We start from the raw sequence: 140,955 nt of genomic DNA, 5'->3' as shown, positions 1-140,955 counted from the left end.
CTAAGCGTACGTGTAAGTACCTTGACGAATGCGACAGGGAATTTATTTTCCTAAAGAGGAGCATGAAGGGGCACAGCTACTCATTCTGTAAGATATGTAGCTGTGATTTTAGTGTCTCTCATGGGGGAAGGAACAATGTCCGTCAGCACGAACAATCTGCCAAGCACAAACGCGGGCTAAAGGCACAGAAATATGCCCAGGAGATGTCCCCATTTGTAGCTAGAAATACCACTAGAAATTTTTAATTTTTTTATTCATTTGTAGTTCAAAACATATTTGGGGTGTTTTTTCTTCACTTTTGCCACTCCAAAGATGTTTTCGTTTCTCCTACAGCCTCGATTGCGGCTATATGCAAATAACTGATTATGCAAATTAGGCGATAGGAAATGTCCCGTATTTTTAAATACAAAACTTGACAGGTATGTTATACAGTATGAATTACACTGTATTGTGATTGCATTATGATACTTCCCCTGGCTATATCTCCAATAGCCATTGACTTTGATCCATTCAAAGAAACTGGTCAAATGTTGGAGTACATATCAGCACACCAGGATGATGTACTTTACACCGCGTTCCAAATTATTATGCAAATAATATTTTTCCATGATTTTTCTAAATGATCGATGCAAGTGAGTTTAATTGAGAAACAAAAAAATGTATCTATATGACACTTCTATTCAATTTGCATAATAATTTGGAATGTGGTGTATTGTTTTTCTGAGTGAGAATAATGCTGCAAACCTGATGGTAGTGATCAGAAGTGGTCTTTGCATAGAGGCGTGGCTAGGCAACTGCCTTGGGCCCCTCCCACTGCAGCCCACTGTAGGGGCCCCCTGATTAGCTGACTTATTTCTCACATATTAATGTTGATGGGCCCCTTAGCTAAATTCGCCTTGAGCCCCCAAATTGCTAAGTCCGCCACTGGTAGTGATGGCAAACTGAGGCTTTCTGAATCACAGAAGCCTTTTTCCTAACTGTATTGAAAAAAGATTCATTACTCAGAATTTCATAACACAGTGGATATTAGCGGCATCTGGTGGCCAACACCTTTGTGTATTTAGTGGATGAGGGGCATCCAGTACATTAACATGACATTTAAGGTTTAAAAAAAAAAACAACTGATAAAACAAATGGCAGGATACTTTGATGTCTGGATAATTTAATGTAATATATTAAGATATTGCACTGTAATATATTTTGAATTAATATATAACTCAGAATGTATCTTGATAAGGCACACTAGAGAAACTACACTTATAACTAATTGCACATTGTTGCTTGTTTCCCTTCACCATGTTATTGATTATATTATTCACTTATAAAACTATATTATTCATTTTTATTTACATCCTACCAAGCTGGGCTTGTATCACTAGTCCATTGCGTATTTTTCCATAGGCAAGGCTCATGTAGATTTGCTGCATGGGTTGTATGAAGGAACTTTATGGAGTGAAGGTGCTTGTGTAGGGGCAATGGTCACATTATTTATTGGATGTGGTTATGTACATGTGTAATTCAGTTTTTATTTAGGAATAAAAAAATTTCCAATGTGCTGGGGTTCAGTTGGTTTCTTTTTTTAGTCACAACTTCTCCAGCTTTTGAAAATATCCGTCCACATGGGACAAAAGAGGCCAGTGTGCATAAAAACTCCAGTGTGAGACGATAAAGGTGGGGATAAACATTTTTCTGTGATACCAAGGACTGAGGATCTCTTGAGATTCTGGGCAATAGTGGATCACTGAGGTACCTCTGAACCTCAACAGTGGCATCTGCAGTGGCATTTCTCACTCCTGGTTTCTACCTCATGGCTGTCCAATAAATCCCACAGCCCTTCACCTGTAAGAATTAAGTATATTTCTTAAAACATTTTGCACTACATATAGCCATTTTCACGACAAAGTTATAAGTGACAACAAAGTGTCACAGAGAGTACTTGTGCTAGGTACCTGTGCACATTCTCCTGTGAGCCGTTTCACAGCAGCTTGAGCATTAGACTGGTTACAGAATCCCAGTGTTATATTGTGGGTTTAAAAGAGTGGCCAGTGTCATGATGCTCATTGTTTCATAGGAAGACACCCTTTCATTTAGCAGTCTCAACAGGTTGCTGCACAATTTTACTGCCTTTTCATTCTGTGCTTGTGACTGCCTTGTATTTAAGGTAGGGGTGGGCGATATGGGAAAATTGTTCCAGAAACCGAGCTTAGAAAAAACCTGAGTCAGTTACTATAGCAACATATGCTCTGAAGCTAACCTGCTCGCTGGCAGGTTAACTTGAACCTAAACCTGAGTTACAAACATGTCATCATGACGTGTCCTTTCCTAGAGGATCCTGTGGATATTGAAGCTCAGTTTATTCGCCGAGCTCTTCATCGGGAATGCCTTATAAAACCCCGAAATAGACAAAGGCCCACTATCATTTTCGGTTGATTTTTTAATGAACGTTATCGTTTTTCAGCACAATTCATTACTTACATTCATAACCTTATTAAGCGTCACATTCCAATATTACACAGCGCAGATCAGCCCTCAATTCTCTCCAGATTTTTATACATTGCTCTTTGTTTTTTTTGCTAGTGGAAGTTTTTTTTATAGTGTAGGAGTTGTGGAACCTGTCAACAAAGCTACTGTATGTCGGTCTGTCCGAAAAGTATGTCTGGCATTAAAACGGCTAGAGCCCAGTTTTGTTGTGTTTCCTGGGCATAAGCCAGTTATGGACATCAAAGAGGAATTCTATAGCATCGTAGGTCTTTAATTCACACGGACAATAAAGAAATTAAGCAAAGGAGAAGCAATATGTAACAAACTTCATTCCATTTACATTTAAAGGATTTCCTAGAGTGATTGGCTGCATTGATGGAACCCACATATGCTACATATTACAGCACCATTAGAACATGAAGGCAATTACATAAACAGAAAATCCATCCATAGCATTAATGTACAGGTACTAACCTTTATAACCCTTAATGAATACAGTACTTATCTTTAATGGTCACAGAAATAACGTAGCTATTGTAACAGACCGTTCTCCCCATCAAGGTCATATGTGATGCTTCCCACCTCATCAAAAATGTTGAAGCCAGATGGCCAGGATCCGTGTATGATTCCACACTGTACAACAAATTTGAACAGGGTAGGCCTGTGGTAGTTTTGCTATTTGTTCACATGCAGTGTAATAGTTAAATCATTGCAAACCCTAAAGGGGCTCAGAGTTACCCCTGAGAGGGCGTGCCACATAATAATAGCATATGTGGTATTACACAACATTGTAACCATCCAAGGAGAGCGACAGCCTACCATCTCTGACATGTCCACAGATGAGGAACCTTACATGCATGTGGGTAACAACAGAGATGGTAGAGTTGTCAGAGACTCCATCTACAATCACTGCTTTTCACATTAAATCATGCACCCTGTAACCTTTTAATATACATTACAGTCAAATTCACTGTTTCATTATTTAATTTTTTCTGTAAATAAATATATTTTAGAATATATTTTAAGAATAAGATATAGTTATGTACAGCCATACCACTTTGTACTATACAGTATTCTTATACTTCGTTTTTAACTGATGCCATGTGCATTTCACACCACTCGGATTAAACCTGGAAGTATTCAATTAAAAATGATTTTAAAAACTCAATACAGTATTATAAATGTGGAGAATATAATAATATAATCACGCCCTTCACTCACGCATTAACTCTGTTGGAAATTTTTCACATGCTGACTGCCTTTCTCTAGCAGCTACCGCAGCAGAGCCGGAGTGGCTAATCGGGAGATTCGGGAGGATTCCCGATGGGCTGGCTCATGTCAATCTCTAGTTTGGGCCAATTGCGAGGGAAAAATAATTTTGGGCCTGTTGGGGTATTTTCCTCCTGACCCAGATAGGCCCCAACACTGCCCCGATGAACCGATTGGTTTTGACTGAGTGACCCAAGCAAAGTCTTAACACCAAAAGTTATTTTAAGATAAATTTATATATAATAAAAGTGAGTACAAAAAAGCCAAAGTATACGTGGTACAAACTAGCACTGGTGCTAGTTTCCTAGAACTCTACCTAACCCAGTGGTTCTCAAACTTTTTCTATCATTCCCCACCTCAGAAGAAGGGGAAATTCCATGCCCCACCTGTCCCATATCACCCAAACAAAATGGTAATAAATTACAAATTGGGGGTGGCGGTCGTGATTTGTTGGGGGGGGGGGGGGGGGGGTAAAAAATTTAAGGTTCATTTCTTCCAATTGCTTGCGCCCCACCTGCAATACCCATGCGCCCCACACTTTGAGAAACGCTGCTTTAAGCGAAGTGTAGGAGTAATTCTTGAATGTCAGTCTCAGAGCTAATTTACGACACCTGGCTGTGCCGCAAAGCTGATCCTGGATGACGTCGTTTCAAAACCCCCTGCAAGAACCAATCGCTGAATCGGATTTCATGTTCAATAATATTTCCTGAGAAATGTCAAGATAAAATTCAGAAAATGTTGAAATACCTTCACAGGTTCCGGTTCCGCCGCCGCACGACATGGCAGCGTAATTTGGCTCTCCTCCTGACATTCCAGTAAAACAACCCCAAAAACACAACGAATATAAAAACCGAAGTGAATTTCTAAGATAATGCAAAAAGGGGTTGCAACAAGGCGAAGGACAAATATGTTGACGACCGACACAACCCAGAATTTTGCTGAACAGCGAAGCCGAAGCGGTTCTCCCGAGCAAGAACAACATGGCGGGCCAGAACAAGAGGTCAGCCTGCTTAGCATTCTGAACGAGCTGAAAGATTTCAGACGGGACAACCGGCAACAGCTTGCAGACATAAAGCAAGAATTGAACAAAACGAACGCCAGATTAGAGCAAGCGGAAGAACGCATCGGCGAGACGGAGGAGAGGCTGCAGACGGCAACATCGCTGATCCAGCATCTTCTCCGACGCCAAACTGAAATGGAGGCCAAGCTAATTGACCAAGAAGGCCGCTCGCGCAGAGACAACCTCCGAATCTATGGCATCCCCGAAGATGCAGAGGGAAAGGACATGATCAGTTTTCTGGAGAATTTTCTTACCAATGCGCTTGACTTCCCTCAAGATGAAAACATACGAATCGAGAGAGCGCATAGAGCATTGGTCCCGAAACCATCCGGCCCACAGGGAAGACCGCGGTCAGTAGTGGCAAAATTCACAAGCTATAGAATCAAAGAAGTGGTGCTTCGTAAAGCTTGGCAGAAGAAAGAGGTTCTCTATAATAATACCCGTGTTTATGTGGATCACGACTATCCTCCTGCTATCCTTAAACAACGCAGTGAATATAAGGAAGCAAAGAAAGTATTGAAAGAACAGAAAATCAAATTCCAGACACCTTACCCAGCGAGACTCCGCGTGTTTTACGAGGATGGTACCAGGCTGTATCAGAACGCGGCGGACGCAACGAAGGACATGGCCTCGCGGGGAATACCGGTGCAAGTGCTCGAACCACAGACCGATTCGGCCCTCGAAGAGATGCAGCTTTTATCGGAATGGCAGGTGGTTACTCGTCGCCCACATCACCGGGCTCAGGCTCCGGCTACAGGATCTACACAGCCAGGGAAAACGACTTCGGTACCACGTTATAGGGAAAAGTTGCGGGAGTTCAGGCGGAAACCTACTGTGGAGGACTGAACTATGATCAGACGTTCTGAACTACACTACAGGAATAGATAAGTTATCCATACATTCTCAGTTAATCGGTTTAATTAACATCGGTCATACATGACTATTTATTTCACACGAGGTATTATTCCTACGCCATCTGAAATTAAAGTTTCTGAATTAAGTTAACAAGTCAGGATCTAAAAAGGAAAAGAAATAACGAACGCTACCACGGACGTTCTTTTAAGGGCCCTACTCTGCCTAAAGAGTGGGATATTCCCTTGTGGGTGTATTGACTACCTAAGCACCCAAAGGGCTCTTCTGAAACGAGCCCCAGCATTGGAATCTGCTGTTCTGTTTGAATGTACCATAGTTACTTTTATTACACTGTTTTTGTGTGGATTTTTTAAGTTTACGTGTCACATGATGTTTATGGCAGGCAGGGAGAAACATAATATTTTAAATTCAGCTCAGAGAGGTGGGGAAATTATGAGAAAGAACTGGATATGCTTCATAAACTATGAACAACCAAAATCTTAAAGTAATTTCTTTTAATGTAAACGGGCTGCTAAACCCAGTGAAGAGAAGTAAGATTTTAACAAAAATGAAAAAGGAAAAAGCACATATTGTCCTTCTGCAGGAAACACACCTGGATTCTAGTGAACATGAAAAACTTAAAAGGATAGGTTTCTCAAAAATTTATTATTCATCTTATAAATCAGGCCATAGGAGAGGGGTTGCAATTTTATTTTCTAATAAAATACCATTTGAACAAATATCTGAAATAAAAGATAAAGAGGGAAGGTATGTCATGGTTTCAGGAAAAGTAGAGGGCATTCTAATAACTATATTGAACGTTTATGCACCACCTGGTAGTGATTTTACATTTTATAGGAAAATGTTTGACCTTATGGCAAAAGCAGAAGGTATTGTAATTTGTGGGGGAGATTGGAATATACGTTTGAATCCAAGATTGGACTCGACAAAAGATAACTCAAGGAATGCATTACATAAAAAAATGTCTATACTTATGACAGAATTGGGTATAATAGATATCTGGAGGGACCTGAACCCAACAGGACGTGACTACACATATTACTCCCCGCCCCACAATGTTTACTCAAGGATTGATTACTTCTTTTTATTTAAAAGAGACCGACACAGAATACGTCATAATGATATAGGTATAATTGATTTGTCAGATCACGCACCAATTTCATTGAGTATCCAAATTAATAGAACTATGGGAAATACACTGTGGAGGCTTAACTCAAGCATTTTAAATAATCAGCATTTCAAAACACAAATGGCTGAAGAAATAAAAATGTTTTTTCAACAGAATGACAATGGGGAAGTGGGTTCAGAGATAGTGTGGGACACTTTAAAGGCAGTCATGAGAGGCAAAATAATAGCCCACTGTGCTTATCAAAAGAAAATAAGACAATCCAGACTGTTGGACTTAAATAAAGAATTAAAAGAGCTGGAAATGAAAAACAAAGCAAAACAAAACCCGAATCTAATTTCAAAAATAAAGATGATTAGGAATAAATTAAACGCAATATATACGCAAGAAATAGAAAAAAAGATGTTATTTACAAAACAAAAATATTATGAGTCAGGGTCAAAGGCTACCAAATTATTAGCAAGAAGATTACAAAAACAGGAATCAGAAAATATGATCTATAAAATTAGAGAAGCAGATTCTAAAATATTAATATATGACAGAGATGGGATACAAAAAGCCTTTAAAAATTACTATGGAGAACTGTATTCTCAACCACACACAGAGAATGACCCGCAAATAGATAGTTTCCTGGGATCCCTCCATTTACCTATCCTGTCGGAAGAAGAAAAATTGGAATTGACAGCAGAGATAACGGAAGATGAACTGCAGAAGGCCATTTCAAGGTTGAAGGCCAATAAGTCTCCGGGCCCGGACGGTTTTCCATCCGAATGGTATAGGATTTTTAGATCTGAATTAATACCGAATCTCCTTCAAACTTGTAATACAGCACTGTTGGAAGGTAGAATACCACCTTCATGGAGGGAGGCTATCATTTCAGTCATTCCCAAGGAAGGAAAGGATAAAACAGATTGTGCATCATATAGACCTATTTCGGTTCTCAACGTGGACTATAAGCTATATACGGCAATCCTGGCCAGAAGAGTAGAAAAGATCCTGCCCAAACTCATACACAATGATCAAACAGGGTTTGTCCCACAAAGACAAACCCATGATAACATTAGACGTACATTGCACATAGTGAACCATATTCAGCAACGTAAAATAAAAGCCTGTCTAGTGAGTCTGGATGCTGAAAAGGCTTTTGACTCTGTAAATTGGTCCTTTTTATATAGCATTCTCAAAAGATTTGGATTTCATGACCAATTTATTAAGGGAATTCAGACTTTATATGATAAACCAAAAGCACAAATTAAAATAAACGGATATCTCTCTGACTCTATTACATTACAACGGGGAACAAGACAGGGATGCCCAATCTCGCCTCTACTCTTTGCCCTATACATAGAACCACTCGCTCAATGGATACGTCAAACAGAAAAAATTAAAGGTGTGTCTATACATGGGGAGCAACACAAGATTGCACTTTATGCAGATGATGTTCTGATGTACATGGAGGAACCATCAAACTCGTTTCTTGAATTGATGGACCTACTGGAACGTTTTGGGAAATATGCTGGATACAAACTAAATGTACAGAAGACTCAAATATTGGTTTTTAACTATACGCCCTCCAAGAAGATCTTGGACAAGTTTAGCCTCAAATGGAACCAGAACACAATAAAATATCTCGGCATAAATATACCAAAGGACATTTTTACCTTAACAGAGACAAATTATGACCCCCTTTTAACAAAAATTAAAGCTGACATACAGAGATGGAACTCCATATCCTTCCTAAATCTTAGTCACAGAATAGACACAGTAAAAATGAATATCCTCCCAAGATTTCTCTTCTTATTCCAGGCTCTTCCATTAGAAATAATCCCAAAACAATTTTCAGAATGGAATAAAATGATATCTAGATTCATATGGCAGGGGAAGAGACCCAGGATTAGGTTCAAAACATTACAACTTTTGAAGGAGAAAGGTGGAATGGCTCTCCCAAATCTTACAGATTATTTCTACACAGCCCAAATCAAATACTTGATCTGCTTATGTAACCCAGATTATCAAGCTAGATGGAAAGATATTGAATTGTCAATAATCAAAGATCCACCAATGCAAGCAATATTAGCAGAAAATGATTGGAAAATATATGAGGATAAAATCCAAAATCCCTGGATGAAATCTGAATTACAAATTTGGAGTACAGTTAAAGAGGAATACAAATTATGTGAAAAACTTAGAATATTTAGATGGTGTGCCTATGATAAGGATTTTAAGCCTAATAAAATGGATAATAGATTTAAATATTGGTTAACTAAAGGGATAACGACATACTATTCATTAACAGAAAAGGGCCGGTTGCACGATTTCCAGACATTGACAGAAAAATACGGATTAGAAAAACAAGATTTTTTCAGATATCTCCAGATACGCCATTATTTTGATCATAAAATAAAACTGAAAACTCCAGACATGAACGAACCTATGATACAAATAATGGTTGATGCATATTCATCTAGACTGTGTAAAGGCATAATTTCTAGATTGTACAAGGGCTTTACAATGGTAAAATCTCATTCTACACAATATATTAAAAATAAATGGGAGAAAGAAGGCAACTTTGTTATTTCAGAAGAAGAATGGCACAAAGTTTGTGAATCTCAATGGAAACATACCAACTCATATATATGGCGTGAATTTGGATGGAAATGTCTAGTACGTTTCTTTACTACTCCACAACAAAAGGCACATTTTACTGGGAATGCAACATGCTGGAGACAATGTGGGAATCGGATGGCTAATCATTGGCATATATTCTGGGAATGTACCGTGATACAGGACTATTGGCTAGCTGTTCATAAAGCATTGATGGAAATATTTAATATGGAAATACCATTTCAATTTGAGATTCTATACCTGGGAAATTGGATGTGGGAAAGGCCTGAAAAACATTTGTTTGGGGTTCTGATCTCTGCTTGTAAAAAAAATATAACAAGGTCTTGGTATACACCTGATCCCCCCTTAATAGATAACTGGATTGATCTAGTGAACGAAATTTATATCTTAGAAAAAATTACCTCTTCACTCCGTTTACAAATGAAAAGATTCTGCAAGTTATGGCTAAAATGGGTAACTTATGTAAAGCCCTTACGACCACATTTTGTTGAAATAACTAGTGAGTAGACATCAGTGTTTGTTCATATTAATTATGTAATTAGAAGTTTTTTCCCATGCTCGAGTATTAAGGTAAAATTATCACCTGCCAGACATGTGACTGATTATTTGTTTGTATGTATGTATGCACGTGTATATGTATGTATGTGAATGTATATGTATGCATATATATATATATATATATATATATATATATATATATATATATATATATATATATATATATATATATATATATATATATATATATTTTGGGTGTGTTTATTTTTATTTTTTTATTTTTTTTTTGTTTTCCATAATCTTATAAATGCACAAAATGTTCTAAGTGACAACATTGACTTTGATGATGTATACTAAGATAACATATGTTTGTCACAAAATAAAGAATTAAAAAAAAAAGAAATACCTTCACATTTAACTTAATAATGTTGCAGGCATATTTTTTGTGAAATAACAGTGTATTTACATAGTTAATAAATAATCCTAATAAAAAAAAGATTTCATATCTACCTTTAAGTCCTATGTGACACGCACTGGTATATATAATTTTCCCTTCTTTATTTTGTTATTCATATATTTTCTCTGATTTATTTTGGAGACTGCATACATTCTAACTGAATTACATTCAGGCGGAGGACCACTGGGCAAGCCTCTTAGCGCAGTTTGTGAGATGGTGCAGCGTATCATGGGGGGAGACAGTGCGGAGATCTGTGGAGTGGAAGGGGTTCAGGGTCCTGCATTAATGAAATTCCAAAACATATCTCAGACAAGGTTTTTATCATTTATTTAGATTTGCAGACAAACACTGTGATGCTAAATGTCACTTCAAAATTATTGTATCCGTCAGTAATAAAGAGGCTGCTGGTGCTCCTGTATGGTGTCAAAATAGGTCCTATAGTTTTGAGAATCAAAAAACAGAATCCATAACCAAGAAAACAACTTAAACGTCGTTAATATTGACAGTTTAAAAAGCAGGTTTATAAACTGAATATTTTTGTTTTTACTTGTCTGTTTTGAGTTTAATATTCTTGAAGAATCCGTTTTCGTTGCGCCTTTTCTCGCTGGCGCTTCTCTCAGTCTCACTCTCGCCTCCAGAAGTTTCTCGCTTTTGACTTTTGGACCTTTGGACCTGATTTTACAGGTGGGCAGGATTTACACAAATAAGGACTAATTTTTAATGATCTACCACAGGAAACGATGCAGCATTATCTATATCCAAATAAAGACACTGATTCACGGGTGTTAAATGTTTGAAATAAAATGTAATGTACAAGATTGGTTGTTACCGTAGCACTCAGGAGGATCAAATGCCTTTCAAACTAAGAATTACGAGAACAGTCAGGTTGTCATTAAGATATATAAGATGCACGGTTGTCCGTAACGACGTGGAACAAAGTCATACCGCAAGGTCACGTAGTGGGAGGTGAACTTCGGTATATCAAGTGTGTTACTGTTCTCGTAATTCTCGTAACTAAGGATTACGAGAACAGTAACACACTTGATATACCGAAGTTCACCTTAGTCCTTATTTGTGCATAGAAACAACGGAAATTGCGATTATCATCTGACACGCCTATATGCGCGTGCACACGAGGGGAGTAGGATTCGACACAATACTGGCAAACACAGGCAAGATGTGTGTTTGTTTTCTCATATCAGCTATTTTTAACGATTATCTATTTTAGTAACCCACAGTAGATAAATTGAAGTAGATTGTTGTGGAGTTACTACTACCCTGTTGTATATTGTAATTGTGTGTGTGTAGAATGGGATGGGTGGGTGGGGCTTAACTCCATCAGCCAATGACTGTGTAAATCCCGCCCACTCGTAAAATGAGGTTCAAAAAGTCAAAAGCGAGAATCTTCTGGAGGCGAGAGCGAGACTGAGAAGCACGAGCAAGAAAATGCGCAACGAAAACGGATTCTTCAAGAATATTAAACTCAAAATAGACTATTAAAAACATAAATATTCTGTTTACAAACCTGCTTTTTTAACTCTCAATATTAACGACAGTTTTCTCAATTACAAAACTTAATTTCTTGGTTATGGATTCTGTTTTTTGATTCTAAGAACTATAGGACCTATTTTGACGCCATATTCCCGACCCTGCTGGCTTGAGCGCAGATTCTCCATCTCATCAATTGCACCTACAACTCCTGGAAATCCAGCTATCTGCATAAACTGGGTTTGTTTCTGTTGGATGACATGGGGTGTTGTTGGAAAGTAAATAAAACGGGTTACAATGTGTGGCGCTGTAAGTGCCATAATTGTTTGCATGACGACTCAGCTAATTTTTGGTTGGGATGGTCCCAAATCATTAGGACTACACTGCTGCATTTTTCCTGTAGCAAGAAAACGAAGCATCAGTACTACTTTTAATTCAGCTGGGATGGCGTTGCTGCATGTAGTTGAAGGTGAGATGACATCTCTCACCAAGTCAGTGACAAAGATGATTCCTGCTCTGTCCAGTCTATATCGTTTGATTAATTGAAAGTTATCAAACATTTCCAATACTTGCACTCTCTTGGAAGGTTTGCATGCATTTCTGTCTTTTCAGTGCCATCTCAGCCCCCTGGTGGCAACTCTTAACAACTTAAGAGTCCTCTGGAGCAGTCTTAACTTTTCAGGAGAGTAAGAGTGATTCTTATACTTGAGAGTTTTGATAACTGGCACTTACACTTAACTCTGTGAGTAGGAGCAAATCTAATAATTTTTCAGCACTTAAGTCCAAAATTCTACTCTAAGAAGTTTGATAAATACGGGCCCTGGTCATGATCCACCTTGTGCTCTGTGTGTCAATAAACTTGTCAAAACTGAATCCGTCCAGTCTCCTGACTCCTGAATCTGATTCCTAAAGGCCGAATTTCTAACAATGTGTTGTCAATAAATGTGAATCACGTGCCACAATCGGCAACTATTTGTGATTATTCCAAGCCTTTGTGTAAATTTCGGAGGTTGGAGGTTTATTTCCGATCAGAAGGCAACCACTATTGAGGTTGTAAGCGAGCTAACAGCAAGGTATGCTGGCCGTCAAACAGTGGTTTCCATAGTTGGCTACCTGCTGGGCTAGCTACTACCATTCACTTGAATGTGTTTGTCCATTAGCATGCTAGCTTGATTTACAGGCTAATGAAATTAACTGTTTAAAGTCCTAAACAGGTATTCGTTGGAATCATACATGACTATTATAGACATTGACAGATGGTATCAAATGAATATTTATCACTATTTGGTATTGATGCATAAAAAACGTTAGTCGATGTCTGACATGAAAAAAAAACACCTTCTTCATTAAACCCTCCTTTTTCCCTGAGACTTGGTTGTGATCGCTTCCATTTTATTTCGCACTCCCTGCCCATCACAGAATAACCAGCCACCCTTCGGACAAGAGTATGGCCCAATGACAGGAGTCTGAGAATCTTACATGCCTGGTGCAGGCATCTCTTCTTGTGGACCTCCTGTGATTGCCTGTCAGCAATTCCCTATCAGCTTGATACTCTTAAAGTAATCCAAAAGTTATTAGTTACATTACTAAGTAATCAAAAAATTACACTACAATTACATTTTAAACAAGGTAACTTGTAACTGTAACGAATTACATTTTTAATGTAACTTACCCAACACTTGAGATGGGGGCAGCTTTCTCTTGCTCTTGGGTGTGTGTAATGAAGATCTCTGGATCGATCCATCTTTCTATTTTTCTGTCTTTTGTCTTTAATAAACTTTGTACTCTACTCTGATACCATACCCAACTGCTTTTGACTGTTCTTGCTCACCATTAAGGTTCAAATTTCAACGATAGTACATTCCCAGCTGGCCACCAACGTCACCAGACGTTGATTTTTGGTTGACTGTTGGTCATGACGTCAGATGACAAAAAATTAACGTCAGGATAACGTCTAATATTAACGTCAATTTGACGTAGAATTGTGACGACATATGATGCTGATATTTTGTTGGTTTTAAGTCATGATGTTATCTAACCTAAATCATATCCTGATGTGAAATTGACGTAAAATACCAACAATTAGTTGTGGGTTATGTTAACCAAAACCCAGCGTCTGGTAAACATCGGAATCTTAACGTCTACTCGACGTTACATTCTAACATCAATAGACGCTGGTATTTTGTTGTTTTTGTGTCGTAATGATACGTAACCAAAATCCACCGTCACTCAAACATCACATTCTTATGGCAAGTTTATGTAAAATACCAACAGTTCGTTGTGGGGTATGTTAACCAAAACCCAGCGTCTGGTAAACGTCGGAATCTTAATGTCTACTCGACGTTACATTCTAACATCATTAGACGCTGGTATTTTGTTGTTTTTGTGTCGTAATGATACGTAACCAAAATCCACCGTCACTCAAACATCGCATTCTTATGTCAAATTTATGTAAAATACAAACAATTAGTTGTGGGTTATGTTAACCAAAACCCAGCATCTGGTAAACGTCGGAATCTTAATGTCTACTCGATGTTAAATTCTAACATCATTAGACGCTGGTATTTTGTTGTTTTTGTGTCGTAATGATACGTAACCAAAATCCACCGTCACTCAAACATCGCATTCTTATGTCAAATTTATGTAAAATACAAACAATTAGTTGTGGGTTATGTTAACCAAAACCCAACGTCTGGTAAACGTCGGAATCATAACTTCTGCTAGACGTAACATTTTAACATAATCAAATACTGATATTAATATGAGTATGTATAAGATTATAATTGATATAATATTACTATACTTGACTTGGATGTTTGACATCTAATTTAAAACATTTGAAAGCAATGTCAGTTGTCAGGCAACAGAACTAGTCCCTCCACTCTGAAGTCATGCGGCGGAAAGATACAGGACTAAGGTGCGCCTGTTGGACTTCATGCACAGTTCACGGGAGCTGAGTTCTGAGTTTGTGGACGGTGAAGGAAGGTGAGGAAAATATATAAATTCATTTTGGTCATGGGTTTTTATTTTATGGGACATGGCTATTGAGCTCGCGTTTTATGTGATTCTTTAGTTCTCAGCAGTTGCTTTTTGGTTAACTGGCACCATTCATAGCCTAAAATAGCATAGCTATTAGCTAATATATTAGCTAGCTAAAGTTTGACTTCACTGTTGTCACAGGTGAAAAGCATATATCCTTTTCTTAGTATAAACATGTGGATACTAGAAAAACCCGATTACATTCTTTATCTTGAAAAAAGGAAGCTGCTGGCATTCACATAATTATGCCTAAATTTAGCCAGCTGGACTAAGAATGTATTAAATGTGAATGGCCACCAACAACATCTACAACTTGGTGATTTACTGCTTACTTGTGACGCGCGGGCAGAGCGAAGGACGAGACACGGGAATCCTTGCTTTGCGAAGCAGATGTCACTTTTAATAACAAATATTGTGCAATAGCGCACGGAGAACACCACACAGACACTGGTAATGTGTAGACTCTAGACAACGACGAGCACAGGACACTGCGCGAACGCACATTAAATAGACAAACCACATTAGCCCCAAGTGATTACGAGACGATTCACAGGTGAGACAGATTATCACACGACATAACCATAACCACGGAGATCCACTGACGCAGACAAAGCACGTGGACAACGTTAACACACGCCCAAAGGGGAGGGGCCGGGGTCCTCAACGTGACATTACTGTATTACTCAAAGATTTACAAATGCAATTCATTCTTACAGAAAGTGTCCAGAGGACCACGGATACAACAGAGGCAAACATTGCAGCTGTGGTGTCCTTTTGTTTAAAGTATGCCCCAGATAGAGTGGGGGGAGGTGGCAGAAAAAAAAAACTTAAAGGACTATTTTGAAAGACTGCTGTGGAGATTGTGTAATTTCTGTTGGTGGTGGAGTTCTGTATAGTTATTTTGAATACTGTTACATTAAACTTTGTTTTGTGAATATACTGCTTAAAAACAAGGTAAGCATATCTTTTCAATAAAAGGGTTTTGATATCCTGTTGTATATGCCATTTAATCCACACATTAGTAAAGGTTAACTTCTCTGCTTAAAATTAATAACTCGGGTTTATATTGTTAAATAAATTAACATCCAGTTTTCATTTCCAACCATTATTCAACATCTGTCTAACATTGGATCTTGATGAAAACCTGACATCGGTTTTCGACAAATATCTGACTTTGATTTCCAACTGAAATTCAATGTCTATCTATTCTTAGAGTTTAATGTCAAGATAACTTTGGGGTGTAACGTTAGCTTGACTTATTTCCAACTTCAGTCAAATGTCTAAATAACATTAAAAACATTGTTGGTTTTTGACTGATAATCCAACTTTTGTTTCTAACCAAAAATGAACATCTGTCCAGTAGTGAAGTTTGAGGTCAACCTAACTGACTGATAACCAACCCTAATTTTATGTCTCCATAACGTTAGATCTTGACGTCAACCCGATTTTCATTTTCAACTAAAATGTAACACTTATATAACGTTGGAGCTTGTCGTCAACCTGACGTTAATTTTTGAGCGATAACTGACTGATAACCAACCCTAATTCAACGTCTTCTCAACGTAGGATGTTGATGTTAATATGACGTCGGGTTTTGACGTCAACCCGATTTTCATTTTCAACTAAATTTAAACGTCTGACCAATGTTGGAGGCCAATGTCTGGCTGACATCGAAGTGACGTCCTGTGCCTGCTGGGTTATAGTACACATGTATGTGTTTTCTTTTTCAACCAGGGCAGTGTAGATCATCAACATCACACTATAAAGTTATTGAGGATATTCCAATAGGCAGTGTGTCAGAGTTCACTTACAGTGACATCAGCGCAGGAGAATATGAGCCAGATGTGAGATGAAGTAAAAAAATGCGAAAAAGAACAAAACGAGGAAGGGAACAAAGGAAATGAGGGAGGTTTAAATAATTATCAAAGAAAACAGAATGTCAGAGGCAGGAATAGAATCTGGAAATGCAAGGATATGGATTACCAAGGGGTCCCACCTATGTTCATGGGGAATTTTGAGGTGAAAGCGCAGGGTGAGGTACCCCTTGAATTATTCTTCAGTCTGTTTTGAGACTCACTAATAGATGAGACTGTTTTGAGGGATTTCATACAAGGAAATAAGTGTGGAATAACCTGAATGTTTTGACATCACTGCCTATCTTTATTTATCCAATCCAAGCTAAATTGTAGCCTGAATGGTATTAAATTACAATTAACTGTTCAAATGTTGAGTTGTTTGTTTCAAGATTCATTTAACAGAACAAAACTTACTTGTATTAATTTTTTATGCATGTCAGACTAATAAAAAAAATTATATAAATCTAGCCGCAAGCGGATATCGCAGGTTCACACATGTATGAGCCTAAGAAGCCAAAGAGAACCAATGTGTTGTTTTGAGCAAATGTTTGACCTTTGATATGAATGTATGAAGTGTTTTTTTTTATCTGAGATGAGGCACTAAATCAAATGTGGCTAAATGTATTGGCAAAAAATGATGCTAAATCGCATGCTGAGATTAGCTTTGTGTATATGTGTTTGCGAGGTGTTTCATCTAAGCAAAGCTTTTCAGTAGTTTCCAGTATTTGGCCAGTAGATGGAGCCAAAGTACTACCATACAGATATTACAGCGATGAAAAGAAATTTTAGTGAAATAAAATGTTCATTCCTGGTCAGGCAATATACTTTTTGTTATAAGATGTAATTATAAAGTTATTTGGCTCATTGGTCTGAATCAAACAAGATTACTTTTCTGTATTTTGCATGACAGGATTGCAGCATTAGTTTTGATGATTTTAGAGGTTTTTGTGTACAGTAGCGTCCCCGACAGGTCAATTTGAACCAAACTTGGAGCACATCACAGGAACCTCAATCCATGACAGCATTTAAAAATAAGGGGTTGATCACTTACATGGTTTGAGTTATAGCAGCATAGGTCATATATGGCATGGCCTGAATGATATAATGAAAAAAATGGACCAACCTGAAAATTTAAATATCCTTTATTGTTTTGATAATAATTTACCTACAATAATTCTCTTGGTACATCAGTTATTTAACTCAAATGGCTCTCTACTGACAAATCAGGAATTTAGTAAATATTTAGTAACTATAAGATTTATTAATTAAATTCAATGTTGCAATTCCTTTTTCTGAATTAGTTATAAATGCTATACCTGGTGGAGTGAGTATGCTATTTAAAAGTACACCAGGACCAATCTTGAAATAGGGAAAATATGTTTCTCTACATCACACAATAGTAATCATCATATACACTCACTGTTTCAGAAAGATGTTGTATCTAATCCATATGTAGCTATCTATTGGGATACCATCTTTAACAACCTCAACTGGAAAGAGATCTGGACCTTGCCAGCAAAATATATGTCATACATAAAGTGAAAGAAGTATCTTAAAATAATTTACAGAGTTTATCCATCAAAAACATTTTTAACAATGGTTTATAAGGGACATGGTAGCGAATTGCACTTTCTGCAGATTTCACCCTGAGAATATTTCCCATTTCTACCAAATTTTGGGAAAATATCTGCAACCAGGCCCGTTGACAGTCTTGCTGGGGCCCGGGACAAGAAAGTTTCATGTACGTCATTTGAATTTTCTCTGTAGCAGACAATCCTTGTGTTAGGTCATATAGTATAATATGTAATATAGCCACACATCAAAGCTGTTTCTGACAGCTGACTGGTTTATACTTGACGCGGCGCGAGGGTTTGTGAAGCGAAAATGATGTAATCGCAGTGACTCCGCCCATGCACGAGGGCCTCACGCGCTGTCGATTCGCGAGGTCGTGCACCTCTCGACCTTTGTAACTTCGCGCGCGCCGCTTCAGCACAATGAACAAAGTCATGTTTGCAGGGTTCATACACCTTTTTAAGGTGGAATTCAAGCACTTGTACGTCACTTTAAAGGTCCATTTCAGTATTTTCCAGCACGTTAAACTTATTTAAGTTAAATATTTATACATATACTCGAAATGATTAGAAATAATTCGCTTTTTATCACATTATTTAATGGTTGTTTATTTTCAAAACGCCCAATATTCTTCACGTTCTCTCGTGTTTCCTCCTGCAATTACAAGAGCCTCGTATTTGTTAACGTAATACAAGAGAACTGTTCAGTCAGACAGATATTTGTTGTGAAACGAAGTAGTTACAATTTCAAGCATTTTCAAGTACTTTAGCCTAAATTCCAGCACTTTTCAAACATGGAACACAATGCAACTTTAAAATTCGTCAGGTAAATGTTTTTTCCTTCTTTTCTGCGCTCCAGATTTCTGTATTTACTTTAACTATCCACCACTGTATTTCCCGCTGTTGGGCGGGTACCAGCCGGTTACGTCGCTGGTAGAGGTGGGCGATACTGGGAATTGTGGTATCGATCCGATACCAAGTAAATACAGGGCCAATATCGCCGATATCGATACCGATACCGATACTTTTTAATAGATCATAGATCCAAAGGATCCAAAAGATCTAGGATACAATTTCTCCAAACATTGTATGTGACAACAAAATACTTTATTATCACAATCAATATTTTTGTTTAGAAACAAGGGAACAGTAACAAAACAAAGTTTGCCTTAACATTAGGAAAATAAATCTTTTTTGAATGAATGAATGTTCAATTTATATAGCGCCTTTCAAGATAGCCAAGGTCGCTTTACAATTTTAACACAGGTACAAGTCTTACACAACCAATGACACACCAACTGGAAGCGGCAGCCAATTGCACACAGTGTACACTCTACCAGATGCCACAGCCCCCTTGAGGACTGAATGGGGTGCAGGAAGTGGAGAGAGGACAGACCCTAGTGGCAGAGCACCATCCACCACTGGGCATACAAGCACATACACATTCATGCACAGACACCTGCTTTTCTATTGAACAGAGACACACAGTTACACACTTAGGGAGAATTAGTCAGGGAATGCCAATTTACCTAACTTCCAAGTTTTTGGACTGTGGGAGGAAACCAGAGACACCTGAGGAAACCCACGTAGACACGGGGAGAAAATGGAAATTCCACTCAGATAGGGACATGAACCCAAGACCAGTGCTAACCACCAAGCCACAGTGTTGCCCAAACAAGTAGAATACACAAAAAATACAAAAATGAATAAAAATGATCTCTTCACTAGATATCTTTTCTATTCTTTTCTTGAAGTTAAATTGTTCATAATATTTTTTCTAGTCCACCTCTCATATCTTTCAAACCTTATGTAATTTTGTTGCACTATGTGCACTTGCCTGTTGCTTTAATTCTATAAAATTCCCTGTTGTGGGATAATTAAAGCTTAATCTAATGTTATCTTAGATAACACTTTTACAAATGTACTAGGTTATTATCTCAATGTCTTAATTATATATATTATATAATATATATACAGTGATTCCTCACCACTTCACGCTTCAGCTTGTGCGGCTTTACTCTTTCGCAGATTTTTATAAGATATTAATTTGAAAAATAATTTGTGGATCTTCGCTTTTTCGCCGTTTTTTTGCGTCATTCGATCGGTGGAAAAAAATATATTTTATGAATTTGTACGTGAAAAAATCCCAAAATGTATACAAATATATTACAAATATTAATTCTAACAATAAAGGAATGTTATAAATAATAAAATAGTAAGAATTACAGTAAATATTGCATAATATTGCACGGATTTCTGTAGGCTACTTTTCTTCCTCTCGGACATTTCAAAACTCCTGTGGCGTCTCTCTCCTTACTGTGAGTGTTTACTCCAGGAGAGCGCTGATTGGGTGGGCCAGGCTGAGTGGGCGGGACCAGGCTAAGCCTACCTGCATGGCTGTTTGGCTGGCGCCGCTGAGCCACGTGACAGTGCAACAACAAAAGAGAAGAGGGGGGCGGGTCACTGCTCCATGCTGTGTGACGCAGCGCTGCTCTTACAGACAGAGGAGACTTTGATGAATCCGCGTGCATAATAGTCAGTGCGTGCGGGAAAGAAAAAAAGCTAGAGTATCGATCTTTTTACACGAGTATTGTTCAATATCAATACCAGCGTTGGTATCGATATTATCGATATTTGGATCGATCCGCCCACCTCTAGTCGCTGGATCAAACCATTTTTCAGTGGGAGGCGGGGGTGTATGCACTTAATGGAAAATATGCAGATAGGTAAAAAACATATATATTTTAGTGATTGAGATTATTTTGAGTACAGAATTTTATATTAATGAAAGATTTCAAGATTATTAAAAAATTATACTTAAAATAAAGCGTTTATACTTTCGCGAGCGTTCGCGAGCACTGCAGTGTACGTTAACAAATACGAGCCTCTTGTAATTCCAGGACGAAACATGAGAGAACGTGAAGACGTTAAGATTGGGCGTTTTGAAAATAAACAACCATTAAATAATGTGATAAAAAAGCGAATTATTTCGATTCATTTCGAGTATATGTATAAATATTTAACTTAATTAAGTTTAACGTGCTGGGAAATATTGAAATAGACCTTTAAAGTGATGTACAAGTGCTTTAATTCCACCTTGTAAAGGTGTATGAACCCGGCAAACACGACTTTGTCCATCGCGCTGAAGCGTGAAGTGATTATGCCTCGGCGTGCCAACGGTGGCCCGCGTGCCATAGGTTGCCGACCCCTGCACTAGCGTCTTTACTGGCTAAACCTGTTTACTGTAGAAAAATTGAAATATAGAGGAAAGTTGTTTTTTTTTCGCTTTTAAGCACAATACGTTCATCTGCTTTCCTAAATTAAATTAATGTGCTTGCCCAGTGGATAGTTAGCTAGCTGTTTTAATCTGTATTTTTAGCCTTGAGTTCCATTCATCTAGGCTCTGCTAATACCATAGTTATTTTATAAAATATATATAAAAAATAAATCGATAAATAGATCAAAATAAGCGCGAAGCACAATATTCTGAATAATCTGAATCGTAAATCCATACATGGACACCCGTTTCCGGCCCCACGCTGGAGTTACGTCACTTCCTGCACCGGCGTGGAGCTGCCTCCTGCTGGAGGTCTGCAGCCAGGTACTCTTGGAGACGCTCGCGAAAGTATAAACCAGGCAGGAGCCTCCACGCCTCCATCCATACACTACCAACAGTTTGCCATAATGTCACATGTCACTCTTTGTCGGTAGGTCTGATTGCCTTCAAAGAACTTAAGACTTAAGACCGTGTCGTGAAGATCAGTCATTTATTTTCAGTTTAAGGGGACCCTCGATTTACCTGAAGAATGCAAAACCAGCTCGTATCTCTTGTTCTGCTGTCATTGTGAAGCGCGTCTCTGTGCTCGGAAGGTAGGATTCTGGTGTTTTGTACGTTTTTGAGTTTAAATTTAGTGAATTGCTTACGAAGAGCACTAGTATGCAATTTTATAACTCATCTAAAACTTCGTAATTAACATTAACATGTTGCACAGATAAAGTTTATACCTATCTGTGTTGCTTATCACCAGTCCCTGGTGGTCTAGTGGTTAGGATTCGGCGCTCTCACCGCCGCGGCCCGGGTTCGATTCCCGGTCAGGGAACTCCAGTTTTTGGGACAATCTTGGCCTGGTGGTAGGGAACTGGTCTTGTGACCGGAGGTTTTTGGGGGATCAATTTCCAGACCTGAGGCCATGACTGAGGTGCCCTTGAGCAAGGCACCTAACCCCAACTGCTCCCCGGTGTGCCCTAGTAATCACTAGTGTGTGTGTTCTAACTGCACAGATGGGTAAAAAGCGGAAGACAAATTTCGATTGCGGTGAAAAAGCACAATTGACAAATATGGCACATTTACATTTTTATTTACATATTCTTTAAGAAAATAGGAACGCACTTGTACATTGCACTGGAGAACCTGCTTAAGGCTGTGAATTTATTGATGCCACGCAACATAATCGTTCCAGCGTTAAAAGCTTTACAGCGTTTGTAAACCCACAGTAGCGTACAGGTAGACAATAACGGTCTTTATTAAAATACAGCGACATTCTGTAGGCTTTCATTTTTGCTTTTTTAAAGTAGTCCAAATGGCGAAAAGTCATAGCTAAGGCAGGGTAAATTGAACTCGCTGTCCTAGCGAAGAGATGAGATGAGACAGCGAAAAAAGACAGAAAGAAAACTTTGTTGGCGGTTGCTTACGTACATTTTTGCTTTACAGATTGTTACAAGGTTCACTACGTCACATGTGAGAATCGGTCGATGACTCTGGAGGTGGATGAAAGCATCTCAGAAGAAGTCTTGCATAATAAACACTGCGAACACGGCCTGTACTACTCGGTGAATGCATAAGTGTAACCAACATTAGCTGACATACCTACAAATTATTTTATAAGGATAAAGTTGAGATATATGCCTAATTGCTGTCCACGTTTGTGCCTTCTTTGTACTGATGTTGTCTTGTAGAACGATACCCTTTTTGCTGATGCAATGCCAATGCAACCTGAACAAAATGGCATGGTAGAAGAAATGATCCGTCGGAGTGTGAAGATCCACGCCTGCCCGTCTGAAGTACGCTGGAAGGTGAACTGTGCAAGACCAATGGTAAAAAAACGTTAAAAGTTTATTCTTTATTCAGTGTGGTTTTCCGTGCCACAGCGACGATTTAGAGCGAAAGGGCACGGGGGCGAGTCGCGTTGTCACGTGGCCCAGGTAGGCACCAGACCACCAGTCACTGTCGAATTTTGTTACCGCAAGTTGTACCGCATTTCTACGAATGTGCTGTCTAGAAATAAGGTTTAGTGTCGTCACGTATTCTGATAACTACACATAGGTTGTCGGTCATTTATTGTAATTTAGAAGGAAGTGAATGGAACGCTGTGCATGTATCTCACTTCTCATGCGTGCAGACACAAACATTTTGAAGTTTAAATTTAATTTCACGTAATGTACAAATAATACAAAATAAAACCGTTGATTATAAAAATATTAGCTTAACATTTTGTGGTTTCTACTTAGTCAGTCAAATTTATATAGCGCTGTTTACAACACATGTTGTCACAAAGCAGCTTTACAATCGTATGGGTCCAGATCCCTAATTTGCAAGCCAGAGTCTTGGAAAAACTCCCTATGATGGCAGGGATTATGAAGAAACCTTGCGAGGACCAAGACTCAAAACGGAGCCCATCCTTCCTTGGGCAGAAGTCCGTATTTATAGTTGAGATAAAGTTCTGTTATAGTTGTAATTCCAGGCTGAGTATTCACAGTCCCTTCAAATGGTGAGATTCAGGTGAGAGTTGGCATCAGTGCGTCCTCTGGCACATCCAGTGACAGTGCTATTCTGTGCCATCAAAAGACGTTTCATTTTTTAGTCCATGTGGACATCTGATATAAAGTAAGTGTATGTGTGTCTGTTTTCATTTTCAGTTCAAACGTCTGATCTGTTATAAAGGTAAGATGCTTTTCAAACATTGAGTTTTTTTTCTAAATGAGATATAACACAATGTGTTTTGATTTTATCTTCTGTTATTTGAGCAAATGTAAACAATTTGATTTATCTCTTTTTTAGTTAACGGAGCCAACCTAGGACATGTTACATCACAGAGACCACTGCCATGTACGTGGATGAAAAGATTTACCTCGTTCACCTGTGAATTACATTGCTGATGTGGGCGTGGTGTTCAATCACGCTCAGAAATGAACAAGTCTGTAATGATTGTATTGTATTGTATTGTATTAATGTCTTTCTTTCTTTAGCTCCTGAATCACCAAATCCTCATGTACATTGGCCGGTCACCATTCCGCTTGCGATGGTGATTTTGGTGGTGATTGTGTTGTGCACGAGGTGGCAAACACCAAAAATCAACAAGTGAGCATTAAAAATGTGTGATCATACTATTTGCTGATGATGGCAGTGTATGACTGAATTGCTTGGGGGCTAAATGGTATTAGTTCAGTAATTTTTATACACAATGTAACTACTGACTAATATACACTAACCTAGCACTTGATTAGAAACACCTCCTTGTGGATACACTCATTGTCCATTTATCAGTTCCACTTACCAAATAGGGCCTTGCTACAGCCTTGCTGTGTCTGATCTGCTTGTATACTGCTGTGTCTGATCTGCTTGTTTACTGCTGTATCTGATCTGCTTGCACAACACACACTAACACGTCAGCACTATATCGGTGTTACTGCAGTGCTGAGTGATCCATCACCCAATATTGCTTTGTGGTGGTCCTGACCATCAAAGGACAGGGTGAAAGGGGGCCGCTAAATCAAAACACTAAATTAAACCAGCTTCCTCTCTTGACATTAAAATGCTCTAGCCTGTTACAATCAAGGGTGTGATTTGAGTCGGTGTGAATGAATGAATGTCAGTGAGTCATGTTTAGACTACTGTCAAACAATTTGTTTTGTTACCTTCAGGAAGTCTGAGAAGGATGTTACTGTTGTCTAAGGACCCGATGAGAGGGGCGAATACCCATTGGCACACACACACACACACACACACTCACAAGAACGCCTCACTCATGCCTTGCTGTGTCTCAAGAACGCTTCAGTGCTGCCTGTTAGCAGTTATTTAAAAAATTGTTTATTGTTATTTAACTAATTTTATTTAAATATTTTGTCTATTTTAATACTTTTGAAAGAAATATCTATTTATCCATTTAAGTGTTGTTTGAATGATGCCTACATTTAAGGCAAGGTAACGAAATGAGTAATTGTTCAACATTGATAATATCAAGACTGTTTTATAGTTTACCCAGTAGCGCCTCCTGCTGCAGACACAAAAAAGAACAAAGAAGCGGCTTGTAATGATGGCAGTGTATGACTCAATTGCTTGGTGGCTAGGACTAGTAATAGTAGCCTACTAGTTCAGTAATTTTATACACAACATGCCAGCACCATATTAGTGTCACTGCAGTGCTGAGTGATCTATCACCCAATAGTGCTTTGTGGGTGGTCCTGACCGTAGAAGGACAGGGTGTGTGTTGAAATTACATAATCAATTGAATACATAACTTTAAAAAGTCTAATTGTATTTTGTACTGTATTTGTATTGTATTTAAAGCACTCCATCTGTGCATGTATAACCTACCCACAAAATGGCTGTTTTATTCCCAAAACCTTTCATTTATATTCAAATAAGTTGTCCAAACCAATCTGTTCACTTTAGTTTGTAGGTCTGAAAACGGTACTGTAGTGCCTCCTGCAGGTCACCATGAATCCCTGACTGGTTTCATCCTAAAACCCAATGAGTACTTTTTAATTTTAATTTATTTATTTATCTGATAACATATCAAGCATAAGGTGGTGATAGTTCATAGGTTGTCCCTTTTACAATGTTTCTAGTTATTGAATCATATACATCATATTGAATCATTATATATATATTTATAAATAATGTATATGTACATACATATAGCCTACACACGCCTTATTTCATGTATTTATTATATTTTTATACTGAATCTATAAGTCATAAGTACCAGAGGTGGGGACTCGAGTCACATGACTTGGACTCGAGTCAGACTCGAGTCATTAATATTAAGACTTTTGACTTGAAAAAATATTCAGAGACTTAGACTTGACTTGGACTTTTACACCAATAACTTGGGACTTGAATTGGACTTGAACCTGTATACTTGCAAAGACTTGATTTTTTTTTACCCCAAATCTAAATTTTAAAACGCATATTAATATTTATAAAGTGCGCCCCATTAATTTCATTTCCGTCCTTCTGACGCAGACCGGCGTTACACCAGATTCTTTGACCGTCGAGTTTTGTGACCACAGGGGGCGCTATTTCACAGTTTCTGTTCAGAGGCACAAACGCTTTACGAATGCTACGTAAACTACGCTGATGCACTTTCTTTACTCGTTTTGTTGGTGTCCACGAGCCAAAATATGACAGATGTTTATATTTACATTTATCGTCTCTTAATTACATAAATGTACTTAAACAAGATTTACCATCCCCTCACCATTGCAGCCAACAAAGAAATCATGAATGGGATGTAGAGGTGAGCCTTTTTAACTGGGGTCACCAATTCTGACGGCAGCCATCAGAATATGTGACCCCACTGAATCTCCAGGTAACAATAGTAGCCTACACCGTGACCCCACAATAACAGGAAACAATGAAAAAATAACCCTAACCTTTTATTAGTCTACATTTAAACATTTTATTCAAATGTTTAGAATAACCATTCGTAATGACAGCATCTTGCTTACGATAAAGCTTGCTATTTTCGTGTAAAATGATGTAACGAAACATTCTTGTTCAAGTACATTTATGTAATTAAGAGAAGATAAAATGTAAATGATCTGTCATCTTTTGGCTGGCGGACACCAACAAAACGAGTAAAGAAACGCATCAGCGTAGCATTCATAAACCGTTGGTGCCTGTAAAAAAAAAAAAGACTCGAAAGGACTTGAAATTCCAAGTTTCAGACTTGGGACTTGACTTGACGGTTGCCTGGCTTGACTCGAGACTTGACTTGAGTTGACTGTCTTTGCTTGAGACTTGACTCGGGACTTGAGGATAAAGACTTGGACTTACTTGAGACTTGCAAAACACTGACTTGGTCCCACCTCTGATAAGTACTATGAAACTTTAAAATGAATATACAATGTAACCAGCATACTTTAAATGGATTACTTAGAAACATTAGCCATTTATGTAATTGTCATTTTTAATGTTTAACAAAACAGAGAACATGAATTTAAGATGTCACCAAATGTATTGATACAATATGAAGCATTTTCAAATGGGTTCATAAAATCTTTAACATTGACAATGCACTGAGATTACAAATAAAACCTTTTCTACCATGATCCTTGTGCATGCATTTACCAAAGACTTATTTTTAAAACGTCTATCAGAGGGGTGTGTGTGAGAGAGAACGAGCAAGAGAGAGTGAGGAGAAAATAGGAGAAAAGCCATCACTTAGGTAACAGGAGCCCACCAAAAACAATGAGTAAATAAAAAATCAACAGCAAAGGTCTGATTTACTAAGCATACTAGATATTTACATGTTAACTATAATGAACCTATGCTACTTTTAATAGGGGAGAAACAAAATTAGGTTGAGAGCACTCACGAGAAAAATGCTGTCCTACGTTTTTTTCTTTTAAAAATCTTATTACATACAACTTCAAATCCAGACCCTCCCTCTGTGTTCAGTATGTGACGTTTGCTAGGACGTCCAGCACGGCAGTAGAGTACTGTGCTATGTGTAGAATATTACTGATGCTCAAAAGGCTTACTGGGTGCCGAGACATGAAAAACCTCTGACTGAGACTGTTCCATATCTGTAGGAGCCACTTTGGTGGACTCGACCACATTCCCCAAAATACGGTGTACCCTCCTCCTGTGGTTCTTTAAGGACTTTATGTCAGGATAACTGCGCTGACAAATATGGCATTTGAAAGGATTGTCCTGCCTTTGATGAGTGACTCCCCTGAATGCCTCAAGACCACCCAAGATGCGATGGACCCGCCTCCTGTGGTTTCTCAATGACCGGATATTAGGGTAGCTGCGTGAGCAAATCTGACACTGAAACTGGATTGAATGGCTTTGCTGTACAACCCCTTTTAATGGTTGAAGTCCACTGCCTAGAATACGATGCACCCTCCTCCTGTGGTTCTTCAAGGACTGAATGTCTGGATACGTACGAGCACAAATATGACACTGAAACTGTTTGTACTGACTTTGCTGCATGGCCCCTTTTGATGATTCGAGGGCACCAGCTTTGGGCTCATAAGTGTGAAAACCGACAAGGTGTTGACCTTTTGGCCGATGGACTTTTCTTAGATGGTCCTTGAGGGACTGGATTTTCGGGTAAGTGCGATGACATATCTGACAGCGAAAGGCATTCGTTGGGCTGCTTTGGGAAACGTGTGCAGACTGAACAGTGGCCAACTCGGAAGGCCTGTTCACACCATGTACCTTCTTTTTATGCTCCTCAAGAGCCTGGTGGTTCGAGCAGTTATGCCCACAGATCTGACATATGAAAACCTTTTGCTGGCTATGTGCAACCAGATGCTTTTTGAGTCCGTCTAGGGAACCGAACCAACGAACACAGACTGGACAGCGGATAGGTTTGAAGGTAGGTTCACATGCATTGCCCTGAACGTGAACCTTGTGAGCTAAGGAGCTTTGGAATGTCATGCCACAGCGGGAGCAAGAGTATTTCTTTTGAGCTACAATATCATCTCTACAGTTCTGCCTCAGGTGTTTCAGCAAAGAACTATGCAGCCTGAAGACCTTCTTACATTTGTGGCAAACACACGGATCTGTGGGAAGTTTGTAATTCAAATGTGGCTTCAATGGGTCTTGGGGCTGCTTTTTCAAATTGTGCTGTAATGACTGAGCATGTGGTAGTTGCTGATGCTGAACATGTGACCCTTTCTGCTCACTTTTCTGCCTCGAAGGTTGCTCGTGTAACTGCTGGTGTGCTTCAAAATCAGCCCAAGACTGCAAATTCTCACCACAATGAGAGCAAATGTAGGACTCCAGTGCATGCATCTGTAGATGCTCAAACAGAAGTCTAGGACAATTGAAAGATGCTCCACACTCGCAAGTCACTTTTCTGGGGAGCATGGATGGTAGTGACATAATACCCCAGCTTCCACTCCCACTGTTATTACTTCCCACATGTCTGGTTTGGTTCTTAGAAGCTGGTGGCAGAACAAACATGTTTTCATGGGGTTCTTGGTTTTGCTTGTTAAACATTCTATTCCCCATCTGTGTGTTTGCATTTCTTACTGACTGGCACCTTTTTCGGTGCATGTTCATATTATCTTTTCGTGTAAATGATGTACCGCAATAGGGACACGGAAACCTTTTCTTTAGCCCAAGGATGTTAGCTGACCCCTTTCCGAAAGAATGCTGCTCTATTAATTTTCTTGCTCCACAAATCTTAAGGTGTTGTTTTAGAGTGAAGCGTCGAGAATAGCTTCTCTGACACCTATTACAAGAGAAACGCCTTATACCACTATCAGACACATGCACCTGAAAGTCCTTTCCTGACAGTGCAGCGTTTGTTCCACAGTTTAGAGAGGGTTCCACAGAAACAACATCGTCATCAGAGTTTTCCCTGGCTGTGTCTTCAGTGTGATGATTTTCTTCATCGTTATCTATGAGCACATCGATTTCGGCATCGTCCAGTGGAACAGTCCACTGTTCCCCTCCCGAAGACTCACTCGCCTCTGTGTCACTATCCTCCTTCATGGCAGATTGGGCGTCTGCACCACCGATGAAGTTCTCACTTTTCAACGTGTTTTCAACATCATCTTCACGTTCTGACATGCTTTTAGAAAAAATGGGAATAAATGGCGAGAAACTCTTAGCTGAACCCAACTGTCCTCCAGATTTGACAGAAGAAGATTGTGTCATTAATCCCATCTGATATTCCTCCATGACTGGAGACACAACACAGAGCTCTTCAGACTTTATAGGATTTGGGTTTTTAGAAGCGTCAGTGTTCACACCCACATTTATATGGCACGCTGACTTCTGGTCCACTGATGAGAATTCCTCTTCTGCTTTATGCACCTTGTCAAAACCGCAGACACTGGCATCTTTCTGAGACGCAGCAGAGCATTTAAGAGAGGCTATCCACTGACAGTTGTGTTTACTAAGGGTCTGCCTCCGCATATAGCCTCGACTGCACAAAGGACAGCAGAAAGGCTTCTGATTGTGCAGTGGTGTAGTACTGCTTGATGCTAGCAACTCTTTTTCTACAAACGAAGAATTGTGGGACGTCCCAGCATGTGTGCTAGAACAGATGTGGTTATCTGGAACAGACGCTTCACTAATTACAAACTTCTGGCAGCAGCGGCAGAATTTGACTCTTTCCTTCCTATGACAGGCATGATGCATTATCAAGCTGTCCATGTCCTGAAAGACCCTACGACAGAGACCACACTGATGTCTACTCTCAACACTGTCCCTACAAATTTTTTGATGCGTCTCAAGTGCTACCACAGGACACAAAGTTTTGGTCATAGACATAAATCTCTTTTTTGAGAAGGTCTTGATTGACTTTACATTCTGCTTACTGGCTGGTGGTATGAAACCTTCTCTGTTGGGAGCAAATTTAGCACCCTTTTGTCCTAACTGATGATCAGAGCCCCCAGAGCTTGGTGAGACGGACGTTGTCTGCATTGGTGCTCTTGGTGAAACTTTTCGAGGGGGCAGTATCCTCTTACTTTGCCCCCAGTTAATTTGGGCTGGATGTCGACGTTTCATATAGGCAGATGCAAGCAATTTCAGCAGTGTGTTCTTATTTTTTGCTGTCATTTGTTGCCTTTGCTTTTGTGAGTCCTCAGTTCCAGAATTAGATCCGTTTATGATCTCAGACTTTTCATTCCCAGATTCATTTTTAAAAGACTGCTCTTGGATTTCTGAGTACTTTAAAAGGGAAGGCAGTTCTGAGGACTGCAGCTTCTGATGATGATGTTCTTCTGAGATGGAGCTCTGGGCAGTAGAGTTGTCCAAAGTGGGGGCACACTCTTTTTTTCCAGCCTCAATGGCAGTATTTGTGTTCTGTTGAAGTGACTCTTCAGTGCAGTGAGAATGGGAGGTCTCACATAAGGGAACTTTGTCAGGGACACTTGGGCTATATTCCGTTTTAACTTCAGGATTTAACTCAGAATCTTTATTATCTAACACAGGAGAAGTCTCATCCAACTGGCTCTTAGCTTCTGTTTGGCCTTCATGTAACATTTTATGCTCCTTCATCGCACTGAATTCTTGAAACTCTTCCCCACAATCACATATGTACACATTCTGAGGGGCAGGAGGTGGCAATACCATGCACTGATGCTTTTCAAGAAGTTCCTTGCTTGCAAACAGACTACCACAGTGACTGCAGGTTGGTGACATACTCTTTGACTGGCTAGAGATTTCACTGGCATGAGAAGCTTGATGTACCAAGAGAGACGCTAAACCATGAAACGTTGCTGAGCATGCCACACAGCTGTAGGTTTTAGTGGACGGAGTCCCAGCGGGTCTCGTTTCTTGGAGTCCAAGCATTTTGGGATGGTAGGTAGTGCTAGAACCTGTGATCACTCAGTTTCCATAATTCTTCTAAATTTCCTAAAGAAGAAAAGCAAAGACAGCAAATAAGATTTATTTCAAAACACAGAACAGTAATCATAATTTTATGACCAACTTTGAAGATCAAATAATCTATTTAAAATCACATAAAACGTAAACCGTTAATTATTTAACATTTGACAATCTTTGTATTTCTATGATATTTTTTGTGTGGACCATCATAACTGTTCAGTCCAGAGTTGCCATGACTAACTGACATTATGTCCACAATGGAAAAACAGTTAATTGATGCATAAAATCTGTTTGTCCCTCTTCAATCACGACTGAAAAATAAAAAAGAAAATACAGAAAAGTGGAAAGTGCTATTAACGCAAATGACACTATTGATAATGGAAAATCAGAAAGAGACCCTTTCGTTATTGTGTAATAATAGCAATTACTGTCATAGACGCAAGGCCACAGTAACACACTGCAGTGCATCCTGGGCCTTTTGAGATAGACCCTAGCCTGTCAGACTAGGTAAATACACCTACACTCCACTCTGAACACTGCAGCTCCTGAACACTACACTCTCTTCCTCAACCACCACAGCCATCTGTGCTGCTGAGCAAAGCCAAAACCAATCAAATTAGATAGCCTACAAAGAGAAGATCGACATGTCAGCACATTGTTCACTGAGAATAATTACTTCCTTAATGTCTGTAAAACCAAGGAATTTGTAGAGTTTGAAGTTTGAAGAGAATATGTATACAGTGCACCATAGTAAAAAAAATGTCTCCAATGTAAACTTCCTAAGAATCCATATCACAGAAGACCTCAAATTGTCAACCTATATCTCCCAACTGTAAGGGAAATTTGCTAATGTCATTTAAGATCACATAAGAAAATTCTGATTTAGTACATTAGCAGAAAACCTGTGAATAAGGTTCATCAGTGATGTTTGTGTGTAACCGGCGTCAGGAGAATATGTAGAGACAGAAAGTACCGTGTTATGTCCCTCTGCTGACCATCAGCTGTTTCTAAAAAACTGCTCTGCGGGGTTCTGCTAAAAACAAGAAAGCTTCATATTAGGAGGAATGCACATGAGACGAAAGCTGTCTACTGTGCATTCTCCCCCCTCAGGTTCTCAGTGTGTCCAAATGTACTATAAACATGCGATAACAATGGAATAAAGGAGATTGGACTGCCCTCTCTCCTCAGAGTTCTTGTTCTAGACGAGACCCTCATGCTTTTTAACTTGTAATAAAACTCTCTTTTAACCACGTCTGAGTCCTCATCTATTTTCAGGAAATTTCCACGACACAACGTACAAAGAAATTCCAACCGTGCATTTATTTTTTAAGGATACTTTTAAAATAGGAAATTCATCCTGTCTCTATGGCCCCTGACCACCTCCTACACCTGCTTGGTGGAGGCATGGAGGCGCTCTGACCTCAGTTTGGCCAGTGTCTCAAATGTAAGTGTGGGAAATTGTATGTTTGTGTGTTAGTATGGTACAGATGGATTTGGGGTGTGTTTGTATGGTACTGATAGATTTGGGGTGTGTTTGTTAGTGTGTTAGTATGATACGGATGGATTTGTGGTGTTTGTTAGTGTGTTAGTATGATACAGATGGATTTAGGGTGTATTTGTTAGTGTGTTAGTATGATACAGATGGATTTGGGGTGTATTTGTTAGTGTGTTAGTATGGTACAGATGGATTTGGGGTGTGTTTGTTAGTGCGTTAGTATGATACAGATGGATTTCGGGTGTTTGTGTTGGTATAGTACAGATAGATTTGAGGTGTGCCATGTGTGCCAACATTATGGCCGAAATGTTTACATTCAAGAAAAACAATGGCAAAAAACACCAAATCAGGATTAAAAACTCACTTTTAATAATTTAACAATTGTTTGACCAACAATTTGGTCAAACAAGGTATAACATGCACACTAGACAGTCTAACACAGATTCCCTGTGAAACAGTTCTGTTGGAGATTAACCACAGTTAATGCAAAGATCACCAGGAGAAGGGCTTCTTGAGGTAGGCTCATATATTCAGTCATTTTGTTAGTTTGTGGATGTGTTGAGGTAACTGGCACAATATGAGAGAAAACTTCTTTTTTAACATGTGGTTGTGTCTACAATTGAAATGTCAAGAAAGAAATGTAGCACAATAATGCAGACAGCTGCACTGTAATGCTCATCAATGTTTCAATGATGTAGTTGATGTTTGGGAATGTTTGATGATTTCTAGGATATTTTTCTTTAGATCATTATAATTATTCAGTCTAGGGCTGCCAGAGCTAATTAGTACCATCAATAAAGTCCACAATGGAAAAATAGTTGTCAGCAAATCATGCTGTCAATTAATGTCTTGATGATGACTGTGTGTCCCAGAGATACAGAGATAGTGGAAAATGCAGTACAGGGATATTAAAGTAAATATTTCACTTTTTCCATATGCAGGGAACATTTTCCCTGCATGTGTAAATCTGAGCTCATCTGTAGGGCTGCCATGATTAGTCGACTAGTCACGATAATGTCGACTATGAAAATAGTCGATGACTAATTTAATAGTCGATGCGTCGTTTTTTTTTCCCTCTCCAAACTGCTGCGGCAGTTTCCACTGCTACGTCTGCCTTTCTGTCCTTGATGCACATGCGCAGGAGTGGAAACCGCGGTAGACGGTGGACGACATCCCAGGAAGTTATACAGACTGGTATAATGGCTACCCGGCTACGGAACTCAAAAGTGTGGGATCATTTTCCGTAGCCGAAGTTCCGAAACGCGTGCAATATCTGCAAGGCAGAACTTGCCTTCCACGGCAGCACAACCGCGATGTACGAGCACCTGAAGCATGTTGTGGCTGATTGTGACAATGATGAAGAGGGACCGTCATCTCTGTAATCTAAATTGCTAGTTAGCTGTTAAAGTTAGCATAAACAGAGCGTTAACTTAGTACTTACTTATCGTAGTAGCTGTAAAAGTTAACATTAGTGATGGCGATTTGTTTTATTAGCCTTAGCACGTATTCGTGTGTTTTCTGTAACCTCAGTGAGACCAAAACTTTTATCTTTAGTTTCAGGTACCTACCTAATTTGATTTAAATGTAGCTAAGTTTGATGCCAGAGACAAATGAAAGAAAGAAAAACTTTAAAAAATAATAATTTCTTTATTAATGTCTTTATTTTTGCGTTGTTTAAGCCAGTGCCTTATACTTATTTTAATAATTGTTTGTTGCAACAAGCTGCATATTTAATTAAAGGTTTAATGAACTATGATCTTAATTGTTTTTATTTTTAGTTAGCATATAGCTGAAATCTAATGATGGTTATATAATAGCAGTTGCATTCTAGTGTGATAAGCTGTATGTTTTATATTCGCTTAACGTACGATTAGTCGACTAATCATAAAAATTAATCGGCGATTAGTCGACTATAAAAATAATCGTTTATGGCAGCCCTACTCATCTGGCGTAATCCCATGACCGTAAGAATAAGATACACAGCACCTCATCATTCTGATTTTTAGCTGCTGTGCAGTACAATTATTCTGGTGTCTAATAATTTATGCAAATCCTGCAATTCCTGAAAGGATGAATTGCTTCTATGTGTGGGTCTTACCATAGGAGATGTGGAGAAAAAAAAAGTTATTCCTCAACCTCACCATTAAGAGTGGTAAGAAGTAATGTTATTTTAGTTGACATCTTGGCAGCAAGAGAGTGACAGTGTGTGTGTGTGTGTGTGTGTGTGTGTGTACTTACAGGAACACTTCACAATATTATAAACTCAGCATAAACAGCTGAACGCTATCTGTTATTTTATGATAAACAAATACTGACTGCTATGTCAAGGGTCTCTGTGTTAGCCAGAACATGCAATTTTTGTGATATTACAGACTCACTTATTCGAGACAAGGCTGTCTGCAGGACAAACAGGATAACCTTAAACTGACATTTTTGAGAGAGAGAGAGAGAGAGAGAGAGAGAGAGAGAGAGAGAGAGAGAGAGAGAGAGAGAGAGAGTTTTGTGAGAGAAACCGAAGACTGGAGAATAGTTTGCAAATACACAGGGCTGCAGTGTTGTCCCAAGAGAATATCCAAACTATTTCAGGTAGAGTTGTGGAGGACATACATGCAATGAAAGAGACACTAAACACATCCCAAAGATATGGCTGAAGGTTCTGTGGGGAAACACAGAGGAACAAGTGGAAGTGGAATCTAGAAAAAACAAGGAACTTCGGCTGCTGGAGGCAAAGATCCTGACACGAAATCCTGACACAAAAATGCATACCTAAAATTAAAAAAAGATTGCAAATGAAATTAAAGCAAATGGGCAAATGCAAAGTTAAATTAAGGATTACAAGAAACCTGAAATTGGACAAGGTGATATTTCAGGTGGTGGACAATAGTTTAGTGCCACTTCTAGGTAAGACAGCCACAGAAGCCTTGAAGATGTTTAAGGTGCATTTTCAGATCATCTTGGCAATAAACAGTATTGTCACTGCAGAAAAAACTCGGTGGACAATGGAGCTAATTAAAGATAATTATTACATAAATGTGTTTGCTGACAATGGCTGTCTGGAAGAGGAAGACAAACTACCAAAAGGAAGTGTCCTAGTTGCCAAGATGAAACCACTGAAAGGAAGTTACAGGATGTTCTGAGGAAAGGGATCATCACAATCATCACACTTGTAGAGAGAAGCAGCATGGATTAGTGCAAACACAAACATACACAACCACAAATAATTATTATATTTAACATCTATGAATTATTTAAACTTCATTAATGTGCATAAATGCTTAGTGCCAAATATTCATTCATAATATTTTTTTTCTTTTTTCTTTTTATCATTTAGTTTTTTCCTTATTGAAGACCTTATGAATTTAAATATTTAAATGGGGAAGGGGATGCAAAAAAAGAAATAAAGAAAAAGAGAGAAGTACAGATGGGATTAGTATTGAATTAGTAGCATGGATTGCAATTAGTAGTATAATGAATGAAACCAGCAGCAAACCTACAGTGTACTTCAAGACAGCCATTTTCCTCGTCTGTTGACAACATACTATTAGACCTCTAAAGCAAAATTGTTCTGGCATGTCAAATCACAAGAGTCCAGTAACCTGACCACATTCTCCTCAACATCTGGACGGAACAGACTGCTCAGGACAGAAACACTGGGGGGCCAGTCAGGTGGACAGCGGAAAACCCATCTCATTTGTGTGCGCACTTACACACATCATGTGAGATGATGTGATCATCTAGAGAAAAAATTTCTTGACTATGGTATTTCTTATGGGAAGGTTTAATCAATACATGCATTGAAAGTTCCTTAGTGGGATGGACTGATGTGGTCAGAGGTTGCTGCTTTGCATCCAGAAATGATGCTTCGCATTGAAATATGGGCGAGCCGTGTTATCTGCTGACCCCGTGAGCAGGGCATATATCTACCAGACCCGTCAGCAGAGTCAGTGGCTGGTGAAAAGGAGTCCTAGGAGAGTCTAGAACAGGGTATCTGCACATTTTTAAATCTCAAATTCAATGACTTTTAAGACCTTTTTAATACCTCTCACAAGAAAAAATAATACTATTACCGGGGATGCAGGTGTGTTCCACATCGTTGACGGGGGGGGGGGGGGGGGGGGGGGGGGGTTGGCGAACGAAAATTGTTGACGTTGTTGAGGCTGTATACTCCAACGCTAGGAATCTAGCACTAGGACCCTGGAGCGGTTATTTTCTGCATTAGCGCTAGATTCTGCAAAGTTCACATCGCGCCAGATCAACTGAACAACACACACTTATAATAATTTAATGCCTCCCCTCATAAAATTCCAGACATTTTAAGACATTTTTAGGCCTTGAATATGGAAAACTAAATTTAAGACATTTTAAGACTTTTTAAGGACCCGCGGGTACCCTGGTCTAGAACACCTACCTATTTCAGCCACTAGGACAGGATCTTCTTTAAGGCAGAGAATGCTGTTGTTCCCCGTGTTCTGAGAGGACAAATAATGCAGTGCATCCATTTCTCTTATCCAGGGATAGAAAGCTGCTTACAGAGGACCAAAGTGTACAGGGCAGGACCACCATAACCATGCACCCTAACCATGCACCCTAACCATGCAGCCACACTGGGGTGCAGCATCAAGTGGACAGAATGAAGTGGAAAGAAACAGGGTGGCTGTCTAGTTACACCCCATCACCCAATAACGTACTGTATTTACCGCACTATAAGCCACTACTTATTTCATTGAGCACTCTAGTTTTGTCCTAACTAGATATTTAGACATAATACTGCTGTAATACTGCGAGATTATGTGGTCAGAGGTGAACTTCGGTATAGCCAGTGTGTATTTTATTTTTAAATAATTAACACCCTTGAGCCAGTGTGGCTTTGGACATTGATAATGTCGTTTGCTGTGATGGATAATTAAAGTCTAGCTCAGCTCAGCTTCTCTGTCTCGTCTTAGTGCCCTGACGCTGCTCTTCAAATTTGAACGAAGAAAATGGATTTGATCAGGTGGTCTCTCAACACATTTGACACAATTTTTTCCATGAGGAGTCATGGTGCTGGAGAACCCACATGTCCGGACGGAACGTTCTCATCTGGATATGTGTTTGACTCAGGGGGGACGTGGCATAGTTTGTGTCTTGCGCCTCTCTCCCTGGAAGATGTTGAGGACGTGTTCTTATTTGGAACTTTGATCGCAGTGGCTCTGCTGATTGGATTAGGCATTGCCTTGGTGTATCGAGAAATTAAAAGAGTGGGGTCAGTTATCGAACGCCCACGCCAAGTGCCCAACTTGATTGATGCAGTGGGTAGAGCTGTCGGAACACGTGAATGGAATCAATGCTCTACGCCTGAAGTTGGATCAGTTGGGAGACCGTTGACTTAAGAGGAGTTTCGTGTGCTCAAACGCCCAAGGACGGGCTCCTTGCTAAATTCTTCATTCTTGATTATCTGCATTGGCGCACAAACAAAATTTCTCAGAGAAGGTTGTCTTGGTTACCTGCTCAAATCCCCACACAGGGACTGCCAGACGGATGGCTCTCGCCTTCCACCACAAACTTTGACACAAAAACTGTGTGCCAGGCCTCTGACTCCCCCCTCCCCATCTGAATGAATCATGCCTCTCTCTGCTTGACTGTCTGTGTTATAGGGTTGCAGCGGTAACCGGTTTCACGGTATACCACGGTATTAAAATGCACGGTTATCATATCGTGTGCGTTTGCTTATTACCGGTAAAAAGCAAGCCAGCGGAGAAACTGACCCGCGCATGCGCAACTCCGCTCCGGTTCAGCTACTCCGCACACAGCGGTGAGAATGGCAGAAAGTGCATCAGACTTAACACATTATTTAACAAAAAAAGCTAAACTAAAATCAGCGGCGAAAATGACGTAATCGCGGTGGCTCCGCCCGGACATACTTGGTCTCGCGCGCTGTCGATTCGCGAGGTCGTGCACCTCTCGAATTTTGTAACTTTGCGCGCGCTGCGCCTCAGCGCAATGAACAAAGTCATGTTTGCAGGGTTCATACACCTTTATAAGGTGGAATTAAAGTACTTGTACGTAACTTTAAAGGTCCGTTTCAATATTTCCCAGCACCTTAAACTTAATTAAGTTAAATATTTATAAATTTACTCGAAATAATTCGCTTATTTAATCACATTATTTAATGGTTGTTTATTTCCAAAACGCCCAATCTTCACGTCTTCACGTTCTCTCATGTTTCGTCCTGGAATTACAAGAGGCTCGTATTTGTTAACGTAAGACAAAAGAACTGTGCGGAGTCGCGAGCTACGGTCACTAGTGAAAGTATAAACCTAGCTTTTTAAGGTCCTTTCTTTCACTGGATGTGAAAGACGCCATTAATTTACATGCGTTCATTTTCAAATTCTAACGTGCCTGTTTTTGATATGTTAAAACCAGACTCGGTGTGAAAGCCTTAAAATAGAAATCTCTATTGTGAGGATCATGTCAGAAATAAATCCTCTCTTCCTGCAGTATCTGGTTATATTCTAACTTGGAAGTACAACGGACGTTTACAACAGTTGTTGATCAGACAGCGACCCCGGCTGAGTTTATCAGATATTAAATAATTTAAACTTAAATAATTGTACTGAAATCCATGATTTAGGTTTCTCTAATTTTGCAGTATTTATATAAACATGTGTACAGCTTATTTTTTTAAAGGACACATTTTGTATACAATAGTTCCAGGTTTCTACAATAAATAGTTAATTGAACAAAAATAACTTGTTGTAATTTCTTTAAGGGTCAGTGTATCTTTTAATAATATACAAACTAACTGTGATACCGTGATAACCGTGATACCGCGGTATTTTCTGAGACGGTTATCATACCGTGAAAATCTCATACCGTTGCAACCCTACTGTGTTATCAATGCTTTTAAGTGCTATGGGGATTTTTTGTGTGCACACGGACTGTTGTCCCGTTGTGAGAATAATCTGTGGTCATATTTTTTTGTCTCTTCCTAATGTTTATCTCTCTACGTTTCCCCCCCACCCTGCGGAGGTGGCGGCGCGTCTTAGATGCAGCGGCTGCTCTGGGCTAACATACTCCAGTCAATTTCCCATAATGCCTACTACAGACATACAAGAATGTAAAATTCAACATCTTTTTACATAATAAATCACTCCAGTTCAGAATCGCTCCAGTACAAATCAACAACTCTCACGTTGGTGAAAGTAGCTTGCCAGCTAACCACATAAAACAGCAGCGGTGTGACCTGCCGAGATCTGCAGGAGCTCCTGCCATGTGAATATCTCCTGTCTCTACACAGACAACCCAAGCATGATGGTACAGACTCTGGATAGACTCAATGTTTGCTGTAAAGTGAATATATTTGTCTATTGTCTTCACTAGAACTCAACCGACCTTACGTCTATTACGATCCTGGACTCTGGGAGCTTATAATCTCTGGGGTGTAGGAATATATGGATTAAAATAATGTGTTTATAGTTATATGGACTTAAAGAAGCAAAAAAATTGCATCAATGATGAGTTACTCGAGTTTATTTGCCTACGTTGGTAAGGACTACCATGTTACTTTTTTTCTTTGACTGTCTAGATATTACAATTACTATAACAATATTCACATCCTAGGACTTAAGGAAATTCTGCCATCTGTGGGACTTTGATCATACTCATAACTCATACTGACTGGTAGAAGGACACATTTATATATCCCATTAGCACAAACGGAATTAAATTCCTCTGGAAACAAAGTCAGAGTCTTAGACATCTGAGACAAGCCAAAGGTGGCTCAAAGTGCACACCTGATTGCAAATGGGGGTTTCCAATCATACAAACCCGGACTGTGCATTTTTCATAAAGTGTTGAACACATCCAAACACTCACCGATCGCCACCAAATCACATGGGTCAAAATTAGGTTTGCGAACTGGAAAATTGTTCCGTGTTCAAAACTAGGTTTGCAAAGGTTATAAAGGTTCTGGTTCCTCTTTGGTAGATCTCCATCAAAATAAATAGGTTCCAAAGCCTGAAAAGTTAGTTCCCAGCTGGAAATGAAGAAAAGATCCCCGGTTTACTGTGAACCGTGAAAACATGCAGAGGCATGTTAAGTTGTAGAGTTAAGAGCTATTGCACTAAGGAAGTTTGATGACCGCAATGCTGAGTTCAGCTTATAGCAATGCTGGAAGCCGAACCTGCCTCTCCATCCACACTGGCTACTAATGATGGTAAAGTGATTACCTTTGGTTAAACTTAGCCTACATGTTTTTGTAACACAAGGGGATGAAGCAGGATTCCGAGGTGAGAGCAGCTAATAGAAGCGCTAAACAGAGAACCCTCACGGGGACATAGTCAGACAACGACTGACAAGGACACAGGCCAGCACAAAACAGAGACGAACACACACGGGAATGTAAACACGATGTAAACACACACAGACACGCCTGAGGAAGACAGCTGATGGATTTCCATTACTTTATAATATTGTTAATTTGCGTTAAATGTTAATATTGTTAATTTTGTGTTATTGTTTCATTGTCTCATTATTATTGTTCAACTTATCACCAGTTGATACCTGTTTGCTTTTGGAATAAATAAAAAAAAGCTCTGTAACAGCAATTTGCTAATCTATGTGCTCCGCCATCTCATTCATACTGTGTACTTCTGTTATGTTCTATGCCACCAGTTTCTTTTCCAACAAGCCAGAGTACCTGAAATATTATTCAACTTAAGCATGGACATGCAAAGCTTTGTGTGGGAGTTAAACAGTATGCTGTGTTGCAGTTCAGTGTAAGAAAAGTACTCTGGACAAGTTCTGTTTGTGTTTGTAACTACTGAGGGACGTCATGCTTTATGTAGTTATTCTACAAATGCATTTGAATTTGAAGAAACACCAAAATATGCTGCCATAGTTTGAGTTTCACACATCAAACATGCAGCCGTGACTGGAGGTGAAACTACAGGGTTAAAGAATCTTACATGTTTGCTTGTGCACCAACAGACATTCTTGCTCAAGCAAACAAATACATACAAGTTTGAAAATGCTGACCTTTGACCTTCTGTCGACATGAAAGGCGCTTTAGATCAGTGAAACCGCTTTTGGAAAAAGCCCCTGAAGACGTAGACTTTTAATACTGTATTCAGTATCTTCATGTGGACCATTTTTGACAACGCTGATATCATATGCATGAAATGTCAAACTTTGTGTGTTAAGCATGCTGTCCATGGCTGTTAAGTGAGCCATTTCTGTGCCTCTAATATCAGATTTCTTTATATGACACTACCAGTCACCATCACTAGAGAGGCAATCATTTGAAGATCAATAAAATGTTCTTGTAGAACCATGATGTGAACTGCAGTTTAAGCTTAAATACACATATGGCTATATATGTTGTTTGTTTATTGTCCTTGTACCTTTCATGGTGAGTAATAGGACATTTGAGAGCACAAAAATAGAATATGTGGACATGTTAAAGAGGGAATATTCATTTAAACAGTTTATAATGTAAAATATTTTATTTTTGCTAGACTGCAGGTTTTCTTTTACTAATTCAACGAGAAACAACTGAACCATTTAGTCAGTTATGGAGATGGTTGTTTATTGTAGCCCATTACATTAGACAAGTACTAAATAAACACCTGCAAGTGAAATAACAAAAATCAAGTTTTTCTCCACATGACCAGTAATGTCAGCTGTTAGCAAGTTAGCATGCCTGCTACCGTTTCAGGACTGCCACCCTCACAAAATTATCATTATAAAATATAAATTGTACAATAATGGATAACATGTTTGAACACCCAACCTAGCAATTATTTTGTTTTATTAGTCAATGCGATAATAATGTAACTTAAACGTATCTTTGTTTTAAATACTTTTGCATTTGATGTTTTTGCATAGTTCCACATTGATTTGGGAGACTGAAATCAATTATCTTTTTTCGAGCCAGTTCTTCATATCTTCATTTTACACTTTGTTTGACTACGTTTGCAGCCATTAATTCCACTTTCATGCTACTTTGTAAAAAAATATATGATTGACAATCAAAAGTTTGATATATTTATTTTTTAGGCATAATGGTAATCCATGGTTAACGCCTGCAAGTTCCAGTAACGTTTGCTAGTGCAGGTGTTACACTGAAATAGCGCCCTCTGTGGTCACAAAACTCACAGAATTCCGTTACAGTGTTACAGTGTTACAGAATTCCGTGTAACACCTGTAGATTTTAATTTTTATTAAATACTTGATTATTATTATTATTATTATTATTATTATAACTATTGATTATTACTAATCTGTATGTAGTAATTTCAAATCTAAACCGAGCACAAAAACACCGCGCTGTTCTTGGATTTCACCACACGCGGCCATGTTGAAGTGGCGTAAATGAATCTCATCTCAGAATAGTAGAATAAAAAGCAAAAAAGCAAAACCAAAACTATGGAGTCTGAAGATTCCCATTTCCCACTTCGAGCACAATCCACTCCACTCAAAGTTGGAGAAACACATTAATTCTATGCAATCTTACGACTGACATATGGAGCCCTGAAGCACAGAAAACGCGTTCATCAGATGTTGACACAATCTTGGAAAATGGTTTAACTTAACCTGAACGCAGCCTCACAACAGTGTATGTTATACGACTATAATAATGACTCATTAAAATGACTTTCATTAAAAATGGAGCACAAATGAATGACCTGTCTGAATATCCAGAACTACAGTCTATAGGTTAATTACAGAGAGTCGACTAAAAATGCATATTACATTCAAATCGAGCTACAAATGTAAGTTGCAAACAGACAAAGAAGTTGAAGTGTCACGTCAAATCTCTTATGCTGCGTCTTCACTTCGCTCCATGCACGGAAGCACGCAGGGAGGCGATACGGCGCCACACATACGATGCTGTAGTTAAACCTACATTATGGTGTAGTAACATAAAAACAGGACGTGAACATGTGGACTGGTCAGTGAAATCTACCCGTCTAGATGCGTGAGCACACGAACGTGACGGCGCCCGGCCTACTGCACGCACAACTCTGCAGATACTCAACATGTGCTCTTATGCCACTGTAGAGAGTATAAACCCCGGACATCGGGGGATGAAACGGGTGTGAAGGAGGAGATCACAAATGGAAGGCGACCGTGCCTGGTGCGATAGGAGGAGTGATCACGACGGGGTGCAGCAGGCCGCTCAGACAAACCCCGGTGTCACACTGTCAACACGGCAACGCGAGGAACAGCGGAGCGTGGCTGTCAGTCCACACCGGCCCTCCGTGTCAGTTAGCTAACGGGAACCAACCACCGAGCGACGGAAGATCACGTTACAACCTAAACGTCGACTCCGATTTAGCAAAAACAAAATCTGTTTTTCGTTTTGCTCTCCATGAGATCCACAAATTAGCCTGCTAGCCTGATCGGCTAACCATTTAGTTAACTAAGCATCTATTTAACTGGGAAAAAAGGTTTGCTTTTTTTAATGAATACGGAATATCACTTACCGCTGTCTTCTGCTGTTTTCAAACCAGAGCCTCTTACATGCATGCGGAAAAACGCCCATATGTGCCTAGTTTTAGCCCGGCCAGCAGCTCTGCTGCGATAGCTCGCCCTTCCTCGGAGTGGCAGCTAAGCGGCGGCGCTCTAGCGGGTTTTCCGAGACAGCTATGGGAATGACTTTTCAAAATAAAAGCTCTAGGACACAACCTGTATAAAAAGAAAATGAGGTCCATTGTGTTCATTTTGTAGATTGAGAAGAAGTCCACATTATAAACTACTAGTTTAATTCAGTGTCCTGTCACAAGTAAATAAACAAAACAGATAACGAACGCTCAGCAGCATTTACATTCGTTTAGTATCAAGGATAAAATACAAGGTTTGAGTTTTTGGAGCTTAGAGCTTATACTGCTACAGCAGTATAATTGCAAAATGAATCTCACTTGTATCAAAGTGTTGAAATTTATTTCAAATACATTTTACTGTGTATTTCACTCTACATATATTGCCATATGTACAAGGTAGACTGCAATAAAATTAACATAAACAGAAAACAACATATATTTCTAGTTTTGGGGCATGTGTGTTCCTGTATAACTTATATTATATATGGGCTAGTCATGTTCCTTCTTAGAGATGGGAGAAGGGAGATTGCGCAGAGTGACTGGTGCCTTTAATTATGGGCTTACAGCATTTCTATTCAGCAGTGCCCTGCAGTCTCTGATTTCGGGCAGCTCCTATGGCAGGATATGCCTGTAAGGAAAGAGCACTCTGTGCCTGTAAGGAAAGAGCACTCCATGGAAGTTGATAAGCACTATTTCCCACCTTCTTCAGTTATTTGTGTGTTCGTGAGAAAAGAATAAACTTGTGATAAAATGTTTCCTTCATGATTTCCATTAAACCTGCTCAATATGTCTGACCCTTCCACTCAGTTTCAAACTGACCTTTGAATCAATATGAATGTTGTTTACATCAGTCTGGAAGAGGTTATAATGCTTCAGAGATGCTGTGTTATGACCCATAATTAGCAATTCACATAAAAAACCTACAAGTGTTTCAGTCCCACCATAGCTATACAAAAGATTATTATAGGACAGTTGTTTTAAACACCTTTAACAGAGTTTAAAAGAGTTATTATTTTTCAGACAGGCAATATCTGACAATGTTGGATATATGAAAAAAAGCAATAATACTCAGTGTTTTTTGTCTACAAATACCTAAAAACATACAGTATGACAAACATTAAGTAAAGGAAATCATGACAAGTTTACGCTACAATGAAAAACCTTTTCTGATAATTCTGAGACAGTTGTTAAGAGTAAGAAGTAGGGGAGACCAGGGACAGATGTAACATGGGACGGTTGTAACACCTTGAATTCCTCCAAATAGAAACAAGCTAGAGTGATTACACTCACTGTGCACATGCTCAGTTAGACTGTCTTCTTACTAACAAAAAAGGAGCCACATTTGAAACTCCCAGAGAAAGTAATCAGAGGTATTTTTTGGATACTGTCCTGAGATCAAATATCTATGAATACAAACAAGTATTATTAGAATCACTGATTTGTAAGCTAAAATAGAATTGTTTAACATGTGTCCAACTAGCAGCCAGGCTTGTTCACATGAGGTGAAAACATAACTGGTGATACTGGGACGATTGTAACGCCTTGTTACAATTGTCCCTGAACCAAACAGTCAGTGAGTGACCATTTATGATCTGCCAAGCATTGTGAAGAGTGCCCTTCCCCTGGCTGCAACACCATCAAATATTCAGGCAGGGTTTGCATGCCCTGGAATTTGGCCTTTTAAAAGAGATATTTTTAATGACAGCGACTTTGCACCATCCCTGGTCACAGATCGCCCACTGCCAGCAGTGACACCACAGGTTCCACCACAGGTTGCAGCAGCAGTGAATGCAGTTGCATGTATTACATCTCCAACACCCACTGTGGCAATGGTGGCATCCTACACACCACTTGCAGCATCCTCCTCATCACACCATGTGTGGTGCCCCTCTTCGTTTTGTCATGTGGTGTGAAAGTAATAATTAAGCCTATTTAAAAAAAGAAATGAATAGTCACAATAACAAACGATAAATAATCTTTTTCATTTTGAGTATTTGATTATGTAAATTTTAGACGTTACAACCGTCCCTGTACCCTGGGACGGTTGTAACAGTGAATGTATATTTCATAAACCCAAATACATTGTTTCAGTAGTTGACACATTGAAGTTCATAATACAGCAAATTGGCTATTCCAGTGTAAATGGTTTTTGATTTATTGGAAAAATCACAAAAAGTGTTACAATTGTCCCTGGTCTCCCCTACTGCAGATGTATAAAAATATATCAGTTAAATACTATAGAATACTATGGTCAATTTCAATGTTTGTAATGAATCCATCTAATTTGTAATTGTCAGGTGGAACATAGTTAAGTACTACATTTATAATGAGTATTTTGAATTGACATTTATAATCGACACACATACAATAGTGCCATAGCACTATTAATTTCTTTAATCAAACAAAATGCATCAAATGCCTTCGGAAAAGACAAGTTCAACAGTCCCTGAAAAGAAAGGTTTAGCCACAACAAGGAAATAAGATGGCGTCTCACTCATACAGAGAGACAAAGCACGTTTCAGGGGCGCCTGAATCGTAGGAACATGTGGTTCAAATGAAGCAGCTGTCATTTCGACACCAAGTGCAGGCAGTGGGAGAAGTGAGTCTTCTACAGTCCTGCTGGTTCTGCAGCAAAAGAGGAACAATGAACACACCCGCATTCAAGCGCATCAACAGCCCATTCGCTTTGCATTGGACGCTAATTGTAGGTGATGATGCCACTGCCCACAAACATAATACCTGCATAATACTGGCCATGTTTACCAGATCTTGTCAAGCTCAGCAAGGGGCTAGGTTACTGCTGTAGCAATGACAAACAAAGAAAAAACATTTTAGAAAACACAAGCTAACAAGTTGAAAATTCCTAGACTAGGTTGCACTGACACACAAGGGCTTAACATAATATAATAAAATGCAAAAACAATGTTACAGGAAGAAATATTGTCTTTGGTAGAAAAGCAATCATTGATGCTGTATTGTTTGGCATGAAACCCACCCCCTTGGACAAAATTACTTATGCAACATTGGTGGACAATAAAAGAATAACTATAAACTGAGACATTGTTGCTAGTATTGGAATTCATATGTCTGCCTTGTTCAGTTTTTGTCTTTTCTCTGATTTGTATTATGGTTCTGTGACTGCTTTGTGCATCTGTGAAAACAGACTCCAAGGTCAGGAGCTGGAGCCTGAGGCCTCACAAAAGCCACCCCCCCCAGCATTAAATCAGACCATGGAAGTCATTTCACTGGAGCACTTAAGACAACACATGGTTGCCCTGGTTCTTCTTCAAAGTGCAAGATCAGAACTCTGCTTTAATCAGATCTGCTATTATACATTTCAGACCCTCTATACCACATTTTCTAAATTCTTGGTAAGTTTTAAGTGGCTATCATGTTCTAAATTGAATCTGCAGAAAATGGACCTTCATATCAAGCAGCTAATGCCTACTCATCACATCCCTTTAAAGTTGACATTTAGATTACATTTCTGTTCATGCAACATGAAGTGCTCTTTATTAATACTGTGCAAGTGATGCTCGAGTTTGGATATTTCGACCACTTTCTGTAGTTGTAGTAATGAACAGATGAACATCCTTCCCAAATTCTTTTCAGTATATACCAATATTAATTCTAAATTTCACAAAATATTTATGAATTCATCTTTAACACTTTATTTAGCTTTACACTTTACCTGGCTCATCCATGTAATCATTTTACTTTCACTTTCACTATGCAAATACCTGCACTGCCTCCTTTGGTCTGAAGTAGCAGGAGGCTCTGTATTTCTGGTTAAGAGATCGATCACCTATAAGACCGTACACACAACAATTCAGGAAATTTTACAATGTCACTGAAATCAAATTAGAGATGCAGACCACAAAGTGCAACTATATTCAAATGGGTTTATTGTCTGAACCTAAATATTTTATACAGTTATGATGTTAAAAAAATTTACATATGCATATATACTTGTAATATAAATGCAGTCAATCTGCAAACCAAATGACTACACCAAGTGCTTGTTAGGCGTCTTGGCCACCTGTTTAACAAAGGCTAGTTAGAGAACAGGCTTTCAAATTAACCCACAGGAACAGAATAAAATATATATATGAACCACTACATACAAAGGAACATACAAAGGCTTATATGTAACTCTGTAACAGTTATGTTCATTTCACACTGCCTTAAAACCTTGCAAACAGAGGTATTAGATGTATGGCTAAAACCATTTATCAGGATATTACACAAAAGGCAGTACTATAAAACATACTAGATTCAAAACAATGACAAAATTACAAATTTCACGAACAAAAAGATGCTTCAAAAAGATTAGACACTCGTATGCATTGGCCAAAAAGAGCAACCATTTTCAACATGAATGGATATTTCTATAATAAAAGCCTTGCCAAGATAAGGATGTACATAATGATTCCTTTTTTTCCCCTGGCATGCAAATGTTCACTTCACAACCAAGACCTCAATTTTATAATATATTACACCCTAATCTGAAGTGGTGTGGTTGCTCTACAAACACTAGAGCTCTTCTCAAAAACTAAGAACGTCTTCCATATATATACACACATATATTGTGACACCTTTAATATACGAGATGAAATATGCTCAAACTAAGAGCTTGAGAATATCGCAAGAAAGTGAATTTAAATCATGCATCAAGAAACTGTACAGTTTTATAGGAGTGTTCAGAAAACTGAAGGACTAAATCGCCTGCATTGCAGGAAGTACTCAATAGTATTCTACTCAACATCTGGGCTTTCAAAGACAACGTCGGATGGTGATTGGTCTGTGTCAGTTGCATGAGTTCTCTGATGTTCTTCTAAGAGATTCAGAAAAGCAAAGGCTTTGTCGCACTCCGTGCATTCATAGACAATTTGTCCAACATGAGTTTCCTGATGCTGCCGCAGCTGAGAAAGCTGAGGAAAAGACTTATAACACATATCGCATCTGTTGTCTCCACTTGCTTCGCTCAAACTTTGCAATTGAGAATGTTTCTGTTCATGCTTTGAAAGATCATAGGGCGTACGATACGACTTGTGACACACAGAGCACTGGTATTTCCGTGTTGCATCATGGATTTTATGGTGGGACAAAAGAGATGGTTCAGTTTTGAAGGATTCGGAGCAGAAATTACATCGGTACGGTCGCTCACTGTGCAGCTGCTGGTGCTGTGTGAGATATTTCTTTTTGGTAAAGCCTTTGCCACAAACCAAACATTTGAAAGGGCGGGCATCTTCATGTAGTTTCTGATGCTCCTGCAAGCTACTATAAGAAGAGAACCGTTTGTTACAGACAGCACAATTATAAAAGTCTTCCCCAACATCAACTTCCTCCTCCTCGTCCTCCTCGTTATTAATTATTTCAAATGAAGCTCCAGAAGCTCTCTTTTTATGGGGAGGTGACAGGGAGGGTCCTGATGGGTGTTTGCCTGAAAACAAGCGTTTCTGGTGAGCACAGTGATGCTTACGAAAGGCATCACTGCCAAGAAAACTGTTTCCACATTCTGTGCACTCATATTGTGTGGCTGCAGACAAATGGCATTGTTCATGTTCTTCAAGTTGTTGTTTAGATGCGAAGGTTTTGTTACAAACATTGCACATGTGCGAGTGAACAGAGAGGTGATTTGCAAGCTCTAAGGCTTGAGAAAAACTCTCAGGACAAATGGGGCATGTGTAAATTTTGTCTTGATTTACATCAGTGTTTAACACCTTAATTTTTTTATTGATACGAGTGCCTGAAGGTTTTTCATCACCGTGTCTTCTTAAATGGGTCAGGAAGTGATGGCGGTGGCTGAAACTCATGTGGCAACTGTTACACTGATAAGAACGTGGTCGAGATAACTGATGACTTAGCTGATGCTTTTTAAGGTGAGAACCGTGCAAGAAATGCTTATTGCATTCAGGACACGAGTACGGGCGCTCTTTGGCCGGATCACATCCATGTTCTGAGAGTTGTTCTGGATCTGGGAATCGTACCTGACAAATTCCACAGCGATATTTGTATTGTTGAGCATTACTTAAACCTGGACTGTTGTCTGACCTGTCTGACCTAGATGGAGATAAAGTCTGCTTTGTGGATGGAATCAAGGGAGGGAGTTCTTCGTCTTGCTCAGCATGGGTCCTGCGGTGTTCTGCTCTGCTTGCCTTGCAGGAAAACGTTTTCTCACAAAGATCACAGGGAAAGTTTTCATCACGATGAGTGATCATGTGTTCTGCTAGCTGTGAAGATCCCGTGAAGCTTAGATGGCACTTTGTGCAGCGATGAGGGCGTTTTCGGACATGAGTGTGCTTGTGTTTGCGCAGTGCGAAGAGAGACACAAAGCCTTTACCACACATCTGACACTGGAACTCGGACTTGTGGCTACGCTGATGTTGCTGCAGGTTTACAAGCTGGAAAAAACATTTGCCACATTCCTCACATTCGTGGGGTTTTTCACCAAGATGGCATCTTTGATGATCCTCAAGACTTTCTGACGTCAAGAATGTTTTCCCACAGACATGACAAGGAAAATACGGTGCAGAATCAGAGTCATTATCACTGAGATCACTGACTGTAGAATGTGCGTCAGGGTCATCCTTATCCAACGGCTGTTTCATAGTAGCGTTTTTAACTGGCAGACTTAAATCTTCTCTATGTTTAATTCTGCAGTGTCTCATATACGACTTTCTTATCGTGTAAGTTCTATTACAAGGATAGCAAGTGTATTCTTTAGTAGCCATGAAATCAGTTTTTGGGATAGACTCTGTTGCTTTGAGGAGCTCAGTACCTGAATGAGCATGTCTCTGATGAACACTCAATGATTTAGCAGTCCAAAATCTCAACTCGCATGTATTACAAACGAATGGCCGATTGGGGTCATGACAAGATCTGTGGATGTCTAAATCTGAGGGACAACGAAAACTTCTGAAGCACTCTGGACAGGTATTGGTAACTGTCTCCTGGTGTTGGGTCTTCATGTGTCTTTGCAGTACTCCAGCTTCACCAAAGGTCTTTCCACACAGATGGCATGGATGATGCTTGCCTAGTCTGCGCTCCTGGTCTTCTCGACCATGATCCTCAAGATGGCTTATTAGTTTGAGACCATCAGTGAAACTTTGATCACACTCCGAACACTGATACTTGTTAACAACTAAATCGCCTTTATCCATATGCCCTTTATCCTGATCCTTACATGAAAACCTGGTCTGCAGTACTCCAGTCCCTGTTGTTTTGGAGCCCTTATTAAACACCAGAACTGTATCATTTAGAGTAAACTCCAATTCTGGTGAAGCGGCAGATTGAAGGTTAGGTTCATTTTTTGCAATAACTTCAAGCCCCTTACACTTTTTCATGTGTTTATTTTGGACATTTTTGCTCCAGAATCCTTTGTGGCATCTTTTGCAAGAGAGTGGGTACACTGTTGAATGAGTTCGCATATGCATTCCTAGCCCACCATTGCTGATAAATCTCATGTTGCATAGCTGACATTTAAATGGTCTGTCCCGTTCGCCCTCCATGTCGTCAGATGTGACTTTAGTATTTGTCTGACTGCTGCTTGGCAGGGTTCCTGCATACTCTTCTTCATCTACTGGCTCCTCCTTTATGTGCAAAGGATTCAACTGTTCGTATTCCAGGGTGCTTGACTGCTGGACTACATCCGTTCTGTGTTTGGTCATAAAATGCTGCTGAAGCTGTGAGAACAACAGAAAGCGGTCACTGCAACTGATGCAAGAAAAGCCCTTGATCTTTGAGGGGCTGTTGGAACTGCTCACCCTCGGGGGCAAGTCAGCTGACTTCAAGTTGATGATGCAGCTCCTCTGATGTATATGAAGTGCTTCTTGAGTAAACAATCCACCGCACTGGTCGCAAAGCACTTTTTCGAGACTCTCTATTTTTCCAATGCATTTAATCAAGTGGCGCTGCAAGTAATCTCTTCTGATGAAACGCTCACCACAACTGGCGCAGCCAAATGGTTTATCCCCTGTATGAAGACGAGTATGCACACTCAGTTGTGATTGGTTTTTAAAACGTCGAGGACAGTACTCGCACGAAAATTTCCACTTATTTGTATAGTGTCCTTGTATGCGTTGCAAGAGTTTAGAGGTTTCTCTGCATGCTTGGATGGGAGCATTTAACTTGTGGGATTTCGAGCTCTCTTCTGAGGACCTTTTGCAGTTGACCTTGAGACTATGTCTTTTCAGACTCTTTTTAGTGCAATATCTGTTACCACATTTTTTGCATGAGTAAGGTTTGAAAACAGAATGTTGTATTGAAATGTGTCTAGTTAGGTTACTGTGGGTGGAAAACGTCTGTGAGCAAGTGTTACATTTAAATTGCAGTTGTTGAATTCCTGCTTGCCAACCTGTACCAACATGGTCTAGAGTAATCTTCTCAATGCGCACCTCAAGACGTTTTCTCTTGCCTTTACAGCGTGCTTGGTGCAGTTTCAGATGATCATGTCGGGAAAAACAACTTTCACAGGTCTTGCATCGATATGGTTTGACTTCTGTGTGGGTAAGAATGTGGCGTCTCAGATTTCGGGACTTTGTAAAGGTTTTGGTGCAAAATTTGCATTTAAATTCCCCATCATTTTCCCCCAGAGTTGCTCTGGCATCTTGCAGATCTGATAAACTAAGGGTCATGTTTTTGGGTTGATCCGATTCAGGCCAGTTTTCTGATGCATGTTCCCTGATCACTCCATCACAGAAGGCCTCATGCTGCAAGCAGCGGTGCTGAGTGGCATATTTCTGGCCACAATGCATGCATGAAAATGTTTTTTTCTTCAAGTGAGAACGAAGATGTCTCAAGAGGTAACATCTATACCGGAAACTTTTAGGGCAATATGGACACTTCTTCATCCTGTCCTTGACACTGACGTTTATTTCTTTTGAGCCCATGTTAGCGTTTGTGACAACTAAGGTAACATGCTTGCACTTGCACTCGTATGCATTTTTTAAATTGTTTTTGGTAAATACCGCACCACACTGTCTGCAGGTAGGTTGGGAGTCTTTGCCCCGGCAATTCTTTTGATGTTCTTTAATTTTTTTTCTTTTGTAAAACTTCCCACACTTGGAACATGGAATTATGTTTTTAGCCATGTGTGCTCTTTCATGCATTGTCAAATTGTTTGACATGGCAAATACATGTGGGCAGTAGGAGCATTTAAAAATTCGTTTCACTTCATCCAATACTGCAGGTACTCTGTATTTCTCACGTATACGAGGTTTGGGCAGAGATGCAGGCTTTTCCGGCACCCCTATGCATTTCTCTTGATGAGCTTTAAGGGGTTCCTTGCGATGGAAATGCATTCCACATTGCTCACAGGGAAAAGGTTTTTCACCAGTGTGAAGACGGAGGTGGCGAATCAGTGATGCTCGACTGTGGAAATTACGTTTACAGAACTGACATTTGGAAGCAGAGGTTTTGGGTATGTGAGTTAAACAATGCTCACTCAGTGCTTTTGAATCCACAAATACCTTTTGGCATATTGCACACCTAAAGTCCTCACGAATTTGCTCCACCTTTTGATTCGTCAAGTTGTGTTCAAACGTTGTTTGGGCTGACTTGAGTTTGTTCTCGTGTGTTGCAACATGTCGACGCAAGAACACAGGAAACTTGAACTCCATTGGACAGTCAGGGCACTTCAGCATCCCTTTTTTTACATGAGTTTGTCGGTGTTTCAGCAAATCTCCAATGGTGGGAAAAATCATTTTACAGACTGAACACTGTATCTTTCGTCTGTGAACATTTTTATGAGATACTAAATGGCCACGCCTTGCAAAATGCTTGCCACAGTCCAAGCAGCGGAAAGGTTTGTTTCCCTTATGTATACGTAAATGTTTACTCAATGAGTAAGTAGAACTGAAACATTTTTCACAGAATCGACACGAGATAGGGTAGCTAGAGGCCACAGCAACAGATTCTTGGTTTTGATTTGCTGAGTCTGACAGCTTGAGATCACTTGGGTTGATCATTTTATCAACTGGAATTTTTATATTTTCATGCATTCGATGTTTCTTCATGTGTCTGTAGACTCCCGATTTATGTGCAAACACAGCTGGACATATTTTACATTTATGATGGGATAATTTCTCAGAGGGCAATGCAATCAATGGCTGCTTCTCCTCCTTGTCTTGTTTAACATCATCTTTGACCTCCCTGACTTCTTTCTTTTTGTATATGTTCCCTTTCATTTTATATTGCTGAAAGCAAGTGTTTTTGACATGCCTACTACGATTACAAGCCATGGTAAATGTTTCAGGACACAAAGGGCATTTATACCGGTCCCCAACTTTTCCTTTGTTTTTTCCAGTATATTCTTTCAGACACTGCTCACGCAAATGCCGCATTCGATTGTAGGAGTACTTAAAAATCCGTGAGCAAATGGGACACGCAAACCTACCACGAAATCTACTGTCTGGCACAGGTACTTCAGGAGGTTGGACAGGGTTTTGAGAACACACCTCCCTTTTATGCTTGTTAAGATTCCAGGAATACTTGAAATCTTTCTTACACCTATCACACCTAAAGGGCTTCTCGTCTGAGTGGGCCTTAAGGTGTCCCTTCAGTTGTGCTCGGAGTTTGAACTTTTTCCCACAAACTGGACACTGGATTACTTCAGGTGGCTGTCTATTCTTCTTTATGTCCACAAGCTTGACAAAACAATCATGAAGCTCAATTCGACAGCCATCGCTTTCAATGATGATGACCGGCTTATTCTGCTTTTTAAGGCATGTTTCTCCACTCTGTTTAGCCTGCTTGTGGGGGTCTAGGACCAGGGGTGGGCACTTGACTTTTCGTTTGTGGCTGATCAGTTTACTCACATTGGGAAAGTACAGGCCACAACATTTACAGCGATACTGTGTGATAACTCTATGCCGTTGTTCGTGATTACGAAAGTATGGCTTTTTGACAAATACTCTGTGGCAGTACTTGCATGTGTACTTTGCCTTCCTTGTCTGTGCCTTAGTCTTTGACTGTAAGGAATCAGGCAGCTGTAGGTCACTCGGCATAACTTGCTCACACAAATGTTGCTCTGCTAGTGCTCCACTAGAAAAATAACATCCACAGGTGAGACAATATTGAAAAGCATAGTGAGAGTGTTCATAGTGGTGGTGATCAATAAGCTCATCTACACCGTGTGTATTCCTTTGGCACTCAGAACAAGAGTAAGTCATTCCATCAGCAGCACTCTGCTCAGTTGTCTTCAGAAGAACAACAGGTTGCAGCTTTTTCATCAACTTCTGGGATGACACTAAAGAAACTTTACTTATCCTGATCTCATCTCTACTTTCAGTTCTTGCTAGAACTCCAATCATTTGCTCCTCCAACGAGTCATTTTGCCATCCTGGCTCTGAAGGAACCAGAGCCTTGTAGAATGCATCGAGTACAGGAGGTTCCTGCATGGTATCTGCTTCCTCCATTTGATATCCAATGACTGGTTGACCTGAAGCTCCAACAAGAACTGGGGGTTGTGCGTGATTATTCTGCGAGTTCTGCTTCAAACCTTCACAAAGAGAGTCCATCACAGGTTGATCTAATTTTGAAAGGTTTTCAAGGTTTTGTTCATTTTTAAAGCCAAAGCATGTCTGCAAGAAGTCAAAACTGCTGCGTTCGACAACTTGATTCATAGAACATTTACTTTCACTTTGGTCACATTGTGGAACATTTTCGTTTGCAGCCTTTTCAATGTCAGAGTTTGATCCATTTTCTGGACTACCAAGTTCGCTTCCACATGCTTTGCTGACCTCATCTAATGGGCAAAGACCTTGTGGATGTCCGTCTCCACTACTGATGTAATTTTCACTGCCTTCAATTACCCTCTTTGCAGCATTTAGATCTAAATCACAAACAGTACCAATTTCAGAAGTTACAGTACTTTTGCCAACCTGGTTTGTCATTTCTGGGTTATCCTCCTTAAATTCCTCATTGGTCATAATGCAGTCAGTTTCACCTTCTGTGGTACTGATATTTGAGCAAAGATTCTCAAGACTCAAGGTGGACTTCTCCCCATGGCCATATTCATCTATCGCATTATTCAAATGGTCATAGTCACACTTTGTGTCAAGGAGTTCTCTACAATCAGAATCATGCTTTTCTGTGCTTTTTGTGTCTTTTGCTACTAACATACTATGTAAATCACCTGCATGGAAAAATGTAGAAGGTTCTTTCTCCAGTTCATTTTTGTCCCCCATACTTGCAATCTTCTGATATTCTGAAAATTGGTTGCCATCAGGGTCTTCCATGAAAGTATTTGAAATGGAGTCAAGATCTGCTTCAGAGCAGCTGCTAACATCCGAGTAACCTTCAAGACTGGCAACAGTTAAAGCAGGATCTAGTCCTGTCCCATTTGAATGTGTATCCCACACAGATGCATCAGTTTTTGAAAAGGCCATCTGATTGGTCATGACATCCCTTGACTGATTTGCCTCAGTATCTACTGGTTTCCCACCACCTTGCCATGGTGGTTCTTGGCCTGTATCCTGCAAAGTATCTGTGTCCGAATTCAAACAGTTCAAACCTGGTAAGGGAACTTCTTCAGAAACGCTTATGTTCGAATGGTTCTCTTTTCCGATTAGCTGCTCAATGTGATGTTCAAAACTCTCCTCAGACTCCAATGAAACTCCCAAAGCCTTTGAGTCAGGGGGACCTTTAGAATGATGACACGTGTTCAATCGGTGAGCCATTGTGGTACGCTGAGTGTTTAAAGAGAATCAATAAATATCCCCTTTAAGCCCTGAAAGAAATTTAGGATATAATTAATGATGTAATATTACATTTATAAAACCAACTTAAAAAATAAATAAGAAAAACAGAAGGGGAGCAGAAGAACGCAGTACTCACCCAATTGTATCCAGTACACATCAGTGGGAAAATGGCAATTCACTTATCTGTGAAAGAAATAAATAAAATTAAGGACCCAAAAAAACCAAATCAATCAATTATTAAAATGGACAAAAAGAACACAGCTATGCAAGCAATTTCTCAAACTGGCATAATTTAATGGGCAAATTGAACTAAATAGGACTACATTCTAAAATATCAGATCTTGCCAGAAAGCACCAATCTTGATCAAGCTACATCCAAAATGCTTATATACATCATGATTAGGTATTCAATTGAGAGTAATTGTTCTGATAAATACTGTCAACTTCAGAATGCATTAATAGAGGTGCATAACATTAGAACCATTATTAATATGAAGAAAATTTAAATGACTTGTCAATAGAATTAGTATACAAGTTCAATCAAATTCACCTGGTCTACCAGGTTTGTTAAGTTGTTCTTTTGTGTGTGTGCCATGTTTGTCAATTGTGATTTTTCACAGCAATCGAAATTTGTCCTTCACTTTTTACCTATCTGTGCAGTTCTCACACACGCACACACACACACAATTACTAGGAGGTTGTGGTTCACACATGCCCAGAGTGGTGGGCAGCCCTAGCCCGGGGAGAAGTTTTGTGTGTGCGCGCATGTTCAGTATATCTGTTGTACAGGAAAAAACAGAAAACTCCTGCTCAAAAACAAACGCAAACGGTAACAAACCTAGGCCTCGATTTTCCGATTCAGAATTGATTCGCATATGATGATCTGATAATCAATTCATACGTCCAAAGATCGATTAAAAAAAAATTAAAATAATTTTTTACATTTACCCCAGGGAACTTTTACCCCCGCCTCGTCACTGAATTCACGCAGGCGTGCTCGGTCTAACTAACTGTAAAACAACACTGCGTCGGACAGTGACTGTAACGACGATAGTCAAATCGGAAATCTAAAAGGAGAAGGACAGTGTCAGTGACTATTTACAGTTAGTCCATGTCACTGACAGTTTACCCAGTGTTTTTACAGTTTAAAAAAGTTAAAAATGTTCTTGTAACATTGGGTGCAAGGCGATGGACGAGACAGAATCCTTTGCACTTTCCAATTTTTTACGTTTATTACATTTACCGAAGCGCAGACAGCGCACATAAAACACGTTTCTTCCAGCCATCAGTAACTACCAACTACCAGTAACTATTTGCTGATTAATATCGATATAATACTAGTTTTAACATGTTGCTTCTGTACACAGTCAGGAAACAGCTCAAATACATTTTTAATAACACTAAACCGCGAATTGGATCGAATCGGATCGATTAAATCTGATTTAAATCGAAATAAATCGATTCTTAATCTTCAGAATCTGATTGATTCTTGGAATTTGAATCAATACCCAGCCCTAGCCATAACATTTTACAGAGCATTACTCTAATCTTACCACTTTTTTCAGTAACAATATAACTAGTTACTATTTCCAGTCCAGTAAAATTACTTAACTGTGCGTTACTATTTTAATTTTCCTAAGTAAGAAATATTTGCTTTCTTCTTGGCACAGTTAAACATGTGTCTAACCATAGTGCTCGACTCCGCATGCTGAGCGTGAACCTTTGAGAGCGCAAGCGTGTTCACATCATTCTGTGCAGTGTTCTTCGTAACGATATGTGGTAGTGTAAAGAAATACCCCTTAAAAACAGGGGAAGGAACATTTACCTGACAAATTTTTATGTTGCATTATGTTTCAGGTTTGAAAAGTGCTGGAATTTTGGCTAACGTAATTAAAAATGCTTGAAATTGTAATTGTATTTCGTTTCACAATAAATAGCTGTCTGACAACAGTTCGCTCGTATTACATTTACAAATACTTTTACAAATAATACCACGCAGCAACACTAACGTAATGTCAGGAGATACATTTAAATAATGTCAGGAACTACATTGTTACTGTTAAAAATGCACTTCCAATAAAGTGAGTATTGGAAAAACTTATTGAATGTAACTACTAAAATAACTTCTAACATAGTTACTTTTAAAATAAAGTAATATGTAACGTAACCAAGTTACTTTTTAAAGGAGTAATCAGTAATCTGATTACTTTTTCAAGGTAACTAAGCCATCACTGCTGATGACGTACACCACGTGCACGCAGCACTCAGCAGGTTATGCTAGTTTTGGTTTGGCTTGTGACGTATACCAACTGTAAAATAAGTATAGCTGTCCACGATACTGTGACTAAACGAGCTTCGACGAGCGAAAATACGGCAGACAAAATAGTTGACAAAAGGGGAAATACCAATTCTGTGGTGTGGAAGTGGTTCGGCTATCGAAGGTCTGATAATGTGAAATGAAATGTGCCATATTTTGTCAATTGTGATTTTTACACCCCAATCGAAATTTGTCCTCCGCTTTTAACCCATCTGTGCAGTCAGAACACACACACACACACACACACACACACACACACACACGTGATTACTAGGGGGCTGTGGATCACACGTGCCCAGAGCGGTGGGCAGCCCTAGCCCGGCACCCGGGGAGCAGTTGGGGTTAGGTGCCTTGTTCAAGGGCACCTCAGTCATGGCCTGTCTGGGAATCGAACCCACAACCCTCCGGTCACAAGACCAGTTCCCTAACCGCCCGGCCATGACTGCCCCTAATAATCTTCAGGTTTCAGCGTGCTGCAAAATGTGCTAGAGTGGTGCCGAGTAGCAGCAGAACACATCAAATCTATTCAATCATCTGAAGCAGCTCCACTCCACAGAATATTCTGAAAGTCTGAAAATGAGGCACCATAAAAGTTTAAGCCAACCTGTCCCTGAAACATCAGCACGCCCAGCATCACCAGCAGGTGTATCAAACAAAGAAAAATCCACGCAGCAAACACAGATAGCTGTGTTTATGCCATATGACAAACAGTTCAAGCGTCATAAAGACATCACTATAGCTGTAACAAACTTCTTGGCTAAGGACATGATGCCTTTTAGTATGGTGGAAAATGTTGGCTTCAGGAAAATGTCAGTTATGGACCCCAGACAGGAACTCACTGGCCGCCCGGTATTTTTCACATACAGCTATACCTGCACTTTACGGTGAAGTCAGGGAAAGGGTGGAGGATAGGCTCAAGTCAGCATGGTATTTTGCGACCACAGCTGATCTGTGGTCAAGCTGAACCTCTGAACCATACGAGCCTGACAATCCACTTTATTGATAAAGACTGGAAGCTTGTCAGATTGTGCCTTCAGACGGTCTACTTTCCCGAGGATCACACGGGCGAAGTGATTGCTGTCGGACTTGCGGATGCGCTCGCTTCCTGGGGACTCTGCGAGGGCCGCCAGGTCTGCATTACCACAGACAGCGGGACCAATGTCATCAAAGCCACAGAGTTGAACGAATGGACAAGACCAGGGGCAGACTGGCATACATTACTACCGGGGAAATCCCCGGTGGGCCAATGGGTTAGTGGGCCACCGGTGGTTTAACTCAGTCTGTGGAGCAGCCATTGCCGCGCACTGCGGCACCCGGCCTGTAGTCACGCTGCTGTTTAACGGTCCCCATTACCTCTCCCCCACTCCAGTCAGGCGCTCACGCGGCCGCAGACTGAGCCTGTAAACACATGAACGAATTGGACTACGGCCGCGGACTGGGCCAGCTGATGCAGGCTGACGGTATGCAGCAGAGATCAGAAAAAAACCAACTTGTCCCAGAAAATCCGGGCCGCATTATGAAAACATACAGCAGCTGTGTCACTTATTAATACAAGTAGTCACGAACTGGAAAAGCCTTGTCCATACCAATGCCACATTAATTATATCTCTCTGTTTGTATCCCACGAGTAACAAGTCAAGAGAGACGCTAGTTGCACACAGACACTGCTGAGGGTCTAACTCATTATGTGATCCCTCCACGACATGGTTGACACTACTGAAACGTGAAAAAATAAGTCCGCATTGCCGTAAAGATGGAGCAGTCTAAGTTTCCGGCACAGACTCAGCTATTGCCAAGTTATATACAGCTAATATACGTTTGAGGCCCATGTTATTTTGTCTCTGGTATGAGTATATTGTTATGATAAAAAAAAATATTAAAAAACCTAAACGTATCATAGCAGTGCTTGTATGTTTTTGATAGCTATATATCATTTATATTTGTTTATATTATATTTATATTCACACAGTTTTAATTTATAAGATAATATGAGATAATCCTTTATTAATCCCGCAACGGGGAAATTTGGAATGTTACAGTAGTGGAGAGGAAGGTCCAGAGAAAGGTATATATATAAAAAAAAAAAAGTATAAAAGTATAAAAACAAAAAATATGAAAAAAGTTTAAAACAAATCTATGTACAAAAGGTTTACAAAATATATAATGATATTGAAAAATATAATCTGATGAATGGTGAGATATTGCACATTAGCCGTATTGATTGCACATTTATGCCTGCTATATAGTTCTAGCTTGCCATTTGATTTTCATTGAGCATGTGTTATACTGTGCATTTGAAAAATCAAACACGCCGAGTTGTTTCTTCATGTTTTGTACAACTACATAGCATTGCGCTGCATTGTCCTCCATGCCATACCCAGACACTAGTATGCTTCTAGTAGGTGATTTAATAATCCCAATTTATGTGGTTTTATAGGTTATTTATTTCATCGTTAGTCAAGAAATACATATTTTGATAGGCAATATACAGAGCAGTTCTCTCAAATTTAAAAGGTGTTTTATTGACATGGGAACAGATGTTTGCCAAATCAAGTCTAAACTAACAAGAAATGTGCATAAGCAGGAGAATTGCGATTTTACTGTAAGGATAATGCAATGCACAATTTTTGAACCACAAGCTCATGAGTGAGACACCAACACGATGGGGTTCCCGTCAAAATATGGTGAAACAGGTTCTGGAGCAAAAAAGGACCATCACAGAAGTCTTCTCAAAGGACAAGAAGATTAAACGCGGGTTCCCACCTGGCAAGATGTGGACATTTTAGGGTCTATAGATGCAGCTCTGAGCCCACTGCTGGAATTCACTGATGCCTATGTCAGTGTGTCATTCCTAAAACCAGTCATGCATGTCAACACATACATCTTGAAGGAAGCAGAGGATGACAGAGCTCACCCAGACCATAAAGACATGTGATGGGATATCTCAACGAAAAGTATGATGACCCAGCAATGGATGATATGCTTAACATGGCTTGCCTTGTTGACCAAAGATTCAAGCTTCAGTACACTCAGGAGGAGAAGATTGCACACAAAGTCAGAGCAGTGTTGGAGATGCTGACAGCAGAGAGAGCTGTTGTGGTACAGGAAGAAGAGTCCAGTAAAGAAGCCATGGGAGAACCTTCAGCAGTGCCACCAGCCAAGAAAGCAAAGAGGTCTCTGGCTAGCTTAAGTTTATTAAAAGAACTTCCCCAGAGTAAGCAAAATGGCAAAACAGTACTTGTGCATTCAAGCCACAAGCTCCACCTCTGAGAGGGTTTTTAGCACAGATGGCAATATAGTCACAGCTTTGAAGCCAGATAATGTAGACCAGATTTTAATTTTCTTGCCAGAAACCTCTAGGAGCCTCATAGGTTGTCATCAAGCCTCAGACATATCCCTCATCAAGCAAACTGCATTTTTATTGTTGCCAACTATTTCTGTATTCTGCAACTTTTTTGAACACTTTTCATATTCCCCATCTTGGCTGAAGCACTTTTGTTTTAACCTATGTACACAAGAATATGATATTCAGCATGTATTGTAGTTAGAAGATATTCATGTTGACAAAGCCAACGAGTTTGTTTATTTGACAGTGATGTCATGCTTCATGTTCATATATGAAGGCTGAATACAAATAAAAAGGTTGACAATGATTTTTGTACTATTTTTATTTCTAAAGTAAATATATATGTTTTATAGGAGGTTTCAAATACTTTACATTCATATTTCAGTCATTTGTAGGTACAGTTTTCTATGGCTTTTATATTGTTCATATCGGAATTATAATCGCATTGACAGAAATTAATAAATATATCGTGATATAAAAACTTTGCCCATATCGTCCAGCCCTATGTTATTCTATGCCCCCCATATTCAAATTGCGGCCCGCGGGCCACGGCCTTCTATTTCTGGCCCGCGAGCTGTTTTGAAAAGTTTTTTTGGAGTAGATCCCCCATAATACACCAACACTAGTTCTCTCAAGGTGTACATATAGTGTTGTCAAAAATAAATAAATAAATAATCAATATATCGATACTGAACATTCTGAAACGGTACAATACTCGTTTCTACAAGTATCAATTCTTTTTACATAAAATGCATTTTCGTTTGACCCACCCAAGCTGCCGTAATGCACAGAACAGTTTGTAATGCTAAAATGGCAGCTAAAGCAAACGCAGTGTGTTCGCAGCTGGTCTTAATAAGCAAGGAAAGCAGCAGAAGTGCAGTGGAAATACTGTGGATTCGAAGCAGATACAGATGGAAAACCGAAGGACATGAACAAGTCAGTTTGCACGCGGTGCTTTTGGAACATTTCAACGACGGGCGCCAAAGCCTGATTTATACTTGACGCGCTGCAAAAATGACGTAATCGCGGTGGCCTTGCGCGCTGTTGATTTGCGAGGTCGTGCACCTCTCGAATTTTGTAATTGCGTGCACGCCTCGCGGCAGCGCAATTAACAAAGTCATGTTTGCCGGGTTCATACACCTTTACAAGGTGGAATTAAAGCACTTGTACGTCACTTTCATAGTCCATTTCAATATTTCCCAGCAAGTTAAACTTAAATAAGTTAAATATTTATACATATACTCAAAATGATTCGAAATAATTCGCTTTTAAAGTTAACATCTGGCTATCTAGTCAAATATCTAACTGAGCTACTTACCGAAAGAACTGCAAAGAACTTGACCCTAATGGTCTATTACAACAATTTACTGCAGAACAAGACATTGAGGTGTTGTATAGACACTTTTGACGTTTTATAAAATAAACAAAGGTAAAAGGTTTTAATACTGCTGTCGAGAGCTGGCATGAAACCATACTGCTGCTCACAGATCTCTACCTCAACTCTAAGCCTAGCTTCCACTACTCTTTCCCAGATTTTCAGGCTGTGACTGATCAACTTTAATCCCCTGTAATTACTACAGCGCTGAACATTGCCCTTATTCTTGAAAATTGGCACCATTATGCTTCGTCTCCACTCCTCAGGCATCTTCTGACCTTCCAAGATTCTGTTAAATAACCCAGTCAAAAACTCCACTGCTGTCTCTCCCAAACATTTCCATGCCTCCACTGAAATGTCATCCGGTCCAACTGCCTTACCACACTTAATTCTCCGAATTGCAGCCCTTACTTCCTCCTTGCTCACCTGGGGCACTTCCTGATTTACAACCGCTACCTCTTGTAACCTTTTTTCCCTTTCATTCTCTTGATTCATCAGTTCCTCAAAATACTTCTTCCTCCTTCCCAAGACACTCTCCTCACCAGACAGCACATTTCCATCTTTATCCATCATCCTAACCTGCTGCACATCCTGCCCATCACAGTTTCTCTGTCTAGCCAATCTGTACAGATCCTTTTCCCCATCCTTAGTGTCTAACTTTTCATACAGCTTGCTACATGCCTTCTCTTTAGCTTCTGCCACTGCTCTCTTTGCTTTACGACACATCTTGTACTTCTGTCTACTTCAACTCGCTGAAAATACCAATTCTTTTTAGCCAACCGCTTTCCTCTCAAACTTTCCTGAACTACTTCATTCCACCACCATGACTCCTTGTCCATCTTCCTCTGTCACACCAAGTACCTTCCTAGCCACATCCCTCACTGCATTTGAAGTCTCATCCCAGGTATCCAGAACACCACCACCATTACCCAGTACCTGCCTCACCTCATCCCTGAATTTTACACCACAGTCCTTTAACTTCCACCACCTGTTCCACTCTCACTCTTCCTCTTCACCTCCAAAACCATCCTACATATCACCATCCTATGCTGTTTAGCTACACTTTCCCCTGGTAACACCTTACAATCACTAACCTCTTTCAGGTTTCATCTCCTACAGAGGATATATTCGACCTGTGTGCATCTTCCCCCACTCTGGTACGTTACCCTGTGCTCTTCCTTTTTCTTAAAGTAAGTGTTAACTACAGCCATCTTTATCCTTTTAGCAAAATCTACCACAATTTGTCCTTCAGTATTCCTTACATTAACACCATATCTACGCAACACCTCATCACCACTGTTCCCTTCAACATGTCCCATTTAAAACTGCTCCAATAACCACTCTTCTTTAGAAATCTGCAAAACAACTTCATCTAACTCTCCCCAGAATTCTTCTCTCCTCCACATCACAACCTACCTGAGGAGCATAAGTACTGATGACATTCATCATCACCCCATCAATCTCTACCTTTACCTGTCACTCTCTTTACCTCCACTACACTCTTACTTAGGGGTGTGCAATATGATGATATAAAATAAAATTGTGAATGGCGATGACGAGTGGAGAATCGCAGGCGATCTACCAAATTAGAGAAATCGTATAGATCGCCTTTGCCAATCAGCACAATTACTTTTTTTTAATGCTGATTCCCGCCGATGCGGCCGGCGTAGGACTGAACAATCACAGCGAACTGTGTGTCTTCCACGCCTCCATGTTGTGTTTGTAAAAACTAAAAGTGGACAACCATGGATGAAAGCCAAACCGAGGAGCTGGTAACGAAGAAGAAATTTACCTCTGTAATATGGAATTGGTTCGGATTTTCTTCCACTGACCAAGACCAAACTTGAGCGATATGTAAGGTGTGCAAAGAACATGTAAAAACGTCCGATGCCAGTACAACAAATTTATTCAATCACTTGAGACGTAGGCATCCCAAGGAATATGCCGAAAGTGAAACAATGCGGGCAGCGGGGGCAGCCACCTCACAAGCTGCGGCTTCGGTGGTCTATACTTTCGTTATTGACCGTAGCGCGCGACTCCGCACATCTCACGCGAACCCCCGCAAACCGCGGAAGCGTTTATACAGGTACTTAAACTTGCCACGTCACGCCGCGTTCTTTCCAGTGTTGTCCGAAACGATATAAAAGGTACCGTATTTTACGGACTATACGGCGCACCGTATTATAAGGCGCAGTCTGAATTACGGGCTCTATTTCTGTATTTGATACACGTATAAGGCGCACCATACTATAAGGCGCAGGCTCAATTACGGACTCTTTCTGTACGGCACCGTATTATTCTGTACGGCGCCGTATTATAAAGGCACATGCTATAACATACGGTCTACAAGAAAAGTAAAGGACGCGAAACGGTGATTTTTAATTGAAGTTTTTTTAATTGAACTTTACTATTTGACAAAACACATTATTTTTACTCACTCTTCTCCCACAAATCCATCAAAGTCCTCGTCCTCTGTGTCGGAATTAAAAAGCTGCGCAATTTCTCTAACGAGCAGTCCAGGTTCCCGCTCATCATTGTCTGAGTCGGTCTCATCGCCAAGCGGCTGTTTAGCAATGATGCCGGCTTTCGCGAAAGCTCGGACAACAGTTAAATCAGAAATCTTAGCCCAGGCATCCACAATCCATTCACAGACGGTGGCGTAACTCGCCCGCCGCTGCCTCCCAGTTTTAGTAAACGTGTGTTCGCCGTCTATCATCCATTGCTCCCACGCCGCTCGCAACTTTACTTTAAAAGCCCTGTTAACGCCAATGTCCAGCGGTTGGAGTTCTTTAGTTAAACCTCCCGGAATGACGGCAAGCTCCGAATTAATTTTTTTTACATGGCTTTTAATGTTGTCCGTGAGATGAGCGCGCATGGAGTCACAGATCAGCAGGGACGGTGATGTGTGGAAAAAACCACCCGGTCTCTTTGCATACACCTCTCTCAGCCACTCTCCCATTTTCTCCTCATCCATCCAGCCCTTTTGGTTTGCCTTAACTATTATTCCGGCAGGAAACTTTTCTTTCGGCAGCGTCTTCCTCTTGAAAATGACCATAGGCGGTAGTTTCTGTCCATTACCGTGACAGCCAAGAACAATGGTGAACGCTGACCTCTCATGCCCCGTGGTACGTATCGATACCGTGCTGGTCCCCTTTTTCTCCACAGTATGGTTCACGGGAATGTCGAAAGTGAGGGGGACCTCGTCCATGTTGGTGATGTGGCTGGGTTGGATCTTTTTCTCCGTAATCCTTTTATGACAGTATGCACGGAAAACGGCCAGCTGTTCTTCGTAATCTGCTGGCAGTCGCTGTGCCACAGTAGTCCTTGCGCGGATAGAAAGATGTCGCCGTTTCATAAAACGAAAACACCAAGAAGGCCCTCCTTGAAAATCGTCCAGCTTCATGTCTTGTGCTATCGTTGTTGCCTTTAGTCGAATCGTGACTGTCGAGACGCTTCTCCCAGCCGCTCTTTGTTCACATATCCATTGCTCAAGTTTGTCTTCTAACTGTGGCCACCTCGCGTTGTTACCACGAAAACTCTGTCTCGACTTCTTTACTTGACGCAGTTCGTTTTCTTGTTTTCTCCATTTTCGAACCATAGACTCATTTATGCCGAATTGTTTCGCAGCTGCTCTATTCCCGTTTACAACCGCAAAACTGATAGCCTGTAGCTTGAACTGTGCCTCGTATGCGTGTCTCTTCACTGGTGCCATATTCAAGGGTTGTTGAAAAACAAATGTTGTTTTGCAGCATACCTGTAAGCCTAAGTACCGGTACTGTGTATTACGTAGTAATCTCTAATTGGTTTACGTGAGAAACGCGCGTAAACCAATCCGAGAATACTGTCTTCTCTAATTGGTTTACGTGCAAAACGCACGTAAACCAATCCGAGAATACTACAGTACGTTAGTTTTAGCAGTCTCTGATTGGTTTACGTGCGGAACGCACGTAAACCAATCTGAGAATACTACGGTACGTTAGTGTTAGTGTTCTCTGATTGGTTTACGTGCGGTACTCAGTACACGTATAAGGCGCACCGTATTAAAAGGCGCACGTCCGATTTCTGTGGAAATTTTTGGCTTTTAGGTGCGCCTTATAGTCCGGAAAATACGGTAGTATAAAGAAACACCCCTCAAAACAGGGGAAGGAACATATACTACCACATATTGTTTCGGAGACCACTGCAAAGAATGTGACGCGCCAAGTATAAATGCGTCTGCCGTTCGCGCAGGTTAGCGTGAGGTGTGCCGAGTCGCGCACACAATCACTCGCGAAAGTATAAGGTCGCATCTTACAACTGTGGACAAGTGTTGCCCTCCATGTATGAAGACACTAAAGAAATTGTTTAAGAAATTTTGTAGGATAGAGTTTAGTTTGTTAAGGCTCTATTTGTTCTATTATTTTGTACATGACTGTTCCTGCATTTTTTTATTATTTATTTTATGTTGCACATTGCTGTTTTAATAGTGCACATTGCTGCTACCAAAAAAATAAAATCACTAAATAGCAGGTACCCTCTGTGACCATGTTTATTTTTGTTGTTTTCCATTGAGAACAAGATTGTTACATTTATCTTAATTAAATTATTTAAATTTGACCATTAGTGCCTAATGTGGTGTATTACAGATCACTTGTATCACTTCTATCCCCTAATCTATACAATCTAAGCTAACCATGCTAGCCATGAGGAAAACCACACACAGCTTATATTCCAAGATCTTGTGCACAACTGTTTAATCATATTCACAAAGGCAACTGCATCCTTCGCAGCCATGGCCACTCAACTTCTGGATCAGCATTTTATCCAAACAACTCGACAAACTCCAGCCAAAGTAAGCCTTTTGTATGATGTTCAAAAAAATATGCAATAAAAATATCCAAACAGAGTCAATCGTGTGTAGCTTAGCATGTTACAAGGCAGAAGGCTTCAGTTGTCCTACGCATGTACCTCCCAAAGTCAAAAATCATCATGGCAAGTGAAATGTTCTTGTTTTCAGCTCCGAGTGATCTATTGGTAACAGCTGCCAATCACTCCGAAGGCATGAGCTTTTTGAAGTTACTTGATAGCCAGCCCCCCCACTTCTGGTGGCCAAGCCAGGCAGTGGTGTGAAATGCTGTTATTCACAGAAACCAGCACACTATGAAAAAATAGCAACCACGGAATTAGACAATTGTAGCTTTGCAAATCAGCATCAATTACAAAAAACTGCGTAGTGACTGAGGGGTCGAGAATTGTTTTTGACAAAGGAAATTATTAAGTGTTTTATAAGATGTCGTGAGCAAGCAAATAAAAGGTATTCACCAACATTCCATACACTGTTTGAAAGTGTGATACTGATGCTTTGATAGTAAATGAACATATTTAAATGACAATTTAAAAGGGAGTTAAGCTGCACGTATAAAATAAATGGTGTTTTCTCGCAAACAGTTGCATGAAGGTAGCTAAAAATTGGTATGCAGGAAGATGAAGATTACATATTTTATTGAGTATTCTGAATACACAAATACATTTGTAATTTCATTTAGATACTAGAAACCTCCACTAATAACACTATCAAAACAAGTACATCCATCCATTCATTAACATCTGCTAATCTTGGTCACAGGGGGTAGTAGCCCAAGCAAGAAGAACCAGGTTTCCCTTTCCCTGGCTACCTCTTCTGGAGAGATTCTGAGTCATTCCAAAGAGACAATCTATAATCTCCAGCAGAGAGATATAATCTCTCCAGCATGTCCTGGGTTTTTCCCAGGGGCTCTTCCTAGTTGGACATGCCTGGGGTGCCTCTCCAGCGAGGTGCACAGGGGGCATCCGGACCAGATGCCAGAATCACCTCAACTGGCTTCTTTCTACATGAAGGACTAGCAGATCTACTCAAGGTCTTTCCCGGATGACCAAATTCCTCACACTATCTCTAAGGGAGAGCCTGGACACCTTGCAGAGAAAACTCATTTCAGCTGCTTGTATTCATGATCTCGTTCGGTTACTACCCAGAGCTGCTGACCATAGGGGACATCAAAATGCAGATTTACTAGTAGATTGAGAACTTTGCCTTTTGGCTCTGCTCTCTCCCACCACAATGGTCCAGTACAGCGTCCAGAACACTACAGTCACTGCACCGATCTGCCCGTCAACTTCTTGTTCCATCCTTCCCTCACTAGTTAACAAGAACCCGAGAACTCCTCCACTTGAGGCAAGGACTCGTTCCCAATCTATAGAGGGCATTCCACCATCGTTGCCTGTGTTGGGGTTTTCTCCGGTAGATAAGAGGATTGCTTCCCTGCACCTTCAGGTTGAGGAACAAACTCTGTTTGTGCTTATGCAACAAATGGCAGTTCAGAGTCCCTAACATTCTTGGGAGTCGTTAGAAGGGCCCCAAGGTGCCCCTTCTGGGCCACTTGTTCTGCTAGAGGATTTCAATACAAGCATGGACAGTAAGACCTGGAAGTGCATGACGGGGAGCAATGGTCTCTCCAATCTTAACCAGTGAGGTGTTTTGGATTTCTGTTATTGGATTCCTGTTCTAATAATGTCTGTCCATAATGATCACCATGTTTGAGCAGAAAAGTGTGCATAAGTGCACATGGCACTAGGACACCATAGGCAGCATTTTTTGTAGATTTTTTTGTCGTTGGACTTGCATTTTTGTGCCTTGGACACTTCGGTAAAAAGATGAGCTGAGCTGTCAACTGATCACCACCTAGTGGTGAGCTGGATCAGATGGCAGGTGAGGATGCTTGACAGACCTGGCAGTCTCAAAATGTATTTTGAGGGTTTGCTGGAAGAGGAAGCTGCCAAAATTTTCAAATCACTCATTTGGCAGAGCTCTGACTACATCTTGAGGGAGGCCAGAGACATTGACTCCGAGTGGACCATGTTCTGTGCCTCCACTGTCGATGCAGCAGACTGGAGCTGTGGACCTAAAGTTAGTGCCTGTCGTGGTGGCAATAAGCAAGCCAGGCCCAATAAGAATCATTCTTCAGCTTGAAAGGCTCCTGCACCCCACGATAGATGCCCCAGGTAAGGGAGGCTGTCGAGCTGAAGAACGATTCTTATTGGGCCTGGCTTGCTCGTGGCACTCTGGAGGCAGCAGACGGGTGTCGGAGGGCCAAGCAGACTGAGGCTTTGAACTGTTGCAGAGGCTGTATACAGTGAGGCTGGGGAGCTGCTGAACTTGCTTGGGAATGGATGTCAGGCGGAGGAAGGAATACTTTAAGGATCTTCTCAATCCCACCATGCATTCACATGTTCCATAAAGGAAGCAGAACTGGGGAAGTCGGGTAAAAGTCAGCACATCACTCAGTGTGAAGTGCCCAGGGTAGTGAAACGACTTGGCGGCATTGCTCTGGGGGATCACACTCCTAAGCCTTCCTGGTATGGTATATGTAAGGGTATAGCAGAAGAGTCAGTTTGATAGTCGAATCTCAGTTATAAGAGGAACAATGCGGGTATCTGTACTGGTCGTGCAACACTGGAACAGCTTTTGTGGATATGGAGAAAGTAGATCGGATGAGAAATCTTCAAATTGACAAAAAGCCTTGTGATTTAAGAGGTTGATCAGTTACAGGACAAAGCATAGGTTTACACTTAAAACTTTGAAAGAGAGCAACTCAACTGGCAAATGAACCCAGCAACACAGGAGAACAAATAAAACTGCTTTTAAAAATAGCAAGACAACCACCTTGCCCATTTAATCTCGAGAAACTAAATTAACAATAGACCAATGTGCATAACTGAAAGAACTGATTGTTCTCTCCTGGCTTGAACCAGGTTTCAACATAAAATAAAAAATTATCCATTTGAAGAAATAAAAATCATTCAACATAAAATGTCTTATTAAAAAGCTATCGAGCATGACATTTGTGCTAATTTCACAGTAAGGCAACAGTCGAATGACAACACACGCAAAAAAATATTTTTAAAGATTACTGAAGTTAATGCCTCTAGATCTGAAAAAAGATGTTACTGGACACGTGCAACGAAATAGATCTAATTGAATGATGGTGCAGCCAAGCAAACAGTGCCTTTAAACAACACCGTCGAATGGAAAGGCCAAGTCCAAATACGCAGGCTGAGAATATTGCCCTGGTTCACAGAGCCTCCATGCCTGATGATTAAACAGCTGGTTCAGCAGGACAGGAGAACCTCCTCCTCTTTCAAGTTTTTATCCGGCACCGTTTTCGTCAGCATTTTAAAAAATATCAAGGGGAAGCTTCAATAATATTAGGAAATAGGCTTTCGGGTAGGCTATTTAATCCCATGCGTTGAAGCAGATAAAGATGCAATACAAGTACAAAAATGAAGTAATAACCACATTGACTTGACAAGAGACCCAAAAAACTAAAACATGCACAGTATATAGAAAACTACTCAAGGCGTCACCAAACAGGGCCAACATGTCTAATTTTTTTTCTCAATGAAGCATTCTTTAGCTTCCATGAGAAAGATTAAACAAAATTTCTATTAACACAAGAACACCAGAAACAGCACCTTAAATGGGCTTGTGAGGTTGCTAACTGAATCCAAGGTCCATGAGGTCTAATGAGTTTTGGTACCAATTGTCTCTGGCTGATGGTAAGAGACATGAAGCTATAGACCCCAGCCATCAACAAGGCACTGTGCAAACTAGTGATTAGTGACTAGTGATTCCATACTGGTGTGTAGTGTGTTCGTGGCATGAGTTGGATCCTCTGATCCTAAACACTAGTTCCTGCGGAAGAATCTGTAAAGTGTCCTTGGGTTTTGAAGAAGGTGCTGTAGAAATGTAACGACTTATTAAAATCTTCAAACACAGCATGCTTAACACCTCTGGGATTCATAAGGATGCTGACTTGACACATACCACCTATCTAGGTGCAGAATAAATACAACCCTTCATAGCAATATTGCTCCCTAATGGCAGTGGCTTCTTTCAATAGCATAAGGTAGCCTCTCACTATGGAAAAACTAGATAACAATTGTTCCAGAATGGTTCAAAGAGTTTTAGTCTCCAAGTTCCCTGGATCTCAATCCCATCAATTATCTGTGGGATGTGCAGGAAAAACAAATCTGATCAGTCCCCACCTCACAACTTTAGGCATTTAAGGAATTTGCCTCCAACATCTTGGTGTCACATACGACAACACCTTCAGAGGTTTTGTTGAGTTGTTTGATCCCCCACAATCACACAAAAATCTCACCAATTCTCTTGAGAATACCCTGTTATCACCATCAGAAACTGCTTGAAACCTGGGTGTAACTTTGGACAACCAGTTGTAATTCTCAACATGCTTCAAACCTGAACAGATCCTACAGATGTTTCATCCTGCAACATGCAGAGAATGTGACCTTTCCCCTAGAGGAAGCTACCCAGGTGCTTGTGGACTCATCTCAAAGCTGGACTACTTCCTACATGCGAGTATTCATCTATGGGTCATCAGACCTCTACACCTGAGCCAGAATGCAGCAGAATGACAGGTCTTCCATCTCCCTCAGTTCACATGTCACTCCATTGCTGCATTCGAGTGAGAATTTGAGCTTAGGGGGGCAAACAAAAACATGTGAATTTTTTGCATTTTTCTGTTTTTATTTATCGCTGTTTAAGTTTTGAGCCTATGTTTATTTGCAATTCTAGGTATTGGCATAGATTCAAGTATTTTATTAGTTGTTTGGTTCAACGGTATCTTGAATTCTGACCCATCTACATTACCATCTAGGATACATTCTGTGAATGGATGGCAAAGTCCCTCTCCATATGAGCATCTGCTAAATGCCCTAAATGTAAATGTTTTGGCAGCACAAATGGACCTACAAAAATATTAGACAGGTGAATTTGATTGGAGTATGTAGAAAATAGTACAATAATTGTGTTACTGGCTCAGTCCTAATTACAGCCAATTTGAGACTACTCATTAAAATTAGTCTAAATGAATCAGTCAATTCTCATGCATGTTACAAGAATGCTGTTAAGATTAATGTTTTAATTGTCGCACAAGTTATCGGGTTAGTTTTGCAGTGTTCTTGTGTTCTAAGGTGTAGGCTATATGAACGATGAACAATGACAATGATGAACAAGTGTGCAAAAACATACAGAAGTTTAACGTGATACTATTCTCACGCTATAGCCTAATAATTTAAGAATACACATAGAACCATATTAAGGTCCATAAATAATGGTACAAACAAGACCTCATCTGCTCCTGAGAGTAATTTCACAAGCAATAAAGAGAGATGGAAAAGACAGGACAGATAAATAGCCCCAGAAATCCAAGTCCTAACTAATAAACACATCCTTAAAAATACTAATTTCTGGAAATGAACTGCCAAGTGCGGTGAACCATTTGCCACAGTGTACATCACAGCTCATGGATGTTTCTAATTGTGCTTTATCCATGTTGTTTACTATTGTGAGGGACATTTCTGCCTTTCATAATAAAAAAATTATTGTATATACAGTGCAAAATGAATTAAACAAAGCAATAAACATTGATATTAGTAACCTTAGTAAATTTACCATAATGTAAATATGTATGTATAATGTAAATACATACCATGACTAAATCCTTAAAAAGATCTTGAGATATATTACTTGAGATTAGTAATATATTTACGAAACTGTAAAGTCACATTTCTACAATATTAGGAGATACAAGCATGGAATTGATTTTGCATGTTTTTGGTACCTGCTAAAACAGCAGCAAAAGGCAAAGTGCTGCTACAAACATTTTGTTCCTGTAAAATAATGTGAAAAACTAAATTAACTAAAATGCATTTAAGGGAAAAAGATAGTAACCCTAACTCAAATGCCTCCAAATCCTGTACTCCTGTTCAACTAATTGTCTAAGAGAGTGCCTAGCCATTGGTGAAACGTTATCTGAATAGCTGCATCACTGCAAACTTTTTAGTGTCATCTGAATAAAGACTGTCAGGTGATATGGTTCTACCCGTCTATCATGGCATGAAAAAAATCATATTGTATATCCACAGGACGTATGAACAGGTCTATGCAGATGCAAAAATAGACCGTACGAAGAACATACCATGATGATTAGATCCACAGCTCCAGCACCCACTTCACGAATCATCTTAAAACTCTCATCAAGACAGGTGGATGGATATCTGTAGTAAAAAAAACCCGAATAAACGTCCTGTTAAGAATTAAAACCACATGGACCGAGTTAGGAACATTAGTCGGAAAGAAGCAATATCTACCACGGATGTGCTAGATAAATCTAAACTAGAACATTTGCTTAGTTCGTGTTGCTGCATAAATCAACTGGAGATAAAACAGTGGAAGCTTAACCACTACCTCAACTTTACTTTAAATGGCCAAATACCAACGGAGAAAACCCAACCATATGATATAGCAACTGAAATATATACACATTTTTACCAGAATATTAGCGTTTGCAAATCAATAATCTACCACCAGTTACCACTAACCACGATGGAAGTATCTACCTAGACACCCAGCTAGCTGGCTAATGACGAGGAAAAGTTCACAGCCAGCAGCCTTGCTAACCCACCAGCCTGCTAGCCAATTGTCCAATAAACTGATGAGAAGCTAAGCTAACCTCTCCAAGCCTGACCTCTCTAAAACACCATGGTGACACGACCATGGAAACGCTCGTGTGGTTTCACTCATCGGCGGGGTCATCGTTTCATTACCAAGTGTGGCTACAAACACAATCATCATCTTCACCACAGCAATAGCATCACCGATGGTGAAGATGAATTAGCTAGCTGGCTATTGGGGTAGAGGGCTAGCTAGCTAGCCAGGTAGCTTCCACTGCTACACACCAAGTTGACTGCTAGCTATCTAGCTTACGCACAGGAGCAGCTAGCAGTCACGAAACAAAATGGACCACCTTAGGGTTGGGCTTAAAACCAAACCCCAGTAAAACAAAAAACCTGACCTTACCTGAAATCTCACATGTAGGCAGGGTCGTGTGCCGTTAAAACCCTTCCACTATTTGGAGTGCAAGTGTGGTTTTGGCTGCACGTTTGGTCACGGATGGGCTTAATTCATCGTTCAGACAAGCGGTTTTCCGCAAGAACACATTCCTGGTCGGACGTGCCGTCGCTAGCTACTCACCGTCGTCCCTAAACGTGTCTTTATCTCCTCGGAAAACGTGCCCCGGCTCCCTGCAGTCCACCGATGTACGAGCAGAAGGTGTTCAGTTGCTCATCGTTTGCAGCGACGTGTAACGCAACCGACGATATATTTACAGAAACGCTGGCGAATTGCCGTTAGTTTCTTCCACACAGCACATTCTCCAAACAATGTGCACAAACCCGGGATATTTCGTGACACGACCACTTGGACCAATCAGAAGAAAGTAAAAAGCACGAAGTTCCGCCTCCAGTTCTACGGGGCCTCCATTTCAACATCCATTATGCGCAATCAGTGCTGTCTTTGCGCATGTTTTTTCAGGGAAGGAACTGTAAGATGGCTGCTTGGCTGCTGCAGGACGTGGCTGTCTTGGATGACGACGGCAACTACCACCAACTGCTTCTGTGCCTTTGTGCATGTCAGGGAAACTTGTTCCAGGCTGCTCAACTACAACGTAATTTATAGCCAATAATATCCCAACAGTCCTTACGTTGCTCCCTGTTTGTTTAATGGTACTTTAGTAATTCGAGAACTTCATGGTTGTTTGGACCCTACGGTCCAACTTAACAATATATTATTTTTGTGGTGTACATTGACCAAATGTCTGTCTTAGCAAGTGTGCAATGCTAGCATGATGTTAATTATGTACAATTGAAGCAGTCCTACAAGTGTGTTCGACAAGAATCCTTGAAAGTGGTTCAATGACTTCTACCCTAAAGGTAACCGTAGCTGTACCCAGAGATACAGATGTACTGACAGGCAGACTATGTTCTAGTGACTTCCTCTGACTAAAACCCAAGTTGCGACAGGAGAAATATAAGAAAAACTCTTGGCACACTTCTTGGTCTGAGTGCACTTGTCAGGATTTTCAGCGGACAGTGTAATTTAAAGTTTAAAGCATAGCAAATGGGATGATGGCTTAAATAGTGTAGGTTATGGTTGCAGAGGTCATATGCAATGCAGAGTCTTTATCAGTACTTATAAGAAACAAAATATACAGAATGTTCAAGTACCTACCTGGTACCAGTGTAGATGCAAAGGTATTGCTTTAAAACACAGAAGCTTGCTGCTATATTACGGCTAACTACAGCACTTCAAGTCCCATTCTTTTAAGACATTGCCTCTGATCAAGGTAATTACAACAGTCCTCTACATTGAGTTGTAATGTCTTTCATAATAGAACCAACAAACAATGCTTTGGTAGTTCTAGAAGCAATGGTTGTTGTCTGCAAATTACATTAAGCTTATAATCGATGATGCAGCTTTAAACTGTGCACAGATAACACAACAGACCAATGGGTAAGTGATTGTCATAGTTGCTTTCTGTGTCTGAGACTTTGATATATATCCAGAGGCAAAACAACTAAGGTCTTCTGCTACTAATCCTTTTCAGTCATCTCTAGATCAGTTACATTTAGGGTTATGTTTGTCTCCACGACTCAAAATGATTTGTAAGGACATAAGAGCAATTAAATGTAATTGTTGTACTTTGCATTACTTTATCAACTTGGTGAAATCCTCATCGAAAGATTTCAAGATTTCACATTGTCAATGTTACCCCACCGAACCTGTCGGATTCAGAAATGTATTTGTACCGGAGGGTCCTTGGAAGAAAAAACATAGGACCAGTGTGTATTTATATATGTGTGTGTGCATACACATGTATATACTTTTTCAGGTATAGAAAACCAAGTCAAGAAAATAAATGGTAAATTCAGGATACTAATAACAGAACCACACTGGAAAAAAAATGGGCTTTAAGGAGAGATTTAGAACGCATGCAGGTTGTCTCCTGTTTTGATATCATGAGGAAGCTGGTGATACAGGTACAGGACAGAAAAGAAGGATCAATGGAATGGAGTCTAGTCTTTGTAACAGTCAGTATTTCTACCTTGAATGAATGGAGAGGACAAAAGGAATGGGTGATAGGTTTATGAAGAAAAATACTTTGGATGCACTCTGGAAGCACGCTGTAAGCCAGGGATGGTATTAAGTCATGTGATCCTGGGACAAGGTATACGTCAAAAGCTGGTCAGTTGTTTTGTTCGGTTCGTACATTATCAAGGATGCAGGAATCAAAGACCAATAAGGAGGGCACTGCAGTAATCAAAATGTAAGTTCATAAATTCGTGTAAGATATTTACCATAAATTATGTGATAATCTAAGGGAACAACAGGGAACATCAAAGTCTGGCCCAGGAGGGCTGGTGTCCAGCAATGTTTAGCAATTGCTCTGATGAGTTCAGTCAGGTGCAATTTAAGCAGGTCAATCACCAAACCACACTGTAGCACTGAGATGTCAAACCTGGATCCAAGAGGGCCAGAGACTGGTGTGTTCTGGTGATTGACCTGCTTAAATGCTTGAAAAAGGTTGAAACCCTATCAGTTACCAGGATTACTAGCAATGTCTGAGTAGAGCAACAGCTAAATCTTGTTGGTCTCTGGCCCTCCATGTCCAGACTTTGACATCCATGGTCTAGGATGAGGCAAAGGATTTCCTATTTTGTGTGACAGTAATGTAAATCATTAATGTATAGCCAAAAGTTGTGGATGGTATCCTAACTTCTTGGGGCTGAGAATGACTATCGCATTTGGACTTTAGGAACTTCTGTGCCGTGAAGTTCCCTAACCATGCTGGGTTTGATGTTTTGACAGCTCCACACCTGGTAGCTCCAGTGTACAGTGGAGGTCCAAGACCATCTAAAGTTGGGGAGCCAGACTGGGCCCAGTAGGTCTGTTGTTGGGGAGTGTGAGACATAATTGACATAACCCCTTTAAAAGAGTAGCTAGAGGGTCTGAATACTCGCCAAGTTGCCAATGCTGCCGCCATTTTATCGTCATCCACAAAAATGATGTCACACACCATGCCTCATTTGGGGGGAGGGGGGGTCCAAGGATGTTGCCCCCCACCCCCTTGAACAGCCACTGCAATACACCTCTTGTGCAATATTTATAATTATTTACCTGTGATGTTCATACATCATAATACTTTATAGCAAGTAATAGTATGCACTACTGCTACTGTTTATCCCAAACTATATGAGCCAAAGCAACAAAATTTCATTTGAAGGCACAATGTGAAGTGTGATTTCGAATGACAATAAATTTGCTTGCAGGTGGGCAGTCATGGCCTGGTGGTTAGGGAACTGGTCTTGTGACCGGAGGGTCGGGGGTTCGATCCCCAGACCAGAGGCCATGACTGAGGTGCCCCTGAGCAAGGCCCTTAACCCTCAACTTCTCACTTGTATAAAAATGTAAGTCGCTCTGGATAAGGGCGTCTGCCAAATGCCATAAAATGTAAAATGTGATATGTTAAACTGGCTGCAGATCCTGGGTATGAGGCTGCACTTATCACTTCATTAGAAACATGTGTCTTGCACCCATGTTTACTGACTGCATTATAAGGTATCCTTAATGGTACCCTTTACAGACCATTACAGACTGCAACCCATTTAATCCTGTGAAGAATTTGTCTACCCTCTACTCCATTTATCAACCAAGATTTTGACCACTGGTGACGAGACATTTGGCTTGTAGAACATTTACAATATAATTTTGACACTGACATCATAGTGGACACTACACTGTTGCTAAAATTCAACACACATCATTGTTGAGTATCCAGTCAACAGCAATCCTGTGCCCATAATCTGTCAATAAAGGACTAGAAGATAGAAAACACAAACTGTACATACCCAACAAATGAACCATACCCTCTAGCTTCTGGATTAACATGTTTATTAAAGTCAAATGAAGTAAACTGAGAAATGGTATAAAAAATTCTGAAACATGGCATCAATTTATACATTTCTTTCATTAAATGTTTTTATTCAAGTTGAGTCAAGCATTGCAACACTTGTGTGATCCTTTGCACCATCTAATCAATAAAATCGCCTTTTAAATCAAGGAAGAACATCAAATACCAACAACTTCATACACATTTTTGGTCAGTTTAGTCATGTTAGGGGCATAAATCAGAACAAGCAATATGTTTATGGATACATATTGTCTTACATGCCACCCACATTCTGATGTATGACCTGGATACACAATACAATAATATTTTGGGATAAAAAAATAAATAAAAAAATCAAAGACAAATATTTGCAGAACCAACTATTTCTTTTAGATTGTTGTTTTCGATTATCTGGATTAGGGGCGTCAAAGTACATTCCTGGAGGGCCAGAGTTGGACTGAGAAATTGAATCGGCTGCTTTTAAGCAGGTCAATCGCCAAACCATACTGGTCTCTGGCCCTCTCAAACAAACATATATCATTTACCAAATTTAGTAGGGGTGGCTAAGCAGAGCAATCACACAGTTTGCTGGACTCTGACCCTCCAGGACCTGACTCTGGTGTCCTCTGGTTTAGATGATGTCAAGATCGCCATCTTGAAGTACCTTTTCGAGCATTCTCTTAAATTCCACAATACAGTGCAACATCAGCAGTTCACTATTAAGACAAGAAAAAATTTCACTGCAAGGACTTCAACATTTTTAAGCTTTAAAAGAGGATCTCTCAGTCTTGTGGTATTTCAAATCAAGAAAATTCTAATATGCAATACTCATTCACATGAAAAAAAAAAGAAAAAGTATCTGCTTGTTCTTACAATTACAGCAACATGTGTGCCTGAGCAGTAACACTTTATAACTACCTGAAAGAAACAACATATATTCCTAGGTTTTTTTCACCCATGAGCACTTTGATGATGGAGGAATATATGCAGGTCCGAGAAAGTCTGGGTACATTCAGTGCATTCGTATAATACTTCTGCTGATGTGCCCTCTTTTGAATCAGCTTCCGATGCACTCCTTTCAACATCTACTTCTTGTTCTTCATTTTCTAAATACTCACTGTCATCTGCATCTGGAGATACTTCCTTGCCATTCTTCTCTAACCCTTCTTTTTCATGATTCTCTAAATGGCGATCTAAAGCAGATCGAAAAGTGAAGCGACATGGACAATGAGGACAACTTAGTAAAACTCGAGAAGGGTCTCTTCTGTGGTAACGCATATGTCGCTGATATACACTAAGCAGTCGAAAGACTTTACCACAGTCTTTGCATTTGTGTGCCATCCATGGTTTGTGAAAAGATTTTTCTTGAGTGTCGAGAATCTGGTCATCTTGTGGTTTTGGTGACTGTTGATCATTTTCCTGACTGTCATGATCATCCTCATCGTTGCTTTCCTGTATGTTTGATGACCCTTCACTACCACTTTCATTTTCAAGATCTAATAGGTCACGTTCAGGTGTCATCCCCATGTCTGACATATGGTACATGGCGACATGCCTGGTGACATCACATCTTTGCGGAAAGTGTTTACCACAATAAACACACGTGTGAAGGGTACCCTTGTGGTAACGCATATGACGAGAGAGACTACTAGAATGTACAAATACACGATGGCACAGTTTGCAAGGGTGAACCTTAGAACTGTGATTACTTCTGTTAGCACATCCTCTTGGCCTACCTCTCATCCGTGGTCTCAATGTATCCAATCGCTGCATTTGGTGTTTTGAAACCATCTGACGCATTATACCATAATAGTTTACAGGCTGCCATCTAAGCTGACGTGTTGATCTGTGGGAGTCTTCGTCACACTCATCATCTGGATGCTCGGAGAGATGATGCTTTTTCAAATCTGACAGGCAATCAAAACACCCCCCACACAAGCCACAGCGATAAGATCTATCAGCAGGCTCAGCTGAGTACGAGACATTTTTCTTATGGCTACTTTCATTACGTTCCTGCATGTTCTCTTTTTGTGTATTGTCTTCGTTTGTTTTGTTGACATTAGAATGATTAATCAGATGGCTTTGCAAGTCAGACAGCCAGAAAAAATGTAAGCCACAGATCTTGCAAGGGTAAGACCTATCCATACCATTTTCACGATCCTCTTCCAATTTACTTGAACTCTTTGATCCAAGAGACCGATGCCATTCTTTTTGGTGCAAGAGCATAGTTTCTTGTTTCAAGAACCTCTTCCCACAATGTCCACAGCTGTAAAAACGTTCATGGGCATGGTTCTGAAGGTGGCTCCGAAGACTCTCTCTGTCATAAAATGTCTTGCAACACAGGGTACATTTGAACCCTTGCTCAAGGGGACGATAGCGTTGATGCTGCTGTAAACTTCTCATGGTCCTGAAGACTTGACCACATCTTTCACATCTGCACTGAATATGCTCTCTTTCTGACATTTTGGTCTTGGGTAAAGACTCTTGACGGGGTGTCTGACTCCAGAATGGCTTTGATGCAGGTTTTCCAAATAAAAATGAGAAGTTGCTTAATGCAGATCTATCAACTACTGTGAGTGTTCCATTTTCATGGAGAGCAAATTCAATGGGAGTATCGCTACCATTTTTGGTGTTTTTGTTATTTGAAGAAATAGGGTCAGTGGGTCCGTGAATAGCCATATGGTTAATCAATTTTGGGTACTGACCAAATCCTTCCCCACACTCTGCACAAATGAAGTCATCTCCAGCTGATGCTTGGGGGTATGAATAATCCAACAAAGAGTTTGCCATGTCTATTGAATCAAGCAATGCTTGGGTTGAAAAACAATTTTTTTTTTATAAAAGTGAAAAAAGGGCTCTATTAGGCTTGGCGATTTTTACATAAAATTATATTAGAAATGAATGGTAAAACATGGAATGGTAAATATAGCAACTAACAGGAAACTATGTTACATAAAAGAAACCTCTGCTCATCTTATAGTGTCTGGATTTCACTTAATCCGGTTATTTGAAAGTAAGTGGGTTGAACAAATGATCAGTCCCTTGGATGTTGGGTCCCCCGAACGCAGCTCTGTACATGAAATAATGGACCCAAACCATATAAGGTAGGGGCTCCCTTTTCCAGCTTGTGGTCTTCAGTTAGGATAGCAGCATCTAAAAATAGAAAGAGAGACATTAAGACATGTATGTAAAAACTTTTGTATAGAGTTTATGTACAGTTTAAAAATATATATCTACATGCTTATTCACAGATAGATAGCAAAGACATGCAATACACTGGGGACAACAGGGCTGTAGCTCAAAAGGCACAACAATAAATAACTTAAATTTGATGACATGCAAAATAAAAAAGAAACAAACAAAAACAATAAACCACACACGCACCACTTAGCAGCAGCAGCAAAAAAGAGCTTTATCTAGTCACTTATCAGTGGTAAGGAGATGTTTGACCCATTATTCTATACAAAATTCCATTCACACATTTTTGGCAAGTGCTGCTTACTTTAGATCATACCACAGCATGTCAATAGAAGGTTAGACAACAATTTTAAAATAAAAAAAGACTGGCTCACTATCAAATTGTGCATAAAGATTCTACTTTAGAATTCGCTAGTTCCTCAATAACTAAGGTGCGTGGTGAGATGGTAAGGAGGAAGCTCCCTATATGAAGACTTCAAGGATACGCCTTTTAGGTTAAATCGAAAGAGCACTTTGTGAAATTTATACACTGCATTACACCAAAGGAACCTCATACCAACTCTTTAAGCATTGGGGTTTGGGGCTGTATTTGCTGCTTCCAATCCAGGACTGCTTCCCATTATTGATGGACCTATGAATTCTGCATCATACCAACAAACTCTACAGGACAATGTCAGGGTGTCCGTGAATTAAGCTTAACCATAAGTGTACACACAAGTTATTGTGTAAAATGACAAAAGCAGATGAAATTGAACATGTTGGAATTGCCAACTAAAAGTCCAGATCTTAACCCAATGGAAATGCTTTGAAAAGACCATAAAGCAGCAGTTCATGCAAAGACGCCCACTGACATCAAGTTGATCTGACATCACCAAGATCTGATCACATTGGGCAACACTTGTGGCTTGGTGATTAGCATGTGTGCATCTCAGCACTAGGGTCTTGGGTTCAAGTCCCTATCTGAGTGGACTTTCGATGTTCTCTGTGTAGGTTTCCTCTGGGGGGTCTGGTTTTATCCCACAGTCCAAAAACATGGAGTTTAGGTAAATTGGCTTTTGCCTGAAAATTTCTCGAACAGTATGTGTGACTAATAAAATACCAGTTTTCAAAGTATCCGTGTGTGTTTTTGACCTTCTCTTGTATACATTGAATAAATGAATGTTCAATTTATATAGTGCCTTTCAAAATACCCAAGGTCACTTTACAATTTAACACAACCAATCACACACTGGCAAGAAGCAGCAGCCAATTGCGCACAGTGTACTCTCTACAGGAAGCCACAGCCCCCTGGGGCTCAATTGGCTGCTGCTTCTTGTTGGTATGTAATTGGTTTTTTAAGATTTATACCCGTGTTAAATAAATTGTAAAATGTAAATGTTGTTTGTCTGCTTCACCACAATCTAGTACATCTGTTCATCTAGCACAGAATAGGATTTGCTTTTTGACTCGTGAAATTATCTTGTCCTTGTATTGCCCTTTCAAAGTTTTCCTTTGTACCAATTCCCTTGGATTGTACTGGCGGGGATCTATTAAAGTGGCTGAGTGCATTTCCTATATTAATTTCCAATACTGCCCAAAAAGCCATGTTGGGACTCTTCTAGAGTCAAAGTGATTTTAGTGGTATTAAGAATGAAAAAGCATTCTTAAATCTAAAATGTAATGGACTCGTTAGTCTCCAATGCATGAAGTCATTAAGAGCCTCTCTGTTCATGGTGATGGCAAATTTTATTTCAAGGACTATTCACTATACCTAGAACTAGGACTATTCATATAAACTAGGCAACCAAACACCTGAATGGTATTTGCTTGGCAGCCACCTAAATATTATTACAATGGTTATTATAATGACCTGCCCCACAAAAGATAATAAAGGAAAATAATTTAGCATGTATCTGAAGTGTTATCTGTATATGAGTGCCAAGCTCTTGATGAGAACAAATAAAAATTTTAAATGAGGTTCAACGAACTTGCTTCGGATCACTCAAAGACGCATGTAGCATTTCCAGATTTGGTTTGTGTTTGGGGAAACATACAGCTTGATTCATCCATTCTTTTGTATCTTGGTTGAATGTGTCTACAAAGAGAATTACATAAAAGCACCAAGTAGAGACCAAAAAAATGGACTGGCTTACCAGTGGATATGCTGATGCTGCCAGTGGACGTGCCGACAACACCGGCGGACGTGCCGACAACACCGGCGGACGCGCCACTGACGCAATGATGCCGTCATGAGGCTCAACATCTACAATGGAGGGACTGCATGGCCTAGATATAGAACTATAAATATGGACTCCTACTAGCTGAGCCCCCAGTGGAGGGTGGGTTCTTGGTCCTCCCAAGCTTTCTTCCTAATCTCCACCTAGAGAGTTTTTCCTTGTTACTGTTGCCCCTGGATTGCTAATTAGGGATCTGGACCCATGGTTTTTTTTTTTGTTTTTTTTTTTTTAGCATTTGCCAAATGCCAGTACAATAAGATGAATGTACATAAAACATTAGAGGTTCACAAAAGGTGCAGCCCATTAATTACTTACTAAAAACCACATCAGAAGGTCTTCACAGAGGTTATCAGATAGCCACCTCCAGTCATCTGCATTTCACTGAATTAAGCCCACAACACCTCCAGAAGGCTCAACAGTGATATCTTGTGTCCAATTCCCACACCCCTCCGAGCTCACTTTTAAAACCAAACCGCACCTCTTTAAAAACAAACTGGCCTGTCTGGTTATACTCTGCCACACAGGCACCAATAATGTATGTTCAGTGCTACAAAGTCCATCTGGATCTACCACATTACACAACAACATGACACCACCCACTCACCTACCCAGTCTTCTGTGTGTCTATGACACCAAGTATATCTGCCATAATGCTGTCAAAGTGCTTTTTCCCAGCTTGTCTATGCTCTCCTCATCCACAACCACTGGGGGACCTATAGGTAGGGCTGTGACAGTATGCACTTTTAAATGAACAAAAACTTACTCGTAAATACTCGCAAAATTATGGCCATAATATTGTTAATAATGACGTGAATAACGTTAATTATAAATATCTTATTTTTCAGTATTCATGTTCCTTGCAAGACAAACCAACATGCTAATTTTGTCCGGTTTAGGGGACGACCTAAAGAGGTGGCAATCTATGTCCAAAGCCACACTGGCTCAAGGGTGTTAATCATTTAAAATAAAACACACACTGGCTATACCGAAGTTCACCTCTGACCATGACTTCACAGTATTACAGCAGTATTATGTCTAAATATCTACACTTAGGACAAAACTAGAGTGCTCAATGTACTAAGTTATAATCACCAGACATGTGAACAAGTCACTAAGTTGCAAGTAACAAGTAAGTCCCAAGTCAATACAAGCGAGTCTCGAGTCAAGTCCCAAGTTTTAAACTTCAAGTCCTAGTCAAGTCACCAGATGTAATTTCAATATTTAACACAATTGATGCAGTTGATTAGTAGTATATTAAGTTAGTCAGACTAACCAACGTTAGGCGTTTCGGTTCGCTTGTGTGAGATGTCGCAATTGTCGTCGTCACCCCACCCCCCCAGTGACTTTCGTCCGTACGTCCGCCCCCCCCGGTCCCCGCTTTCGAATTATTGTTGGTGCGGACAGCTCACACAAGTTGCTCATGTGGACCCTTGTAAAAGTTAATTTCCGACCCCCCGAGTTATCACATCCCAGCTAGCTAGCTAACCGTTATAGCATTATGTTAAATATACATAGCAGACTTACTTTTGATTGTGCAGCCTCAAATGTCGAACAAAGTTTAAAGTGGCTGCCTCTCCAGCTCTTATCCTGACTCCACATGTCTTGCATGTCACAGTTCTTTTATTCACAACAGCATAATCTTTATAATTGAATAGGATAATTTTTGGGAGCATGTTGCTTGTCCTCTCCGCACAAATTCAACGCTGCTGCCCCCCGGTTACGGATAAACTGAGCTGATCAGTTCACTTTTTACAGCACCATTTAATACAAAATGATCCAGATAAGCATTTCAAGTCTTTTCAAGTCTTAAAGCTCAAGTCCGATTCCAAGTCCAAGTCAGTAAAGGTAAGTCTAAGTCGCAAGTCTTCAGTAATATTGTCGAGTCAAGTCACAAGTCATCAGTTTAGTGACTCGAGTCGGACTCGAGTCCAAGTCATGTGACTCGAGTCCACACGTCTGATAATCACTGTAACTCCCGAATAACATTTGTAGCGTCTTTATGCGTGTGCAAATGAGGGGACTCGGAATTTGGCACAACACATGATGGTTTGAAAAAATTTCTCCGTCGTGCCTGCTGGATGCATGCGCTAAATGAAAATGAGCACTTTCTTCTTTGATTTACAAGTTTGTCCTACCACCTGATTACCTTTCTGCTCCACACCTGACGGGTGAAGAAACATCTACAGAAAAGCTGCACCTCATTATAAACAGCAGGGTTCAAATCGTGGGGTGAAAAAGTAGTGGCTTATACTCCGGAAAATACGGTAATCGCACACAAAAATTCAGCGCACACCCCCCCATCCTCCAACCCCCATTTATTTAATGGACTGTTCCTCTCGTGTACACAGCGATCGCAATGAAAAAAAATTTTCCATGTTTTTTCGCAATGGAAATGATTCCTTTTATAGATAAATAAATAAACGGTGGTAATGAACTCAACACCGCGGTAGGCACTACATAACCGTGGTGTTGCGGTAATGCGGTTATCGTCACAGCCCTACCTATAGGACCTATTTACAATTGATATGACCATATACATACACCCAGTAATGGCCACTAGGGCGCTGTGGTACACACTTGGTACCCAGAGTGGTGGGCAGCCCTAGCTCTGACGCCCTAGCCCCGCCGTCACTGCTCAAGTGTTTGCGCAGTAACAGAAGGACGCTGAAAGTTCCAAGCAAAAATGTAATGCGACTTGCATACATTGCTCACACCTCTCCCCAAGTGATTTTCCACTTCTCTAGATTTTCCCAACAAAGCCACTGGCCTTGTTTCCATTGTGAAGCTGCTCTTGTGCACTGCTGTTCCGCTTTCTGACCCACAAAAAAAAACTAGCAGCCATTTGCCTTCTTTCTGGCAATGTGGCCTTACTTAGCACTTTCCACACATCACCACATTGCACCTGGCCAATCAAATCCTTGGCTAACTGCACCACCACTTGCTGATTGCACTTTTTTGTTGCTTTAGTGACTGACGCCACTGCTTTTATCAACACATCCTTAGACCCTTACAAATCATCTCAATGCAACACCTCTAGCCAGTACTTTATAGCCTTGTTCCTCTCCAGCCTCTCTACTTTCGTAATTATGTCAGTGTCCATCTAATACAGGAGTGGCCAACCTGCGGCTCGCGAGCCGCATGCGGCTCCCCAGGCGGTTCGCACGCTCACCTGCACTAACGGTCTGTGTCGTGGCCCGGTTACCTCATCACTCTGAGGGCGACACACTGCTACATCTTTGTGTTGCGCGGTTTGTTTACAAGCCTAGTGATCCGCTAATACTTTTAAAACCGGCATGGTGGAAAACGGGAGACTAGCGGCATGAAATGACTGCTTTGAGTCTCCTTGGTGAGACGCGGTCTTCTGTCACACATTTGGAATAAACCACATACGAGGTGCAGCAAAGGCACCGCAGACAACTGAGGGAGCTTCAAAACTACTGACACTGTCTGTTTTCTTCATAAAGGTGAGCGCAGGTCAGTGGCATTGTAACGAGTGTTGATAACGGAGTTCATCCACTTTTTACTTAGAAAACAACAGTTGCGTACATAACAGAGCTCATAGTGTGCTCCAAACGTGACAAAGCCTGAAGCATATCACACATTATGTTTATATCGAAGTCTGTGTTTGTTTTTTAATGTGCTGTTCGCTTAGCTTGAGTTCACCCCGGTATTTTCGTCAAACGCGCATGTGTGTGAGATGAAAACACGGTTTCCCAGTCAGGACAAGTGTGTGATATTTGTAATAAATCTGAGCAGAGGTATCTCTCCGCACGTGTATGTCTGTGTGTGAGAGAGAGAGAGAAAGGGATGAGTGATGCAGGGTTGCCAATGAGCGTGAGACACACATTTGACTGTCTTCACGCGCTCACACGCCATACATCCGATTTCTCACTCTGAAAAAAATGTAGTTTATTTATCTCTGATCTACATCTATGATTCAATGAGTTATGAATTTGCCAATCACTGGCGATTGATCGCGATATAATACTCAATTTGTGTCCATTTTACACCCCCCCGCTAATAATTTACACTCGGCACCCCCCCCCCCCCCCCCCCCCCGTCAACAATTTACAAGATCAATTCCAAGTGATCTTGAGAAGTTGGCAACCCTGGTTGTTCGAGCGTGCCCATGTATGATGTGACTCTTTGCCGTAACACAGTAAAAAAAGTGGCTCTTGGTCTCTGACGGGTTGGCCACCCCTGATCTAATACAATGCAGCAAGTCGACACCAGTCAACAAGACACACCACACTTTCAATTTTCCTGGAAAATAATGTAGTCCCAACATGCTTATTTGATGCTGTACTATGCCATATACTACTTAACTGACATGCTAGGTTTAATGGTCACCCCGACTCACCTAAAATGATAATTTATCTTCTCTAGCAACCAAAGGGTACATGGCAGAGTAGTTGTTTTGTCATGTCATCCTTGTATGCCCTAACTGGATGGGGCCAAAAAGTGACCTGGAGTTTCACTCGACATACAACCACACAGAACCCCGATAGACGCATCTATAACCATCATAAACACTAATGGTAAAATACAACCAGCTAGAAACAAAACAGCCTAGAAACCTTACCTGGTACCTGGAAGAAACCAAATGTTATCCACTAGAGGTTAAGCAGAATGCAATAGCCAAATCTAGGAAAACCATAGAAGGTCTCTATCCTCTTTCTTTGTCATTTGAATATGAAGCCAAATCATAGTGCTATAGTCCAAATAACCAGGCAAGCCAGTCATGCTTGCCTTTTGAACTGAAGTCACAATTAAGTCATTCACCTTCAAATATATGGCCAGCATCCACAGTACATTTTAAAAATCTTCCCCAACACAAGATATTTATAAGCTATACCCACAGAATCCTTCTCTTTTGGAATGTGGTAAACTTAAGAATTTAGTTTTTTAAACCCATTTTCTTCACTTTCTTTAATCTATGCTCTTCTTACAAAGAGATACTGTGCTTTTATAAATATCCCATGGATATTTCTAACTTTAAGATGAAACCAGGAGCCAGTTTTCCTGCTTATTTGAGAAGAGAGCTGCTGACCCTGAGAAGAAATTGATGAACTTGGATAAAACGTCGGATTCCTGTTGAGCTGAGTTGAGTAGAAGAGCTAGGGACCCTAAGGCCGGGGCTAAGCTAAAGGCTAAACTAAAGGCAAAGCTTTATAGGGAAAGTGAATTCGCTGCCAGTTTTGCTCCGATTGCCTGCTTCCCTTCCCTTCATGGTCTGTTTCGGTCTGGGATTTGGATACACCCTTTCTTCTACCACATTATCAGCCCTGCCCTACCAGTCAGACTGTCCTATATGTGTGTGGCCAGGGCACGCACAAGAAGAGAGAGACATGAGAGTCTTTTGGGCAGAGAGGACGAAGAGACCAGAGACTATTGTATACTCTGAATGCTGTGCTGGCCCCAAGAGTTAGCGTGTAAATCCATGAGTAGTGTTGTGCGTTTGTTCCAAGACAGTGGTGACCTGTATGCATTTCATTGTTGTTGACTTGTTTACTGGTTATAGGGAGTGGAGCCTTTTTGGTTTGGAATTTGAGTCATGTTCATTTTATTAGAGAATAAGAATAGAATTGTATTGTTTTATTTTAGGTAAGTGATAGTATTATTTTCTAGAAAGTGGGAGTTTTGTTTGTTTCCAAGTTTCCTTAAAAAAAAAAACAGATTATATGCAACCACTTATCAATCCATACCATATTTTACTCTACGTCTCGGTGCCTAGAAAAGGGTTGTAACACTGCAGAACAAGGGCGACGAGCTGACTTCACTGAACAACCAGCAGATTTAATGCGAACGCAACTTGTTTATATTTACGGAGACAGAGCTAGCCCAGCTCGTACCGTATGCTAACGTTGGACCTGCGGGGGATTCACTGCTGTGAGAGCAGACAGAGACATGTGAGAAAAGCAAAAGGTGGGGGGACTCATCATCAATGTTAACAACTGTTGGTGTAACCCAGGACATATCTATGTAAATACATAGATATCTATGGACATCTAACAGGACATATCTATATTCTGGGGATTTTTATTAAGCAACTTTGGACTCTACTTTAGCTGCTTTTACCAGGTTGTGGACTGTACAACAAAAAACAGGACAACTGACTTGCTATATGCTAATGTGAAGAAGGCATACAGAGTCACACCCTTCCCCCCACTAAGGAACTTTGATCACAACTTGATTCATCTACAACGGACATATACTCCACTGGTTCAAAAGCAGCCTGCTACAACTTGCTCCATCAGGAGGTGGTACCCAGAAATGGAAGAGATCCTCAGAAACTCCTTTGACACCATGGACTGGGATGTGCTGCTTAGCCCTCACTGTGAGGACACAGAGGGGATGACACACTGTCTCACAGATTCTCTCAACCTCTGTGCAGACATGATCTCCATTAAGACTGTACAATGTTACTTTAACAAGAACTGGGTAACGCAGGAATTCAAAGCTGCCCTTAACGGGAAGAAGGCCACCTTCTGGAACAAGAGCAGGGAAGTGATGCAGCACAGCAGGAGGTGAAACGCTGTGTGGGAGAAGCTATGGACATCTACAGGAGGAAGGAGCAGAAGCTGAAGGAGAACAATATGAGGGATGTCTGGGAAGGTGTAAGTCAAAGGAGTCAAAGGAGGGACAATGGGACAAAGGCAAATGAGATAAATGACTTCTTCATCCAAGCTTTAACCAGTTCTCTACCCCCAATCCCTTCCTCACAGCAACCCCCCAGTCATGGAGTCTTCTGGTAATCTGAGATGTTGTCATGCGTTCACTCTAGTTTGTCAGTCCCACCAGGATTTCGCGGGCCTTTTTTGTAATTGTTGCCATAGATAATCAATTCTTAACTTTGACATATGTGCTCTATGTGGTATGAAATAGTTTGGGCAGGAATGATCCCTCTCAAGATTTTGTATGCCCCGCCCCCTGAAACACAGGTGTTGGGACATAGAATGCACAATGATCCCTCTCACTTTCTTCAAATGATCCCTCGAAGTGCAACAGCTCGGTGGCAGAAATGGACTTTCCGTCTCTTAAAAGACTATGAAAAATCACTTGGAGTGGATGGGCTGGTGCTAGAAATGTTAAACTTGTTGGAAATACATGTATGAACCCATCGTTGTGAAACAATAAAACACTGAAAACAAAAAAAAAACAGTTTATCCCCGCTTTCATGTAGTGTACCGGGATACTGCTTTTCCCGATCTTTTTGCCGTTATTTTCGTCGCTCATGCTGCTTTCAGTATGCTCCTCTTGAACGTATATACGGAAGTAAGGCGGGTGTTTGTCGACGTCACATCAAGACGACATCAGTGATTGGTCAAATTTGCGGGAAAGTTTGAATTCGCGGGGTTTGCTTGAAGTTGCGTTGAAGTTGCAAATCGCAACATCGCGACTTTCTGGAGGGTCTGGTTTGTGATTTGGGTGGAAAACTGATTGGGTGAATCAGTCTGCTGGAGTCACACACCAATCATGGGCCTGTGTGCTGTGTACACTATATTGACAAAAGAAGAAGTCGCCAACTTTCTGCAGTCAATCATTACAGACATCCAAACTTCTTGTGCCCTTCAGATTACCTCAAGATCAGGGTGCAGAGAGCTTCATGGAATGGGTGTTCATGGTCGAGCAGCTGCATCCAAGCCATACATCACAAAGTGCAATGCAAAGCGTTGGACGCAGTGGTGTAAAGCACGCCACAACTGGACTCTAGAGCAGAGGAGGCACGTTCTCTTGAGTGACGAATTGTGCTTCTCCATCTGGCAATCTGATGAACTGGGTTTGGCGGTTGCCAGGAGAACAGTACTTGTCTGACTGCATTGTGCCAAGTGGAAAGTTTGATGGAGGGTGGGATTGTGGTGTGCTTTTCAGGAGCTGAGCTTGGCCCCTTAGTCCCAGTGAAAGGAACTCTGAATCCTTTCAGCATACCAAGACATTCCGGACAATTCCATGCTCCCAATTTTGTGGGAACAGTTTGGAGCTGGCCCCTTCCTCTTCCAACATGACTGTGCGCCAGTGCACAAAGCAAGGTCCATAAAGACATGGACGGCAGAGTCTGGTGTGGATGAACTTGACTGGACTGCACAGAGTCCCGATCTCAACCCAATAGATCACCTTTAGGATGAATTAGAGCAGAGACTGGGAGCCAGCATCAGTATGTATCATCCAACATCAGTATGTTACCTCACAAATGTGCTTCTGGAAGAAGCTCGCGGGCCAGAAATAGATAGCCCGCGCGCTATTTGAGTATGGGGGCTATAAACTGTTTAATTTGGTTAACACATCTTGGTTACATACTTCTACAAAAAAATTTTATTAAAGCACATAGAACATGGTTTGGCTTGCCAGAGGATGTGCCAATGCTTTGAATGGATACGCTGAAACTACCAGCAGACATGGCAATAACATCAGCAGACATGCCAATGCTGCCTCCTACCAGAGGCCAAATATCCTCCCATCCACATTGGAAGGTCTGGTCAGTCTTGAACTAGAACTACAAATATGGACTGCGACCATCTGGGCCACCCAGTGGGTTAAATTTTGAAGTTTCTTCTTAATCCACCTAGGGAGTTTCTCCTTGCCACTGTCGTCCCTGGCTTGCTCATTAGGGTTCTGGACCCGTCCGTTTGTTAAGCTACTTTGTGACGTGTTGTAAAAAGCTCGGAATAAAATGAACTTGAATTGACTTGAACAAACCATGGATGCTGCTGCCATGAGTCACTAGCCCACGACAGTCCACTCACAGTCTATTCCCCTTTATCAACTGCCTTACAGTGACAAGGTGAAATAGACAAGCAGTTATAATAGATAGGAACCATTTGCAGAGGTCTCTCTTGGAATTCAAAACTTTAGAAACTGACCAAACATAATTTGTTGTTATTATAAATGAACAAGGACTGCACAATGACCAATAATGCAATAATAATATAGATGTTCAAATTCATTTGTTACTTACAATTTCCTTGTGGTCCCCTCAGTTTAATTGGACACCCAAAACAGATTCTCGAAGATTTCTATGATGAAAAAGAAAAAAAAAACAGAAAAACATGGGTATGAGTATGGTAAAAACGATTTAAAAGTTATTGCGGTTGTTTATCAATTTCTGTTTAATGCATTTCTGTTTGATTTTACAGGACATTTTACAACAGCCTCTGCTCTGTGGCTGTAGGGACAGGGTACTCATGTACGTACAAAAACATTGTGTACGCTATGTTTCACACAAACAGTCAGATGTGTGTACCCCCACGACACTTTCACTTCAGGTGTACGCATGTTTCTAATGTGTTTGTCAATTAGCGACACTTAGAGGTGATGCATTGAAATTATAAGTATTAAGATATAATTTACGCACACATTGTAGTAAGCTTTTATTGTGTAAAATAAAGTAAATTAATCAGACAATTTCATTGCCTTACTGAAATAATCATTCAACGTGTTTCCACTTAGCCTAGATTACATAAACATGCATTAAATGTTGCACAAGAGTTCTTGGGAGATGGCAGCGTTGGCATTACTGGAAGATATTGCTAATGGCCGAATTCGCGGAGAGCACGTTTTCCATGATCTTTATGATTTTTTGGCCCATGATGATGACTGGCTTATAAGCCGTTTCAGATTTCCAAGAGCTGTCCTCTTGAGTTGGGTCCAGTTTTGGAGAGAGAAATGCGAGGGGTCACGCATTGCCAGTTCCTTTACAGGTGCTGACAACGCTCGGCTTCCTGGCAACTGGCTCGTTTCAAAGAGCAACTGGCAGACCTGTTGGGGATGTCCCAGTCATCTTCGAGCCGGGCCATGCCAACTGTTTTGGATGGGATCATCTGCATGTCAGCTAGGTATATAAAGTTCCCATATGAAGCGGTTGACCAGGTAAACATTAAAGAGCAATTTGCAGCGATAGCTGGTTTCCCTAATGTAATCGGAGCGATCGACTGCACACACATTTCTATAAAGGCACCATCTCAGGAGGAATTTGCTTATATGAATAGAAAGCACTTTTAATTCCATAAATGTGCAAATAATCGGTGATGCAAAAATGTGCCTTACTAATGTAGTGGCACATTGGCCTGGATCAACCCAATGATTCATACATCCTTACAAACAGCATGGTTGGGATAAGATTACAAGCTAGCAGAGTGCGTGATGGGTAAGCAACAAATTTAAAGCATTTAAATAAAAGCATTTGACAAGTTCCTCTTCTTTCCCTGTTTAGACATGATTTGTGATAGATTAGAGAGGAAACTCCTCCGGTGCAGGGAAAATTTAAATGAATTTGCATATTTATAGGAGGGCTTGTCACAGGAAGAGTCAGCCACTCTTGTTTGGGATGTACAAAAGAAATGTGCGTGGATTCCAGTGTACGCACGATTTGATACATCTGGATTTTTTTTTGCTTACGCCATTTTCTGGATTTGTACGTATGCCAATTTTTAGTAAGAAATCCACGCAAGTCTTTGTACATGAGGCCCCAGTCGTTGGACTTCTGCAATGTTTGTATCAAAATCAGATAAAATACCATATAGTTTAAAACATTTAAACGAGATTAAACATTTGCCATTTCTTTCTAACAAATATAAATATATTTTGTGTTTCAGTACAAGCTTTATATATATATATATATATATATATATATATATATATATATATATATATATATATATATATATATCTAGATTTTTTATCTAGATTAATCTCACTGAAATCTTGAAATTAATCTAGATTAATCTAGATTAAAATGGCTCATTCTGAATATGCGTGCTACCCAAGTAATGACTAAAAGTCTTTGAGATAGGGTTTCTTAATACAGAGGGTGCATTAGACCAAGGGCTCATCTTCAAAATGCATCAATGACTGCTTGAGAAAGCTGTTCTATAAAAAGCATGCTCAATAAAAATGTAGGCTACTCGTGTTCAACGGTTTATTCAGTTAAACATGAAAATAGTACTATAAGCCTACATACTTTAAGAGGGCATATTCAGTCAAACATGAATTTGTAAGCCTACATAGGCCTAATAACTCTGTATGTATTACTTATTCAAGTTACAAATATTACAGATATATTTGCGTAAATGTAAAAAAATTTGCTTGTTGCTGTTATTATAACATAAATCCTTTAAATTTGTTAGGTTATGAAACCCACATTACTCCATCAATCAACGATCAAACTATCCAAGTGAATAAAGAAAAATTATCAAATATATCACATTTACTTTGTTCAAAACTTGAAATATCAAATTACTGTGAAAATAGCGATTGTGCTTCAAAAATGCTCCCTCTGAAAAAGACTGAAGCGCAGCGATTTCTTTAGCCACAACAAAGCAGCTTTTACTGCCCTTTCATTTGTGGTTGTGAACACATTCTGTTGCGATTGCAGTTTGCTTTTTAATTCTTCGACAATTCGTCGTTTTTCTTGATGGCTAATTTTGGCATACTTAGCTCCGTGTTTGGTCGCAAAATGCCGACATATATTGTACTCTGACAACTGCCACCGCTTCATACCCATTTTTCTCCTTGAAGCACAAACATCACTTTCATATCTTTCTTGAAACACCCTTCTATCTGCATCGATTCTTCTCTTCCTGGACATTTTGGGATCATTATTTTATCGCATCGATATGGAAACACTGCAGTGTCCAGATGCCATCACTTCGCGGGTAACATAATTGTTGGAAATGTAGTTTTTGCTCACTTTAACTTATTTTTTGACAATTTGCCTTTTTAAGCTCTCGCAGGCCACATAAAATGATGCAGCGGGCCACATTTGGCCCATGAGTTTGACACCTGTGGTTTAAATGGTACTTCAAACTGGTAGAAATCCTACAATAAACTAATTTCGCGTTGCATAAGGTGCAAACAACTTTAGTCTTGTCAATGTCTCCATTAGGAAGCTTCTTAAAAATGAATTTTCCATGAAGCAAACCTGGCAGCTTCGTGGCTGCATCCATGTAAGCCAGGGGTGCACAACATGCGGCCCGCGGGCGCCTCCGTTGCAGCCGCCCCCCCCCCTCGCTCAACAATTTAAACTCGCACATTTCGACCAGCTTTACATTTAATTTTGGCTCGGCTCCTCCTTCAAGTTGTGCGTCCCTGATGTAAGCACACATGCAAATAGCTGTGGGTGGTAATTCACAGGTTTGAAAACTTGTTCTCGCCGCCTACTGTGCAATTTGGTTAGGAATACACTAGGGCTGGACCCGAATATTCAGATATTCGGTCATTGAGTAGGTATTCGGTTTTTAATTTTGGTATTCGGATATTCGTGGTTTTTTTTCTTAGCTCCGCCTCACTCTAACGTTACAGTTCCGTTCAGGTTAATGGCGGTATATGAGAGGCAAAATGCATTAGGTATTAGCAGTGCTTAATTTGTAAATCAAACGATGCCGGAACGCAAACAGCGGACAACATAAAATGTTGCCGGATCGAGGCAGACAGTTACCGGAACGCACGCTTCAAAATTAAAGAGTTCCCGGATCATATTCCAGCAGGATCCGGCTCAAATTAAGCCCTGGGTATTAGGTATTTTTAATGTGTGTGCTCCGTTATTAAATTTGGCGTTTGTTTAAGCTTCCCTGTAATCTATAATAATTTAATATTGATTTCTTTTGAAGCTATTAAAAGTCTGTTGTTTACAGAATGTTTCTCCCCGCGTTTCATGTCTTTTTTTGTGTTTCCCCCCCGATTTTTTCGCTGCGCACATCGGCCCAGTGTCCGCGGCTGCTCCGCTGCGCAAGCCGGCCCAGTGAATAGCTGTGTTTTTGTGTTTTAGTACTTGGGTTATAGGCCGACTTGAAACAAAAAAATTTGTTTGTCCAGAAAGTATTTTATATTCTTAAACATTGTTAATTATATTACAGTGGACGAAAGTCATTGTAAATTGTGTTGTTGGCCGTTTCAGTTTAATGATGTGCAGTGCGTAGCTAAATAGCTGTTTTTTGTGGTTTTGCACTTAAGCTATAAGCTCAATATAAAAAAGTTCATTTGTTTAGAACAGGGTTAATCAACTATATTGTTCTGCGGGCCAAATTTGGCAGATAGCTCTGGCCTGCGGTCCGGGGGACGTAACACTCGTGACGGAGTTCAGCGCTATTTTCAATATTTTCAATAGCGGTGAAATAAATGCTCCGGTTTAAAATGAATTCTCCCGTCAAAATTAAGAAATATTTTAAACAATTTATTCTGGGTCCGGATGGGATGGCATTTCCGTATCCAGTAAATCAGGAATGAGATTGGGTCCGGACAGGACTGCGTTCGGGTCCGGATCCGGACCGCGGTCCGCCAGTTTCTGACCCGTTTTAGAAAGTATTTTATATTCTTAATATAATTTGTTTTTAATCCGTCTTATTTAAAAACGAAGCTTCGAATATTCGCTTCGAATCAGTGCCGAATATCCGGAGCTCAAAAAACGCTATTCGGGCCAGCCCTAGAATACACCAGAGCTAAACTATCTGCATCCCAGCTCCCAACCCAACTTTAAGAATAGATTAACGGTGATATTTTTTATATCGCCCGATAAGAGTATCACATTATCGGACGCCGTTAACGGCCCACCACTAACACACACACACAGAGGTACCTTGAGATACGAGACCAACATACACATTTTTAGATACGAACTGCGACTCAGTCCGTATTTTTGCTTTGGAACCGAGCAAAATTCTGAGATGCGAGTCGTTATTCGGGAAGCTGCCGCTAGTTCGTTTTCATAGTTTCATTTTAAATAAAGATAATGCAGTTTTAGTTTATGTGACTACAGCGCCTGCATCCCTCCCTTCCTTCACCAGACACTCGTCTGTCTCCACGATAAGAATACAGCACTAAATTTCTTTTATTTCATATATTTAGTTATGCATTTGTAAAGTTTACATGTGTTTCTTTAACTAAAGACATGTTTTCATAATTTAGGAAGTGTAAGGGAATTTGTGATTTACTGTGTGACCCTCAATCAGGACACTGGCATTCAGTTCACTCCCTTATCTGTATGTCTGCTCCTCAGTTAAAACTTCTCTGTCTGTCTGTCTCTCTCTCTCCTCTCTCTCTCTCCCCGTGTCTCCCTGTACTTTTCCACTACCCCTAGATCCAGTCTGTACCTTCTCTCATGATAAGGAGAACACCAATCATACATGTTATTATATAGCTATGGAACACCGAGGAATGAACAAATGTATAATCCTGATTATGAAACCTGATGGTTTTGATCTACGTCTAAAGGACGATTTCAGAAATATTAACAGGAAGGTTTGGTGATGTTTCACAGGGCTGGAAGGGATTAAATCTATTTGTAATTTTAAATAGGAGAAATTTGTTTGCTATATGAGCTCGGTTAAACTCGTATCTCAAGGTACCACTGTAGCTCCATCAACCATTTTCACCCACAAGACAATCAGAATAATAGTCCTTTGTTCATCCTTATTTTTACTTTCAACTCTCAATCAAAGCCATTCGGAATGTCAGGAACAGTGAGTGTTATTTTCAGTGCCATGGCAAACACTTATGTTCTTTCCAGGCTCCAGTCTGAATTGTCGATCTCAAATTGACAAAATTGACAAATTCAAATTGTGAATATAAAAACGTCTTCATATGCCACTATGGTAAGAGACTATGGTAAGTAAAGTCTTTGCAGCTCTGGGATCCTTATGCGAGTTATCTTCTTCTTCTATCGGCAATTCCCGTTTAGGGGTTGCCACAGCGGATCTGTCCATGACAATTGCGAACAGGAAGGGACTCAGGGCTGATCCCTGATGTAGTCCTACCCCCACTTTAAACCCGTCTGTCATTCCTACCACACATCTCACTGCTGTCACACTGTTCACATACATATCCTGCACTACCTTCACATACTTTTCTGCTACTCCTGACTTCCTCATACAATACCACAGCTCCTGTCTCGGTACTCTATCATAAGCTTTCTCTAAGTCAACAAACACACAATGTAACTCCTTCTGTCCTTCCCTATACTTCTCCATTAACACTCAAAACAAACATAGCATCTGTGGTGCACTTCGCTGGCATGAAACCATACTGCTGCTCACAGATCCCTACCTCTCCTCTAAGCCTAGCTTCCACTACTCTTTCCCAGATTTTCAGGCTGTGACTGATCAACTTTATTCTCCTGTAATTACAACAGCTCTGAACGTCACCCTTATTCTTGAAAATCGGCACCATTATGCTTCGTCTCCACTCCTCAGGCATCTTCTGACCTTCCAAGATTCAGTTAAATAATCCAGTCCAAAACTCCACTGCTGTCTCTCCCAAACATTTCCATGACTCCACTGGAATATCATCCGGTCCAACTGCCTTACCATACTTCATTCTCCGAATTGCAGCCTTTAATTCCTCCTTGCTCACCTGAGACACTTCCTGATTCATAACCTCTACCTCTTCTAACCTTCTTTCCCTTTCATTCTCTTGATTCATCAATCCTTATGCGAGTTATAAATATTTATATTTCTGTACAAAGAAATATTGGCAAGCAAAAACATTTTTTCCTGCAGCAGAACAGTGATTCTACAAATGTATTGCTAATTAAATATTTTTCTTAAATGAAATACGCCTGCTTGTAACATTTATAACAATTTATAATATTTTTATACAGGTGAATCCTTCATCTGCACCTATTTCCATCCTTGGTTGAACACAAGCAAGGTAAGGTATTTAAATATCATCACTAAAACCCAGACAGCACTTTATGCTGAGTGCATGGTATAAGATTTTAGTGGCGCTTTCCCATTTGCCAAAAGTTTTGAGTTGTAGAGAATACTAGATGGAAGGCAAATCAGAGTTCACAAGGGGCTTATTCGGTAACTATGTATGACTTACATAGTTTTTTTTAGATTTACCGATGCATGCTGGCTCCTGAAAAATATCTAGCAGGTTAAATATATGGACCAGTCATTGACTCCAAATCCTGTAGCGTGACCAACTAACATTGCAACTAACACCAATTATGGAAGAAATCTGAACAGGCAATACAGTGAGTCCAAGCTTAATGACGGGTCTGGTTAACGACGGACCGACTTTTTTTTTTTTTCACACAGTGGAGCAGTGGCAGCACAGTGGAGTGTTGGGTACAATAAGCTGGGCTGAGGCAGCTGGCAGTGCAGCCTCCACTGCAGCCCATCTCGGCAAACCAATCGCTCTCTCTCACGCTGTACGCACACACAAGAACATTGTTATTTTTTTTCCCTATATTTACGATCAAAGCGTATCTAAATCTAGGGTCACACAACGACGAAAACTGCATAACGATGAAAACTGCTTTACGATGGACTTTTCAGTCTCTATCCCTGTCGTTAAGTGGGGACTCACTGTACTGATTCCAGACCAATATGCCAATATATTCATATCCCACTGAATGGACTTTTATGAAGTCGCTCAAGGGGAAGACTTGATACTAGGGGTGTCACGATTTCGATATATAATCTAAATTGATCGAAATTGTCATGATCTCGAGCCTCGAAGTCAAAAAGAGGATAGAGGATCCCCCCCTCTAAGCTACGTAAGCACCCACACTACGCAAAGTAAAGCCTGGTTTATACTTGATGCGTCGCGAGGGTCTGCGCGCCAAAAATTACGTTGTCGCGGTGGCTCCGCCCATGTGCGTGGGCCTCACACACTGGTGATTCACGAGGTCATGCACCTCTCGAATTTTGTAACTTCACGCGCGCCACGCTTCAGCGCAATGAACCAAGTCATGTTTGCTGGGCTCATTCATACACCTTAAATACAAGGTGGAATTAAAGCACTTGTAGGCCTAGTGTCACTTTCAAGGGCCGTTTAAATAATTCTCAGCACGTTAAACCCAAGTTAAATATTTATACATATACTCGTAATGATTCAAAATAATTCGCTTTTTCATCACAATATTTAATGGTTGTTTATTTTCAAAACACCCAACCTTAACGTCTTCACGTTCTCGTGTTTTGCCCTGAAATTACAAGAGGCTCATATTTGTTAACGTAATACAAGAGAACTGATCAGTCAGATAGCCATTTGTTGTGAAACGAAGTAGTTTCATTTTCAAGCACTTTAGCCTAAATTCCAGCACTTTTCAAACCTGAAACACAAAGCAACATTAAAATTAGTCAGGTAAATGTTCCTTCCCCTGTTTTTGAGGGGTATTTCTTTACACTACCACATATTGTTTCGGAGAACACTGCAAAGAATGTGACGCGCCAAGTAGGGGTGACCTGCAATAGTCGCTGATTCGACTATTCGATTGGAGGACCCTAGTCGACTATGAACGTCATAGTAGCCAAAAGCTACAGGGTCGTTAACATCTGCCGAGATTATAATGGCTACTAAAAAAACTTAGTGTGGGAGTATTTTGAAAAAGATGAATAAAACATGCATGTCATCAACGTCTTTCATTTCACACGACAACGACCAACATGGCATATCATTTAAAACGGGTAAGGCGAAGAAAAAAAAAACAAACACGGTGCGTCTCGACAAGTAGGCCTATAAAAATTTTTTGTTGTTGTTGCTTTTTAAACCCCGTTACTTGAACCTTTCCTTATAATTTTTTTGCTGTTGTGTGGCAATTTTTTAAATATTTTCAGGCAGGCATATTTTATTTAAAATATTTTTGACATTTTGCACGGTGCCTGTCTGACAGTTCGATATGCGCACTGATGCTGACTTTTTTTTTGTTAATGTTCTCTAACATTTCATAAAAAAAAAAGTAAATAAATAAAAGCTGAATAAAGCCAACCTACAATGTTTATTCATTTATCTGAATGTTGTAGGTTTTTCCTTTAAAGTGGAAAAAGTCCTGAATGAGAACGGGATCCCGTTTAAGGTGCTCTAGAAAAAAATCCTGATTCGACTATTAGCCGACTAAAGGGAAAATCTGACTAATCAAATTCGACTATGAAAATCCTTAGTTGAAGACACCTCTAGCACAAAGTATAAACGCCTCCGCCGTTCGTGGAGGTGTGCGGAGTCGCGCGCTATGGTCACTTGTGAAAGTATAATTCAGCCTTTAACCTATTTGCCTTAGTCAGCATGCCAAATTCTGCACATTCAGCAGGATGTTTTAAATGTCTTATGTTGCTCTTCTGAATGTTTTCAGAGTCGATCCTCCAAGACTTACTATTGCCAGGCATGTACTGCATACAGCGATCTTGTTTTTTTTACTCATTGTGAAGAACATCCACATTGAAAACATGGCTCTGGCTGACAAAAATCCCTAATCCCTCATTAGAATATACTACACAGGGACAGACTATTTGACTTACTAAGTACTAAAACTACCACTGAAATCGGGGACTTCCTTATCAACATCTATTAGCATTGGCCTCAACCATTTTTGTTTTTAAGTTTAAGCTCCATGCATGGACTACAGCTAGTAAAATTAATTTGGTGTTCACATGTGGCTGCGTTTGGGCCACTGTGCACAAGAATAAATGCGAAAGGGATGGTATTGGTTATATCAGTTGGAGTATGCCCATGAGAGAACAGGGAAGTCAACATAGTTACATCAAAACTAATACAGTTCTAAGATTTTGAGCAACTGCACATTCTTCTATAGACATGAATATTAAACTCACCAAGAAACAATGCAGTACACTAGAAGATTCTAGAGTTAGTAGGCTAATTCATTACTCGTATTTAAAAAAAATGAAATGTGCCATATTTTGTCAATTGTGATTTTTACACCCCAATCAAAATTTGTCCTCCGCTTTTAACCCATCTGTGCAGTCACAACACACACACACACACACACACACACACACACACACACACACACTAGTGATTACTAGGGGGCTGTGGATCACACGTGCCCAGAGCAGTGGGCAGCCCTACCCCGGCACCCGGGGAGCAGTTGGGGTTAGGTGCCGGGCTAGGGCTGCCCACCGCCCATTTAGTGCTGGGTGGTATACTGGTTCGCACAGACAACCGGTGTTGTCTGCACCACCCATAAAGCTAGCTTATACTGCACCGCAACTGATGAGAGGGTCCTCGCAGAAAAATGAGCTTGTGCACCCCTCGATTTTTGTAGCTTTGCGTGTTCCGCTCTACAGCAGTTTTGCGCCAAGTTATGTTTGCAGGGCTCATACATCTTTACAAGGTGGAATTCAAGCACTTATGGAACTTTCAAGGTCTATTTTCAAATTTTTCCAGCACCTTCAGCTTAATTAAGTTACATATTTATACAAAATAATTATTTTGTTTATATATAACAATATATATATATATATATATATATATATATATATATATATATATATATATATATATATATATATATATATATATATATATTATATATATAAAATTTTGTATAAATATGTAACTTAATCGTCGAAATGATTCAAAATATTTAGCTTTTTGTCACATTAAAAGAGATGGTACCGTCTCCCAAGTATTCAACCACTGTTATTATTTATTTGTTTAAATATTATTTAATTAAAGGTAAGATATTTGGGACATTTCAGTACAATACAATCATCTACTTTATGTCTAAATACCTCTTATTTGTTATTGACAAACCGGTGTGCAATTTATAATATTACTGTAGCTGCTTCACATAGGTTGTATAAACCTGCAGTTTTGGTGTTGTCTGAAAAGTGTTTTAAATAAAAAGTTATTTTTTTTTACTGCAACTGTCATGCTATATCAGGGGTGCTCATTACGTCGATCGCGATCGTGTCGGTCGATCGCGAAGGAATGTGCGTAGCCCGTTCGCCACCTCACAATCCCCAACTCCCCGGTAGATCTTTCTGACTTGGTCATCTTCTAAGTATCTCGCAAGCTGAAAACTTGTGGGCACCCCTGTGCTATATGATTCATCCACTTATTTAGTGCTACCATTTGAAAACTGATCATGTGGGGCCATGCAAATCTGTATTACATGTAACCTAATACTTAGGTGGAGACATTTCTAACAGTGGAATAGAGTACTCAAACACCCTACTGCAGTAATGTATTTCACAATCAATGCAGTTAACATCAGGCACGGGGGGGAAACCATCAAATACTGTGAAACCAATATAATTTCAAAAAATACCACCCAGCACTACTCATATTCATAATTCTGTATGTTCAACAAAGCCAAAAATGATCAACCTAAATTTTGTGTGCATTGTTCACAGTAAGAAATGTTTCAAACAATTCAAGTCTTTTCCACGATGAGCAGCTGATGTATTCGGCCATTGGTACAACCTGTTAAACCTGCTAGACAGAACAGTGGAAGTCGCACAAGAATAATGGTTCAAGTAGTGTTTAGAACAGGGGGGTCCACACTTTTTGCAATGAGAATGAGGGCCAGATTTGTTAAAGTGAAACTGCGTTGGGTCCAACCATTATTATTGCATATTATTGATTATGACCAACACTGCGGACGGGTAGAAATTTGAACCGTGCGCCGGACTTTGGACATGCATGGCTTGTTATACTCATTAAAACCTGGTAAACATGGAACTAAATGAAGTTCATATTGAACCGTTCCCCTGATGCCAAAATAAGAGCTAAAAAATTAAGTGTGTGATTCCACTTAGAGGTGGGGTATATCACTACATTCACAAACATGAATGAATGCTTACAAGATGGCTATACTGATTGGCATATCATACCATGTTACATTTGACTTTACATCTTTTTTAATGAACATTACTAAATACCTGTTATGTAATGAATGTGTTATTTTGTGATGCACATTCCATGTTACAGATTTATTTGCACACATTGGTAACTTTAATACACCGTAAATGAAATATAACACATATTAAAGCAGCATTTGTTTATGTTATGGCTCAGGTAGGATTCTAAAATATTGAACAATACTGAACTACTAATAATGAACTACAGATTGCAGGATCATCTCAGCAAGTGCTACAGTTTCACATTATAGAAAGCTGGAGGCTGGAGCCTTGAAGCTAGAGCTATGCGCGACACGCTATCTGTTTTAGAAATTTCAAGTACATGAAATTAGGGCATTGGTTGAGTTTATATTTGAAATCATGCAAGACACATGCCCATAGAGGCAATATGAGAGAGAGAATATGTATGTGTTGTGCATGTGTGTTTTAATATATTTTACTGAAATACCTAACGCAGGTTTTATTCTATTTTGTTTTGTGATGGACAAATTCCATGTCATGCTGAATACTTACAAAATCCATACAATATTACGTGTGTACATTATATAGATAGACACGCGCTCGCATTCTCTCTCTCTCTCTCTCTCTCTCTCTCTCTCAGACAGAGGAAGAGAGGTAGTAAAACATTGCAGTGAACACTCAAAAAGAAGGACCCTTTCTGTAAATAGCAGCTCCCTAAATTCACGGGATACAGTCCAACCATATCGGTCCCTGTATCCGTCATACAAACAACAAAACTAGCGACAACAAAGTTATGCTACAGCAAAGAGTGGCTAGTTACATTAGCCAGGACGCCACATATGTTCGGTTAATTTACAGGAATATTCGCTCTAATTAATATTCTAATTAGCCTATAACCCCGTTATACTTAGTTACACTACACACACACACACACACACACACACACACACACACACACACACACACACACACACTCAGTTAGCTAGCTAATTAGCTTAGGTTAGCTAGTTACACCTTCGCTGGTAAACAACGATATGCTAGCTAGCTAGTAACTGCTTAACATTTTGCGCTACTCGGCTAGGTTAGCTAGGTCGGTAAAAAGAGACAGAAAACAACTTGAACAGAGGTAATTCGTAAGGTGTTAAACTAAACAAAGAAGCAATTTCTTAATCTTTATTCACCGATTTTGGTAACCTCGTTACCCGCTAGCTAGCTAGTTAGCTTAGCTCGTCTAAACAACAGGAACGCTCACCCAACGACGGCTCCGCGGGCATTTGTGCCTTTTAACTTTGCACTTTAACGTTTATCCTCCTTTTTGCGTAGCGTCGATTCACCTTGTCGTATAGTCCCGGTTCATCTCACTACAACGAGACGGACAGCAAGCCAACCGAAATCACCACCTCGCTAAATAAGACGAGGTGAGGAGTGCTGTGTCCTCGCCGCCTTTCCGTTGCCCTACTTTCTCGCGCTTTCGTAAACGCACGCTCGCCCCCTTCCGAACGCTTCAGGACAAGCACGCGCATAAAGCACCACAGTGCGCCGTGCTGCTTACCAGACTGTTGAATGATGTTTGTGCAAACAATACTTAAAATAAAATAATTATATATGCATATAAATATATTTGCGCAAAACGTTCGCTGATGCAACTCGTTTTATTGTATGATTATGAATTATTCTGCATTAAAAACTGGTAAACGTACAGTTATCGAGCGGCATTTTATTGCCAGTACTATTCATTTGTGCGTATATGCGCTCCTGTGACGAGAAAACTCAGTCACTAGGCTCAACATTCAAACAAACCCAAAAATAAAGACAAGCATTATTTAATCCCATCACTGACCAGTGAAGTGAATAGCATGTATTTTATTCTTTATCAGTTCTTATCTTATCGTATATTGAATATACAATATATTGCTGCGGTGGCTTAGTGGTATATACCAATTTGTTAAAGCAAATTGGTTTCAAAATTGAAGTTTGAAAATGTAAAAGCTTAAAAGCTTAAAAGCTTTGAATTCTGATTCATGCAGTCACTTTGAGGGGGTGGGTATTCCTTCATTCCTGTGGTGTTCAGCAGAAAACCTCAAGGGTGTACATGTCCGTTCAGCCAAGCTTCCATTCAGAAAGCTTGGTTTCTGTGCTTTATCTGAGAGTTTGCCTGTCCAGTCACTGCACTTCAGTCTTCAGTCTTTCTGCGGAATGACAACATGGGCAGGAAACTGACGCAGCATCCCTCGGGTCTCCATGGTTACAGTTTTGCTGTGTCTTACATTCCAGTTCCAAGTAAATGACGATCGATGTTTGATAAACTTTTGATATCCTCTGATAATATTTTATTATAAGTAAATCAGTTGCTCCTAGATCTGGTGATTTAATCTGGAATGACTTCAGAGAGAAAATGTGGTTCATTATGAATCTGATCACATGTCCTTAACATTATTAAAAGCATTTATTGTTGTCAATGGTTTACAGCTACAAAGTACATTTATGGCATGATAGAAAGACACATAATCAATTTACAATGATTATGTAAAAATTGCCAAAATAAATATACTGGACAAAACAAATGACCGACAAGATATAAAAGACATACTTAGTATGATACATTGTATACATAAAATTAGAACTCAGTAACTTCAACATGTGCACAAAAGGTACTAAATGTAACATAAAGGTTTAAATCCAGCTCAGTCATGCTGAGTCATACATAGAACACTTAGGATGATACAGTACACCTATGGTAATAAATTCATTACACAGAAGAAGAAAAATATATTCCTGGTTTAAAACTTTGTAACTGTTTCCAGTTTTTGAACAGCCTGTCATAAATGTTATCTAATTTTTTGTGTTTTCTAACAATTATATTTGTTTGCTAATAATTCTGTTTTAATTCATCTTAAGCCCTACTAGATTTCATTGAAATCATTCCTTGAAATTACTATTTCATTTTTGAGAGAACTAATTCATTGCTGCCTATCAGTGATAGTTCAGAAATGTATAGTCTAATAACTATAGTTATAACTATATAACTATAGTTAACTATAGTGCTGTGGTGATGGCAGTTGGAACAGTTTCATGACAAGGTCCATGAATCATCTAAATTGGTGCCAGTGTACCAGTGAACACTGCTGAATCTTAAAAAGACAAAAGATCAGACAAAAATCTATACATTTGATATTTGCTATTCCCAAAACATGCAATGTTCAAAGTTTTAGATGCTATGTCCTTCACACTTCAGTTCGGAGTTTGTTTGTTGAAGTTCCTATGCACTAATATCAATATTCAAAGTATCGTTTGGTCCCAACAGACACTCACGTCTCCTTGTCTATACTTTTTTGTAAATTTTTTCAATACATAACCTTTTGCTGTACTGAGGATAGACATGGACAAACATGTTTGCAAATGGTAGTGCAGTGTGTTTATTTATTTTGGTCCAAGCAGACAGTTCCTTTGATTATCACTTAAAAGGCTTGAGCAGTGTAACTCAATCAGGAAATGTGACTGCCAATGGCCATTACTTCCTTCTTGTGACGGCGATTATACAGACTTGTTACACGAGTGCTCAAATTATTGTAGAATGTGTCTTCTCCTAAAGAAAGATAATTTAAATTTGTCCATTAAACCTCTGCATCAGAAAAAGACTTACTTCCTTGATCTTTTCGACTAATGGGCATTGAGTTTGTATAGGTGTTGGTGCGAGATGCCTCCTCTGTAAACGCTGTCTCTAGTACCTTCAGAATAGACTTCCGCATCTTGTCTTTAAAATCTTGACCAATGAACACATACAACAATGGGTTTAGACAACTGTTAAGGAAAGCCAAACTGGTTGCTATAGGAATTCCAATAGTGGTGACATGATCTAGGGTGGGGTTATGTTCAGTTATATGGCTAACCATTTCAATCAGCACCAGGATATGGTATGGAGCCCAGCAAAGGAAGAAGGCACTAATCACAGCAGCGATGATCTTGAAAGGGCGTCCAGTGCGGCCAGACATTGAGCGATTTCTTTTGAGGCGATGGATTATGACCGCATAGCAGAAGACGATGATGGAAAAAGGCACCACAAAGCCAAGCAGGAAGCGTGTGATGATCATGACACGGAGACGCAGGAGTTCCATCTCCATCAGATTCGGTGTTTTCTCATCATCAAAAAAGGCAAAGTTGTTGAAGCAGTTGGTTATGTTTTCATTGTTGTAGGCTGGACCAATGTCCCTGAAGACAAAATACGGTGAACTCAAGAGCAAAGCAAAGACCCAGACCGCAATGCTGAGCGCAGACGCACGGCCCACACTCCGGTGGTTCTGTGCCCATATGGGATGCACCACAGAAATGCAGCGGTCCACACTGATCACCACCAGGATGTACACACTGGCAAACATGTTGAGGAAACTGAGGGTGCTGTTGAATTTGCACATAAAACGCCCAAAAGGCCAGTGGAAGTGCATGGCTGTGTAAGCCACACTGAGAGGCAGAAAAGCAGTGAAAAGGAAGTCTGCTATTGCCAGGTTGAGAAACCAAACTGTATTCACTGTCTTCTTCATCTTGAATCCAGACACCCAAATCACAATGCCATTCCCAACAACTCCGAGTACAAAGGCCAGACAGTAGACTATGAGTGACATGATATTGAGCGATTGCCTGAGTTCTGTATGCTCTTCATTTTCATAGTCTTCATAATAATCCTCCCCTGATGTGTTTCCCAGGGGTGTGGCATAGGAGTACATCTCTGTCATGTTATCCAGATAAGTCCCAGATGTTATTGCACCTTAAACCTGCTTTGTCAGAGAGAAAAGATATCAGACATTTTATATTCAGAACATAATGTTAAGTGCTCTGAGGTTAGACCAACGCAAAAATTTACAATTCAATTTCAGTTCAAGTTTTCCCTTGTATATCTTAAACTTGGCGTATGAACATTGTGATTCCGTGTTGATGTGTTATTGTACGTTTGCCCACTAGAGGTCACAGGAGTGACAACTCAAACTACAGTACAGTATAACAGTTTCAGCAACAGCCTAAAATATGTAATGTATAATAATGAATTTATGTCCTTCATTCTCACATCGATCCTGCCGTATTCGATCAGACTTTTAATGTTATTGAAATGTTTCTCATTCCTTTGTCATTTCCCGAGTATGATCATATAGCCTACATCTGAATAATATCCGAAAATCACTTGAAATCATTAGGGCCTATAGAGATTTATATTGCTGCAGCAATGTATTTCTGTGGTTCTTGTTTGGAAATCAGCATTTTAAAAGACTCACCCGACAGACCATATCTTGACGGCAATAGTAATTATACCCATGCCATTTACAGAACTCCTAAAATGTATAATGTGAATTTGTAATTTTCTTTTCTTTTGATTAAATACAAGGACAAGTTCTCTGCTGAACAAAACCAAACGAAAGCGTTACTACACTGCTGTATAACTATTACTTTTAAAAATCAGGCTTAATTAAAACCCTCAAACATCTGATCTATAACCCACTAGTCTATATTTTTATTTTCAAAATATGCAAACTGCTGGTTTATATTCTACATTCTTGCTACACAGCTCACTAATTATGTAATTTCGCAAATTTGAGATGAATAAAGGTATTCATTCATTAACAGCACATTAATACATTTTCACAAGCGTACTAAACCGAGCAGTCGAGCAACAATGAAGAAAATAAGCAATGTAATTGGATGCTGTATTTAGTCAGAGTGTGTTAATGCTCACCAGTTTAGGATAAATCCTTCTTGCAACTTTTGCAAAGACGTCGTTTCAGTACATTCAGCAAGGCTTTTCGAAATAGAACTGTAACTTTGTTACGACCGTTGTTAAACTTGGGTGTGCATGAAATGACATATGCGGCATTCATACTCATTCCTTCTGAAACGTTCGGCAAACTCTTCTTCTGAATGTCAGCGAGTCAACCTAAAAGATGCAACGTCACGTGACACATGGCGTCTCACAGAACGCTACCCAACCAATCATTTCATACATCATTAGTAGACCGATGATGTTTCTTCTACTCACACGCGAGCGTATCCCAAGGTACAGATTAGAGTAATACAAAAAAGTCTTTAGACTGTGTTTGTTCGGTAAATAGCACTTCGATGAAACTCCTCATTTTTTTCATTCGATTCGTGGCAAGCTTTAGATCTAAGTCACAAAACTTTCACTCTTTTCTCATGTTAGCATCTTTATAATAGATTTGTATTGTTTTAAATGGAATTTGAAATGGAACTGGAATCGTTATATTTGGCAAATGCACATATAAGGGCTACAATAATTTTTTTCTTGCTCAAAGCAATAATTGAAGGTGAAATATAGAATATAGTGAACTTCAATTCAATAGATATGAATCAAGAAACAACAGGAATAGAATTGGCGTACAGTGAATATTCACAAGATTACAAAAAATATTCAGACCATCAAAAAGTATTATATAGTATTTAAATAGTATTGTATACTGTTATCATTTCTGCCAATGAAGAACACTCTTGTAATGAATATTTGATCCACAGTTGCTGAAGGATCCATGCTATATCCATTATTTCATGAGCAACTGGAGTGTTTTGTTGGGTTTTTTTTTTCATCTGTGGTAATTGATGAAAGGAGGAGTTGGAATGATGAGCTAATGTAGATTCAGATCCAGCTATCAGGTTTCTAATGATCTGTGGAAATAAAGAACATGCCAGACTGAAGCTAACTTTAACACAATACTGGCAATACTTATTTAGATACTTAATAAAAACACAGACGTTTTAGTCGAGAACAGAATTTGAAGTTTGTAAGACACGTGTGACTTGAACTTGGAAGCCAGACGTGCAGGAATTTTAACACAGAAACCCAACAACACTAAAAGGATTTTGTATTGTGTTTAAGTACTGCATGCTAACTCAGAGGCAGCGGTCATTAATGGAACATGCCCAGCCTAATCCCAGTTTGTGGCACTGGGTCACACCCCACACTCCTTTCCTGTCCATTTATTTACAAAAAGGTTTTTAATCGATCGTGGCATAATTATCACTATTTCTCATAAAGCAAGCTTTTAAACTCTAATAGATCCTAAATCAGATGTTTTCCTACTACTCTGTGCGGTTAGGTTTTACTAACACAATGAATCCACTGCCCATGCTGTTTCCAACTCTTATTGACAAGTACCATCAAAATGGTACATAACTGGCTTGGTACATTTATTGGTAATTGTAAAATGCTGTGTTTAAAACCAGATAAATTACTCCTGCCCTTGGGTAAATGGAGCTTGGGATGCCTCAGTATTAGATTATATCAACTAGCATGTCAGTTTCCAAGTCAGGATTCCTAATAGCCTGAATAAGAAATAGCAGTGATTCTGTGCAATTATGTACCACATCAGTTAATCATGGAACCCCAATTTCTCTTTCTAGTGTTTTGTTTATCTTAAACACCAAAAAACATAAAACTCTCAAGAGCAGAGCTCTTCTAAATCTCTTGTTCTGTGGAGAATACTCCATGAGGACATGGGAAGCTAGTGCTGCTGCAAACTAAAGTCAAGTTTTAAATCCATCTGGTCATTAATCCAGTTGCACACTGTAATGCATATGCACAAACTAATTCAGCCGCACATGCCGATATAGATGCAGACTATAGATGCAGATATCAGTGTTGGAGAAATCCTTTAAAAAGCACCTACAATACACTTGAGTGAGCAAATGATTATTTATTTACCTACTTTTATAATACACACTGACTGTTAGATGTGCAAAAAAGCGTAGGTTTCCTACAACGCAGAGAATAAACATACTCTCTTGTCGACAAGCTTCAGTATTGTGTCCTTTCCTTGTTATGCAGCCAAACAAGTCTATATGAATCTGTTTATACAGTATATAAAAAATTTTAATTCCTCACAACAGTCTAATAATACGTGCCAGTCCAGCTTCACAAAGTACACACTGATATGACTACACAAACAAACCTATATGAATATGTTAATTCTGTGAATATGTTAATGTGTAAAATGTGAAATTCCCCACAGCAGACCAGAAACATGTGCCAGTCCATCTGCACACAGACCAGTACACACTGATATGGCTGCATATGCCAGTCTCATCCTGCGTGTTCACTTATTCTGGTGCCACACCCAGTAAGGTCCCTGTGACAATTACTTTTATTGTATCAGTGTTCATGTAGAGCCCTGTCCCACTGCTGGACCCATCATTGCTACAGAGGCATGTTGTTCATCTCCAGAGGCCTGTCACTCATCATTATACACTCCAGAGGTGTATAATCCAGGTTCAGAAAGTAAAAGTCCTCACCAGGATTTTGCTCAAGCTTGCTAGATTTTCTAATTAGTGCAATCCAGGTAAAATGAGTGGAATCAACACAATCCAGGAAGCTTGAGCAAAATCCTGGTGAGGACTTTTACTTTCTGAACCTGGATTATACACCTCTGCTCATCTCCAAATGCGTATCACTCATTTCCAGAGACGTATCACTCATCTCCAGAGATGCCTATTTTTCCCGAGATGCCTCTCGCTCCCCCACACACCCACAAGGGTCTTTCCTGAGGTGTGCTCTGCCGTAGAGACTCACTTTGCTCCGTTGACCTGAACCTCTAGGCTGTTCCTCCACCCCCTGGCCCTCTGGCCCCTCCTGTTGTTGTGGACGTCTCAGGGGCTTGCGACCACCTGGATGGATTTCTGCATTTCAGGAGCTGTGAGCTAAGAGGTCTCTATCACAGATTTCAACTGGAATTCTTCTGCTCATGGTTAGAGCTCAGTGGGGTGCGTTACAATGACACTGGTTTATTGATGAGCCAAATGTTCTATGTGATAGACACATATATTCCCAGATTCCCCTTTTAGGATGGACATATTGTATACCACACTCAAATTAACAAAGGTAATTTTAGTCAGCAATCCAGATATCGAACCAAACCATGAGATCACACGGCAAACAGCACGTCTTTGTTACACACATGGCAAATACTTCCTTGACAGTAATAACCACATATGGAACCGCAGTGGTACAAGCACTGTTTACTTCTGCTTCATCCTTCAGACAGACAGGGCATGTTTCTTGCTAAAATTGTAACTACAAAGTTACAAAGTTGTTTTTAAGAAGCCAGGGCATATCTATTCTAGCATGAATCACTCATAGTACCCCATCACTCATATATCTTGATGACATTATTACTGTAATGCAACAGACTGAAACCATATGCTCGCAGATAGAAGATAGAGCATAGTAGCATAATAGCAGATAGAAGTCGGTGATTTATTTATTTATTCAGATTTATTCAGAGAAGGATAATCCATGTGTGTCAGGATCCAGAAAATGGCAAAACGATACAAACATGATAAACACAGAGATAAACAACAGATCAGACCAAAGTATTCAAAGCCAGAAAGCAGTCCAAAGAAGTCAACAAACCTGAGAGGGATCAGGCAGAGGTGATGACCAGAAGTCAAAACAGGTAGGCAACCAGTCAGACCAAAGCAAAGGAACCACTGTGAAATACTGAAAACCGACAGGTTAAGCACACAGGTTAAATAGACAGTTTAAACAGAGACACATGCAGGGACAGGTAAACATTCAACAATCAAGGAAAAGAGCAATTAATCTTAATTAGATACACTGATCCTATTTATGTACACTAATCCTTATTATATACACCAATCCTAATTATGTACACCAATCCTAATTATATACACCAATCCTATTTATATACACCAGGCTCACTACTTAAGTAGAGATCTTTGAACAAGTTTAAAAGAGGAACCGCTATGAACTGCCATGCAAGAGTCATTGAATGGGTTAGAAATAATATCACTTGTAAGGCCATTTGGAATCTTGTAGTGTGCACTTTACCATTGGCATATGTCTGAAGCTTAAAAAAAAATAACTTAGTCTATATGCTTATTTTATTATCATGCTTAAAAATATATTTGTTCAAGATAATATCCTTTACTGCAAAAAAGTAATCAAAACAAATCGATGTTTTCCATAGTAACTCACAATAAAGGGATAAACTACAGTGTAACTACTTCAGTGTGAGCTTCCCCCACCTGGTCGTGGTTCCCGTGGTGATCGTGTCATGTCTCTACCCTGTCTCATTATTTGTTACCCTTGCCCTTTGCTGTTTTACCCTTTATTACCCTGTGCATTCTTGTCTTTGTGTCTTAGCATGTTCCACGTTGCTTAACTTTGCTTGCCTCTTCTCTTCCTGTTGACTAGGTCTCAGGCTCTTCTGGATTTGTGTCTGTGTCTAATTGCTTTTTGGACCAGACCGTTCCAACAGCTCTGGGAATGGAATGGTCCTAAATAACCCCACTCAATCTTACTCTAGCATCTTGCCCCAACTTGTGATGCAGTTTGGTGCTTATGCCTGGTTAACCATTTCTCATTTTGGTTTGCAAAATGTAGTTAGTGGTAAAAACGACACAATCAACAACAGGCCCAAACTGTCCTAAGCAGTCATTTAGCAGACATAGGCACAATTCCAGCTTTAATATCAGTAAACACTTCCTGACAGTGACAATCATTTTTAATACAATGTTCCCAAATTTTCTCATAAGCATTACTATGAGTGCTAATGATTCTGATGTGGGTATAAAGTGATAATCTTATAAACATAATTCAAGATATTCACTTAAATTACTTTATATTAATTGAGTTGCAATGAAAACCCATATGTATTTTTTTGTTTGTTTGTAAACGTAAGGTCTAACATTTCAGCATTAAACTGTACATCATACTAAATCAAACAAATAGGAAATAGCAGCTGTTTTTCATATGATGGACTCCTCAAAATACATATTCATCAGTTCTACGACAGACGCTGATCTCCTGTTAAGTATTCATAAGTATAGTTTTATATGTTATAGCAGACACACTGGAATCATAGCAGGCAGGCTGCGGTTCACTGTTGGTGGCTGATGAGCGGTGGGTGTTTATCATCAGTGCTTGCTCAGTGTTGTTTACATCTGTCTGTTGGCCCAATCCTAGTCCACACTGACTGGTTGATTCAACATCTAAAAGACTGCACAAATGTACAAATATGTTTAATGTTCTCAAGATCCAATACATCTCCTCATGAGAGCCAGATATATTCCCTCTCAGGGTCTTCTAATCCAGGGTCCTCTAATCCATGGTCCATTAATCCAGGGTCCTCTAATCCAGGGTCCACTAATCCAGACCATGAACTGATTTTAGTAAAATGTGGTCCTTTCAAGCAAATGCATTGTGGTTTTCAGTAGAACATGTTGATGCCCAAAGGTTTAGCAGTTGGTTTGCCACCATTTCCTATTTGCAGAGCTTGTCTGCACAAAAGCTTCTTGCTGATGCTTGAATTTTCACAGAAAAAAATACAACAGTCATTTGTAAAATCTCAGCCAAGTTCAACACTGACACAACCAGACAGAGACATTTTTGTTCTTTGCTTATTTTGGAATTTATGCAAAGACTACACTGGTTAAGCCCCCAACGCAGTTTGAGCTCACACAGACATGGTTTTACAACACTTCAGTTCTACTTCTTTAAGCTTTAAGAGAAATGAAAGAATTGTTTAAATTTTTCTGAATTTTATGTTTATGACAAGTTTGAAATTTGCTTTGATATTCATAGTATCAGTGTGTACCTTTCCCCAGTCACTGATGAGTGATACAAGTATTAACCACGGCCACAAGAGCAAGTCACTGTAACAAAGCAGCTTTAGAGATGTCCTAGTTCAAGACAAAGGTGAAAGAGGAACCCAGACAACACTGTAACAAACACACAATATGATTTGGAATTTTTTCAGTCTCAAGTCATGATGATGCACGAGGACATGCAAGACCAATTGCAGATTCAATGACCCAAAATTAGCAGATGTTAACAACATGTTCCCAGTTTGAAAGGGGAATCAATGCAAAATATGTTGTACTATGATGTCCAAGGCATCCAAATACCTTTGTCCAAGTATAAAATATATCAAAGCTCTAGCAAGAAGAAAGACAAAGAAGAACCATTTCTGTTCCTCCTCTTCAAGAAACCCTGCACTAAAAGCACAGGATGCCACAAAAACTTGAGTTATATAATTCCTCAATTTATGTCATCTTACAAATTGATTTATGCTATTTACTAAAGAATTCACAAAGCCAAATTCCATCTGAATTATGATGTTGACCCAGTTTATAAATCTTTCTGCGTTTGCATGTCCATAGCTCATTCAGTTCAAGGATGATGTTCTACATTATTGTTGGGAGTTGAGAGGAAATAAAAAGCATATATAACCCTTTCAAAATCATTAAATGATAAAAAGACTTTTCTTCTTAAAACATTCTTCATTAAAACATAATTTGAAAAAGATAGATTTGATTACTGAGCTTAGAGTTAACAAAGACCTATCTGAAGGACATCACAGGCTCTCATGGGGCCAATAATTAGGATTTCAGTTTTAATCTATTAAAGTTTAAAGTATTTAGTGCCATACAAGCTTTTGTATCCTCAAGGCAGTTCAATAATAGCTTTAGGGATTTTTTTTATTCTATCCTGTTTCAAATGTACCTCAATTTGAGTGTTCATCTACATCATAATAGTGAAAAGAAATGGTATATGGTTGAACCCTAGAAGCACATTAAGAGAAAATAGGATAGGCCTGATAACAAAACCCTGGGGGACTCAACAAGAGACACGCTAGTGATGATACAGTCACCAAGACTGACAGAACTCCAGTCAAATCTGAAGCCAGAGCAGGTCTTTAATGCCAACAGAGTGCTCCAAGTGAGAGATGGGCAGGGTTGCCAACTTTTCAAAATCACTTGGAGTGAGATTAGATTGGGGGGGGGTGTCAAATGGACACATTAATTATTATATGTTTATATGTTTCCTCTCTGCGCCTAAAGCGATCGATCACCACATCGAGAAATCGGATGTATGGCGTGTGAAGGCAGTCAATTGCGTGTGTCTCACGCTCATTGCGTGAGAGTTGGCAACCCTGGATGGGGATGCTGTGGTCTACTGCGTCAAAAGCAGTTGTAACGTCTAAAAGCAGAAGAATGTCCTCAGAGTCAACAACTAATAACTTTTAAAAGGGCAGATTCAGTCCTGTAGGTTTTAAGACCAGATTGACCAATAACACCTCAAACATATTGTATATTAAAAAAGATTGCAGCTGTGCAAGTATGATACGATTTTTCTAGAATTCTAAAGAGATGGGAGTTTTGAAAGTGTCTTTTGTCCACTTGCATTCAGTTCTCCTACATTCTTGTCTGGCTGCCGTAGTAACATTATTCAGCCAAAAATCAGATTTAGAACACAACTTGAAATGTGGCAACGATATCCAGAATATTTTGTCAGGTGGAGAAGAAACATCAGAAAAATATTTCAATAAAAATACAGCAAAGAGCTTTTGATTGCTAAAACTATTCAACGGTAAAACCAATGGTAATAGTGTATACATGGTGAGAGAGCATATAGAGGCTTGTGTTTGGACCTGCTACATGTATGTGGCCACATGCATTCACCAAAGCCCAAATCCAAAACTATGGACGGAAGGATCATTTGGGAGCCTTCTAATCAATCCAAGATGTGCAAGTGTGTAGGTGGTGGAGCACTTTGGAGATTTCTGATCTGCTCAGACCTCTCCTTTGCCTGAACCCTGGAACAGCTGAATAGATATTGGTCCCAAAGCAATAGCAGAACAGTGTGGACTGGGAGGGGTCCACACTGCTCCCTATCTCCTCCCACGCATGCCCCCATCCCCGTACTTTCATTTATTATACACCCACAAAGCGGGGATGCATACATTTCTGGGAAGGGAGGTCATTGGCTGAAGGTTTAGGGACCTTCCTCTCAGCTGCAAGTTGTTCAAAGTGTGCAATCAAGGCCTGTGAGAATGAAGAGGGTCTGGCAAGTTAGGAGAGAGAATCAGACATAGAGGCAGCACAGCTGCTGCGTTCCACTGGCGTCCGCCTTTGTTTGCAAGACAGCAAGGCTCTTCTAAATGCAAACGGACACTGCAGTGGTACAACGGAACTGCATATAATAATCCCGTACCTGGATATGCAGGCAGTGTGGTTCCCACGCAGCAGTTGGGATCTGCAAGTCTTAGTGCACCACATGTTACAAACAGGGCACATGTGTGGGGGGAAAATCAAAGTTAGAGGAGAGAGGGGTGGAGACAGGAAGAAGGGGGTGGAGGAGAGGGGGCAGAATCCAGAGTGCAGCCATGGCTTACATAGCACCGCCCGAGCACACGGGGGCGGATTTACAGCCCCCTCACCATGTTTTTCATTGTTGTAAAATTATTTAAATCTGCATTGGGGGAATGGGGCAGACATCTGAACTTTTAGTTTTCCCAAGCAAAAAGTTATACAGAATACAGAATGTGATGTTGTCTCTTATCGTCAGTGCCTGCTTCAATTGTCAGTGTTGTTTGTGAATAAGTAGGCATACGTATATAAACATACATTTCACTTGCTTTATACATAGCTATGTTTTTGCCCTTACCTCATGTACTGTTGAAATTATATTCAAATTGAAACCTTTAATGCAATGACAACTATACCACTATAACTCATCTATAACTAAACTATAATTTTACATTTTCTTTTTTAATTGATATTCCTCAAGATGTCCTAAAGCTGTTATGAGTCATATTAACATGTGCATGTTAATAAATGCCTTGTGGTTATGGTTTGAAAGCAGACCATGTTTAACCACATTTCCTGATTTGCTAGGCCAACTTGCAATTTCTATGGCCAACCTAAATACCAATTTGGGTGTGTAAAACTGCTAGTGGCACTGTGGCACTGAGAGCAGGTTTGTGTCAGGGACAGACCCTTGGTTTGGGATAAATTCCTTAGTGCAGATGCAAACAGGGAGTGGTGGTGGATTAAAAAAAGACCCATAGGATCAGGGCCGATGGCTGTGCAGATGGGAGCTCTGGACCAGAAACCCACCTGCTGTTTTTGTAGGTGGTGTGGAAAAAGCAGAACCAACATATCTTCTCGTTATATTGAACTGCATTGAATATTGAACAAGAGCAGTTTGTTGAGACACCACCAAGAACTTGCAGAACAGGACTTCTCCTATTCTGCTGTTTGCTGTTTGAATGACAGCTATGGAGTGACGGTGTTTACGAGTTTGTGTAATACGAGCTGCTAAAGAGCGTTCTGCTTCTGCACAACACCACAGTGCCTCATCTGCCGGACTGATTAGCAGGATGAGTCAGGTGCTCTGTGCCAGTGTTAAAAGTGGACGTCTCTGGTGCTGTAACCACTGCAAAGGCTGATGTGGCAGGGCTGACTGGAAGAGCGGAAGCCCTCCACCCGCCTTCTTCACCCATCTTCTCCACCCGCCTTCTTCACCCATCTTCTCCACCCGCCTTCGCCCTGGATGTTTTTTGGGTCGGATTGTGGGCAAGCATGGGGTGAGCTGCATGGTTACAGAGACGCCAGGAATTCTTTGACTGAGCTGAAAAACATTTTTCTCCCTGCCTCCATCCTCCGGCAGCCCACCGCAGTTTCCACAGCAAGGCAGAGAGGTTACCAGCTGGGCCAGAGTCACTTCCTCTCCTTCCTCTCCTCCTCTGTCCCCAGCCACAGTACCACACCTCACCCCTGGGCATATTTGAGACATGCAAACAGGCACAAAATAGGTGGGAAATAGACAGCCTGTATCTTGGATTAGTGGACCACATAGAGGAAGCCTCCTATCGCAGAAGTGGATCTGGAGAGGGGACTCTGTAGCAAAGCCAGGGAGGAACACAAGGTCATTGTTTTGCTGACGATGAAACTGTAGAGGAAATAAGCGTGTGCTTTTGGGACTGGGGAGTGCATTGTGGGGTGTGGAGGCTCAGTTGGCGTGCCGACAAGGTCAACAGACCCAGGTACCCAGAAGAGAAATCTGAGACTCCACCTCATTCCACCTCCCCCCTCTTTTTGTCTTTTCTTGCCTGACTACATTTACCAAGTACTCCTTCATCGCTTTCGAGGGAGGAGGCATCTGCTAGGCACATGGTGCTGTTTGTGTGGTTGAGCTACAATTCCATCTCACATGTTTAAATTGGGCTTTTAAAGAGGGACATCTGCAAGGATAAAATTGGGCTCCATCAAACTATGTGCGCTAAAACAGAAAATAATACTTCTGTAATGTAATTTACTTTGAAGATGGGAACAGCTTTATAGCTGTGTCACACAAATGTGAATCATTTACTTGACGTCTGGATGCCATTTATTCTCTCTATAAACTACACAGAGGCAACCATTTCCCAACATTTCATCATAGAAACAAAAAGGTAAAAAATATTAGCATCACATTAACCGAATAATCTATGTGCAAAAATGGTTTTAAAATGCTTCCTTAAAAGGCTGAATTGTAAAATGCTGCATTTAACTTTAGGCAGACTAGCAGAACTGGACCTGTTTACCGAGGCTTCTTGGTAACTAGCTGTCGCTGTCTAGCTGCAGTGATGATCTGAACCTGCAATCCGATGTCACCTAAACTCATCTGCACTGTTTGCACACTGTTCTTGCTCTGATGTGTCAGCAGTCTGCAGGAACGGCAAGGCTGTGTATGTGCTGCGTGTAAAGCAATGGCACAATGTTTTCACACTGAGGCCTATTGTGTGTTTGCGTGGTATTTGTGGTTCAGCTGATTCTTCTTCCTATTTTCCCCTTTTAGTATCACTTTAAAGACTGCTGCATATGAAAATGCATGGCATAAGTGTTTTAATTTCTCATGACATCTCACAGTAGTTCAACAGAAAGCAGCACTGAGGTCTGATTTTGCCCTCTGAACTACCCTATTATTTTGGGTGTGTCTTTCTGACTCAGATGGGTCATGCAACACATCACTGTAATAACCATGAGTTTAGCATTCATGTGCTAAGAAAGAGCAGACTGTTTGGCAGCCATGATTCAGAGTGGTCCAGCCTGACGTGTAGCTAGTTCAGATGAGCACAACATGCACTAGGATAGACAGCATTCACCTTTTTCATTTTCTGCATTATGCTAAGACCAAGAAGCTGTTCTCATTTACTATAAAGTTAAACAAATAAAAGCAGGCCAGCTGTACCAGAGCATGAAGAGAAGAGTGCTTATGTGTGGTGGCAATGCGTTATATATAACCCTTAAGCACACATAATCATAGGGTGTGCTAAATGTACCCTTACATTTGACTGTTTTTCTGTCTGGCCCTGATAAACACCTTACAATGCTAGCATGTTGCCCAGTAAACGAAAAATGAAAAAAAGAAGAAAGCCAAAGAATCAAATAAAATGTGCCTTCTTAGTAAGTCAAGAACAATTACTGAAACGCAGTCAGGAATGATGATGTGTATCAACTGTATCAGAGGGTCAGAAAGAGCTCAAACACGGAAACAGCCTGGTGGTTTGATTCAAGACGGACTGTACAAAAGACTGTGATTCAGTGAAGAAAATAACAGATGTGAGAAAGACTCACAGATAATCAGGTGAACCCTGCAGACAAGCACTTTCAGGACCAGAATTCGGAATTCAGTATGTGTTCAGAACATAATAGACTAATAGACATAATTGACAGAATTAATAATGATGGAAAGACTAGGAAGAAACTGAATTCTATAATTGTTTATACAAACAAAATGGTACATTTTGTCATGACTGTATTTTTGAAGGACTAGTGTTTAGTTGTGGGTGCTGTTCACAGCTGCTCTGAACTAGAGATTTTCTGTGTGGGCAGTACAGTAGTACTGTAACGTGTATCTTATCAAATGCATTGGCTATTTCTTCACACCTTGCACCAGTGACAGTAAATATAGTTAATACACTCTTAATACAATAGGTTTCCCCATAGGCAGCCTAACAGCAGCCTGACAGATCTTGTCAGAGATGATTAAACAATGTTCAACACACACTGCTTAACACAGGAGCATAGTGACTTAACATTCGAGCACATGTGCCTTCTGCGGACTGATGCATTTAAAACATTTTGTAGCTCACTTGGCATCTCTTCCTGTGCGTCTCATTCATAAAAACTGCTTAGAAATGCAAGCAAACTGTGAATAAATGAAGAGTAAACTGAAACTTCCCAAAAATGCGTATGCACACTTTCATTTACCAATTAGCAATACAGTTACCATATTCACCATATAAGGTAATACTTGGATGAAGAAAGCACAACAAAAGCATAACAAATGTCCAAAAAAAGCAAAGGAAAACCTGCATAAATGGTGCATAAATGAATGTTTTATTGAATGAAATGTATTCAAATTTACACCTTTTATTTTCAGCTGCCCACAGTGGTGTTTTGGTTCAAAAAACAAAAGTGGCAAATTACATATGACGCAGTTTCTTCAGTTACCAGAATAGTTCAGTAGTGGTTCCACATGAAGTTGGAATCTAAAGAACGCATCAGCAGACACTGGCAGAGATTTACTCTCCCCTCATACAGGAGGGGGTCCTTCATACTCAAGCATGTCTGGTGCAGATGACCGAATCAGCAGCGTTACTGATGAAACCTCTTTGAAGGGTATTATTACTGGTGAAACCTCTTAGCCAGATATTATTACTGGTGAAACCTCTTAGCCAGATATTATTACTGGTGAAACCTCTTAGCCAGATATTATTATTGGTGAAACCTCTTAGGCAGAAATTATTACTGGTGAAACCTCTTAGGCAGATATTATTATTGGAGAAATCTCTTTGGTGGGTGTTATTATTGGAGAAATCTCTTTGGTGGGTGTTATTATTCCTAGTGGTGACAATGATCTGCAGCTGGATGAACCTTCACATAAATCTCAAGAGAAGTTAAGCATAAAGTTTTTGTGCAATTTTCACCTTACCTAGGCAGAATGATCACGTTTGCTAACAGATGGCTGATAAGTGCACACTCCAAGACTGATGTCAATAATTGTAAAAGGAAAACGTGCTTTGCTTCAACAAATAGAACCAAAATGAACAATTACTACTTGGCTTCTTTGCTTAAACTCATTAATTATTACATTGTATTTCTAACATTTTATTTCTCAGATGCCATGAGCAGCATCCTTCTCCCTACTGCAACAGCTCACGATCCTGGACCAGTTCACCAAGCCATGTGCCACCTGTGGACGACTGAAGCAGCGCTGGAGAAACAATAGAAGATTTATGATGTTGTGTATAATTATTTGAAAGGAATGAATACCACACTAAATAGAAAAATACACTCACCAGCCACTTTATTAGGTACACCCGTCCAACTGCTCATTAATGTTGAATCATCCAATCACATGGAAGCAACTCAATGCATTTAGGCATGTTCACATGGCCAAAACGATCAAACAGAGCAATTCAAACAGAGCATCAGAATGGGGAAGGTGATTTTAAGTGACTTTGAACGTTACATGGTTGTCGGTGTCAGACGGGCTGGTCTGACTATTTCAGAAACTGCTGATCTACTGGGATTTTCACACACAACCATCTCTAGGGTTTACAGAAATAAAATATCTGGTGAGCAAATCTGTGGGGCGCAAATGCCTTGTTGATGCCACAGGTCAAAGGAGAGTGGCCAGACTGGTTTGAGCATATTAACATTAACTCAAATAACCAGTCATTACAACCAAGGCATGCAGAAGAGCATCTCTGAACGCACAACACGTTGAACCTTGAGGTGGATGGGCTACAGCAGCAGATGACCTCACCGGGTGCTACTCCTCTCAGCTAAGAACAGGAAACTGAGGCTACAATTTGCACAGGCTCACCAAAATTGGACAAGATCAGCCTGGGCTGAAATTTCTGCTGTGACATTCAGATTGTAGGGTCAGAATTTGGCTTTAACAACATGAAAGCATGGCTCCATCCTGCCGTGTATCAATGGTTCAGGCTGGTGGTGGTTGTGCAATGGGGATATTTTCCTGACACACTTTGGGCCCATTAGTATCCATTGAGCATTGTGTCAACGCCACAGCCTACCACGAAGGACTAAGGCAGTTCTGAAGGCCAACCCATTACTAGCAAGGTGTACCTAATAAAGTGGCCAGTGAACGTATAATGCAATCAAAGTCCAAGGTGGTAAAATACAAATTTGTGATGGCTGAAGTTGTCTGATGTTTGTTTTACTTGAGTACAGGGTTAGGGTTACACACCATTTCAGAAACGTCCAATTAGGATGCATGACATTTTCAGCTGAAATGTTCACATTGGGGTTTGGTGAACTGGTGTTTGGCAGAAGGCCATGGTCAGGTGGAAGTGGGTTCTCCATGGTCAGGTGGAAGTGGGTACTCCATGGTCAGGTGGAAGTGGGTTCTCTATGGTCAAATGGAAGTGGGTTCTCCATGGTCAGGTGGAAGTGGGTACTCCATGGTCAGGTGGAAGTGGGTTGTCCACGGTCAGGTGGAAGTGAGTTCTCCATGGTCAGATGGAAGTGGGTTCTCCATGGTCAGATGGAAGTGGGTTCTCCATGGTCAGGTGGAAGTGGGTACTCCATGGTCAGGTGGAAGTGGGTTGTCCACGGTCAGGTGGAAGTGGGTTCTCCATGGTCAGGTGGAAGTGGGTTCTCTATGGTCAGGTGGAAGTGGGTTCTCCATGGTCAGATGGAAGTGGGTACTCCATGGTCAGGTGGAAGTGGGTTCTCCATGGTCAGATGGAAGTGGGTTCTCCATGGTCAGATGGAAGTGGGTTCTCCATGGTCAGGTGGAAGTGGGTACTCCATGGTCAGGTGGAAGTGGGTTGTCCACGGTCAGGTGGAAGTGGGTTCTCCATGGTCAGGTGGAAGTGGGTTCTCTATGGTCAGGTGGAAGTGGGTTCTTCATGGTCAGATGGAAGTGGGTACTCCATGGTCAGGTGGAAGTGGGTTCTCTATGGTCAGGTGGAAGTGGGTTCTCTATGGTCAGGTGGAAGTGGGTTCTCCATGGTCAGATGGAAGTGGGTACTCCATGGTCAGGTGGAAGTGGGTTCTCTATGGTCAGGTGGAAGTGGGTTCTCCATGGTCAGATTGAAGTGGGTTCTCCATGGTCAGGTGGAAGTGGGTACTCCATGGTCAGGTGGAAGTGGGTTGTCCACGGTCAGGTGGAAGTGAGTTCTCCATGGTCAGATGGAAGTGGGTACTCCATGGTCAGGTGGAAGTGGGTTCTCTATGGTCAGATGGAAGTGGGTTCTCCATGGTCAGGTGGAAGTGGGTACTCCATGGTCAGGTGGAAGTGGGTTGTCCACGGTCAGGTGGAAGTGAGTTCTCCATGGTCAGATGGAAGTGGGTTCTCCATGGTCAGATGGAAGTGGGTTCTCCATGGTCAGGTGGAAGTGGGTACTCCATGGTCAGGTGGAAGTGGGTTGTCCACGGTCAGGTGGAAGTGGGTTCTCCATGGTCAGGTGGAAGTGGGTTCTCTATGGTCAGGTGGAAGTGGGTTCTCCATGGTCAGATGGAAGTGGGTACTCCATGGTCAGGTGGAAGTGGGTTCTCTATGGTCAGGTGGAAGTGGGTTCTTTATGGTCAGGTGGAAGTGGGTTCTCCATGGTCAGATGGAAGTGGGTACTCCATGGTCAGGTGGAAGTGGGTTCTCTATGGTCAGGTGGAAGTGGGTTCTCCATGGTCAGATTGAAGTGGGTTCTCCATGGTCAGGTGGAAGTGGGTACTCCATGGTCAGGTGGAAGTGGGTTGTCCACGGTCAGGTGGAAGTGAGTTCTCCATGGTCAGATGGAAGTGGGTACTCCATGGTCAGGTGGAAGTGGGTTCTCCAGATGTGGCATGCCTTCCATGGTAATGTTGAGCAGGATGCAGCAGGCCAGCACTATTTTGTAAACTTCCATTTGTGCAACAGTGAACCACCTGCTCCATCCAAACACATCAAGCAACCTTTTAGAATATCCTTAGAGCGCTCAATAACTGACTGGGTTTAGACAAGCATCAGTGGACATGTTTGGACATACAGATCACTGGACATGTGTTTGGACACGCATCACTGGACATGTGTTTGGACACGCATCACTGGATATGTGTGGACATAAGTATCACTGGACATGTGTTTGGTTATAAAGTTAAATATTCTAGCCCTTATGTTTGCTTACTGATGAGCCAAACAATCTCTTATAGCACAACCCTCCAATCATTGACAACTGAGCTGCACTGCAGGAAGAAACTGTCATAAGTTCGACCTTGCCACAATGCTCAAAATATAACATTTCACATCAAATATCAAATGCACATAGATTGAATAGTAGTTCTTCCTTTTTATGCAGGAAAATGCATTATTAGATGGTGCCTTGATGCAAAGGTCTTTACAGTCTATATCCCCAGTGATGTTTGGAATGCTTGCAATGGCATCAAAATTCTGTTTGACTTCTAGCTGTTTTTGCACACTGTAGGAGAACTTGATGTAGTGTTAGGCGAATTATTCCATCTAAAACTCCTGGGATGGTACGGTTCATTGATCGTAGAGAAATTCTTGGTCTGTCAGCAACGTCTCAGTGGAACGTTCTAGTTGCCAAAAAGCCAGGCACAGACAGCACAGATACAGGAATAGCGTGGGATCTGTTGGACTCCCTCCTCAAAGCTGGCTCAAGAATGTTGCAGGCATGCAAAAGAACGGGTCTCTGTAGATGAAAGCAACCAGCTAGCCAGTCAACAGTCTCAGCTAACAAATCCATCAACATCACAGGATCAGAAGTTCCTCAGGTGACTGTTACAGAAGCCAAACTTCTGTTTTATAGTGAAAGTATCAATATTAGTTAACAGGTTACGTGCAACAAAATCATTTAGCAAACAATTGCTCTGTACAGGTTGCTAGAAGCTTCTATGAATAGCAGGCAGTATTAGAAAACGAAGTACTTGCTGAGTGTCATTTCGTTTGATAAATTGTTTTTGCTGATTTTATTATTTGACAGTTGGATTACGGTGCACATGTATCTTGAGGTTTTCTGAGGTTTCTATTACACACACTTTGCATATGCTGAAGAGCACGTGAACATTTTGTTCGTACTTGCGAATGTTTTGAAACTACGAACACTTTCATGAATTCAGGCATTTATGAAAAATGCATTTTACAAACGTACATGCAAATTAATTCTACTGCTCATAAGCTTGCAGACGTAGACATCAGGTGGTGCTAAAACACCACCAACTCTGCCCTTTATCAACGAAAGTGCCCTTTTGAAACTTATTATTATTAACATTTTACTGAGGTCGGTTGAATTGATCTTTTGAAAACCTGAGCGATTAAAAACAATGCCCTGAAATGAGCCACCACCTCGCACACACCCGACCTCTCTCTTCCTTTAACACCAGATGCGCTGCAGCAGCAGTTCAGCTCAGCGACTGGAAGGAAGCGTCTTCAGCACAGCACGCACGGTCACAGTCACAAATAGACTTCTTCAATTCACAAATAGCTCTCTAAGCCCAACGTGAAATCATTTTGTTGTGCAGTTAAATGTCTCAGCACCAAACTACTAAGGATTTTTAGCCGACTGGTCACCTGATAAACTAGTCGCTCTAGCCCAAATCAATGATAGATAACGTGAGGACGACCACATACAAATAATTAAGGTAGACTTTGCAAATCTGTGTTAATAGGTTTGTATAGGTTTTGTTAGGCAACATAAATTAACACATTCATTTGTGAAAGAAGAAACGGGAAGTTCCCCATTACCTGTGAAAAATGCCCATCTGCATTCATGTAATGACAACACTCAGTAGCATAAAACTCCTTCTCCTACTTTTTGGTCTTTTTACTGTCTTAATTGTAGGCCTATATTGATTTATTAATTGCAAAATATATGCAACAAGGAGGGAAACAGAAGTTAACTGAAGCACTTGACAATGACTGCATATAGTTCATATTGGATATGGATTTTATCAGTTGGTGGTGTGATTTTTTTTTTCCATTGAAAACTTATGTTTAGAGAATTTTATAAATAAAAGTCAAATTTCATTAAACATGTGTGTGTAATTTTTATAATGAAGTATTCCACATGCGCTAAAAAGTAATGATTATGATCATCTGGTAACGATTGGTTATTCAGGCATTATTTGTACTTGGGTAGGCCTATATGTTAACCATAGCACAATAGAAGTGGTAAACATTCGCCAGAGTCACACTCCTAAAAATGTTATTCTACAAGATAAATTGAGTTGTAACGCTGTACATTATTTTGTACAATATTAATTTGATCTTCACAGCCTTGGTGATCTCTCAGAGTGTAAACTTAACATCCTCTTGTAAAGCATACTAAACATCTGTCTTGGTAAATCCCCTGAGGACTGTTTTATACTTGGGTATATGCATAGTGCGGTGAGATGAATCTAACCTAAACGCATCTGGGACAGATACAAGCATTTACAGTTTGTCAAACCTGGTGGACCATGGAACATATTGATAGTATTTCCATAGACTCTCTTCAAACACGGATTTAGTTATCAGCAAGTGTCTTAACAATTTATCCATTGTCATTATCCCTGCCCACTTCTGATGGTTTATATATACACATTTCATGACAGTGTGACGGGCAGGGGTGAGCAACGAAAAGGAAGCGATCACGCCAAGTCTCAGGGAAAAATGATGGTTTAATAGAAAGTGTGCAAACCTAAAACCCGTGCACTATCTCCAAATTAAGGATATAATGACCAGCGGTCAACTGGTACAAAGACAAGACATATATAGGCAATCAAACGACCCTCAGGTGAGACGGATCACGGGCTCCGCCCACCTGAGGGACGCACATGACGTCACCAAACAACAACAACAACAGCCGCTGTGGACGGAGGCGGCCGGTAGGGGGCCGCCTCACCATGACAGACCCCCCCACCAAGCCGCACTCCCCTCCACTGGGTGTGTGGCACACAGCGGCTGCACACAAAACATGAAGGGGCAGGAAGGCAGAGACAGGCAGGAACACACCTCTTGCCGTCCGGGAGCTGAAACATAAAACAAAACATTACACAGCTCACCTCCCCGGGCGGAACCCTGGACCGACCGGGCCGTTAACAACACAAAACCACGCCCCAGTCGGTCACAGGGCCCTCACGCCCTAACCGGCATTCAGCCGGTAAGCCCCACGGGTGTGAGGACGAGGGGCTACGGCTCCTCTCTCGTCCCTCGTGTGTGTATGGGTGCAGGTTACCTCCCCGAGGCGTGGCTACCTCTCCTCCTGGACCTACCTCCTCCCAGAGCTGACCCCGGCCCTTGGCTAGGGGTCACCCCAGCCTCCTGGGGAGCCAACCCCTCCCGGGGCCCCTCATCGCACGGTGGACTCCTCCACCCAACCCAGGAGCGCCAGAGACCGAGGCCCAGAGCACCCCTGACGCGGGCTAGGGAGCAGTCCCAAGGGCCTCCTGGTAAACCGGGGCAGGAGGGAGGATCTCCATCTCCAGCAGGAGCTTCTCAGACCGGAGCCCCATGGTCCCCAAACATCCGGGGGCCCCATCCCTCTAGGGAGGGGCTCTTCCTGACCAGGCTCCGGTCACCCCACAACACAAGGGGGCTCCTGCCAGGTGGAGACCCCCACAAGGTCCAGGAACACCACAACACCGCCAAGGGGAAGCACCTGCACAGAAACACACACACACACACACACACCCCCAAACACACACCAACATAGAACACAAACGCGCCTCAGACGCCCTCCGTGCCATACCCAGTGGCACGGGACCACAGCCGCCCCCCCCCCCCCAAACACACATTTAAGGGGAGGAGCATGCGTGGAATTACATGTAACAGTTGACAACACACTAGGACAAAACACACACGCAAATACTAGCAAGCAAACAAACGGTGTACAAACAAACAGACGGGACCCACACATGCGCGCTCTACATACACATACACAATAGTGACGCGCCGCTCCGAGTCGCAGTCGCTCCCCACATAAAACACAAGACACACGGGGAGCGAGGCGACAGTGACGAGCGGCGACCGCGTCACACATGAAACATTTAACATGAGACAACGAGCACGCACACGGATCCACACGTCCGTCAACATGTACACATTTTTCCCACACAAAACATGAAGAGCGCTCCCAGGGAAAACGTCCTGGTCCTCGCCGCGCCATAAACACAAACACAGCGGAGCTCTTCAAACAAACAAACAACAAAAACGAAGACAACAACAGCCGCTGTGGACGGAGGCGGCCGGTAGGGGGCCGCCTCACCGTGACAGACAGTACTAACCTCTGTCAAAAATATTTCTCTAAATAATATAAGGGACTTGTATGAAGCCCATGACAAGTCTTATAGTGAAAGCTCAAATATGTCATGCAGAAACATCTTCAGACTCACTCTGACATCTTGAAACAAAGTCTTGTATCCAAAATCCATAAATAAAAAAGTCCAGTGATTCGAGCCTCCATAACAAAAACATTAATATTTTGTCATTGACATGAAATCCTTTAACGTGCAAAGTCCCAAATTTAATGCATTTGCATCCTTCTTCAGTGACCATCAATATGTCCCTATCAAATAAATTAACAGGACCACACTGATCAGCACACAAAGATAAGTTAGTAGGCTATAGTCTCTCAGATTAGTGCTTAGTGAGTTTTTTTAACTCTTGAGGAAACATCAAAATCATTCACCTCCTACCTGATCTCAGTCCACTAGCTTTTAAAAAAACTGCTCAGCCATGGATTAACTACACATAATAAATGGATGACTTCAATCAGGAATCTTCCTTAAGTTACTGAAAACAGCAAACACGAAGCCGCTTCTAAAAAAACAACAAATTGCCTCCATAAAATATGTAAATGACTTCCACCAAATTTCAACTTCAAGTTAACAATTTCTTAAACTGAAATACTTTCCTTATTACACACCCAGTCACATCACAGCTGGTCTTCTTAAGGTTCTGAATGACATTTCCCTAATCCTGACAAAATATCAGCACATACTTTACTGAATGTCTGAATGTTAAATTAACATTACCAGTGCACGTTCTGGTACTCACTGATAAACTGATGTGAACACTTTTTAACATTTTTAATATTTGATTTGTTTTTTTTTTTTTTTGTACTCCAAAACTTGACCCATCAGATACAGTGCCTGATGAATCACATGTTGATAATGCAACACTGTCTCAGAATAAATTCAGTCTCATTTCCTCTCACAGGCCACTAGCTGTAATAATATGAGAGCTCCTCTCATAGGTAACTGTAAGTAATGACAGTCAGCTAGACATGCTGACAACCAAAGGCAGTATTTAGTTCAGAGCCTTTTAATACACATGTTCTCAGTCCAGTCCTGACCACGTTTTCTGGTTTGAGGATTTTTTTACCTCAGCAAGGTAAACAAAGAGCTCTGCAGATTATGGTTATGTGCTGTTCCAAATGACTGGGATGTCTATATTACGCATATAGACAGCAAGACCAACAATATAATTTAGTTGTCACTATAGTGGTAAATTCATATCTAAATATGAGACCAATTACCTTTGTTAGGGGTTAGATAGATAGGTTTGGATTTGGTATTGTGAGGCAGTGTCTTAGTCTGACCAGAAGGGGGAGCTGTATGCAAACGACTGAACAAATGTCAGCAGCGTCTTTCGGTGGTTGTTAATTCAGTACTATGGGCTCATCGGACTGTCTTGAGTTTTTGCTCTAATATGTACACTTGTATCTCCATTTAATGTTTCTCACGTAGTCCCTATGATCCATAATACCACAAACAGTTTCGGTTTATCCAACCTCCCTCTACACCTGAACCAAACCACTGAATACACACAGGGGTAATGTAGTGTATTTACTTTTCTTAATGGACTGATGTATGGGATTAATAAAAAATGTGAACAGTCTGGTGGGCTCTGAGCATCTGACATAGATGCTTACTTGATTCTATTAGTTAATTACAAATCATTATTAGTGTTAAAACATGAACACTTGTTCCATCTGATGATTTACTTGCATAGGCATATGGGTAAAATGTTAAAATATTACAGGTGTCCAATATTAACTTCTGTACTGTGACCTTCTTTACTACTATATCTCTATTTTTCTCTACATTCAGTGGCAATCAGTGTTAAGAATATAAAAGACACTTTTAAATTCCACCTTTGACTAAGACCCCAGCTCACAAAAAGCAGTGATGTTAAAATATTTCATAAGGGACCAGATCTTAAGGCAACTGGGTCAAACCCTGGACATTTGTGCATAAAATGATGTTCACATGAAATAAAGTTCATTTGCACAATGGCTGAATAAATCAAGTAGAAAAGGTGAGCAGATAGAAAGAAAAATGTGAATCAATAGTGCTTGTTTAATATGAAGATGCTTTAAATCAGTCTTTTCCTTTAATAAAGGGCAGAGACGAACGCACCTATTGTTAAAGTCAGAAAGTCCGGGCTAGCAATTTTCTATCCTATACTTACACTGGGTCAAGGATGCAGTACAATCCCTAGTGCTGAACTAGATTAAAGTGATAATTTTGGTGTAAAGACAAAAATAAGTAGCATAGGTGTGCATAGGCACGTGTTCTTTAAGAATCATGCATAGTTTTGGTATTGTCAAAACTCCAAATGTTCAAAATTTTACAGATGCATGTATAAACTATAATACATATTTAAACAAATTGCAAAGTCACAAACCATGTTTTCTACCGGGACTTTCTACCACAAAGGCTTGGCTATGTCACTGACGCAAGCAATAAGGTAGACATAAAATACCTCTACAATTTTTTATCTCAAAAAAGATTTGATTTGGTGTTTGAAGACCTAACAGAGTAACTACCTTACTGTGAAATGCAAAAGTGCAGAGCTGTCTCAGCACCAAAGCCATTGATGAGGCTGCACAAAGCAACATTTTTACTATATCTGGGTTAACTTACAGTGAATTACTCTCTTGACACTGGTGATCTTTCTCTGACGATTTTTGCCTCATATGTTTGCCTCAGAAAGGATAACCTCAGAAAAGGCACATTCTGCTTGTGAAACTCAACCTCTCAATTGCTTATAGCTTGCATTTTCAATGACAACTGACATCACAGTTACCTGCCACTGGATCTACCCAGTGAGGAAATAAATAACAAGAAAGAAACTCCTGTACCAATGGACTCTTACAGAAAATGTTTTCATGAATTTGAAAAGTCAAAGATGGGTAGGTTTCTGAATTTCATAGACTGTATGATACAAAGCAAAATCCCTCCATGTTGTATTATAGCTGTTCTTCTTCCTTAGCATGCAAAATAGGACAACATTAAAAAATGGCAATTCTTATGATGTCCTTTCAGGGCAAAATTAAAAAATGAGAATTCATGTGTGGTTTGATGAGAGAGAGAGAGGGGGGGATAAGAGGGGAGGGGTGCATCAGGAATCCAGATGTGCTACAATGAAAAAAAATAAAACGAAAAATCAATTGTAAAATCTTGCTATAAGCTAACGTTTTATAGCCTACGTTATAAAGCAAGCGACGCATGTATCTTTCACGTCAAGTTATTATATTATATTAGTGTTATTTTTAACTTTACCTATACAAATTGTATAGATAATTAGGATCTAAACTACTTCCAAATAGTTTTGAATAAGAGGTTACGGGACATGGGCACTTTGCCTCAAGAAGTAATGACGTAGATGTTACACACGAAGGAGAGAAGTTGAGTTCTTTAAGCATTTATCGTGTGATGAGGTATTGCGACTAGGCGGATACGAAAGCTTATACTCTCACTCACACTTTGCGGACAGTTTTATATTGGGAGCGACGAGAGGAGCAAAGGGGTCTTGAAAGTTTTAATCAGGTGAGTTTCAATAAATGTCTTATCGGATCATATTGACTTTTTTTACTACAATGTTTATTCTAACGGAGTGAAAAAAACGTCTACGTCATTCGTCATAAAGAATAGTTTTTGTTTAATTTTTTATAACCGATTGAATGAAAACCTCACATACCATAGTACAAGTGGCCTATTCTTCTTCAGTTACTGGTTTATAAGTGAGTGAAGGTAAAGCGTTGTAAGATTTTAATAATTATATTGTAATAATTGTTGGCTTGTTTATTTATGAACTTATAGTTCTACAAATTTATGAACTTTATAGTAAATAGTTGAGCAAATACTGAAAGAATGATCTGATTATGTGATTCTGCATTTCCAACTAAGGATTAACGTTATTGAACTAATAGTTTTACATCAATAATTTATAAAATTCTGCAATTTTTGTCAAATTGTTATCACACCCTAAAATATGTTTATTGACAGAAATCTTAACTGTCTACATGATATGCTTTGATTTATTTCCAGTGATTGATTTGCAAAATGGAAATCAAACCTCTTTTAAGGCGGCTCGTCTCCGTGGTACGAGCCCTCTTCACCTACCTATTTGCTGCGCTGGTGCTTGGAGTAGTAATGTGGGCTTACATTGATGGCTTCCCGATTGTCTCATCTCAGTTTGGCATCATCTCCTTTGGCTTTTATGGAGCTCTGCTTAGCCTCCATGTGCTTGTCCAGAGCACTTTTGCCTTCGTGGAGCACCGCCGGATGCGTGCCAGGCGCAATCCCTGCTCCTACACCAAGACCATTGGCTTCACTATCTCTGCCTACCAAGAAGACCCTGAGTATCTGCGGAAGTGCCTGCAGTCGGTGAGGGCACTCCATTATCCATACAACCTGCTCCGCATTGTCATGGTGGTGGACGGGAACTCGGAAGAAGACCTGTACATGATGCACATGTTCCAGGAGATGTTTGCAGACCAGGATCCTGGCTGCTACGTGTGGCAAAACAATTACCACACATGGAACTCGGAGGCGCAGGGGAATGCGGCTGCTGTATGTGGCCCAGCTGGAGATGCTGGACTGGGGTTGGGGGTAGACCCTCAGCGCCTCCACGTGGAGGAGCTCATCAGAACAAAGAGGTGTGTTTGTATCATGCAAAAATGGGGAGGAAAGAGAGAAGTGATGTACACTGCCTTCAAGGCGCTGGGCTCCTCAGTGGACTACATACAGGTATGTGGTGTCCGGGGGAGATCCTGTTGGCAGTACAACAAAATCATTTTTGTTGTCTTCTCTTCTTCATTCTTTTGCTCCTGACATGATGACTTCCTTTGTACAGGTGTGTGACTCGGACACTAAACTGGATCCGTTCGCGACGGTGGAGCTGTGTAAAGTACTGGAGAGCAACCCCAAGTACGGTGCTGTGGGCGGTGACGTGATGATCCTCAACATGAAGGACTCCTGCATCAGCTTCATGAGCAGCCTGCGCTACTGGATGGCCTTCAACATCGAGAGGTCCTGCCAGTCATTTTTTGACTGTGTCTCTTGCATCAGTGGCCCCTTAGGTAAATTTAATATAACACACACGCCAATATTCTCACTGAAACTGCAGTGTGCCGCCATAAAGATATGGAAGTGATCATAATCGAGCTGGAGGTTCTGTGGAAGCCATTTTATGAATTTTATATCTTTACTAGAGAACACTGCTCTTACGCGTTGAAATCAACTTCAGAGGACCTTTGTCCAAAACATGCTGTATTACCATTTTTACTGCCTTCATGCCAGTTTTGCTACCTGTACTTTGATTGGTGTAAAATATTACATTATAGCTCACTTTGGTACTTGCTCTGTTATAGGTCTGTACAGGAACGATCTCCTTCAGCAGTTTCTGGAATCTTGGTACAACCAGACATTTCTTGGCACACACTGTACCTTTGGGGATGATCGCCATCTCACTAACCGCATGTTGAGCATGGGTTATGCTACCAAGTGAGTAATAACCTTTGCCCCTTGCCAGCAGTGGTTATAGTTAACAGAAACACAGAAATTCAAACATAAACACAAAAATTCAAACCAATAATATGCTCAGTGTCAGGTTTTCACAAAACTAACATTCATCACTCTTTGACATTCACCATTAAATTTCATAGAAACCTTTCTTCTCAACACCTTGGAGGTGTTCAGCTGGAGATGACCTCTGTTGTCACATAGAGTTCGTGTTGCTATTTGGTTGGTCCATTCCAACAATTGTGTGTGATTGTGTGTGATTGGTCATGTAAGAAGACTTGTACCTGAAAAAGTATTAACTTGAGAATATTGAAAGGCGCTATATACATTGAACTTTCATTCAATCGTTCATTCATTCATTCGTTCATTCATTCATTCGTTCATTCATTTGTTCATATCAGTGTCAATTCAGTGTACACACCAAGATGGCTGGCAAATTGTTTGTGGTGATAAAAGGGCAAAAGCCTGCAACTGTATTGATACCTACACACCTTTGTACCTAACAAAGTCACCAGTGAGCTGAGGTCTGAGGCCTGCATTTATCTTCAGTATAGAGGTTGCCATCAGCATTCTGCTGTTATTCATGGCATTCTGAAGTTCATGAGTTCACACCATCTGTTTGGGTTGTCACCTTGCTATCCTCATTCCAAAATCTTTTGTTTATGCTATGTGCTCCAGTGTTTGACTGTAACAGTGTTCACTGTGTTTGAATAAGGAATAGCAACTCTGAGCATAGGAAATGCAGTAGATAAAAAAGTGTTGATGATTATGATGATGATGATGATGATGATGACGATTTATCCACCTCTCATCAGGTACACGGCTCACTCTAAGTGCTACACAGAGACACCAGCCCAGTTTCTGAGGTGGCTGAACCAACAGACCCGCTGGACCAAGTCATTTTTTCGCGAGTGGCTGTACAATGCATTATGGTGGCACAAGCATCACCTCTGGATGACCTATGAATCCATCGTGTCTGGCATTTTCCCCTTCTTTGTCACCGCCACCATCATCCGTCTCTTTTGGGCAGGCACACTGTGGGACATCCTCTGGGTCCTTTGCTGTATTCAGCTGATTGGGCTGATCAAGGCAGCCTATGCTTGTGCCCTGAGACAAAGTGTAGTGATGGTCTTCATGTCGCTCTACTCTGCACTTTACATGACGAGCCTCCTGCCGGCCAAGTACTTTGCTATTCTCACCATGAACAAAAGCAGCTGGGGCACCTCAGGACGGCGGAAGCTGGTGGGGAACTACATCCCCCTACTGCCCCTGTCTGTTTGGGCAGCCATCTTGGTCAGTGGCTTCATCTTCAGGGTCTTCCAGGAAAGCAGGCAGGACTGGACCACAGACGCAAAAAGGGAGGAGACCAAGTTCTTGATTTTTGGTGCTGTGGCGTATGTCATTTACTGGATTATAATGTGCTTCCTCTACTGGGTTTGGATTCATAAACTGTTCCGAAAACGTTCCCACAATTACAAAGTGAATGTGTAAAATGTTTTTTTCATCAGGAAATGTTTTTATTTATTCATTTGTGTATCGAAGATATATTTATATTTTTAATATTTCCCATTTAGTTTGTGTTGTTTTTCTGTTCTGACTCTTGAATTAATTTTAAAACAGATTTAATATTAAAACACACTGATCAAATTTCAGAGACTTTGTGAAAATTGTGCTTTAAATAGATGGTGTTTAGGTTTATTATTTAACCAAAAAGGGTTGGAAAAATAGTTCCTGTGTGTCATGAGTTGTTACAGTATTCAAACATTTCTATGCCGTGACTGTCCTGCACTGTAGCAATAATATCATCAGTGGCACTGTGAGATGTACTACTGACAGCACCATTATTCTCTAATTCATGATGTAAACATCAGATGTCTTTATACAGTTTTAAAGAGATTACTGGCACTTTGTTAGGATGTAAACTGCTATATCAGTTTCTGTGACTAAATTAATAGTGTCTGAATGTTGCACTTTTTTCTGACCAGTTTTGCACTGGAATGTCTGTGTTATATTGTAATATTATGTACATATACTGTAATATTATCTACCAGTGGACATCTAAGAGTTGCATTTAAAAATGCAATGCAAACTTTGAAAAAGGAATAAATTATTTTTCAGAATAAATGTGAGTGAGTAAATGTGTGATTTCCCCCCATTTTTCCATTTTAGGAGGTCACAGTGATGTTTCAATAAAAAGTTGTAAGTTAACTTGTCCTTATCCTACATAATATTAAAGCTGTTTGATTTATATATTCAAGCTGCCTTGCATTTACCACGTTGGTGAGTAGAAACATAAAATCCATCAATAACAACATGTAAAACAATATTCTGCAGGACTTTTGTAGGATATGAACATACCTGTCACGCCCAACTCCGCCCTCCTCCCTTGTCCCACCTTGTTTCCCCGTTGCCATAGTCCCCTCTGTCTGTCACACCCATGTCCTTAGGATTTCCACCTGTGTCTCGTTTCTCCTGCCTGTTTTCTGTGTATTAGTTTCCCCTGCCCCATTCCTCTTTGTCAGTCATTGTTTGTATGTTCTCCCGGTCTCCCTGTTCGCCTTGCTCTCCCCCTCGCTGTTACTTACATGTTTCGTGTGCTTTGCAGCCTCCGGTGTCTTCGTTCCTTAGTGGTATGTCTTCTGTGTCTTTTAGCTCCTTTATTTCTCTGTGCTAGAACTTAGTGTTCCTCTGTTATTGTGTAGTTAATGCCCTAGTTCCTGTCTTGGTTGTGTTTGGTATCTCCTCATTGTTTCTCTGCTGGTTTTTGAAGTTGTTTAGTAGAGGTGTGCCAAAAAATCGATTCATATATCAAAAATCGATTCTCATTTACT

General features: G+C 40.3%; 6 protein-coding genes and 1 non-coding gene across 17 annotated transcripts; 3 read left to right on the top strand and 4 right to left on the bottom strand.

Moving 5' to 3' along the window:
• Positions 1 to 21,682: 21,682 nt before the first annotated feature.
• On the top strand, positions 21,683 to 27,963 carry LOC143473289 (uncharacterized). Of its 3 annotated transcripts, none has more exons than XM_076970197.1 (8): positions 21,683 to 22,050; positions 22,149 to 22,213; positions 23,055 to 23,173; positions 23,300 to 23,437; positions 24,260 to 24,284; positions 24,402 to 24,449; positions 24,590 to 24,701; positions 25,265 to 27,963. In XM_076970197.1, the coding sequence occupies exons 3-8, from the start codon at positions 23,096 to 23,098 to the stop codon at positions 25,293 to 25,295; spliced, it is 432 nt and encodes a 143-aa protein (XP_076826312.1). In that variant the 5' UTR covers positions 21,683 to 22,050; positions 22,149 to 22,213; positions 23,055 to 23,095; the 3' UTR covers positions 25,296 to 27,963. The 3 variants fall into 3 exon arrangements, with proteins under 3 accessions (XP_076826312.1, XP_076826310.1, XP_076826311.1); XM_076970195.1 differs by having other exon boundaries at positions 22,127 to 22,213; XM_076970196.1 differs by having other exon boundaries at positions 22,121 to 22,213.
• Positions 22,372 to 22,443, top strand: trnae-cuc (transfer RNA glutamic acid (anticodon CUC)). Its single transcript has one exon. It is a non-coding gene; the product is annotated as a tRNA-Glu (tRNA).
• Positions 27,964 to 28,085: 122 nt separating the features above from the next.
• On the bottom strand, positions 28,086 to 45,396 carry LOC143473274 (uncharacterized). Of its 3 annotated transcripts, none has more exons than XM_076970171.1 (3): positions 44,877 to 45,016; positions 32,890 to 32,946; positions 28,086 to 31,943 (listed from the first exon to the last, which is right to left on the bottom strand). In XM_076970171.1, exon 3 carries the CDS (start codon positions 31,878 to 31,880, stop codon positions 28,086 to 28,088), a length of 3,795 nt encoding a protein of 1,264 aa, XP_076826286.1. In that variant the 5' UTR covers positions 31,881 to 31,943; positions 32,890 to 32,946; positions 44,877 to 45,016. The 3 variants fall into 3 exon arrangements, 2 of the variants coding, with proteins under 2 accessions (XP_076826286.1, XP_076826285.1); XR_013120496.1 differs by lacking the exon at positions 28,086 to 31,943 and adding an exon at positions 31,951 to 32,541 and having other exon boundaries at positions 44,877 to 45,396; XM_076970170.1 differs by lacking the exon at positions 32,890 to 32,946 and having other exon boundaries at positions 44,877 to 45,024.
• A 3,479-nt stretch (positions 45,397 to 48,875) lies between these two features.
• Positions 48,876 to 77,196, bottom strand: znf1035 (zinc finger protein 1035). 4 transcript variants are annotated; one of them, XM_076970159.1, is made up of 4 exons: positions 76,803 to 77,196; positions 75,748 to 75,826; positions 57,831 to 57,877; positions 48,876 to 57,723 (listed from the first exon to the last, which is right to left on the bottom strand). In XM_076970159.1, exon 4 carries the CDS (start codon positions 57,671 to 57,673, stop codon positions 49,748 to 49,750), a length of 7,926 nt encoding a protein of 2,641 aa, XP_076826274.1. In that variant the 5' UTR covers positions 57,674 to 57,723; positions 57,831 to 57,877; positions 75,748 to 75,826; positions 76,803 to 77,196; the 3' UTR covers positions 48,876 to 49,747. The 4 variants fall into 4 exon arrangements, with proteins under 4 accessions (XP_076826274.1, XP_076826275.1, XP_076826277.1 ...); XM_076970160.1 differs by lacking the exon at positions 76,803 to 77,196 and adding an exon at positions 76,629 to 76,779; XM_076970162.1 differs by lacking the exon at positions 76,803 to 77,196 and adding an exon at positions 76,282 to 76,300.
• Positions 77,197 to 80,541: 3,345 nt separating this feature from the next.
• LOC143473269 (uncharacterized) lies at positions 80,542 to 108,000 on the bottom strand. 2 transcript variants are annotated; one of them, XM_076970163.1, is made up of 3 exons: positions 107,781 to 108,000; positions 94,927 to 94,984; positions 80,542 to 83,709 (listed from the first exon to the last, which is right to left on the bottom strand). In XM_076970163.1, the coding sequence occupies exon 3, from the start codon at positions 83,344 to 83,346 to the stop codon at positions 81,508 to 81,510; it is 1,839 nt and encodes a 612-aa protein (XP_076826278.1). In that variant the 5' UTR covers positions 83,347 to 83,709; positions 94,927 to 94,984; positions 107,781 to 108,000; the 3' UTR covers positions 80,542 to 81,507. The 2 variants fall into 2 exon arrangements, with proteins under 2 accessions (XP_076826278.1, XP_076826279.1); XM_076970164.1 differs by having other exon boundaries at positions 107,863 to 107,996.
• Positions 108,001 to 108,252: 252 nt separating this feature from the next.
• Positions 108,253 to 112,685, bottom strand: fpr1 (formyl peptide receptor 1). Of its 2 annotated transcripts, none has more exons than XM_076970153.1 (3): positions 112,551 to 112,685; positions 112,251 to 112,448; positions 108,253 to 111,300 (listed from the first exon to the last, which is right to left on the bottom strand). In XM_076970153.1, exon 3 carries the CDS (start codon positions 111,256 to 111,258, stop codon positions 110,143 to 110,145), a length of 1,116 nt encoding a protein of 371 aa, XP_076826268.1. In that variant the 5' UTR covers positions 111,259 to 111,300; positions 112,251 to 112,448; positions 112,551 to 112,685; the 3' UTR covers positions 108,253 to 110,142. The 2 variants fall into 2 exon arrangements, with proteins under 2 accessions (XP_076826268.1, XP_076826269.1); XM_076970154.1 differs by having other exon boundaries at positions 108,254 to 111,297.
• A 23,352-nt stretch (positions 112,686 to 136,037) lies between these two features.
• On the top strand, positions 136,038 to 140,217 carry has1 (hyaluronan synthase 1). 2 transcript variants are annotated; one of them, XM_076970512.1, is made up of 5 exons: positions 136,038 to 136,147; positions 136,649 to 137,350; positions 137,457 to 137,682; positions 137,974 to 138,106; positions 138,940 to 140,217. In XM_076970512.1, exons 2-5 carry the CDS (start codon positions 136,664 to 136,666, stop codon positions 139,613 to 139,615), a joined length of 1,722 nt encoding a protein of 573 aa, XP_076826627.1. In that variant the 5' UTR covers positions 136,038 to 136,147; positions 136,649 to 136,663; the 3' UTR covers positions 139,616 to 140,217. The 2 variants fall into 2 exon arrangements, with proteins under 2 accessions (XP_076826627.1, XP_076826628.1); XM_076970513.1 differs by lacking the exon at positions 136,038 to 136,147 and adding an exon at positions 136,285 to 136,351.
• Positions 140,218 to 140,955: the final 738 nt, after the last annotated feature.

The sequence above is a fragment of the Brachyhypopomus gauderio genome, chromosome 13, assembly GCF_052324685.1.
Source record: "Brachyhypopomus gauderio isolate BG-103 chromosome 13, BGAUD_0.2, whole genome shotgun sequence".
Taxonomy (NCBI): domain Eukaryota; kingdom Metazoa; phylum Chordata; class Actinopteri; order Gymnotiformes; family Hypopomidae; genus Brachyhypopomus; species Brachyhypopomus gauderio.
This window is presented reverse-complemented; position numbering and strand designations above follow the sequence as displayed.

Excerpts from the sequence above, each read along its gene's own strand:
- LOC143473289 (XM_076970197.1), top strand. The coding sequence starts at position 23,096 with ATGACTCTGGAGGTGGATGAAAGCATCTCAGAAGAAGTCTTGCATAAT. Across the intron at positions 23,438-24,259 it reads TGAACTGTGCAAGACCAATG|TTCAAACGTCTGATCTGTTA; the intron begins GTAAAAAAACGT and ends TTTCATTTTCAG. Across the intron at positions 24,285-24,401 it reads ACGTCTGATCTGTTATAAAG|TTAACGGAGCCAACCTAGGA; the intron begins GTAAGATGCTTT and ends TCTCTTTTTTAG.
- LOC143473274 (XM_076970170.1), bottom strand. The coding sequence starts at position 31,880 with ATGCTTGGACTCCAAGAAACGAGACCCGCTGGGACTCCGTCCACTAAA.
- znf1035 (XM_076970159.1), bottom strand. The coding sequence starts at position 57,673 with ATGGCTCACCGATTGAACACGTGTCATCATTCTAAAGGTCCCCCTGAC.
- LOC143473269 (XM_076970163.1), bottom strand. The coding sequence starts at position 83,346 with ATGGCAAACTCTTTGTTGGATTATTCATACCCCCAAGCATCAGCTGGA.
- fpr1 (XM_076970153.1), bottom strand. The coding sequence starts at position 111,258 with ATGACAGAGATGTACTCCTATGCCACACCCCTGGGAAACACATCAGGG.
- has1 (XM_076970512.1), top strand. The coding sequence starts at position 136,664 with ATGGAAATCAAACCTCTTTTAAGGCGGCTCGTCTCCGTGGTACGAGCC. Across the intron at positions 137,683-137,973 it reads TTGCATCAGTGGCCCCTTAG|GTCTGTACAGGAACGATCTC; the intron begins GTAAATTTAATA and ends GCTCTGTTATAG. Across the intron at positions 138,107-138,939 it reads AGCATGGGTTATGCTACCAA|GTACACGGCTCACTCTAAGT; the intron begins GTGAGTAATAAC and ends ACCTCTCATCAG.